This window comes from Furipterus horrens, unplaced genomic scaffold, assembly GCF_987537825.1.
Source record: "Furipterus horrens unplaced genomic scaffold, mFurHor1.1.pri manual_scaffold_6, whole genome shotgun sequence".
In the NCBI taxonomy this organism is placed as follows: Eukaryota; Metazoa; Chordata; class Mammalia; order Chiroptera; family Furipteridae; genus Furipterus; species Furipterus horrens.
The window spans coordinates 83,904,870-84,048,689 of NW_028327176.1; the positions used below are offsets into that span (position 1 = coordinate 83,904,870).

At 47.3% G+C, this 143,820-nt stretch overlaps 2 protein-coding genes and 1 long non-coding RNA gene across 8 annotated transcripts; 1 reads left to right on the forward strand and 2 right to left on the reverse strand.

Annotated features, from left to right (window-relative positions):
- Nucleotides 1-6,814: 6,814 nt before the first annotated feature.
- LOC150006670 (Golgi apparatus membrane protein TVP23 homolog B-like) lies at nt 6,815-26,307 on the reverse strand. 2 transcript variants are annotated; one of them, XM_090281981.1, is made up of 7 exons: nt 26,183-26,307; nt 24,456-24,538; nt 23,138-23,282; nt 16,527-16,616; nt 15,436-15,567; nt 9,722-9,850; nt 6,815-8,372 (listed from the first exon to the last, which is right to left on the reverse strand). In XM_090281981.1, the coding sequence occupies exons 1-7, from the start codon at nt 26,192-26,194 to the stop codon at nt 8,346-8,348; spliced, it is 618 nt and encodes a 205-aa protein (XP_090138107.1). In that variant the 5' UTR covers nt 26,195-26,307; the 3' UTR covers nt 6,815-8,345. The 2 variants fall into 2 exon arrangements, with proteins under 2 accessions (XP_090138107.1, XP_090138106.1); XM_090281980.1 differs by having other exon boundaries at nt 26,128-26,192.
- Nucleotides 26,308-26,353: 46 nt separating this feature from the next.
- On the forward strand, nt 26,354-56,574 carry LOC150006671 (uncharacterized). Of its 2 annotated transcripts, XR_016511969.1 has the most exons (3): nt 26,354-26,474; nt 27,513-27,660; nt 56,446-56,574. It is a non-coding gene; the product is annotated as an uncharacterized LOC150006671 (long non-coding RNA). The 2 variants fall into 2 exon arrangements; XR_016511968.1 differs by lacking the exon at nt 56,446-56,574 and having other exon boundaries at nt 27,513-27,735.
- On the reverse strand, nt 32,285-112,117 carry LOC150006672 (F-box/WD repeat-containing protein 10-like). 4 transcript variants are annotated; one of them, XM_090281985.1, is made up of 16 exons: nt 112,063-112,117; nt 101,891-101,986; nt 89,582-89,689; nt 67,772-67,948; nt 66,456-66,653; nt 66,237-66,364; nt 65,321-65,443; nt 62,413-62,522; nt 57,329-57,529; nt 50,069-50,190; nt 45,891-46,039; nt 44,793-44,935; nt 38,236-38,394; nt 36,338-36,606; nt 35,374-35,508; nt 32,285-33,162 (listed from the first exon to the last, which is right to left on the reverse strand). In XM_090281985.1, exons 3-16 carry the CDS (start codon nt 89,649-89,651, stop codon nt 32,336-32,338), a joined length of 2,811 nt encoding a protein of 936 aa, XP_090138111.1. In that variant the 5' UTR covers nt 89,652-89,689; nt 101,891-101,986; nt 112,063-112,117; the 3' UTR covers nt 32,285-32,335. The 4 variants fall into 4 exon arrangements, with proteins under 4 accessions (XP_090138111.1, XP_090138110.1, XP_090138109.1 ...); XM_090281984.1 differs by lacking the exons at nt 101,891-101,986; nt 112,063-112,117 and adding an exon at nt 69,777-70,015 and having other exon boundaries at nt 89,582-89,644; XM_090281983.1 differs by lacking the exons at nt 89,582-89,689; nt 101,891-101,986; nt 112,063-112,117 and adding an exon at nt 69,777-70,367 and having other exon boundaries at nt 32,285-33,156.
- Nucleotides 112,118-143,820: the final 31,703 nt, after the last annotated feature.

A 143,820-nucleotide genomic window follows, 5' to 3' on the forward strand; every position in this document is an offset into this window, starting at 1 on the left:
TTGATAAATGGTGTCTACAAAAATTGTACAGCAAATATCATGTTTAATGATAAAATATTTAAAGCATTTCCTTTAATATTAAAAGCAAGCAGTGTTACCTGCTATCACCACATCTTTGCAACATTATGCTGGCGTTCCCAGCCAGTGTATTAAAGCATAAAAAATATATAAAAATTGGAAATGAAGAAACAAATTTGTCCTTATTTGCAGTTTATATGATTGTCTCCATAAAAAATCCTACAGTATGTGAACATAAAACAAATATTTAGAAAATTGTAAAAGATAACACTTATGATAGCAACAAAAAATTACCTAAAAGTACCTAGCAATAAAGCTAACAAACTTTTTTATGGAGAAAATGATAAAAACTTTACTGAAATAGAAGATATAAGGAGATACACAATGTTCATGGATCAGAAGACTCAATATTGCAAAGATGAGAATTCTCCCAAGTGATAATGTATCTTCAGTAAAGTTCTAATTAAAATCTCACTAGGGTTCTTGATACTTAATAAATTGACTCTAAAATTTATATAAATGAAGGCAAAAAAAAAACAAAAAACCCACAATATTCCTAAAGACTAAGAACTGCCCTGGCCATGTTGGTTGGTGTGTCTTTCCATGCACTAAAAGGTTGCTGGTCTAATTCCAGGTCAGAGCACATGCCTAGGTTGTGGATTTGATTCTGAGTTGGGGCAGGTGTCAGAGGTAACCAATTGATGTTTCTCTCTCACATCTGTCCCTCTCTGTCTCTTTCTCTGTCTCTCTCTCCCTCCCCTTTCCTCTAAAAATCAATGGAAACATGTCCTCAGGTGAGGATTAAACAAAATAAGAAGAACCAGTTCAGGGGAGTGTTCCTTACAAGATTAGCAATTATTATATATAAATTTGAATTAATTTAATGTTGTATTGGTACAGGAATATTCAAATAAAAAAAAAAGAAACTGAAAAAGCCCCCAAACAGACCTACATACATACAAAAACTTAATTAATGATGTAGTTTGTATTGAAGATCATTGTGGAAAGGATGAATATTTCAGTAGTTGGTTATCCATGCTGAAAATAAAAAGAAATTAAATTGTGTTTAGTCAGCCATGTTGCTGCAATGATGCTGTATAACAAACATCCCCCAAGTCTCACACACGTCTGCAGTCAGCCACGGCATATATCAGTTCAGATTCAGGTCTGCTCCATGTATCTCTCATTCTCTGAACCAGGCTGAAGGAGCAGTGGCCACCTGGGACACACACCTCTCATGTTGCATGTAAGGGTTCCAACAGGGTAAGCTACACAGCAAGGCAGGTTTAAAGTTTCTTGTTGGGTGGGGTATACATTGCCTCTGCCCATATTCCATTCACCAAAGCAAGTCACATGGTTACGTTCAAAGACAGTGGGAAAGTGAGCAATATTCTGCCCACAATAAGCCAAGGCAAGAGCAGGCAGCAAAGGAAGAATTGTGAGCAAATGATAAAATTCACTACAGATCTCTACTTCACACTGTACATAAAAGTTAATCTTAAAGGTTTAAAACATAAATGTAAAAGACAAAGTTATGAAATATTTAGGAGAATATCTTCATAACCTTTGGGTAAGAAGGGGATTCCCAAATATGACACATGAAAACAGAAACTATAAAAAATCGATAATTTCAGCCTTAAAATTTTAGAACTCCTATTCACCAGAATTTTGAACTGAGGCACAACATTTGCAACATATATCAATGGCAAAGGATTAGTATCAGAATACACAAAGCACCCTTCCAACTAAGTAAGAAAACTAGGCCATACATACGGCAACCGTGGTATGTGGCAAAGTGGCATTACAGACCAGTGAGGAAAAGCTGAACCCCTTAGTGCGAGGTGCCGAGACAACTGGCTGCCTCAATGGGAAGAGGTAAAATAAGATTCCCTACTTCACATGATACACCAAAATAAAGGCTGGATTATTTGAAAAGTTAAAGATAAAAAGCCTCATTTTATCATTTTAAAAGAAAATGCAGAGTATCATTATGCACTGTTTAAGGAAAATGTATTTTCAATGAATACTGAAAAGTCAAGTCATAAAAGTAGTAAATCTGACTACATTAAAAAAAAAAAAAGAAACTTGTATACAGTAAGCCCCAAACCAAATCCCTTAAATAAAGTCCAAGTTACAGACGAGAGACACTTTCAGCATGTCACAGATAAAAGATAAATATCCAGGGTATTTAAAAGATGTCTTACGTGCAAGACCAAAAAATGCTAGGGAAGCCAAGCGCACTTGGAGCAGCAGAGGCCTCCTGTGGTTGTACCACACAGTGGGGGGGGGGGGGGGGTGCGCGCGCGTACCTGCACGTTCTCGCCACACCTTTGCATAAGCAATTCCTTTGACTTAGGACGCCCTTTCCCTGTTTTCTTCCTGGACGTGAGAATGACTTCATGAAATTAGTTTTTCCTTCCTTTATGCTTCCCTGTAACATTTTATATCCTCTATTAGACAAACTTTAAAATATTACAATTCTTTATGATTAGTATTGTATTAGCTTGGGCTGCTGTTACCAAATACCCCAGACTGGGTGGCTTATACCACATAAGTTTATTGCTCTCAGTTCTGGAGCCTGAAAGTCCCAGCTCAGAGTGCCAGACAGTTGGGCTCCTGCTGAGAGCTCTCTTCCTGGCTTATAGACAGCCACCTTCTCTGTCTGTCCTCACATGGCTTTGCCTCGGTGTGTGCACTCGGAAAGAGAGATCCCTCTTTCCGTTTTTATGCCACCAATTCTTCAGATTAGGGCCTCACCATATTACTTCATTTAACCATAATTACCTCCTAAAAGCCTCATCTCAAAATACAGGCACATTGGGGGCTTAGGGCCTCAACTTATGAATTGGGGGTTGGGGGAGGATACACAAGTCAGTCCTAGCAAGAATTCTACCACCCCCAGTCCTGTTTTACTAAACAAGTCTTTGAGTTCAGTACAAGTCTTCCTGCATCTCCTGCAAGTCCATCTCTGCCCTCGGTATTAGGGTATTAAGATGAGTGTTTGGTTGTTGCCAGGCTATTTATGTAGATAAATCAAAGGAAAGGGGAGAAAGACAGAATTCTAGGAGGCAGCATGGTGTGATCCTAGAGAAAGGAGAAAGGAAAAAAGATTAAGCAAGCATTCCAAGATGTTTTTAAATTCTCACCAAGTAGGAGGTGACACCATTTTCTTTCAAGTGGAGGGAGGTATAAAATCAGATGCTCAAGAAGGCTCCCAAAGGGAGTGCATTTGTATTGCAGCCTAATTCTCAGCTGGTGCTGTCACCATCTGCGTGGGTCTGCCGTCCAGTCTCTGTCTTTTGTCGGAGGGTTGTTGGGTCTCAGAAGGGTGCTTCCAGGGCTGGTCTTTCAGTGACCACGGGCAATCACAGATCCAACGTCACACACCCTTACCTAGCCCCAGCTTGAGAACCTTCGTGCTTCATCCCGGAGATACAGTTGCAAATAGCCTCAGGAGCTAGAATCAGGCGTCAACAGAAACCTAAAAACAAAGAGAGCATATGCACAATACCGTGTCCTGCAAGGATCGCTCCTCAGCTCTTGGGGGTGGCAGCCCCGCACAGGGCCCCAGCAGGCAGGGACCATTGGTTGGTTAATCTTTATCGCCCGCTGCTCCATGCGGGGCCCAAAAAAGGTAATGAGTGATTTGAGAACAGTCTGCAGCCTGGCCCAGGTCTACCACTGACGACGGGACAAATATGTTCACTCTCTCATGGCTGTGAGAGGTGAGCACACCTCACTGAACGATTACTGAGTGCCACTTGGTGCCCAGCATTGGGCTGGGGAACAGAAAGGCAAACGAGAGCGCTAGGCTCCCCGCTGTCACGGGGCTTGCAGACGGCTGCAGGAGTGTGCCGGTTAGTTTTGTGTTGGCTTGGTAGGGCTACAGCACCCAGCTGTTTGCTCAAACAGTAAACAACTAGATGTCGCTGTGCAGGTACTTGGTGGACATGGTTAACATCTTCCACTGCTGACCTCATTAGAAGTGATTGCCCTGAAGTGGGTGAGTCTAATGTAATTAGTTAAAAGACGTGAAGAGCAAAACTGATTGTCCCTGAGGAAAAAGAAGGGTGACTGGGAGACTGCAACATAAGCTCCAGCCAGGGTCCCAGCCTGCTGCTCCGCCCAACCAAACAGGGCCTGCTGGCTCCCACAATTGTATAGGCCAATTCCTTGAAAAAAATCGTTGCATATGTGTGCGTACATAATAGGTATGCATATACTTATATAACAAGATTTCAAGGAATATATCCTAATGATACATAGCTATAGGTATATAAATATTTCTCTCCTACCGGTTCCCTCAAGAAGTCAGACTGATACAAGGAGACTCACAAACACACAAGGAATCGCTAGGCAGCATGTGGTACTGGGCAGAGTAAGCCCACGTCACAATCTTGGAGCCATCGTGTACTAGATACACCATGACCTTGGCTCAATTCCTACATTCTCGAAGCCTCAGTTTCCCCACCAGTAAATGGAGACAGATGTCCCTCATAGGGTTTTTGCAAGGGGTCAGAGGTTAAGTATCTTGCCCAAGGACACACAGTCATTAAGTATGAAGCCACGACTTACACTTGGGTTTGCCTCCCGCGCACGCACCCTTAATCCTCTACCCGTCCGTCACCTGTCACCTTGCTCCTTGCACATCAACTGTTTCCTCTTGAACACTTTTGCCATACACAAATCTATACATTGTTACAGTTCCGATTCTGCTCTAGAGATGCCTCTCAAATGTATACCTTTGGCCCAATCATCATGGAGAATTCCAGGTTTCCATCACACTCTGATACTTGGCTGTGACTACTGGCTTTAAATCGAACATATCTTAAATTCAGTCATCTTCTTCCCCCACTGTTGATTGACAAGTCCTGGCTTTGCATCGTTCTAGTTGTGTGACCCTGGGAAAGCTACTGTCCTTTAATCCTCAGAGTTCTCATTTGTTCGAAGGGGATGGGTGTGTTTGGTGGCGTGAGGAAGGCAGGCACACATCACAGATAGTTCCTACATCTCTTTGTGTCTGTGGTACCTATCTTGATGTCTGATACACTGTGTGTACGAATTATATTATTGTACTTATTCATTCAGCATCTATTCATTCATCAGCACTGATTTTAATTAACTGCACAACCGGAAACATGGATTTAGTCCTAATGCACTACCTGCAGGCGAATTTTCCAGGAAAACCATCATTTCCCATTAGACCAAGTCAGTAAGGTACAGCAATACAGCTGTTCCATTTATTTTATGCTGCTGTGCTGCCATCTAGTGGACGATGCACAATTTACAAGTATGAAGATTCCATAGTATAACTGAATTATGGCAATCTGAAAAAGTATGACAGGATGTTTCAAATATAAAAGATTATAAATGAACGTTATAGCAAGTTGCCAGTTCATAATGTTATAATCTCTGACTTGTTCTAAGCTAAATAAAAAAGAATCCACATTGTTTCCTGTAACTGACTGCTTTGCTCTCTTTGAATTCTCCATGCCAGACTGGATGTCAATCCAATTTAGAAGTCACTTAACCAGGGGTTAGATTTTCCTGATGACCCTGCCTTTAACTAGCAAGTAATTCTATTTTGCTTTCTGAGTAATTTACCATTATCAATTACTTGCCATGTGCTTGGGACACCGCTGAATATTTCATATGGATTATCTATCTCGTTTAAGCCTTAAGAACCCCATCCCCCACCACCACCACTAAAGGGTAATCTTACTTATGACTCGCATCTTATTGCCTCATCAGTAGAAGTGGGACAAGTGGCTTGTTCAAAGTCAAACCCAGGATGCAGAACTGGATGCGTGACTCGAACACGAGTTCTTCATGATCACATCTTCCTACATACAACACCTCCAGCACTCTAAGAATGCTGTGAGGCTGAAACAAGCCGTATAAAGAACTTTTGGGAGAAAGCACAGTGTCTGAATGTTCATAGAACCATCTTAACACCACAAACAAGGATAAAATGCTTTATATTCTATTGGGACACCATTCACTTTACCAAAGTAGTCAGTCAAGATTGCTTTTTCTCAGTAGCAATGACCCCTCTCATTCCTGATTTTAGTAACTTTAGTCTTCATTTTTTTCCCTAGTCAGTTCCTTCCTTCTCTTCCCTTTGGGTTTACTTTGCTCTTCTTTTTCTACTTTCCTAAGGTGAAAGATCAGACTATTGATCTGAAATCTTTTTATTTATTTTTAAGACTACTTTTTAGAGTAGTTTTAGAACTCACAACACAATTGAGACTACCCATACACTCTCTACACACACAGCCTCCCCTACTAGGAACATCCCCCACATTGGCTGCAATCAATGAACCTGCTTTGACACATCATCGTCACACTAAGTCCACAGCTGACTGTAGAGCTCACTTGGTGCTGCACATTCTCTGGGTTTGGACAAATGTACAATGACATGTATCCACCATTGTAATATCACACAGAATATTTCCACTGCCCTAAAAGTTCTCTATGCTCCATTCTTCTCCCCACCCCAATTCTCAGCAACCAGTGATAGTTTTACTGTCTCCACAATTTTGCCTTTTCCAGAATGTCATCCCCTTGAAATCACACAGTGTGTAGCCTTTCCAGATTGGCTTCTTTCACTTACTAATACACATTTAAGGTTCCTCCATATCTTTTCATGGCTTGAGAGCTCATTTCTTTTTAGTGCTGAATAATACTCCCTTGTCTGGATGGACCACAGTTTATTCATTCACCCACTACAGGACATCTTGTTGCTTCCAATTTGAGGCAATTATGAGGAAAGCTGCTGTAAACATCCATGTGCAGGTTTTTGTGTGGACATGAGTTTTATTTCACTTAAATAAATACCAAGGAGCCCTGATCAGTGTGGCTCAGTGGATTGGGCGTCGTACTGCAAAGTAAAGGGTCGCTGGTCCATTCCCACCCAGGGCACATGCCTGGGTCACGGGCCAGGTTCCTGCTTGGGGATGTGCAAGAGGCGACAGATTGACATTTTTCTCACACATCTTAAGAAAGAATTAAAAGACGTTAGAGACAAATGTTTCCTCTAGAAACAGTAATATACCCTGATGAGTCTTCTTGTAACCTGTGTTTCCTTGGGCGTCACTGAATGACCTGAAGTTCCATTTCATCATCTGTACACAAGCCTCACACAAGTTTGTCATGAGTATCAAATGAGATTACACATGCCAAAATGCTTAGTAAACAGTAGTTTTATACAAATATAAAGTTATGCACCTTCAAAGTTATCACTCCCAATTAAATAAAACAGCTTTATAAATTTTTAACAATGTATAAATAATTGACAAAATAATCTGTTAAGACTCCAACAGTTTTAGAATACCTACAAGAGAATTTACAGATGTCTATAACAGTTTGTAACTGTTACATATATTGCTTTTTAAGAAATATCATTAATACAAATGCATGATTTACAATATCCCCACTATAGCAAGAAAAAAAATAGAGTCATAAAATAAAATATCTTTTAGGCATTTATTATGCCAGGTATTTAAATGATTATTCTTACTATGACATAAGAATAATACTCTTTTCGTGGTAAAAGGAAGATTTCATTAGTCCAACGACCACTGAAGCTCTTCCAGGAATTCCAAGTAAAGTCTGGCTACCCTTTCCAAAAAATAAAGAGAACAGCAGCGATCTCTAGGTATCCCTTACACATAAAGTGTGAAAATTCATTTATACTAATTAGATCTAAATACATGCTTGTTACAAATAAAAATAAATAAAATTTTACAAACTACTTCACGCCACTGACCCAAATTTGGTTTCTATCTGCCATGAATGCCTAAGATAAGAAATTTCACCATGAATATATATTAAGTTGTAAAACTAATAATTATTTCTAACTTATACATAAGTCAAAGTGCTCACTCTTACCATGGAAGCAAAACTTTCTTCTGAAGATAATCTACAGAAATAATATACAAACACATAGTCTTGAAATGAGGTTAAGAACATCCTTCTACGTGCTATGGATCAAAATGCAAAGGTCTTCATTACGTATGTGCATGAACATACACACTTTTATCAAGTGTGATATATGGATATTATGTGACTGTGCACACATATATGTACACCACGAACCAAATTTTGACAATGTTTCGAGCAACATCATGTTTTCAGGTCCCAAATGCTAGAAATAAAAACTAAATATGGAAACCACTTTCCCTTTTTTTTAAAGTAAATTTTAAAATAAGAAAAACAAACCCAACACCCGTCTCTGAAATATATACTGAGTCCTAAAATGTTCAGAGTCGAGAATCTCTTCAGTTGTCCCCAATGTAACAGGGCACATGGGCTTTCTCTTCCTCTCTTCAGGAAGTCTGATCATCTTCAGTATGCTGCAAAAGAGAAAGAACTCCTTAATAAAAAAATAAAATATTTTAAAAAGCTATTTTACTTAATGTACCAGACTTCAAAGCTCTAGGAAAATATTCTATACTTGTAGGCACAACCAGCTACTACATTAACTTACATTCAATGGTCCAATTAGGTTAAAAATTACAAACACGTTGGAGAAGCAAATCCACGGATCCACTCAGACGTCAGCAAGCCAGCCTCACTGTAGCAGAGCATCACTGGGTGCCATTAAGTCCGCTAACCCCACCCATGTCATCTCAGGCTCAGCCTCCACTTTCACCTGCATTCAAAGTCCACCCGACTTCAGAAACACTGGAAATCCCAAGGAAAAGGCCCTCTTAAGCACACACTTGACAATTACCCGAAGGTGAACCACAGCAGAGGTATGCTGGGGCCGTGCCAAAACTCTCTGGAGGAGAATCATGTCCCTACAAGAAAATTCCCCTTCTCTACTTTTTTATACAAGAGAAAATGTATAGAAGAATGAAAAGAACAATGAATCTCAAGAGAGGAGAGCTGGATTCAGCCCTAGCTTTGTACACTTATCAGCTGCATATTCTTGAGTAGGAACTTAATCTCTCAGGTATTTCATTTTCTAAACAGAATCCTTGGACGAGCAGCATCAGCACCTCTGGGGATAAGGAAATTATGAGACCCCCACCTAGATCAACTGAAGGAGGAGGAACCTTGGAGGTGTGCCCCAACAATCCGTTCTAGTCTCTGGGTGACTCTGACACACATTCAGGTGTGAGCGCCGCTGCCCAGCCCAGCGCTACTTGCCTAGCCGACTACAAGATGACCAAGGCCTGCTCACTTTTCTCAAGAGACTGAACATGTACTATTTATCTCACTGGAAACCCTGACTTAAATGGTCATATTGGGGAACTGTAATAAAACCTGTGTGTTCTAAAAAAGAAATCTGAGTGCTTAAAAACAAAGTTTAATTACAGTCTTATTTGTTTCTATTCCTGCTTCCTATAAAATCCCTAAAACCACACAACAGCATTCTTCCAAACTTTTAGAGCCACCAGAATTAATGGAAAGCAACTGAACTTAAGATACTTTAAAAAAAAATAAGTTATTATCAATGACACTTTATCTCTCTGGTTTTAAAATAATTTCAGATCACTGACAATACATTTCTGGAATGTCCTAAAAGCCTCCAAAAAAGCAACTAAAATAACTTTATCATTATCATCTCATACTTAAATAAATATGTGCCTTAAAAAACTTTATGTATTTCATAAAAATTAAACTCTATAAGAGTTAGAAATCACCGCATTAGTCAACAACTACATCAAATTCATCCTCACATCCAGAAAACACTTACTTGTCTTAAAAACTGCTTTCCAAGATAAGATGTAGCCATGCTGGTCAGATTCTTTCTGTTGCCCACTTTGCACCTGATGTAGCCATACAGGTTGGCACCTTGTAGTACCACGCCCATGGTCACCACTGCCTGGGAAAGAGAAAAACGATCAACAATTACTGGCCTAGAATTAACCTTTCTCTATGCCATAAATGAGACCGGGCAGTGTCACGGGAACAAGAAAAGGAAGCTCTACAAAGTGGGGGTTGCTCCAATAAGACCGCTTCACCGGCCAGAACAGGCCCGTCCCACATACACGCTGCACAAGGGGCCACATCGCCTGCCTAGCAGACACTTAGTCAGTACGGATGCTTTATGAGGGCGCCGTGCTAGCCCCTGGGAATGCAGAGGGGCGGGGGGGACTGTTCTCTCTCCATTTTCCATGGGTCTGTGTATAAAGATATAAAAAAAGTAAATGAGACTCAGAAGAGGCTCAACTGTTAATTACTCCTTTAAGAATTAATTATAAAATAATGTCCAAGAAATAGCTCAAGTTAAGTAAACTGAGAGCATACGGAGATGAATCTCTGCTCTCTGCTAACCTGTGTGTCTCAGCTGGCCGCCAGGAGAGCAAGCCTGTGCCTCTGGGCAGCGATGAGCACGTGTGCGGCTGCGAGACAGAGGGGTGGAGGGGGTGCAGCGCCAGGAGGAGCTGCGCCTCGGCGGGGCAGTTTCCTGGTGGCCACATTAGGGGTCCTACAGATGACCCCAGTAAGATCACAAAGGACTGAGAATAAAAACTCAAACCTACTCTTAAATGTTAAAGGAAATGACGTTAATTAGGGCAACCTGAGGGGATCGCACAGTTAAATATTCTAGAATGAGCTGGCAAATTTTCCTGGGAAGGGCCAGACCATAAACGCTCCAGGCTGTGTGGGCCACAGGGTCTCTGCTACAACCACTCAACCCTACCCTTCCAGCTCCGAAGCAGCCACAGACCATGTGTAAACAAGCAGGCAAGGCTGTCCCCATAAAAATGTACAAACACCGGTGTGGCGCTGAATCTGGCCTGCAGGCCGTAGTGTGCCAACACGTTCTTGAAAACACCAAGTCATCAATTTATCTGTTAGTAAAAGGAACACCTGGGAAATGTTTACATCTTTAGAAAGTAAGACACCTAAAGAGAAAGTCCCTTTCCAACCCAGACTTACTCGCCTGGACAAGCTGGACAGGTGATTTTAAGCAAGTGAGAGAACGTAAGTTCTAATGAAGGAATAGGTTCAAAGCTTTAGTAAAGAAAGTATATAGTTATGCTTTCTGTTTTAAATTTATGTTTCACAGAAATAAACATGTTAGAATTATGTAAGGTTGCTAGTCACCTAAATAAACATAAAATTATGTTTTTCTTTAAATAAGTTTCCTTGGACTTCCCATGCTTCTCAAACTGGGACACCCCTGGGTACGTGTGACCCACAGGCCGCAGCTCCTAAGCTCGCAGACGACTGGCTAGAAGTGCTGCCGAGGCATCGGCGCTGTCCAGCGGCAGCCGATTTGAAACTGTATTTAGGAGTTAAAACAAGCAGACTATTTGCTTACAATGGTGTAAACCAGAGAAAGCCAGATATCAAGATCTCCCTCCCGCTAAGATATAAATAGCAAAAGCGCTTTTTAAAGGCAAATAAGCTGGTACCAATAAATACAAAAAGGGCTGGCTGTCAGAGAGAGCCCGCTCGGTGTTGCTCTGTATAGCCCCTAACTGTCCAAGAAGCTCTAAGAAAGAAATTTACTAACCACCACCCCTAACAACTTAGAGGCAAAAGGCCAGAGGATACAGAAAACCCGAAGAAAAAATGCAGAAACAGATGTGAGAGCAGAAGCCCCTTCCAACCAATAAAAACCCAACAGAGGCAGGAAAATGCCAGCAGCTTGACATGTGATGCCCTCCCCCCTCCAGGGAGGGGGAGCAGGGACGGAGGAGGAGAAGCAGCACAGAAGTACTACCAGTCATCAGCCGATGCCCTTCAGAGAGCACAGCAGCAAGAAACTCATGAAGAGCCTGGGTGATGCCATCTCCCGCCCTGTGGCCCTAACGTGAGCACAAACCACTGTCACATGGCCTTTGCCGGCTGTCTTAGGGAAGCGGAGCCACTGCTACAGAAAGACTGGGCTTTTTAGTTTGCGGTAGCCCCACCTGTTTCTCTTTTCTTTATTTCCATCGTTTCAGGAGATGTATCCGCAAAAATAATGCTCTGATGGCTGTCTGAGATTTTACTGTCTGTTTTCTTCTAGGATTTTTATGGTTTCAGGATTTACACTGATGTCTTTTATCTATTTTGAGTTTACTCTTGTTACTGGTGTAGGTGATCTAGTTTCCTTTTTCTGCATGTATTTGTTCCATTTTCCTAAACGTTTATTGAAGAGATACCAATTTGAAAGAATATATACACTATGTTCACAGCAGCATTATTTACAATAACCAAGATCTGGAAACAGCCCAAGTGCCCATCAGGAGATGAGCAGATAAAAAAGTTGTGGTGCATTCACACAATAGAATACTATACAGCCATAAAAAAGGAAAGTTTCCCTTTTACAGTAGCATGGTTGAATCTGGAGATTATTATGCTAAGTAAGCCAGTCAGAGAAGACAAATACAATATGGTCTCACTTATATGTAGAATCTAATGAACAAAATTAACTGACAAAACAGAAACAGAGGCATGGATACATGGAACAGACTGGAGGGGAGGGGAGAGGAGAGAGACTCGATGAATGAAAGTGGTGAAGAGATTAGCCAAAGACACATATACATGCATGACCCATGGACAGAGACAGCAGTGTGGTGATGGACAGAGGGAATGGGGAGCTGGGGCTGGGAGCAAAGGGAGGAAAATGGGGACATCGGCAACCGTGTCAACAATAAAAATAAAGGAGAAAAATAAGAAAGACTGGGCTGACCTTCCCAGATGGACAGTAAAGCTCCAGCCCAAAGGAGCCCGCTATTCTCTCCCTTGCACGCTCCACTCTTACCTTGTATCATTATCTTTCTAGACACCTTGCTCTCTCATTTACTGTGTGCCCACATTATTCTCCACTGAGAACATAAGCTCTATCAGGGCAGTCACCTTATTTATCCAGCCCTTAACAGTATCTCCAGTGCCAAGAACAGGTCTGGCATATAGAAGACTCTTAAAAATATCTGCTGAGTAAATAAACAGAAGAAAACCAAGAGGTCGAAGCAATTAAAGATGGTAGATAAGAACAGATAAAAGTGATCCAACAGAGATAATACCTCAGAATCAGAGAGACCAAAAAATAGAACATAAATTTAAAGACTTGACAGAACACAATTTTCCTGATTCAAAGCAGAACCTGTGCCTGCATATTAGAGGCACACAGCTTCCAGAAAAACCAATATAGAATGACAAACATGAAGACATTTTGGTACAATTTTAAAACCTCAAGAATAATTTAAAAATTATTTGTCTAGGGAAAAAAATGATTCACTCACTTACATGCAGGTTAAGTAAGCCTCAGATTTCTCTGCAAAATTCAATCTAAGAAAATAATGAAGTAATGTCTCCTAAATGACAAGAACCTGTGACCCAAGAATATTCATCTAGCCAAGTTGTCATTCAAGAATAAAATCAATAGACTCATTCTTAAACATGACAGAGCCAAAGGAAAACAACACTTATACATTTTTGGGAAAAAATCACCCAACAATGAAATTTAGCTATCCATACAGGAGGTAAAAGGGAAAGCTGCAATAAAAAGATCGAATCAATGTATTTAAAAATACTGTAGATCAAAGACTGAACAGCCAGTCAGAAATGTCATTCAAAAGGTAATTGTTCCAAACCTTGACAACAAGAATAACACTGGAACAAACAAAACTCAGGCGACAGAAAGGGAGTATTTCATTTCCTTTCTAAATAAAGCCTGTTAAGTAAATAAACAGCTTTAAGTGTACTAGGTTATATAACTAAAATAAGACTATGTAATCAAGATTTTGGAAGTCAAAAGTTATACACAGATTTTCAAATGCATTGGGGGGTCAGCACCCTTAACTCCCATGTTGTTCAAGGGTGAACTGTATAATCAACAAAAATACAGAGGTGGAAGCAGGGAGGAAACGTGCAAGAACCCTTGAGTGTTAACTTGACCATCTCCATACCATAGCAGGAAATCAATGGCTATTAAATACATTTCCTAATTCATGAAAGAAGGTATGATAGAAACATATAATACAGATAAATACTAGAAAAACTAAAAGTAAACAATAAACCTTCCAAACTGCAAAAAAGAAAGTGTTTATGTGTATGTACACACAAAGAAAAAGAGAACCTATATAGCAAAACGGAGACAAGAAAATAAAAAATGGGGGGGAAAAAAAACATAAGTAAAGCCAAAATATATCTGCTATCAATAGTTAAATGAGACAAAGTTAACTATTAAAAGAACAAGACTCACAGTTTGGGGCAAGTAACAGATCACGTTTTTGAAAGATGGTAGCAACAGTATCTCCTGTTTCACATGCTCTTCTGGACCTTCTTTAACCCCTCTCCCCATCAAGGTGGAAAGCCGAATTCCCATTCTCTTGAATATGAATAGGTGGCAAAGTGATGCTGTGACTTCTGAGGCTAGGTGGTTATTATGGGCTGAATCACGTCCCCTAAAAGTGCGTACGTTGAACTCCTTACCCCAGTACCCCCAATGTGATTATATTTACAGATGGGGTCTTTAAAGAGGTAATTAAAATAAGATGAGGTCACCAGTGTGGGCCCTAATCCAATATGACTGATGGCCACATACGCAGAGGAAAAGAGGACACAGACACGTGCAAAGGGAAGACCATGTGAGGACAAAGGGAGAAGATGACCATCTACAAGCCAAGGAAAGAGGCCTCAGAAGAAACTACCCTGCCTACATCTGAAGGCAAATATCACCCAAAGCTCTGGACAGGCTTCCAGGCTCTAGAACTGTAAGGAAATAAGTGTTGTCTAAGCCGCCCAGTCTGCAGTACGTTGTTATGGTAACCCGAGCACACTCATTCAGGTGTAAAGGGTAACTCAGACTGTGAGCTGGAATTCTCTTAATTGGAGCTTGACCCTCCAGTAAGCAGCCTAACTGCCACAGGGCCACCAGGCTATGAGAAAGCCCAGGCCGTATGTCCAGGCCGCACGGGCGGCCACGGGACTCATGCAGAGGAGACACCTTACAGCTCCCAGCCACACCAGCCACAGCTGCTGGCCAAATGCAACTATGAAGGATCCCCAGCCAGAGCTTCCAGACAAGCCCTTTACGATGACTGCTGATGTTTTAGGACACTAAGTTTTGAGATTTACTATATAAGCAATAGATAGCCAGAAAAGGTTAGCAACCAGTATTTTCAAGAAGACTACTCTGTTAGTTACAAATTAAGCTAAACATGCTTGTTTGGAGTTTACTGAACATCCTCATCCAACAGGATAATAATCTGATAAACATGGTCATCTCTATATAAGGGGATTCAATTAAAATTCTGCTAGGCACCTGCAGAATTGGTGAAATGGGATCTTTAACAGGACTCTGCTCACCAATATTTAAAAAGTAGACCTAGTAAATCAATCGTGGGAAATACATGATCAAGCTGCCTATTCCACTTAGGTCCCTAGTGTTAATCTACATGGCTGCTTACTATGATCGTCCCTTAGGCATCTTAATGGATTATTCACTAGTTCTGCCCTGATACTCACCAGCCACTTCACTCTGAAGGAGAAGAGAGCACTGAAGCCAAATATCACCCAAAGCACTGGACAGGCAATAAGTCCTAACCAGAAGATTCTCGATTCAGCCTCTGAAACAGTTTTATTCTCTTGAGAAGATACCTGTAGAAGAACATGAATTTAATAATCAATATTTTGTGATATTCACTAGTAAGAAGTTTAACATTTTTTATGAAAAACATCTTACCCTCAAATTCAAATAAATTAACACAGATAACCCAAGTCCTAAGTCACAAACCCCCACCTCCACCTCCAACACCCCAAAAAACAGTAGATCTACCATTACTGTAATTTTAGGAACTGGTTTTAATATACTTTGTTTTAAATCAAGAATTTTGCAGTTTCAGGGCAGAGCAGACAGTTTAAGGATGGTTTGATAGGCTTCTATTCAATTCTTCTTACATTTATACTGTTTATTCATAGGGAAGGATCAAGGAAATCAAGTCTCTACTCATCCTAAAAGGTCAAGTCAGGGTCCAGTAAAAAAAAAAAAAAAAAAAAAAAATGGAATTAAGGGATTCTGGACAGTGACCACAGTATCTTAGGAATTTAAGGGTAGTAAGTTGTTTATTCAGTAGATTTTATAACACAAAGGAACGCAGGCTCACTGAGCACACTGCTGCTTTCTGAGAAATACCTGTCAAGGCATTCTAAGCAGGTCAGCAATTTCATTGGAACTGTCTCCAAGAATTTTGTCCTCTGCCACCCAAACCGATTGCCACAGGAAAACAATGTTCACCATAGATAAGCAAACCACCAAAACAGACCAGAGCCCCCTAGGGCCCCTGAAGGTCTGACTTCAAGAACAGATTGCTCTGATCAATTCAGACTGCAATCCTTCTATTTCTTTTTCCTGCCTTCTTCCTATACACACATTGTTTCTGGTCTGAACTAGTCAGAAAAATGTAATTAGTTGTAGAAGGCTGTCTGGTTTAGTGTTGGCATGTCAAATGTTTGGGGTAGTACTTTTAATCTTAAATACTTCATCTATAAATATTAAAATGTAATCTATACCTAACTTAATGAATGACACTCAAAATAACAGGGAGGGGGGAGTTTACCTTCCTGGACTCAAACACCCAGTGACTTTTTCCATCTTCGTCAATGTGATTCCACCAACGCAGGCCAACCATTAATCTACCTGTGACATTCTGGTAAAGATTAATACACACACATGAATTTTAAAAACATTATCTAAAGATCTACCATAAGGTCATGTCTTAGTGTAACCTCTCACAAACAAAACAGCATCAGCGTTACCGCCATAACATTCAGTTTTATACTGTGACATACCAGGCCTGGACAAAAGAATAAACAAAATGGCAATGGCAGGGTCAGCAGGGGTGGAGGTGACAGAGCAGGCCTCTCCAGAAACATTACCCGTCCCTTTTCCCTCATGAACTCTTGTCCTTTCTCCGGCTCCCTACCGTGTTCCGAGACCCCTTGCTCTTTAGCTACTCTCACCTATTTTTCCTATATATCCTGACTGGAGCTACATATATTTTACAGCTGAATATCACTAAAAATGGTTGTCACGGACTGAATGTTTATGTGTCCCCAAAATTTATATGTTGAAGCTCTACCCACCACCATGTAATATTAGGATCAGATGAGGTCATAAGAGAGGAGCCCTCCTAAATGGGATTAGCATCCTTGTAAGAATCAAGAGAGAGCTTTCGCCCTCTCTCTGCTCTCCACCAGGTGAGGATACAGCAGAGGCCAGGGTCTCAGGAGGGGGTCCCCACCAGAAGTAACCATGCTGGTACCCTGACCTTAGATTTCCAGCCCACAGAACTTGGGAAATAAAGTCCTGTAGTTTATAAGCCACCAGTCTACTACAGTAGTGTGCTGCATTACTGAACATGCTAAGTACTGTGAGGGGGGAGCGTGGGCCTTAGTAGTCTAACAGGGAAATACGATCTAGTCAGGAATCAGAAAATGTCTCCGAGGAATCGACATTTGGAATGAAATTTAAAGGACAAGTAGGAATCAATAATGCAAGAAATTTTTAATCAGCGGTGTTCACTAATAGATTCAGGGGTTCTGTGAACTTGGATGGGGAAAAGTGTGTCTTCATTTTCACTAACTTCTGGCTAAAATTTAGTTTACCTTTAAATTACGAATGTAGACAGTTAACCACAGCAGAATTAACAGTACCTGTGGTTTTGTCACAATAAAAAACACAGTTTTTCATATTGTACTGGACTTGTTGCAGATATCACAAAATACTGTTTATGCTCATCACTGCTTTCAAAGTCATTACACCCGCTCCTAGATCCCGCTATTGAATGCCTGAATAAAGTACATACTACTAAATTAGAAATTTGCCTTTTTAATGTTTTCATATTTCAATATAACTTAGTGATACTTAATCTTAATGTATTTTATGTATTTAAAAACACTACTGATAGCACAAGAGGAATCCACGGCACAAAAAAGATTAGGAATCCCTGAGTTCAGGCAATGTGTAAATGGAAATATGACAGGTACGTAAGCAGGCACGGAAGCCCTTAGGAAGAAAGTCAAATCTATGGGTTTACGGGACTTGGTGATTACTTGACATGAGGTACAAAGAAAACAATCCATATATTTTTGGTTTTCTCTTGTGAAAAAAACAACTTGATTCAAGGCCCTATGAAAGGGAACGTGGTGGAAGAGCAGCATTTGGGGGGCTGGAAGAGGACAAGGAATATTTCACACATGTTGAATCTGAGGTGCTCTCAGAAAGCCAAGTGAAAACACCAAGAAGACAGACGGACAGGTGTGGAGCAGCAAGGACAACCCTGACCCGGAGATATGGATCTGGGAGTCAGCCTGGCTTCAAGATAAGCAGCTGAACTCAGAAGCGCAGATGACAGTGCTTTGGAAAAGAACAGAGAACAAAAGGAGGAGCCTTCGAGACTGATTAACTTTGTAGAAATGCTAACATTTATGGGCTAAGTAAAAGAGAAGAGCTGGCAAAGAATGAGACCCCCCAGAGGTCTATTTATTGGCATTTTCAAATAACGGCTCTTAAGACTATTTCGTCCTCCATTTTCCCATTTTCCAATTCTTTACTTTCCACTTTTACCAATGTGAGTTTATTTTCCTAATTTCTCTCAAGCTTACTGCTTTTGTTTTAAAGCTTCTGGACCTGCCCTGGCTGCTTGGCTCAGTTGGTTGGAGTATTGTCCCGTACACCAGGTTCCATACCTTGTCAGGGCACATACCTAGGTTGTGGGTTCGATCCCCAGTCCCCAGTAAGGACGTGTACAGGAGGCAACCGATCAATGTCTGTCTCTCTCCCTCCCTCCCTATCTAAAATCAATAAACATATACTCAGCTGAAAATTAAAAACAAAATTTAATTTATAAAAAACTTCTTGACCTCTATTTAATAATAAAAGCCTTTAGTCTATTTTTTTCCCTCTGAATTCAGCTTCAGACACATTCTACATTGCGTGCAGATGATCACTGTCATTACGTATCAATAAGCTATTATTTATAGTTTTTAAATGTCATTTGGTATAATAATCGATATTATCTGTGGTTTTTGTTTCCTTTTTAAGCCAAGATATTTCGCAGGTTGGCTTTTTAAAATTCCAGTATTCACAACCATTTTTAATTAATTTCTAGTTTTGTTGCACTGGGCTAGAAAATGTAGCTACTCTGAGCAATTTATTTTAATTTTCTTTGTAGTGACATCTAATTAATTTTTGCAAATGTTGCACAGAAACTGAACTGTCATTAAATTATCCTTGTACATAAAAAGTTCCAAATACTGCTATTAAATTGACCTTGTTATTTCATTCAGATCCTTTAGACCTTCCTTATTTTTTGTTGCTTCGATCAGAGACAGTGTCTTCTTAGACCTCATCATTGCTTCTAATGTTTCTAAGTTTTTTACTAGACAGTTTGACGTAATGTCATTCTGTGGATAAGCCTCACTGTGATTTATAAAATGACTTTTTTGTTCCAATGAATGCTGTCTTGCTCCCTTTTCTATTTTGTCTAATGATAATATTGTAATGCCAACTTTACTTTTGTTTGAAGTGGTCTGATGTTATCTTTGCCTTTTATACTTTTTCTAATGTCATGATTTTAGTTAGAACTTTTTGGTTGGACTTTTGATTTCTGACCCCATCTTTAATAAGAGAGTTTAATCAAATTACATTTACTATTATAACTAATTTGCTACCACTTCCATCAGTCACCTTGTATTATGCCTTTATAAGCTATGTTTTAGTTGCTCTTACCTTCTCTAATGTCATGGAAGATACACAATTTATTTTAAGTTTTACTAATAGTTACCATTGTATTTTTAAAACTATTATTAAACCTTTTTTACTCTGTCAGAGTAAGGAATAAAACAAAAGCACCATATAGGCTCTAACAGTTCAATTTTTAAAAAGATTTTAATTTTTTCTTTTTAAAACTATTTTACTTTTTAATGATTCTATCTCTTCTTTTGACAATTATATAGAGATTCATAATAATTATGACACAGGTATGTCCTTACTAGGTTTGGAACCCTGCCTACCCCCTTCCTCAAGTTCACTTAACAATTTCCCCATCTTGACTTTTTAATTGCGCTTCACATAGGAATGGTTTGGATAGTTGTCTTTGCCACAGATAAAAGGGTGACATTTTGCTTCTGGCCAAGATGGAGGCTTAGACGGACACGCTAGGTCTCCCTCTACAACTATAGTGGAATACAACTACTTTAAAACAAAGGATAACTAGAAATTCCAGAAAATAAAGCTACACGGAAGCCCAACATATGAAGTTATAAACCAGCGGTGCCATTTGGGCAGGTAAGAGTTAAAGAAGGCAAAGCTGTTTGCGGAGCGGCGGGGCGGGGCGGGGCCGCGAAAAATCCTGGAGGTAATCAAGCCCCTGGCGTGCGCGACTCCAATCAAGCCCCTGGCGTGCCCGACTCCGGCGCTGGGGAGCAGCCGCAGCATCGCCTTGAACAGTGAGGCCCAGGGGGGCGGGAGGACGGATCCCGGTCTCCTAGCTGAATAACTGTGTGAATCCATCTTGGACCCCCGCCCCCACAGAAAGCACCACAGGGCTGCGAAATAGATCGCGGACAAGCAGGCGCCGGTCGCTGATTTGTGACGCGTACGCAGGCACTGCCCCCAACAGCCGGCCCAGGAAAACAAAACGCATCTGTCAAAATGAGGCAGGCAACAATAGAGATCCCGGTAACACAACTCACCAGGCAGCAGATAGAGAACCTGACAGATGAACAGATAAGAAACCTGTCAGAGGCTCAGTTCTGGGCCATTGTTATCAGGTGGCTTACAGAATTCACAAAAGAGCAGGAAAAAGATATGAAAGAAGCGAAAAACTTTCATAACGAAAGGAACAAAACCACATACGAGACAGATGGTGAGGAATCCAGAGTCCATTTCAACAAACTGGAATATGGAGAAGGAACAAGCAGTCAACCAACGCAGAGAGAGGAAATGGGAAGCAACAATGAGAGGATCAGAAACCTCTGGGACAGCTATAAAAGGCCCAACATAAGAATCATTGGTTTGCCAGAGAATGAGGAAGATGAACTAGAACTTGAAAAATTGAGTGAAAATATAATAAAGGAGAACTTCCCAGACTTGGGGAAGGGAATAGACTTGCAGATCCAGGAAGCAAGGAGAGTTCCCAAGAGACTGGACCCAGGGAGAACCACTCCAAGACACATTATAATCAAAATGTCAAAAATTAAAGATAAAGAGAGAATCTTAAAAGCAGCAAGAGAGAAGAAAAGAATTATGTACAAAGGGGTCCCAATTAGACTATCAGCTGACTTCTCAAGGGAGACCCTACAGGCAAGAAGGGACTGGCAAGAAATATTCAAAGTAATGAAAATCCAAAACCTACAACCACGAATACTCTATCCAGCGAAATTGTCATTCAGAATAGAAGGACAGAGAAAGTGTTTCCAGGACAAAATAAAACTGAAAGAGTTCATTAGATCCAAACCACTGTTATATGAGAAGTTAAAGGGACTGGTTTAAAAAACAGAAGCTAGGGAGATGAAACAAAGGCAAACGAAACAGGCAACGAGAATGGAAAAGGAACTGTGGGTAAGGGAAACATAGTGGGGGGAGGCCAACAGGGAGGGGGAGTGGGGAGAGGGAGGGAGATGATATAGGAATTGGGGATCATGGTAGGAGGGAATGGAATAGACGGAGAGAGGTTGGGAGGAACTGTAAGCACAACTAATGGACATAATCTAAAAGGGGGGGACAACTGGAGGGAGGGGGCCACCGGGTGGAGGGGAGCAGAGGGAAGGGAAAGGGGCACAAATGTAATATTTTAATCAATAAAACACATTAAATCTGAAAAAAAAAAAAAAAAAAAAAAAGGGTGACATTTTTAAGCCCTCATTTAAAAAAAAGAAAAAAAAGCACTCGTCAGAAAACATACTTTTTGGCCACATTTAAAAAACCCTAAACCCAGAAGGATTAATTATAAGAATTTGGAAATCACAAAAAAGAACTGAGTGAAGGCCATGTTCTATGTGCTAAACAGAAATTACGCAAAGAAAAAGGAACATTCCTCAAAGACAAAATTGTGACCAGGATACAGTAAACACTTCAGAGCATAAAGCAACAGAAGAAATTCAAACAAAAACAAGCCAAAGAAGAAATGTACAAAGAAAAGCCTAAAGAAAACAGACTTGCGCAATCTTCCTTCTCAGCATCTTGTGGCCTATGGAAACTGGCGACCAGCAGGCCAGTCACCTCTGATACCTGTAAGAATCAAAAGGTCTAAAACGGCTGGGTTGGTGGGTGTGACCAGACTTGTAACATCTTACAGGCCCTTGAATCGATATACATCTCTCTGAAATTACAAAATTAGCTTTTGCTTTTTTTCTCCTTTGATTCTTCCCCTACCATTTTGCTATGAAAATTTCCAAAGACACAGACAAGTCTAGTTTTACAGTGAACACACAGGGTCTTCAGTTAATATTTTAAAAGTTACTATATCACATATCCATCTATCTATGTACTTATCCATCTGTCCATCCCTCTACCATTGCCTCTGAGTTTGAAACCGTTTCTTAATGCTCCTCTCTAGCCTCTACAACAAGATTTCTCAACTTTAGCACTACTGACATTTTGGGCTAGATAATTCTTTGTTGTGGGAACTATCCAATCTGTGCAGCTAAGATGTTCAGAAGCATCTCTGGCCTCTACCCACTAGCTGTTTCAAATAGCACACTTTCCCCACCTCGGTTGTGATAACCAGAAAGTCTTCATACAGTGACATATGTGCCTGGGGCGCAAAACTGGCCCTGGTTGAGAAGTACTGCCCTAGAGCCTTCACAAAGGATGGGTACTCCTAAAGTATTTGTGAACAAACTATCCTGGGGTCTTCCGGGAAATCATACATGGGACAGCTGGAGGTGACCCTGAAGCAAAACTGGTGACCTGGATTAGAAACAGTATGTAGGGTCTGCAGCTTCTAGTCACATTTATTTGTATAATTTTAAAGCTGATGTAGGCTGGCATAAGGCACAGGCAAGTGAGTAGAATAACCTACATGTGATCTGATACACCTGGCCCTTTAACAAAAAGATAGTTTAATGCAAATCCAAATGCTAAGTTTCATTTTCTTTTTTACTGTTCATATACCATTCTATCTCATCATATTAAATGGTTTCAAATAAAAATAATGAAACCTACCTTGACTGCCCAAAAGTCACATGACAACAACAAGATAATCGTCACCATACAGGCAATAAAGCTGCTGCTGAACAATTCACAGAGAAGATAGACTACAATTGCACTGACTCGGAAGAATAAATGAAAAAATGATGCCACTGGATGTCTGAAAACCAAAACATAAAAAAAGAAATGCAATTACATTTCAGACAGGTACTGCGGATATAGATGAAAAATGCTTGAGCCATAGCATAACCACGCAGTTTGGTCAAAATAAAAGAGATGACTTGGAGAAGAAGAAACCACAGACCTCTCCTTTTTTTCCAAAGTCCCATTATTTGACCAAGCCCTGCCGTCACAGCAAATATACTATGTAAACATGACTTTAACACGTCATTGAACATAAACTTTTACAAAATATGTAAGAAGAAACTTTACCAAGCTTGGAGAAATAACAGAAACCATATTCTTAGGATTGTATCCTACTTTCATTATGTCCAAAAATCATGACAAAGGCCCTCAGAAATCACTTCAGGCATGAAGACAAAGTACCCATCAGGAAGAGCTGTTTTGGTTTTGTTTTTTTTTACAGAGATATTGAGATATAAGGCACACGACATTCAATTCACCCACTTCAAGTACATAATCCAATGGTTTCCTGTGTATTCACAGACTGTACAACCATCACCACAATCAACTTTAGAACTGTTTCATTACCCCGAAGGAAAATGTTCCCCATCTACCCCAACACCATCCCTTCTTCAGCCCTGGGCAACCGTTAATGTGCCTTTTGTCTCTATAGATTTGCCTATTCTGGACATTTCACATACATGAACTTGTATAATATGTGATCTTTGGTGACTGGCATCTCTCAGCATAACGTTTTCACGATTTAGGTAGAATTTGATGTCATTAAGTGCATTTCTTTCAGAAAGAACTAAATTTGGAATAAAAATGTTTGCCTTGATATTTTCATGGTAGTTTATACAAAAGATAAAATTTTGAAATTTGCACAATAAATCAAAATGCCATGATGCATCTACAGAAACCATCTAAAGAAATGGTGCATTCTTAGTAAACCAGAGCTAGAATTAACGCACCAGTGTTCACTTAATTGTATTTGCAGATTTGGAAACTCAGTGTTGTATAAAATTCCACATGCCAGTTATTCCCAAAGGAAATACGAAACACCATTTTTGACCAGACTAAAGATCATACCAGTGATGTACAATATCCGCAAGTACATCACAACCACCTGCCTTGAACCCCATCAGCTGCACCAGTCTGCAGACAGAGCAGCTCTGGACAATAACACAACTCTTAAATGTTATCTTCATACCTGATTTTGGATTTTCTGGGCCTATTAGCTGTTTCCTCTTCTGCATCAAAGAGTGCAACATCTTCACTGTCATCGTTACTGTCCTAATAAGAAAATAAAATATCCATGAAGCACAATGGATTCACTATGTGCGTCCCAACTGCATGCAAGACAACATGCACGTCAGGATGGAAGGCAAGACGGAGACCTGGTCTAGCCATCTGCAATTCACAACTAGGAAGAGGGTCTGTGCAGTTCCTTCAGCCCCATCCCAGTCATCTGGCAAAACCCCCACGTGGAGAAGCTTCCAGAAGGAGTTTATCAGCTGGGCCTTGACAGAACAGCAGGCCTCCTGCTCATTGAAGCCCCTCGACAGGGTGCATTTTCAAAGGTACACGAGTGAGAATACACACGCATGTACAGGGAAAGGCCAAGGAACCCACAGAGCAAGTGAAAAGGGGAAGAAGGGAAGTAGGAACTAGAGCTAGAAAGGTAAGATGAATTCAGATCCACGAGACAGTGCTTCTCAACCTTGGCTGCAGGCTGGAATGACGTGGGGTGCTTTAAAAATAAATAAATAAATAAATAAATAAATAACCAGAACAAACCCGACACCTGGGTCCTACCCTGAGGTTCAGGTGTCATTGGTCTGGGCAGTGGTCAAGGCATAAGGATTTTTCAAAGCCCTCCAGATGATGGCGACATACAGCCAAGACTGGTATCTACTGTGTGACACTCCCGATCCAGAGTCCAATCTCCATGAGACCTTTCCACACTCGGTCATATCATCCCCCTATTAAAACCCACAGCGCTTTGGCGGAAAAAACTCTCCTGTCCCAACAGGGCCACTGCCCACCTCTGTGACCTTGCTCCCGCCATCCCCCTGCATCATGCTTCCTCTTCCTCCACCAGAGAAGTCCAAGTTCTAATCCCTGGGCGTTATGAATATGTACATTTTCTTGACAAAACGAATTTTGCAGAAGTGATTCATGATATTGAGATGGGGGCCATCCAGGTGGCCCCAATGACGTAATTACAATGGTCCTCACAAGAGACACGCAGGCGGGTCAGCGCCAGAGGAGGTGACAAGGCGAGGAAAGCAGAGGTCACAGGGTGAAGGCAGAAAGTGGCCGCTGCGTTTCTCCCAGGTCATCGGTGACCTCAGCTACAGCAGCTTCAGTGTGGCCGGGCCTGGAACACTGCCTGGGCCACGAAAATTCCTCCGATGGGGAAAAATCACCTATGATCAAATAAGCGAAAGAGCACTTTATAGTAATCTTTTTGTAATAGGAAGAGATTATCTACTTATTCCTCCTAGTCTCTGGTTGTAAAGCTGTGGACTGGAAACGTGCGGCGCCTCCCGTTACTGCAGGATCGCAGCGCGCACCTACGGGTCAGGCCGCTCCCCAAGGACAGCTGAGAAGACCACCGCCACCTCCCACGACAGCGTCTCAGCAGGCCGGCACCGGGGTGACCCAGCGCTCCGCGCTCGTCCACAATGCACTTTTCCACACCGACGTCTCTGGCCCTTGGGCCCCCTGGGCCACCGTCCACTAGAGGCTCCGGGGCGCCCAGCCGTGTCCCCGGACAAAGGCCCGCGGCCCTCCGCCCACCGCGCTCCTCCCCCCACTCCGGCAGCAAGCCGGGACGCAGACACAACGGCCCGGGGATGACCCGCTGGCGCCCCACCCACCTTCCAGGCCGAGCCCCAGGGACCGCAGCCCTCAGAACGCATCGCCGCAACTCACCTGCGGCAACATCGTGGCCCCGCGCCAGCACCACTTCCAGGAGCCACGTCAGGCCAGGGGGAGCCAAGTACAGGTGCATCCGGTTCCCACTTCCGCTTCTAGGCGCCTCCAGGGAGGAACGTAACGGGGCGGGGCGAGCGTGGGGGCGGGGGCGAGCGTGGGGGCGGGGCGGGGCGCCCGAGAACGAGGGAGAGAGTGAGCGGGGCGACCCAGAGACCGGCTGTCTTGGGGGCCCGCAGTGCGCGTGGGCTGGGCGAAGTGCCGACCGCGGCGGAGGCCACCAGGGATCTGGGTAAGCCGTGCCATCCGAGGCGAGCGCTGATCCAAGCCCGAGCGTAAAACCAGCTAGGAAAGGATCCCTGTCCCGCTGTTGGCTTAAGAGGGAAAGCTTCGTGGTTTGTCGCCTGGAGATGTTGTTGCTCCCTAAGAGCTGCCATTCCCACCAGCATCGATGTCCTGAAGACGGGGTTAAGATGGAGGGCTTTATGATTCCGTAGCTGCGTTCTGTTTGAACGGTTTATGGGATGTATTTTCCTGTACAGTATCATATTTGTATTTTACATTTTAGAAACTGAAAAAATATTAATGTGCTCCTGAGAAGGGGTAAAAAGTTCCTAAGAGGAACAAAGCAGGAGGACTGAGTAAACAATGAAGGGTTTTATTATGGGAGGAAAACAGAAACCAGGGAAAATAAGAAACAGAGTGAGAGCTGAGCGCTGGAGTTTGAGCATCTGGTTTGGAGCCGGCCCCATCACCCCCTCACCTCTCCTCACCCCGCCCCCACCAATTAGCTGACCTCCCATTACACCTTTCCTCAATTGTAAAGTGGGGCTGATAACAGTATCCTACAATGTAAGTACGTAGTAAGTAGAAGATGGTATTCTTACCGTTGTATAAGCTTAGCTGCTGATGGTATGATCTCGTGACAGAACAGTAAGAAGCTAGGAAAATTCCTGGGCAAGTGGAATGGGGAAAGAGATAAGAAAATTAAACAAGGCCAAACAGTACGAGCAACTGACAGCTGTTAAATCACAAGACTTTATCTCCCCTAACCAAGGACACGTGAGAGCAAATGGTTTCTATCTCTTCTCCCTGACCAGAGAATACATAGCTTAGATCACCCTTGTCTGGGAGCTTCCTTTGATACTTCTTGCACTTGCAAGATACCATAGGTGTCCAGAGAAGGGAGGAATGTTGGGCAGGAGAGATAGCAAACCACGTCAGGGATGGGAAGAGAGTTGGGTCTCACCCATTAATTCAGCAGCCCTGTTCCAAAAATCACAAGAGAAACACAGGATAAACAACTAACCTTTATTTAACTTATCCACAGCGCTTAAAGAAAAGGAAAACGAGACCAGGGTGCACATGTGGGGAGATCACATTGGTCAGCACCCCATAGCCATAGAAACTTATGCCAAAATGGAAGAGCCTACTCCCAGCCTCTGACTCCAATAAAAAGCCTGAGCACTCACATGCAGGTATGACTCTGGTTGTGATTCTCAAAGTTTCTGCTCTCTGCAGAGCTGAAATAAATCTTATTTTCATTATCGTTATCCCTGAGTTAAAAATTTTTATTTGGAAAGACAAGAACTCAAAGTGATTCCGGGTTCGGTTCGGTAACAGTTTTGCCCATATGAAGGACCTGAAATTCAGGGACTGTAAGTCATGTATGACACTGACTATAACAACATCCTATTTGTATGGTTTATGGTTCAAACTGCTGTGGAAGGCTCAGGGAATAATATGCACTAGCACATTTCCTTAATTGGGAGGATTCTTTCTATTCATATCACTGTTTTTACATGGCTATTTGCCAATGCTACTTTAAACCTAATAATGAAAAATATATTTTTTCAATTTGGCAAACAGTTATATTCCTGCACTTGACAGTGAAAAGTGGAGGCCTGGAACAGGTTACCTGTACATCTAGAGGCCATGTTTTTGATGGCCCATCCAAAGTGTAGGTTGTAGGGTTTTGTGGGGTTGGGATTTTTGTTGTTTTGTTTTGCATTCTATTTGAATTCATTACCATCTGTATAGGAAAAAAAGACAGTTCTTCCCTACTGTGTTTCTCTTCTGTGGGTCTTTACTAAGTTTAATGAAATTCTGACACTGTATACCTGGAGATAGCATCAGATCACACAGTAACTAAGGGCTCTATCCTACAAGACTCTCTCTCTCTCTCTCTCTCTCTCTCTCTCTCACACACACACACACACACACTATAACACACAACTTCAGATGCCAGTCACAAGCCCAGGTACTTCTAACCAACCAGCTATAGATCAGAGGTTCCAAGGGCCCCCCCTCAGGTTAAATTAACTTGCAAGAGCAGCTCACAGAACTCAGGGACCTACTTACATTCATCAGTTTATTAATAAAGGGTACGATAAAGGACACAGAATAACAGATAGATGAGATACATAGGATGAGGTCTGAAAGGGTCCTGAGCTTAGGCGCTCCTGTGGAGTTGATGTGTGTCTCCCTCCCAGGATGGGGATATATTCACCAACCTGGAAGCTCTCCAAACCCCCTACTATTGGGATTTTATGGAGCTTACACGTGCAGGCATGTTCAATCGTTAAATCCATTTCCAGCCCCTCTTTTCTCTCTAAAGAATGGGAATGTGGGCTGAAAATTCCAAGCTTTGAATCATTGCTTGATCTTCCTGGGGACCAGAGCCCATCCAGGAGCCCACCCAAGTCACCTCATTAAAACAAAAGATACTCCTACTGCTCTTATCACTTAGGAATTTCCAGGGGGTTTGGGAGCTCTGTGCCAGGAACCAGGGGCACAGGCCAATATATATTTTCTATTGTCTCACAGCATCCTGTGGCCATGCTGAGCCACTGAGTAGGAGCTACCCCCTTTGGATGAGACTTGAGCTCCCCATTGGGCCATGCCCTTGTGGCAGGATGCTCTATTCTAAATTACCTGCCTGAACCCAGATACCATCCTCAGAAGGTATAAGTAGAAACCTCAACGCACTTGATATTAGTGACCCCCTTTGTAGAAAAGGTAAATCTGCTTAATTCTTTCAGAAGATAGCCCTAATAAGGAAGAGAACACATAATGTTCTCAACTGCAATAGGTCAACGCCACTGAGGGCTTCTGCTATTAGACTCTTAACTGAACACAGTGAGCTTCATCAGGCTTCCATGCAAAAATACCAAGGAACTCAGTGCATTATTCTGATACAATCTCATCAGTTCATTTCCTATAAAAATGATAGTACTAAATTAATAGTGATGCATGGTATTTAATTTCCAATTATCACTTCCCTATCTCCCATCCATAAAATTGGGCTTCCATAGTCTCAGTGAATGGTTTTCAGTAGGAATACAAATGCTAATCTCTCCCAGCCTCCTTCTGTTTTCTTACTTTGATAATATCAATTCTTTGACTTATGGGAAGATAATTAGGAATCCCCATGTTAATTGCCAGTATAGTGAACAAGCAAGCTGGCAACTCTCAAACCAGTGGGAAATAATTAATAGCTAAGGCCAACTGTGATTGAATCATAAATCAAGGGGTCAGTCTCTGAGTCAACAGTAAAACAAAGAAAGAATATAAGGACTTCTGGCCAAGATGGGGGCCTAGACAGACACGCTGCATCTCCCTCCACAACTAAGAAGGAATACAACTACCTCAAAACTAGAGACAACCAGAAGTTCCAGAAAAGTGAGCTGCATGGAAGTCCAACAAACAAAGATATAAAAGAAGAAATACTCATCCAGACAGGCAGAAGGGGCGGAGCCAGTCAGAGAGGATGCAGTGTGGTGGTGGCAGCAGCAGTGGTAGTGGTGACAGGCCAGCAGAAAGTGCAGTCACATGTTGTTAAAAGTAGGGAGGGACACCAGGGGAGTGCTCCCAGCACCAGACCAGACTGCACAGCTCACAGTTTCAGCACCAGGAAAATAAAGCCTCATTGCTTTTGACTGTGCAAACCAGTGGAGGTTGGGGCAGAGGAAAAAACTGCCAGTATCTCAGGAGAGTCCACTTGTTTAAAGGGCCCCCACGGTCCTAGAACATCCGCAGACCCACCCACTCTGGGAACAACACCCAGGGCAACAGCTAGAGAGGCGCCAGTCCCAAATGGAAGTGGGAGAAGTGCTTGGAAAAGGTGCGAGTGCTGAGCAAGTGACATTGTTCCCACTCAGACCCCTCCCACACGTACAGTGCCACATGGTGAAACAGGTTGCCCTATACTGACAAATACCTAAGGCTCCACCCCTTACAACATAACAGGTGTAACAGCTCTACCTAAGACACAGAGGCAAACAAACACAGGAGCCTGTCAAGATGAGGAGACAGGTATGGCCCAAAAGGGAGAACGGATCAAGGTTCCAGTGGGAGAACTAAGCGATGAGGAGATAGCCAACCTAACAGATGTAGAGTTCAAAACACTGGTGATAAAGATGCTCAGAGGTTTGACAGATATGTTTAAGCATGGCACATGCATAAGGGAAGAAGTGAAGGCTATGCTAAATGAAATGAAGGAAAACCCACACAAAACCAATGATGAAGGGAAGGAAACTGGGGTTCAAATCAATGACTTGGAACATAAGGAATAAAAATACAGTCAACCAATACAGAATGAGGAAACAAGAATTGAAAAAAATGAGGAGAGGCTTAGGAACCTCTGGGAAAACTTTAAACGTCCCAACATCCAAATAATAGGGCTGCCAGAAGGAGAACAGGAAGACCAAGAAATAGAAAGCTAATGTGAAAAAATAATAAAGGAAAACTTTCAAATTTGGTGAAGGAAGTAGACATACAAATCCAGGAAGCACAGAGAGTCCCAAACAAGCTAGACCCAAAAAGGACCACACCAAGACACATCATAATTAAAATACCACAAATTAAAGATAAAAAGAGAATCTTAAAAGCAGCAAGAGAAAAGCAGAGAGTTACCTAAAAAGGGGTGCCTATAAGCTATCAGCTGAATTCTCAAAAGAAACTTTGCAGGCAAGAAGGGACTGGCAAGGAGTATTCAATGTGATGAAAAGCAAGGACTTACAACCAAGATTACTCTATCCAGCAAAGCTATCATTTAGAATAGAAGGGAAGATGAAGTGCTTCCCAGACAAGGTAAAGCTAAAGGAGTGCATCATCCCCAAGCCATTATTATATGAAATGTCAAAGGGACTTACTTAAGAAAAAGAAGATCAAAACTATGAACACTAAAATGACAACAAACTCACAACTATCAACAACTGAATCTAAAAAATAAAAACAAACTCCAACTAAGCAAACCAGGATAGAAACAGAATCATAGGTACAGGGACCACTTGGAGGGTTATCAGCTGGGAGGGGGAAGGGGGAGAAATGGGGAAATGGTGCAGGGACTAAGAAGCATAATTGCTTGGTACAAAATAGACAGGAGGACGTTAAGAATAACATAGGAAAGGGTGAAGCCAAAGAACTTATATGCACAACCCACGGACATGAATTAAGGGGGATGGGATTGCTGGAGAGAAGGCGGGTACTGGGCAGAGGGGAGCAAAGGGGAAAAAGTTGGGACTACTGTAACAACATAAACAATAAAATAATTTTTTTTAAAAAAGAAAGAATATATACAAATTAGGAAATGACATTCCGCAGCTCGTCACAAATATCTCCGAGGTCAAAGGGAGGAAGATATTCATCACAAACACAGGGAAATGGGAAAATGTAGGTAGACAACTCAGCAAACAAGTTAAAGAATCTGTAAGAGAGAGCTAGAGACAGACCTATTACCTGATGACCCTTAGATAATCACGCTAGATTGTAACTCTGGAGTACTCAGTTAATGAAGAGACAGGGGAGGGGACTACTCGCGTTAGGATAAAGCCAGTTTGCTTTTTCCACTTTGTCGTGCCCGCCTCTCTGGCTGCGTGCCCATTAGTGCAGAATCATGAAAAAACACTTCACTTTGCTGCTGAAGTTCTGCGTCCTGATGTTTATTGTGAGCATTTCCCACATCAGAAAACAGAAGAGAGAGAGAGAGGGAAAGAGCGGAGAGAGGGAGAGAGAGAGGGAGAGAGAGAGAGAGAGAGAGAGAGAGAGAGAGAGAGAGAGAGAGAGAGAGAGAGAGAGAGAACAAGAAGCCAAACACCAACATCCAGTTAGCTTCCTTTTTATTGTAAGACAATGTGATTTCCCAAGTGTGATTCAGATAAATACATTTGGACCAAGTTCAGGGGCTGCTGTTTTCCCTTGCTTCATGAAATTATCTATAGGCAGGCCTTTGATCTTCCTGATCCAAGCAGCTTTGCTGGCTTTTTCTGGATTAACTGCTCCAGTGGGTTCTCTGGCCTGATATTCTTTCATCCTGGCTTCCTCGTACTCTTTTTCCTCCCGCACAGTCAACAACATGAATTCCATGTTCATTCTAAAGGGATTGAGGGCCGTGTAGAAGCGAGGCCGTCCGTTCTTGGCAGACTGGGTTGTCGGGCCTACTGGGGGAGCCAGCATGCGGTGTGGCTTCATGACCTGCATGCTGGTTAAGGGGCTGACACTGCGCACTGTCCTGTCAATTGAACTGGTTGCTCGGTCTTCACCCTTTAAGCTGCCAGAGAGCCTGGCGTGTATAATCATGGGCGGGGGTATGCTGGACTGGACTCGGGGACTGTGCAAAGACTTCTTCAAGTTAGGCTGCAGTTTCTGGACTTCAAGGGGAGTACTGGTTTGTTTCATATCTATGGGAGGGTTGCTGGCTCTCAACCTATCAACTGCATGTTGGATTGCTTTTCCTTTGAAACTAAGGACCTTCCTTGGGTGTGAAATTGAAGGTATCCAGGCATCAGTGACTTGGGTCTGGGGCCTATGGGAATAGGCAAACTTCCCTGAATGATGGGCTTGCTGCAGGGAACTAACGGTCAGGAGGAACCGGTCTGGCAACATAGTGATTTGCCGGGACTTTCTCTTTGAGTGACTGGTCAGGTCTCTGGGAGTTTGCAGTTGTTCTTGTTTTGGTACTTTTTCCACATTATCTGGTTCTTCAAAAAATAAGAAAACAAATCAGTGTTCTATCAAAACATTAAGTACTTATGCATGACAATTAAATCAATTCTAACTGCTGTGGCAAACTGAGATCTTTGTTACCTAATGGATATACCATTATGTGGGCAAAATCCTCTATGATACCAGCAATTACAACATATTCAATACAACCAGTCTCTTACAAATACACTAGTGTGCAAGTGTGTATTAACCTCTAGATATGCATATTTTGGAGGGAACATATATGATCCCAATGCTCTACATTTTTGAAACTTCATACCTCTTTTATGATTCACACAAAACAGGCCTTGTAAATGTATAGTAACATACTTCTGTTTTTAAAGAAAAAGTGAATCACAAAATTTGATTTCCATCACATTAATCAAATTTGATTCCAAATGATCTCTGGACATTTTCCAAAATCAAAACTGCCTTAAAAATATGTCATCCGTGGGAAATGTTAAATATCACAGCAGGACCAAAAGGCAGTTCCAGAACAGGAGTTCCCAAAATGTTTGAACAACATCAGCAGGTCCAAAAGCTACTGACAAGGGCCAGGGACTCATTCTTTCACACTACATTATGGTCAGGATCTCCAAGGTGCCTTGAGTTAAAAGGATGTCTTCCCAGGTGAGCAAATCTATTATATCGAATCTATTATACCTCATTTTGTCCTTTCAGTCCCTGCAGTACTTCACGGATACACTGAAAGCATTATTCCCATTTTATAAAGGGAATAACTGAGTCATGAAAAGTAGAAGCCATTTGTCTTGTCAAACCTAGAGAGTGAAAGTCTGTACCCCGAAGTCTACCAATCTATAACTAGCAAATAAGATGCATCTGTGTGTTAAGCATACAATTTTCCTTGACCAAATAGTTTTATCCCAAAATGTTTATGTATGAATGTACTAGGATAGGATAAAAGTTCAAATTTCTCCAAGACTCATACTTTTTGAATTAAGTAATATTTTATTAAGACATATAACACAATAAACTTAAGACATCAAAATCTTCTCCCCCACACCTTTCAATCCCAGAAAAAACCATTCCACACGTGTGTGTACATGTGTGACAAAACACACAGCTCTTTCTCCCTTTATAAAAGGAATTATGATGACCTTGTTCATTAACTTGTCTTTTTTTTTTTTGTATAATATATTGTGGATCTCCTTCCAAGTCAATACATGTAGGTCCTCGTGATAACAATTTTAGCTTTTGTATAATATGGCATAATGTGGATTTTTCATTATTTGCTTAGTCATTGCCCGCTGATGGACATTTAGTTTGGGATCATCCTTAAAGAAATGCAAATACCATTTTTACCTATCATTACAAACAGTACAAAATGATGGCTAATACCCAGTGTTGGCGTGGGTGCTGTGGGAGCTCTCACTCGTCCTTGGTGGGATGGTAAATTCATACATCATTTTTAAAGGACAACCATGGCAGTATCTTTCCAGTTTCTAAATGAAATTATCCTTTGGCTCAGCAGTGCCACCCCCAAGACTTCACACTACAGGAATACCCACACGGGTGCACAAACACAGGGGTATATACAAAGGTACCCACTAAAATGTACTTGTCTTATCCTCACTTTGAAAGTCGTCTCTGTGGGGAGTTTGAGTCAAAGAAAACTACTATATTAACCAAAACTATTTGAAAGGCAGTTTAAATCTTTATCAAAGTTTCTCAGAAACCACACAGGGTGATACTCTTTGTGATGTCCAGTAACTCTTCTTCAAAGCTCCTTCCCCATCTCTCCCCCTGATCTCCGTATCTCACATACATAGCACCCGCCCCCAAATTGATCTCCTTCCTCACGAAATCCCCTAAAACGCCCTCTGAAATCAGCCTCAATTGCCTCTTCTTTCTTCTGTGGCCCATTCACCAGACTGGTGGCACACAGTCCAAGAAGTGTGGAGGCTGCCTGGCAGGGAAGGGAGTCAGGCTGTGAGCCCAGAATTAGAAGCTTTGGCTCTTAGGAAGGTGCTCACTCTGCGGCCTCAACTTAGTAGCGACAATGAAGTAAAACCAATCACTCTTAGGAAAAACTGGACATTTTGTCCATTCATTCAGAATTATCAAAGCCAAGCAAAGTGTCAATGTGCTGAAAAACTAGACTGAGCAAGGTGAGCAATAGAGAAAGGGGGTGGGGGGTGGGGAGAGAGAGGGATGGATCTTGCCACAGATTCAGACTAAAGTATCACCATCCATCTTATCTCCTGCGAGGAACTTGGCTTCCAAACTCTCCTGCCTCCCATCTGAGGCGTTTGCTTCCTTAGAAACAGGACTTGCTCTCTTCCTGCCACCTCTTTGGTGTGATGTTGGCTCCATGGACATTGCTAAATAAAGATTGAGGAGGAAACAATAATAGCTTTACTTAATCCAAGTAGGTGTAAATAGCTGATAATTGGGCTGGTTTTCACCCAAACCAACATCTTATTGCTTGTCATATGAAACTAGTATTAGATCACCTCTTGACTTTCCTCCCACCCACTTTTCCTACTGATTATTAAGCTCTGAGCATTATCTAACTCCCCAAAGTCTCTTCTAGCTGACCATTTGCAGGTAATATGCTGGGAGGCAATCTCTTGATCTCTGGACGCAATTTCACAAGCCAAATACAGGGCAGGTGAGGGAAAGGAATCTCTCCTCCAGCCCCTACGTAATTTATTCTTTGTGTGTCTTATAAATGGCATGAGCCATGCCACTCTGACCCACACCTACACACACACTTGCTATATAACTAATATTTTCCAGATATGCATGTTATCAATCAGGAGTCTAAAGATAACACATTCTGCGTTGATCATTTTTCTGCAGTATAATAATATCTTGTTTGTCCTAAGAAACAATTATGTACTATATGTTTGGCTTGGGGGCATGGGGAGAAGATGTTGGTTGGTTGTTTTTTGTTTTAATGGCAAGTATTAAGAGCTAATGTTAGCTACTGTACAAACATTCTAATAAGCCTGAAAAATTAGGCCTGGAAAATCAGGGGGTTCCCTTGAGCTGGCAAATCAAAGAGAATTGCTCCCCCCTTCCTTGCAGGTAGGGAATTTACCATTAAGAAGCCACTGGCCAAAACATCACACACAGAAACTAGTCCTGGCAGCCTGTCACCTGCTCCACTGGGTACCACGGAGAGGACCCGGGAGTCCGTGTTCTTACCTCTCAGGAACCTGGCTGCCTTCAGCAGAATGCGGTGCCTGTGAGGTTTACTAAACAGGGACTCCTGGGCCACCATCTGTTTGCTTGACGTGGAGCCCCTCAGGCTGTACACCTGAGTGCTAGCCTTGGAGAGGACTTCTGTGAGGCTGCTTTCATCTCTGTCTTCCTCTCTGTCCTTCTTCTTCTGTTTGGCCTGTTCCTGGGAGTACTGCCACTTTATATTCTCAAACTGGAACAGGAGAATATTGCTCTCCGTGTTGATCAGCATCCTGGAACCACAACAAGATGACCCACAAAAGGAGCGTGGAGGCCGCCGCTGCCCGGCCTCCCAATCTGCACACCAGCTCCTGTCCTGTCCAGCCCTCAGACCAAGGGAAGATGCCCCGGGGAGTGACCACACCAATAGGGTGTGTTGAAGGGTCTGGAATGGCGACAGGAAGCAGGCCACACAGCGGAGGTCACGGGCCCTGTGGCTGATTTGTTGTTGCTGTTGTTAAAGGTGAGCAGGGCACATATGTTCTGATTACTTTGCTTTTGCCGTTAAAATACTTTTAAAAGAATTTCTGGTCTTAGAGTGAGTTCCAAGTACCTAGGATGCTCAAGGCAGAGGCTGAGGTACTCTGCACACAGAGGTCTTGAAATTCACTCTTTTCTTAAGCACAGCCCCCAAAGTCATGTTTCTGTTGCTGTGATGGGGACATGGAAAACTCTCTCATGGGGAGGCTTCCCTCCCTCAATGACCCTCCATCCAGCCCACTCTCCTTCACTCCAGCCCTCCCGCAGCTCTGTGCTTGCTCTACGTTTAGATGGAACATTTCTTCTATGTAAAGCAGGATGATTTCTGTCTCCCTAATCCCCACTTCAATGACCTGGTAGAACGGGAGTTCCAAACCTGGCCCCCCAGGAACTGCCTCGCACCTCCACATTGGTTTCTGTGGTTCCCAGGGTTCACTGAGCAAGAAACAGAAACTCTGTGTGCAGGTTCCTCTCAGCTCCAAGAGGCTGCAATTTCAAGACCTTAATTGTCCGTGTTAACTCTCTAAAACAGTGACTTGTTTTGGTGGAAAATACTGGAATAAAATTTGGGGAATCACTCTAATTAGAAATCTCTTTCAGGTTTATTTTAATTCAAGCCAAAAGGAAATAGTCTCTCTTCAGAGGTCATGAATGAGAAAAAGAGGTGATTTTTTTTAACGTTATTACTTCATGACTGAGAAGTGTTTGTTCACTGACACTTATCACCAGCCCTCCCCCTTTAACATGAGAAGGAGTATTAATAAAGTTTCATTAGAGACAAGGCGATACAATTCACGGAGACTAACTGATGTCTCAAGTGAGCCTGTGGTAGAATTTAAAAGTTATTTCTGTTTGGGTATTTTCACATAATATCACCCCAAACGTGACATAATACAAACAGTACTACATACAGTTAGTTTAGTCGTGGTTCTGGTTTCTGTAAACTCATCTGCTCAGCATTGTCCCACTGGACACTGGACCTCCTGCCCCTGCCACCCCCACCACCCCGAGCCTCCTCGTATGGCTCCACATCAGAAGTGAGGTGTCAAAGACAGTCGCAGGGCTCTCTGGCAGCTGAGAGCACGCTCAGCGAGCAGGCAGGGGCTGCAGTTGGCAGACTGTGGTCCCCGCAGCAAAGCCATATTGCACTCCCTGCATGATTTGCCCAGACATCCAGAACAAATTTAGAGGATTTGCTAAGTTTGGTGCAAAGTCCACTTAGTCTCCCTTGAGACTATTACTCTCCTCCAGCCAAAACTGAAGGAGAGCCCAATTTCACCTACGCTCTCCCGCTGCCAGAAAATCCAAGGCTGTGTCCCAGAGGAGAGAAAATCATCCCGACAGAGTTGTTCATGGCTCCAACCTCCACACCTACCACGCACCTGTTGCCCTGAATAAAGAAGGAGAGCACAGGATCACCTCTGCCATTGGCTTTCATCACCTTCAGACAGGTCCCATTCAGGAAATTGTAAATGCGGATCTTGCCATCTGCGCAGGCGCTGATGACCCGGAGGAAGAGAAGGGCGACGTGCAGCACCTCCCTGGGAGGGAACAGAGCGACAGGCAGCAAGCCGCGTAGGCTGTTTGTTTCTGTTTTGTTTTGTTTGTAGTTCAGAGTCTTTTGTGTATGGTTGGGAGGCAGTGGTTTTAATTGTCCCTAAAATGATGTTTGCCATTATCTTATAATTCTGGATGTAAACCAGTAACACTCAAGACTTGGCTGTACTCTCCCCTTCTGGTCTGTAGTTCTTTTTCCTGCCATTTGGTCACAGTGCTGTAGGTGGCCAAGTACACAAAGGCTTATGTCACACATTTTTGTGAGGTCTGTTTTATAGATGATCCTGCCTTTCTCTTACATTTGGTTCTTAGCTGTTGACTTCTACAAAAGTCTGCTGAGAATTATTTAATGTTTTGATTCCTTTTCAAACAGTATTAAAGAAAAATAAACAAGCAAAAATGATCATTTTCATATGAAGCAAAAACCTGGTATTGGAGCAGTTTATTCTGGGCCTTAAATTGGTGGCTTTCATTCTTTCGGTTAAACATCCTGAAGGAAAACTGTACCCAGGCACAAGATGTATGAGTTTCCTTCTCTGATGACCAGCAAGAAAACAGAAAAGAGCAGGAGGAGACTTAGGTGGATGTCTCCAACAAAATCCTGCTACGACAGCTGGGTCCAAGACAGACTCCAGATATATGGAATATTCAATTCTGAGAGGAGTAATTAACCCATTCCTATTGATGATACTGAAAAGTTGAATTTCATGTCACCAATTTGTTCGATTTTTTTTTAAATATCTTATTTATTTATTTTTAGAGAGAAGGAAAGGAAGGGAGGGAGGGAGAGAAACACCAATGTGTGATTGCGTCTTGCGCACCCCCAACTTGCGACCTGGCCTGCAACCCAGACATGTGCCCTGATTGGGAATCGAATCTGCAACCCTTTGGTTCACAAGCTGACACTCAATCCACTGAGCCACACCAGCCAAGGCTTGTTTTATTTTATACTCAAAGCAAGTCCACCCATCCCTGCCATCTCTACTCATCTAAGTCCATAAGACCATCTCTTCTCTCCATCTCCCCTTGCACACATGCACACACACACACACACACAAACTTTAGTTTACTGACAGGTTCTTTAGGGTACAATGTATGTCTCATTCATTTTTGCATGCCCAGCACAGGTCCGAGCCCATAGCAGGCCCTCAATAAATCTTTGTTGGAAAAGTGGGTGTCTGGCTCATGTTTCAGAGTATGACCATTGCCACAATGTGTTGAAAAAATAACATTGACTTCATGCCATTTGGTGGGAGTCTTCATAAGATCCAAGGGCCAGATTAAGACTTTTCAAGGCTCCTACCACCAGCAAAACAGAAATAACAAAGAACTTGAAAGGCAGGAGCATGTTTAGCTTATTCAAAGAACAGCAATGAGGCCAATGCAACTTGAATCCCTCATCATGTGATGATAGATAGACAGATAGATAGGTAGATAGATAAAATTGAATATAAGAAAGTCCAACAAAGTTCTAGTTTTTGCTTTAGATGGAAATACAATTACTTTATTGTACTGGTGCCCTAAGTGCATCTTAGTCCACCTGCAGGGGAAACAGCACGAGGGAAGGTGCCTTGTGGTTGAAGTGCTTGCCTCTTTCTGTATCACTTTTGATCTTGCCGAGCAGGACCTGCACTTCTCATAGGTCCCTGTGACATTAGATAGCTCGGCCTATACCACTGCAGTCTATTGAGGTAAAGCATGGGCTTTGGGATCAGAAAAGCTGGGATCAAGACCTGATTCTACCACTAACTGGCTGTATGACATTGAGAAAGTAATTTAACCTCTTGGTCTTCAGTTTTCTCTTCTATGAAGAGGGGGTAGTGATTTCTGCCTCAGAGAACTGCTGTTGGGATTAAATTAGTGAAAGTATTTCAAAAACAGCTCAGTACCTGACTGAATTGTGAATAGTATTATGATCCTAGCATAGACCAGTCTCCTTTCAGGTTTTATCTCTGTCCTAGAAATAAGGTATTGGTCTCATCCTTTGTTCCTTGTTTATCAAAAGACACTACAAAAAGTGATGTCAATAAAAATGGAGGTAAAAGAACTCCAAAATTTTGCCCTTCCATTAAAGCAATGAAAAATGTGGCCAAAAAAAAAAAAAAAAACCACCAAAAAAAACAACCCTCTGTCCAAATCAACTATTTAGGAACTCTGGAAAATAATCAAAGGCTTACAGGAAGCCAGGGAGCATTTAGACAAGAATAATCACTTAGCCTCAGCATGGACCCTAGTCCCATTTCTAACTCCCCAGTCCAGTGGTAGCCATGAAAATAGCTCACATTCCTGGTATTGGAGGAAACAGAACTGACCTCATACATAATGAATTAAGTGACCTGTCTGATGGTTTCCTGAAAACGGACTCAAAGACTTTAATTTATTTCACCTTGCTAGGAACTCACTCAGTGCTAAAGCTGCTGCCAAGGGGAATTTATTGAAAAAATTTATAGGCTAATGTTTTCATCACTGCTGCCTAAGGCAATACATATCTTTTAGGGTAAACAATTGACTAATCAAAAGCTTTGGAGAAAAATCTGGGGAGTAAAATGTCCATAGGACTTTAAAAAGCTCATACATATTCCTGGGGCTGTGTGCAAACGTGGCAAAGAACTAAATAAAACCCTACACTCTCACTATTGGCTGACCATGATGTTCTACACAAATGGGAAGTAAGAGCTAAGGCAGAGTTTTAGCCTGCTTGGATGAGTGTTCAAGGCTTCCATCAATAGCACAGAGCACCTTGGCAAAGAATTGGAGACATTTTATTTCCAGGTGTTCAAGTAAATCTCCTTCCAATCGCTAGTATACCAAAGTAATGAAATGGAGACTTTAGTGGCCAAACAAGGCAAAGAATACAGATACACTAAACAAACAAATAAAAACTGCAATGAGCTACAACAGTCAACAACAAAAACAAACCCTAGAGATAATAAAGATTTGATTTCCAGAGTTTTCATATTAAAATATTCAAACTGGAAGAAAAGAGAATACTTCCAAATTCATTTTACAAGGCCAGCATTACCCTAATACTAAAAACAGGCGAGGACAACACAGACCAACCTCTCTGATAAACATTAGAAAATAACAATCTAAGACCAAAGAAGGCTATAATAGAAGAATTAAGAAACAAAAATACATAAGACTATAGAAAACAAACATCAAAATGGTAAAAATAAGTTATTTACATTAAATGTACGTGAGTTAAACTCTTCAAAAAAAAAGGCAGAGATGGGAAGAAAAGATTAAAAACAACATAACTCAACTATATGATGTCTACAAGAGATTCACTTTAGAATCAAAAACACAAAAAAAGTTAAAAGTAAAATAATGGAAAAAGATAAGCCATACCAAACAAGAGCTGAGTGGCTATACTAATATCACACAAAATAATCTTGCAGACAAAATTGTTACTAGAGACAAAAAGGGAAATTATATAATGATAAAAGAGTGACTCCATCAAGAAGATACAGCAATTACAAATGCATATTTACTTCAGTACAGTACCCCAAAATACATGAGGCAAAACTCACCTACCTAAAAGGAGAAATGGAAAATTCAACAAACAAATGAAGACTTGAAGACTTCAATACCACACTCTAAATAATGGATAGATCAACTAGACGGAAGGTAAGCGAGGAAACAGAAGACATGAATAACATTAGAAAATAACTAGGCCTAAGAGACATATACAAAACATCCACTAAATACCAGTAGAGTACACATTAATCTCAAAAGCACATGGAACATTCTCTAGGATAGGCCTTATGTTAGGCCACATAACAAGTCTCAATAAAGTTTGGAAGATTAAAATCATATGAAGCTCTCCAACCACAATAAATTAACTTAGAAATGAATAACAGAAGAAAATATGGAATATTTGCTCATAGGGAAATTTATAGCAGTAGATGCCTACATTCTCCAATCAATAACCTAACTTTTCACCTTAAAAAAACTACAAAAAGAAGGTTAAACTAAACTCAAACCAAGGACAAAGAAGGAAAATAAATCTTGGAACAGGAATCAATGAATTTGAGAATTGGGAAGCAAGAAAGCAAAATCAATGTAACCAAAAGTTGGTTCTTTGAAAAGATGAACAAATCTTTAGCTAGATAACTGACAATTATTTACTTAGGCTGACCAAGAAAATAAGAGAGAAAACTGAAATTACTAAAATCGGAAATGAAGCAGAGGACATTACTATTGACTGATGGAAATGTTCTCTAATTAGTATCGATGGTTGTACAATGTTATGAGTATACTAAAAACCATTGGATTGTACAGTATGAAATAGTGACTTTTATGTTATGTAAAGTATATCTTAATTTAAAAGTTGAAAAAAAAGATTATAATACTAGCTGTAGAAAAGATATTAAAGACTAAAGAGTTTTCTTAAAAAGACTCTAGAGTACATAGCTTTTCTGCAGATCATCATTTTTGTCAGCCCTGCTTTGTATTCTCTAATTTTATTTCTCATATCCATTCTCTCCCACACTGTATGCATAATCTTAATTTTGGATAAAAAACTTAGATCAAAAGGACAGACAGCAACTATATCTGTTTTTTCACATATGTTATATTCAAAAGATGGGTATCAGCCCAATCATTATAACTCTCCAGAAAAGCAATCTGTCAAATAAGTCCTCATTACAAATTGAGTGGAAATACTTATTGAGCACTTACATATCTACAGCACTTAAACTGATGAGCAGGAGGAGGGGCCGTATAAACAAGAGCAATGACCAGATGTCTATGGATTTGCTGTAACCGTGCAAGGTATCCAGACCAATGTGAATGGTATGTTGGGACTGTCATTCAATGGGAGTGAGAATGGTTTAAGAAGGTCTTGTAGCTAAAGTGGAGTGGGAGGCTCTTGGTTTGGTGGAATAGTGACCAAATTGCTGGGTTTTCTGGAAACAAATTACTTTCTAATACTTAAACTAAATCCTACTGAATTGAGTTTGGAAGGTTTTAAGAAGTTACAATTTTCAGATGACATAAGATTTGACTCCCTTCTTGGGGTCAAGCTTTGATAATCCATATAACATGCTAAAGGAGTTACTGATAATCACCTAAGGGTTGGAAAAATCCTGAACACAGACCTGTCCCAGCGCCCACCCATCAATAATGCAGCCACACACCACTGACAGAGATATCCAAATCCCCTTCCACCTCCCACAAAGCCGGTGTGCCTGTTCAGGAGGTTCTTTTGAGAGTATTTTACTAAATAACCATCCCCTGATAGATTCCCCTGGAAGCTCATTTACTGTTTTAACCAATTGAGATAGCATTTCATCCCCTAGAAGTGTTTGTATCACACTCAGAGGAAGAAGAATTACTCCTGTGGCTCAGGAGTGGCATAGAGCAGGCTGTAAAACCTACGGCCGTGGCAAAAGTATTAACTGACCACAATACCCTTTCCAAATACATCCAGATGTGACCTCAGCCTACTTCTTCAATGGTTCCAAGCAGCCACCACCACTAAACTGGGATTGGAATTGTGAAATAAAATCCATTTGCTGTCCTGGAATAGAATCCAGCCCACAGGCTTTAAGTAAACTCCTTCTTTAAAACTTCAGGGTTTTTTTTTTTTTTTAATTACAGTTGACATTCAATGTTATTTTATATTAGTTTCAGGTGTACAACATAGTGGTTAGACATCTATATAATTTAAGAAGTGAGCCCCACAGCACGTCTAGTACTCAACTTGCACCATAAATGGTCATTACAGTATTACGGACTGTATTCCTTATGCTGTAGTTTACATCCCGTGGCTGTTCTGTAACCACCAATACGTACTCCTTGCTCCCTTCACCTTTTCACCCTGCCCTCTAACCCCCTCCCATCTGGCAACCATCAACTTGCTCTCTGTATCTATGAGTCTGTTGTTCTGTTTTGTTTGGTTTGTTCATTTACATTGTTCTTTAGCTTCCACATGTAAGTGAAATAAGTGAGACAGAGAAAGCCTTCAGTTATTTTTAAACCTTCGTCCCTTGGATCATTTTAAGCTTTCGTAACACAAGCTTCCTGAGGTAAAGGCCAATTCCAAAAACTTAAATTTACTGGAACTGGCATTATTTGGGACAGTTCTGCCTATACTCATACATTTCATAGGTAACAGATATATCACGTGTGCCGTAAGTATAACATTTCAAACATTTCTCAAAATACACATCTAGTATTGTTATTTCTTAAAGAGAAACAAATGGGGGAGATGGCAAAATGGGGTGGGGGCAGAAATGGGTAACAGGCAAGGGAAGAGGAAGAAGAAATGGGTGAGGAGCAAAGCAGACACAAGGTCAGCAGGCAGCAGAAGGGACTGACCTGGCTGTGGCGGGGAAAGGAGAGCACTACATTGTCCAGACGGGGCTTTGCAGGCACGTACTTGGGATGCTTGTAGGCCATGAGGCATCGCTCATATCTGCCCACCATGCTCCAGGCTATGACCAGGCCGTCGGTACTTCCCGAGAGGAGGTGCCACTCGTCGAAGCATAGACACTTCACGGCTCCCTCATGGCCGCTGAGCGTCTGCAAAGAAAGTTGCATCTGTTTTCAGCCCAGCTTCAACTCTGTGTGTGACTCCTCCAAGGGTCGAAGCTGGAGGCTTCTTTAGATAAATTGCAAAGCCACCCTCCACCTATCCAGGACTCCCACTAACTGGGTATTTAACCAGCCAACTTTACTTTGGCTCTAAGAAGGCCAGTGGGGCCCATGCCTCCCTCTCTCCAGGGCCCTCTCCCAGTGAAGGGAGAATGTGGTCAGGGCAGGACTTGCTCCCGGAGGTCTGTGGCTGGGGCAGGCCCCGTCTTCCTGCAGTACCAGAGAGGGCCAGAATCCACTGTCCTCTGCTGCCAGCAGAGTGCTCCGTCCCAGCTCCTGACCAGGTCCCAGAGGGCACTGAGCATCCTTGTTCCTGCAAATGCTGGTTAGGCCACAGTGACAGCAAGATTGGTGGGAAAAAATCTACCAGCCAGGCCAGCAGCTTCTCACTGAGATCCTGCACTCCTGACGTCAATGAGACCTCACCACCACCCCCTCGGGCCAGGGGGTTTCAAATCCGGCAAGAACATTTTGTGTATGTGAACATTCAATCATTGTCAAGACAGCCAGTGTTCTCATCAGAGGGTAAGGAGAAAAACCATTGTGACTTCGTTCATTCCCTTACCCATGCCAGAACCAGGGCAGAATATTCAGGAAAAAGAAAAGGCACTTTACTGCTGTTAAAATATCCTGAGCCCATATATAATGCCGAGTCGGAGTGCACCCTTCCACTACCACCCCCCTGATCACACGGGCCCTTTCCACCAGCATACAATGGCTCAGGTTTGGAGGGGGCCTCCCCCGCAGCTCTTTAAGACCTCCCTTCTGGTGACCGCAACTCGGCTGCTCTGGGGTGGTCTAGGGAGCTACATGGGGGGAGACCGTCGGTCTCCTCCACCCGTCACTGCAGCACCCCCTTCCCTCCACAGCCCACGGCCCTCACCTTTACCAGCTGACCCATGGCAATGTGCCACACTTTGACTATCCCTCGCTCGCAGCTGCTCACGATGTAGGTGTCATTGATCCTGGTGGCCAAGATGGGGTCTTTGTGTTTAAACGTCGTCAGGCACTTCCCTGTCTCTACATCCCACTCTGAGAAGAAGGAGAGAGAAAGGTGGGGGGTAAGAAGGGGGTGAAGGCAGGTTACAGTGGAGTTCCGCACCCCATCACAGAAGCTAAGACTAGTGGGGCCCATCAAGTCAGACCCCGGGAGGCCTTCATCTGGGCTGCCCCCCCCCCCCCAGGCTCTCCAACAGCTCCGTGTACGTGCCGCTCAGAGCTTCCTGATCACGGGCCCTTGGGAGAGCCAGCCATGCCTAGACCTTGGCTCTAACCCGGGAACTTAGCCTTGGGGTCCAAGTGCTGGACAGCTCATCCCCAATGAGACTTCTTCTCATGCCTGAAAGATGCCGGCTGTGGCCATGTCAGGAAAATGGTGACACGTGTTCTGTGGTGTCAGGAGCATTCTTCCCAAATGCTGTGCTCCTGAGCCACACCTTCTATCCCCCAGAGAAAAGAAAGCTATTTTCATTGACATTTTTAAATATTTCTGACTCTGACTTGGATTTTACTAATGGAGAGATTGTCACAGCTGGGGGCAGGTTTACTGCTGCTTCTACGTAGATGGTGCTAGAGCAGCAGCCTAGGGCAGCGGTCCCCAACCTCTTTGGCACCAGGTATCAGTTTCACGGAAGACAGTTTTTCCAGGGACTGGGGTTGGGGGCCTGTGGCAAGACAGGAGGCGGAGTTCAGGCGGTAATGCAAGCGAAGCTCCGCTCTCTCACTCATCACTCACCGCCGGCTGTGTGGCCTGGTTCCCAACACAGGGCTGGGGACCCCTGGCCTCAGGTGCTGCCAGGAGGGTGAATGTGAGAGCAAATGGGTGGGTGGGAGAATAGAGCTTATGGGCAGAAATTGAAAGTGGGTGCCACGAATTCAGGCATGAGAGCATTAAAGTCGGCTTCATCAGCCCCCAAAGTACCTCCCGCGCAGCAGCACGCACGACCTAAGACAGAATAACCACAGCTGATAGGTGTATAGGCCTAGCCATGCGCCAGGACTCATTCAAAGTGCTAGACGTGTGTTAGGTCATCTTCACAAGACAAGCGCTGTTATTCTTCCCCCTCTACAGATGAGGAAACTGAGGCAGGGAGAGGTTTAGCAACCTGCTCGAGATCACACAGGTGGTTGGCAGATTAAGCTGGGATTTGAGCCCAGGGATCCAGGGGCCATGCACTCATCCATGGACACCAGATTAACTTTAACTACCTGAGTACGTTGGTTTTTTTTTTTTTTTTTTTACATATATATTGCCCTTTTATCAAATTAGAGATGTAAAAGGTGAAAGAGGAATTAAAATATTCATTGGTAAAGTGCCCTGGTTTAAAGAATTTAAAAAGTGGAGAGTTACCCTTCAGATTTCCAATGGTCTCTTTCTCCCTTTATTTTGGTAACCCAGGCAGGTAGGAAGAACCCAGGGGAAGCAGGCAGGCTGCTGGCCAGGGCCAGGGTTAGGGTAAGAGAGAGAGATTTTGATATTTTTCATCACGTGCATTAATTTTGACCTTTCAAATACTGCATTAAAGTATGTATCTTGATTACTGAGGGGTTGGTTTCTTTTTGGTGCCCCCTTAAGTTTTACACCCAAGGTGAGCACCTAACTCCCCGTGTCCTGTTACGGCCCTGCCTGGGGTCCCACAAGGCTCTCCCAAGCTGGAGGCTTTGCTGCCCTTCCACAGTCTGACCCGCACCCTTTCATCCTCTCTGCTTTGCTCCTCAAAGCAGTGATAGCAAGGAGCCTTTCATTCAGGCCGAGGAAGGCAAAAAGGCAGGGAGTATCGCAGGCAGGTGTGAGTGCTTGCAGACGTAACGCCACTGCGTTCTCCCTCGCCCACGTCTTCTGCCTGCATCTACCGCAACATGCTGTGCTTTCCTGGACCCCTTGCTTCTCTTCCCTTCAGTCTTTCCTCCCGACCTGCATGGGAAACCTCAGCCATAACAGGGGCTGCCATCTTTCCTTATAACTGGTAACCACCAAGTCGACGTATCCGGAGCTCTGGACCGGAACAGCCACACGTGCGCCTTCCCACGGCACTTCTCACCTGGGTCGCCTCTGGAATCCCATGCTCCACTTATTAGCTTTCTATTGCTGCTGTAACAAATTCCCATAAGCTTAGATACTGGGAACAACACAAATGTTGTGTTTTACAGAAATCTGGCATGACCACAAAAGGCTAAAATCAAGGTGTCAGCGGGGCTGTGCTCATTTATGGAGACTCTGGGAGAGGGAGCGGTTTCCTTGCCTTCTCCACTTTCTATGGCTCGCCCGCACTTCTTGGCTCATGTCGCCCTCCCTTCATCTCCAGGTCAGCAACGTTGCAGCTCTCTGACCATCCTTCCATAGTCACATCTCCTTTTTTTCAGGTTTTATTTATTTATTTTTAGATAGAGAGGAAGGGAGGGAGAAAGAGGGGGAGAAAAACCTGAATGGGTGAGAGAAACATCGACCGGCTGCCTCTCACATGCCCCCAACTGGGGACCTGGCCTGTAACCCAGGCATGTGCCCTGACTGGGAATCAAACAGGCGACCTTTCAGTTTGCGGGACAACACTCAACCCACTGAGCCACACCAGCCAAGGCAGCCACATCCCCTTTTGGTCACAGACAGGAAAGTTTGTTTTTAAGGATCCATGTAACTAACATGGGTACTCATTGAAAACCCAGAATAATTTCTCCATTTTTAATTCCTTAACTTAATCATGTTTGCAAAGTCCCTCTTGCCATGCAAGGCAGCACAGTCATAGATCCCCGGGGTTATGACGTGCAGGTCTCTGGTTAGCCGTTATTCTGCCTACCGCACTCACCGTGTCCAAAACTGATGCTGTCACCTCTCCCTCCGTCCCTCACCCCACCTCCTAGTCCGCCTTAGTTCCTACTGACATTAAGGGCACTTCCAGATCCCCCATGGCCTGAATTTAAAAGTCTGGCCTCATTTGCCCTTCCATCCTTCTCACTTTTCATATCACATTGGTGGTGAAGTCCTGCCAGCTCTCCCTAGAAATCTCCCTTCAGGGAGCCTATGCCCCCTAATGTAAACTCGCATCGACCTGAGTTTCTTCGCACTCGCCTGGCCCCCAGTGGTGTCAGTATAAAAACACCACAGATCTCTAGGCTGAGTAGTGTCTTAACTTGTCCCCTGTCTCCGAGTCACTGCTCTCCAAATCCTTCTTCCACACTATCGCTACTCTTCTCAAATGCACACTAGATCATGTCAATACTCAGCCTAAAATGCACATAGAGCCTCCCATGTCCTATAGGATAAAGTGCAATTTCCTACCACGATGCAGAAGGCCCTTGATAATCTGGCTGCAAACAAACGTAGCAGCCTTATCTTCAACACCACACTCGCTGTACCAAGCAAGGGGAAACTCCCCGAATGCATAGTTTTCTTCAACCATCTGTGAATTTACTGTGCTGTTCCTCCTGCTTGGAATGTCCTCCACTCTCCCTCCACCTGCAAAACAGCTTATCCTCAAAACCACACTCATATAGTATCCTGTCTGTGGTGCCTTCCCTCTTGCTCTTACTTTGGTGGTCCCTTAGAATTCTGCATGTTGGTTAGAAGCATACGACTTAGAAGCAGACAGCCCTGGGTTCAAATCCCACTCTACCCCTTAGCAGCTTTAATTTAGGGTAAGTTGTTTTTCTCTCTGAGTTCTTGTGACAGGTAAATAAGATAATACATATAAAGCACCTATCCCAGTCACAGAGTTAGTACTCAATAAATGGCAGTTGTTATTATTCACATTTATTATATCCCCCATTATATATCTATATATCTATTTTCATTTAGGAGATTATGAGCCTCTTGAGCAAATAAAAAGCCATATTAAAGAGCCATATTATACTCATTTTTTCCCATAACACCTAGCAACGGTGTCTAGTACACTGTGAGTAGTCAACCAATAGTTGTCAAAGGAACGGATCAATAGATATATGCGTGGGTGGATGGATGAATAGAAGAGTAAATATGACTGCCTATAGAAATGAGCAAAATATGTATTTTGGCAACCCATGGATTTGTGGAAACTTCTCAGAAAGTTTGGGGCACTTCTTTCTCACCTTTCACCTGGCAATCTCTTGCTCCAGATACAAGCCTGTTCTTATATAAATCCATGCAAGTGACTGTCCCCTGGTGGCCACTGAAGATTCGTAGGCAAGCCCCACTTTTGAGATCCCAGTATCTGCAGGAATTAGGCCAAAGAAATGTTTTTGAGATTTTCTGAGGGCCCAAGGGGCCATACCATATAGAGTTCTTGTAAATTAAAAAGCAGTTGGAAGGCAGAAAAGTTACCTGGTTAAGCTAAGAGGCCTGGATTTGAATCTCACTTTTAGTACCTATTAGGTGTAACTTAGGGGAAGTTATTTAATTTCTGTGTAAGCTCCATTTCCTCGTTGATAAAACAGAAGTTACCACATAGGATTTTTGTGAAGAATTAAATACACAAATGCAGTGACTGGCAACCCAGGGTGAGTTCCACCCCCAGGGAACATTTGACACCGTCTGAAGACATTTTTGGTCGTCACAAGCAGTGAGAAAGGTGCTTCTGGTATCTAGTCTGTAGAGTTCAAGGATGCTGTTAAACATTCTACAATGTACAAGGCTGTCTCCAAAGAAAGAATATTCCAGCCCTAAGTGTCAATAGTACTGAAGTTGAGAGACCCTGCATCAAGGCATATAACCTTAGAACAGTGACCAACATATAGAAAATGCTTGATAAATGTTTGTTGGCATTAGGTAGAAGGGTCCCTGGAGTGACCACCAGGCCTAGAATTCATGGCATTGATTCAGTGATAGAGCTGGTCTTCAACCTAGAACAACATAACAATTTACCACAGCCACTTAGATCCAAAATATTTTATGTATATTTCTGAAACATATCTAAGAGGTACAAGGAAACATGTGTAAGTCACACTGTGTGTTTAATAAACAAGCATGCCTGGGGTCTCAGCTATCATTATTACAGATTTCCGCTTCAGCCAGATGCTTCTGTGACAGGGCAAAGTACAAGGTTTAAATAGTGGGCTCTGGAGCCGGGCTGCCCAAGATCCAGTCCCAGGCCCAGCGCTGACTAGTTGTGTGATCTCGGATAAGTTACTGAACCACTCTGTACCACAGTTCTCTCATTTGTAAACTGGCAATAATAATGGTATTTACCTCGTAGACTTATTGGTAGATTTGGCACATAATATATGATTAATAACAATATGTAATAATAATTAATAGTAGTATATTGTTTGAATGTCTTATGTGCTGTGGCCTTCCCAGTGTATTTAACGATGTCTCAGGAGTCTGAAGAAAAGCATGTTTTGAGTTTCTGCTTCTAGCAGCATGATCAACCATGTATCCAGCTTATTTTTCCTAACTTATGCAGGAAATTTGATAAACACTTGAAGAACAATAGGAACAGAAGGAAATTCCTTGATTTAGTAAACTTAGAAACCAATGTCATAACTGAAGCATAGCGCTTAATAGAGACACTGGGTGTGCTCCCTTCAGAAAGGAGGAGACACAGATGGCCACTCCCCCTGCTACTGCTTAACGGGGAAGCCAAGGCAAAGTGAGAATGAGAGAAAAAGGAAAACAGTATAATAATTTTAAAAGATGGTAATATGTTGTCATTATTTCGAGTTGATAAGGTCATCTACACAGACAAACCAAATCAACACACATGCTTTTAGAATTAATAAGGAATGTTAGCAACGTAGCTTACAATGTAATTTACAATGTAGTTTGATTTTGTGTCCAGTACGAAAAATAAAGTTGGTATCATTTCTTCATATGAGCAATAACCAATTTAAAATATAAATAAGATACCATTCACAATAACAATAAAATTATAACGTTTTTAAAAAAAAATTATAACATTTTTAGATATTAAATAAGAATAAAAAAGCCTTTTATTTTAAAAAATTAAAGTTCTAAGAAAGAACAAAGAAATAAATGTGTTGCACAAATCAGTCTATAAATTCAGTGCAACCCCAATCAAATCTAATTGGGTTTTCCTAAGTCAATAAACTTACACTAAAAACTCAAAAAATATATACCATGGCTAAGCTACATCAAAAGAAAAACATAATATGAAAATATTCTCTAAATGCATAACTATAAGCAAATAAAAATTTGAAAAACAGAGTGGACCCAATCAAAATCCCAGCAAGCTATTTTCTGGATATAGACAAACTTATTCTGAGGTTTATATGGAAAGGCATAAGACTCAGGATTGCCAGCACAATACCAAAGGAGGAAACAAGGTTGGAGAACTCACTCTAGCCAACTTAAAGACTTACTAAGACTTCTAGTCAAGATGGCAGAGTCAGTAAATGCAGCACTTGAATCCTCCCACAACCATACCAAAATTACAATTAAAGTACAGAATAATCATCACTCAAAACTGCTTGAAACCAAGCTAAACAGAAGTCTTATAACTGAAGACATAAAGAAAAAGCCATGTCACAATTGGCCACACACCAACGTGTTGCAGTCCCTCCAGAAGGAATGAGGGGTCCCAGGTCCACATGAGGCCCCCAAGCCCAGGGTTTCAGTGACCAAGAGACAGGTCCCCATAACTTCTGGCTGTAAAAGCCAGCAGGGATTATGACTGAGTGAGATAGAGGGTTTCTAGAGTCTCAGATGTTCCTCTTAAAGGGTTTACATATGGACTGCTTGGTCTCATTCACTCCGAGCTTCAGCACTGAGGAAGCAGCTCAAAAGGGGCCAGGGACATACTGAGAGGAAGTGCATTGTCTGCCATTAGGGTGAGGGCTAGAGAGGCAGCTTTCTCCCAGACAGAAGTACTGGCAGAGGCCACTGTTGCCTTGCTGAGCCTTACACACAAAGTTGGCGGGAAGCACCATAACTGAATCTCCATCAACCTGGCAAACACTGCTCACCCCTCCCTGGTTATTCCCTAAAACCCTTCCTCACCTGTCTGGCAGACCCGCCCAAGTCATTTCCAGGGGCTTTGCCATACAAATGGACTGTGTCGGCCAATGCTGTGGACTTTCCTAAAATCTCTCAAAAAAGAAACATCTGAACTCAGGGTGCCCCATATCTCTTGCTAAGTGGCCCCGGGCTGTCACTAACAGCAGGTGACCTTGGTTCAAAGCTTTTCTCCTCCTAAGTATCTAAGCCCAACACAAGTAGCAGCCAAGTGCATATTGCTTTGTAGCTCAGGCAGAGTGGTCCTGGGCATGGCACAACCATTGGCTGGCATTGGCCTGCACCTCCTGAGAGGCTTCAGAGCCAGTGAACCTGGTGGACAGCTCTCTACCATGCCTTAACACCAACCAACAACTTCTACAAGTGACACACTCAAGACACACTCGTGAGTCTTGCTCCAGGGGGTCAGCCTCTGCACAGCAGGTCCTCCACAGTCACAGCCAGTCCACACAGCTGATTGGCCTGAGGTTAATCCCTTCTGTTAACATGCCAGCAGCAATCAAAACTTAACTACAACAGAAGGGTGCACACAGCCTACAGGGAGGGCACAGCTGGAGTACCCAACTCAGGTGACCAAGGGGGCTATGCCATGAGGCCCTACAGAACACCTACTACATTAGGCCACTCTACCAAGACTGGGAGCTGTAGCAGGGCTGCCTAAAACATAGAAATAAACACAGGGAAGTAGCCAAAGTGAGGAGACAAAGAAAAATGGCCCAAATGAAAGAATAGAACAAAACTCGAGAAAAAGAGCTAAACAAAATGGAGATAAGCAATCTACCAGATGCAGAGTTCTAAACACTGGTTATAATAATGCTCAATGAACGTAGGGGAAGAGTAAATGAACTTAGTGAGAATTTTAGGAAGACATAGCAGACCTAAAAGTGGAGATGGAAAGCATGAAAATGAACCACTTAGAAATGAGCACTATAACTGAAATGAAGACTACATCACAGGGAATCGACAGTAGAAGAGATGAAGCATAGAATCAAACCAGTGATTTGGAAGTCAAGGGAGCAGAAAACATTTAATCAGAATAACAAAAAGAAAAAAAAATCCAAAAAAGCGAGGATAGTTTAAGGAGCTCTGAGACAACTTCAAGCACACCAACATTCGCAGCATGGGAGGGCTGGAAGGAGAAGAGAGAGATTAATAAACTGAAAGCCTATTTGAAAAAAAATAATGATGAGAAACATTCAAATCCAAACAAGATGAACCCAAAGAGGCCCACACCAAGACACATCATAATTAAAACACAAAAGGTTAAAGGCAAAGAGAGAATCTTAAAAGCAGTGAGAGAAAAGCACTTAGTTATCTACTGTCATCTGATTTCTCAATAGAAACTTTGCAAGCCAGAAGCAATTGGCACAAAATATTCAAAATGATGAAAAGCAGTGTTATTCATAATTTCCCAAACTCAGAAGCAACCAAGATGTCCTGTAGTAGATGAATAAATAAATAAACTGTGGTACATTCAGACAATGGAATATTATTCAGTGTAGGAAAGAAATTACTTACCAGGCCATGAAAAGAATTAAGGAAACTTAAATGCATATTACTAGATGAAAGAAGCCAATCTGAAAAGGCTACACACTGTAGGATTCCAACTATTGAACAATCTGGAAAAGGCAAGCTATGGAGATTAAAGACATCGGCCATTTCTAGGTGTTGGGAAAAGGAGGAAGGATAAATAGGCAGATAACAAAGGATTTTTAGGGCAGTAAAAATACCCTGTATGACGCTATAAGGATGGATATATGTCACTATATATCCGTTCAGATTCATAGAACGTACACCACCAGCAGTAAACCCTAAGGCAAACTGTGAACTTTGGGTGATTATAACGTGTCAGTGTAGGTCCATCAATTGTAACAAATGTATCGCTCTGCTGAGGGATAGTGATAATGGGGAAGGCTAGTCATGCATGGGGGCAGGGAACATAGAGGAAATCTCAGTGCCTCCCTCTCGAATTTGCTGGGAACCCAAAACTGCTCTATGAACATTGTCTTTAAAATGTTTAAAAAAAAAGTAATTTTGATGAAAAAAAAAAGAGACATTCTCATACAAATTCCCATATACACCATAAATCAATGAGGTAAATTTCAGGTTATTTAGTAGTTTTTGTGGGGAAAACTGCTCAATTTGTTAAAACGTAAATAAATAAAATGGAAAGTCTACCTAATACAACATACAAAGGTCTGACTGCAAATAGAGTGAAGAACTTAACTATAAAGTTAATGGGAGAAATGTTTAAAAATAGCCTCGTCATCTAGATTTGGGAAGAATCACAAACACACAACACACACAAAAAAAAACCTTCATAAACTGATATTTTATTACATCAATATTAAAATTTTTAGGAGATCCAAGATGGTGAAGTAGATGGAAGTTACACTCACCGCCTCCCAGGACCAAATTGAAATTACAACTAACACATAAGGCAATCAACCTGAATAACCAACTGATGACTAAGCAGCATAAGGCCTATAACTAAGGATTTACAGAAGAAGCCACATGGAGACTGGTAGGAAGGGCAGAGATGCAAAAACGGCTGACCCTACACCCACATTTGGCAACTGAGAATCAGAAAGAATATCTCAGCTGCAAAGGTCCCACCTTAGGAACGTGGTGTCTCAAGCCCATGCCAGGCTTTCCAGCCCACAGCACCAGCGCCAGGAAAAAGAGCCCATAGAACACCTGGCTGTGAAAATCAGCAGGGATTCTGTCTCCCAGGGAGAGATGAGAGTCTGCTGAAGACCAAGGCGCCCTCTTAGAGAGCCAACATACAAAATCTTGATCAGAGCCACTAACCCTGGGCTCCAGCAGAGGGGGCATGGCTCAAAGTGAATTAGAGTCCTTCCAAGACGGACTAGGTTGTGTGGCTTTAGGGAGAGAACTGAAAGGGCAGTTGTCAGGGTTCCTCTCCCATATCACCCAATTTTCTGGACTCCATAATCTCATGAGCCAATTCATTGTAATACAGATATATGTTATATGTTATATACTATATATATATATATATATATATATATATATATTACCCTAATACAAATATGAAAAAAGTTCTTTATTAGCAATCAAGAAAGTTAAAATTTAAACTACTATAGGATTTATTTAATATCCATGATATTGGCAAAAATGTCCAACACTGATGATACTATTGATGAGGATTTATAAGAAGGGATCTTCTCATCCCTGCCTATGAAATTCTAAGTAAATACAAGCACTTTGGTAAACAATTTAATACTCCTACCTAGAAATTCCACTACTAAGAACATACCTTAAAAAAAGTCCACGCACTGCAGTTAACAATACCACGTCATATATTTGAAAGTTGCTCATCACACACACACAAAACAAAAACAAAAAATGTGTAACTATGTGTGGTAGGGGATATAACTAAACTTATTGTGGTAATCATTTTGCAATATATACATATGTCAAATCAGTATGTTGTATACCTGAAACTAAAATGTGATATGTGAATTTTTTCTAGGAACTTATATACGCAGACACCCAGAGGCAAGTCCAAGAATATCTATGGCAGCTCTCCTTGAAAGAAAAAAGAAAACTGGAAACAATACAAATATCCATTAATAGAAGAATAAATAAGTGAGATAAGATATATTCATCCAATAGAATACTATATCTCAGTGAAAATAAATTAATGACTGCTACCTACTTCATGGATGAATCTCAATGTCACAGTTCAGTGCAAGAATCAAGTCCAGATGAATATTTAAAACAGTTCCATTTATGTTAAGAAATGGACAGAAATAATAAATACATTTGGAGATATATAAATAGGTAACTATAAAGAATCTTATTATAAAAATACAAGGGAATAATTAGTATAAAATGTAGGATAACATTACCTCTAGTTGGGAGGAAGAAAGAAGAAATAAGGGAAAGGTACATAACGGAATTCGGAGAATGATGTTTTATTTCTTGGCGGGAGTAATGAGTACACGGGTGTGTATTACGTTCTTTAAAGATAAATGTATATGTACATTTCTAACACTATTTTGCTTCTAGATCCTATTTCAAATCTACAAAAAACTACTTTCTGCTGAAGGAATCTGTAAAAATAAATATAAATTATGCCTTCATCTAAGAATGCTAAAAAGATAGCTTCTGATTCACAGTTTGCAACTAGAAAATAGATCTGATAATTGTTATAAATCTATTTCATTCAAAGTTTAAATAATATACAAATTCTTGGTTTTATCTTGCCGAAAAAGAAAAATGTCGTAGAAGTTAGTAACATTTAGGATAGCTTTCCAATAAATAGGAAAAGGAAAAAGTGTGCGTGCTTCCTCCACAAGCTGACTTCTGGCCCTGCGTGGGGTGCGGAACCAGGGCCTCCGCGGACCACTCACCTGATACTCAGGTCATAGCTCCCGCTCAGGAGGAAGTTCTCCTGCTCACACAAGAAGAGGGCACAGACACTGCCAGCGTGGCCTCGGAACTCAACAGGTACGTCCTTTACCCGTAAGATGTCCAGGAGCTGGATCTTCCGGTTGGATGACACAGCTACCAAAGCTCCCCCAGAATAGTGGATGATTCTGCTTCTGTCCCACCTGAGTTGCCGGGGAAAAGGATGATCCATGAAAAAAAGGTAAGTGTCCTGCCTGGAAGTCACTTAGGGTTGTGGCTTCTATTACAGGTACAATGGAAAACGCAACGCCTTCTAACATGGAAACTAGCAGTAGGCAAAGCCTAATATTAACACACCCTGATAGATCCCTACCTATTACCACAACCAAAAATACATTTTGAGTTGATTTAAAATCTAAAGGCAAAAAGCAAACCACCCCCAAAATTCTGCTAATTAATGTATGACAAATCCCCAAGGTAGAGAATAGAATATGCCGCATTTTCTCAAACTTATTTTTTTTTACTTTTTATTTTTTTAGGAAACAGCATGGTTTAGTGCAAAAGATTCTCTGCAGCACTGAGAAGCGGGGTCCCCATGGGTCAGCTGGTCACCTGCCGTCCGTGGACTCGGACTGACAACTCACACCTTCTTCCTTCTTCCAAGGAGCCTTCCCACTGACCTCAGGTTGACAATCGTCCTACAAAGCCAACTACAAACAAACTGAAGGGCATAGTTACAGCCAAGTGGTTTCTGCTTTCTCTACCTGATTTGGGTTTTCTTCCAGTGGCACCTGACAGTCCTGAAAGCCCCCCTGGGCCACTGGCCTGCCTGGGCAGACAGGGTCAACGGGGCTACCGCCCACGCCTAGGGGTGTGGGGTAACTCGGGGTGAAGCCTCATTGGCCCTCTGTCCTGTCCCAGCACAGTTACTGGGAGCGCCCTCTCACTTGCTAAGGAGGCCCGCGGTGCCACTAAACCACATGGCCACCCCGTCCCCCCTGATGCAGAAAGTCAGAGTGAGGGGTCTGGACAAGACGTTGGGCCCCTGCAGTGTGTCCCCTGTGACCCAGAGCAGCCCCTGGGCCACATTCATTTTTGCTTTCCAGGCCAACAGCACAAAGGCGGGGACAAAGGAGCAGCTGAGCCCCTCGAGGAGAGATCCTGCCCTGGGCCGCACCCTCGGCTCTGAGAGGTGCTTTTAAACACAGCGTTGGCCGAAGTTTCGTGGTGTACACTCCAAGCACACCCCGCGACCTCTGACCTCTGCTCCAGACATGCAGGTTGCAACTCTGGGTGTTCCCTCAAAGAAAGAGCAGGGGACTGAGATGCCTCTGCAGAAACCCCCACTCAGACCTGTCCAGGACGACGCCGGACCTGCCCGGGGCCAGACCCCGCTGAGCCTGTGACTCCCCACGGACTGCACCTGCGCAAACCAAGGTGACCCTGGAGACTGGCCTGGGACTCCAGACCCCTGCATGTCTCAGGGTGCCGGGCGGATGAGGGCCTGCGGGCTGTGCCAGGCCCGGGGGCCCAGGGCGGCATGAACAGCTTAGTGGCAGTGTGGTGAGTGGAGGCGGACGCTTCCCTAGGGCAGGGACCGGGGTGCTGGCTCCCGGGCAGCACACGCCGCCAGTGTCCTGGAGAACGGACAGCGACACAGGCTCTCCGAATACAGCCCGGAACCACGGGGACGGCGCCGCGGGGACAGCGCCCCTGAGCGCGTGCAGAGCGGCCAGAGGGGAAAGCCAGTGGGGGGAGGACGCAGCGCCCCCGCCCAGAAGTCCCAGCCGGCCCCTCTCCCGGCCGCACGCGTGTGCGGGGCGCAGCGCACCAGGGCCCCGACCCCCGCCGAGGAGGGCCCGGCCCCGCGCGCGGCGGCGCTCACATGTCCACAAACACCATGAAGCACCAGCCCAGGCCGCCGACCAGCAGCATGGTCACGTGGATGCCGTGGACCAGCAGCTCGTTGAGCAGGCGGAAGTCCACGCGCCGGCGGCCCAGCAGCAGCAGCAGCAGCAGCAGCACGCGCACGCCCACGTACTGCAGGCAGAAGAGCGCGGCCTGCCGCTGAGCCCCGGGGGAGGCGTGGGCCTGTGGGAGAGCGACAAGCAGAGGAGTGAGGTCAGCCCGCGCGAGTGTGAGGGAAGCAGCCCGGGCACGTTCCCGCGCGGGACATGGCAGCCCCAGACGGCAGGGACACCAAGCCTAGGATGCCGGTTCTGCCACGAGCTCCAAAGGGACCCACCATCACGTGGAAACCAAAAGAGCGAATCCACCGGGAAAAAGGGCCAGGATGGCGGTTGGGGGTCCCCCAGTGGCAGTCAATGCTGAAACCACGGAGGGCCACCAGGAGCCCTGGCCAACCTCACCTTCCCACGGGCCTCGCTTTGACCTGGATACCATGCCTGGCCGTTATCCAGGGTGAACAAAAGCCCTCCCGCGGCATCCCACCAGGGGACCAGGGTGGGGGGCTGCCCACAGGGCGCACACAGAGCAGTTCGCTCCAGCAAACGGGCACCCAACTGCTGGCAACTAGACAGCCCTGCAAAACGGGGGTCCCCGCTGCCCTGCTCCCAGGGGTGCGGTGGGAGGCGGGCGCCCCAGACCAAGGAGCCACCGTGCCTGGCAGGCTGGCGCGGCACCGCAGGGCACGGGGCCCATGGGCTGGGCCGCAGGAGAGCTGCACTAGCGGCCCCCGAAGCTTTACCCAGGAACCACCGCTGAGAGCTCGCCACGCCTGGGTGGGGACAGCCGGGGTGGGGACAGGCGGCTGCAAGGGCAGAACTTGTCAGGGCGGAGCAGCGAGGTTGGCTACAGGTCACCGGCAAACGCTGCCAGGCATCTGCCCCGCATCAGAAGGCGGGTTTCTTTCTCCAAGCTCCCTCTCCGGCCGCTGTGAGAGCAAATTGCCTCCCAGAGGCGGGGGCGTGGGAGGCCGAGCGTCCACCCCTCCTCCGCCCCGCAGGCGCAGCCCTTCCCGCAGGGTTTGACCAAGACCTGGCCTAACGGCAGCTGCCCGGACCCGGAGCTGCTCCATCCAGGCTCCACCTCGGTCTCAGCCCGCCACCTCCAGGAACGGCACTCAGGCAGTCGGTGTCCTAGTCTCGAGGGTCACTCGACAGCCGCTCCTCATTCCCTGCACGCTGCGGGGACGCGGCCAACCTCCGATCTCGACTCGGCCCGGAAGCAAGCAGCTCCCGGTGCGAAAGGCATCGGTGCCACGAGCTTGGAGGTCGAGGCAAGTGGACGAGGCCGCGGCGCCGACCCCGGGGCAGCTCCATCCCACCGCCCGGCCCGGGATCCCAGGCTCCTTGTCGCCAGGGTGCTCGGCCGCGCAGGCGGCACCGAGTCCCGGCTCAGCGCGTCGCGGGAACAAGGAGGCTTTCCCCGTTTGCCTCCGGGGAAACTGCCGACCGCGAGGGCGGAGCCGACCCGCCGGAATCCCCGGGAAGCCCCCCGAGCCCCGCCCGTTGCCCTGGAGACGCCCAGGGCGACCCCCCCCCCCCCCGCCTGCCCGCTCGCTCACCCGGTTCCCTCTCCGCGCCGGCGTCCCGGCCTGCGGGCCCCCCCTGTCCCTCGGGGCTCCAGGAGCAGGGCGGCCGCGTGGTGCCGACTGCGCGCTGGCTGCGGGGCCCAGTGCCTCATGCGTCCCCACCTACCCCGAAGGGTAAGGGGCTGCGCCGCCCGGAGGCCGGCGACGTTTGGCCCAGCGTGGCAGCCGTAGCGTCGTCCCTCTGCGGCCACCGTAGGACTTTCCTCACGCCCCTCCGCCCACTCCGACATCGAGAGCACCTCCCTTCCCCCAGTTCGGGGTCGACTCTGAACACCTGGAACTCGACCATCTTCTCAAACTTATTTGACTACAGAGAATTTTTTCATGGAAAACCTCAGAAGAACACAGCTGGGAAGCCCTATACCCCTGCATATTCCACTGTTTCTCTCTTTTTCTTTAACCAGCATCCAGTGAGCATATGTCAGGGTCAAAGTCCTGTGCTAATAGGAACCATGGGAAATACAAAGGTGAGGAGGATATGGACTTTGCCCTCAGTGAGCTCGTAGCCCAATAAAATAGGGTGAGTTGAACTAATGTCCCAGTCATAAGATTATTAGCAAATAGATAACATGTGAACAGGATGACAATTTATTGTTCAAACATTTTGATTGCAAAAGGGGCCACTATTATTAATTACTCCAGGATCACCAAATAAAATGAGAATGTTTCAGTCAAATGGGATGTATGGTCACTCTAAATATGAGGAGTAATTTTGTCCTCATTGCCATCTGTCACATCTTGAGTTCAACCAGTCATCATCTCTTCTAAAGAGTACTTACCACCATACTAGTCGTAAAAACTCAACTTTGCCTTTCCCTTCTCTGCTCTGTCTTCCCCGTAAGAACTGGTCAAGATGCAATTTGTTAATACCATTCAGAGCCAAAAATAAAATAGAGATGCTCTCCACAAACCTTATGAATGAAGAGTGAAGGTCTGGGCCTAAAGTACGGCAGAAAGTTTATTATTAAAGGGTCTTCTTATGACAAATCCAAATGATGTCATGCTATGCAGTTACCATAAATACCATTTTCATATTTAACATGGAAACATACCCAGAGTATTTTGCTGGAGTGGGTTACAGAAATATGTAGAGCGTAACTCCATTTCTATTTAAAAAATATTTTTATGCATGCAAACAATTCTAGAATAGACACCAATATTAATGGTGGTTATCTCTAGATGACAAGATTATAGGTCTTTGTTTTTCTCTATACATTTTCTGGCATTTGGTGGGTTTTTTTCCCCCCACCAACAGTATATTACTTTTAAAATTATGATAAAAATACAGATATTTCAAAAAGAAGGATTTTGTGCACATACATTTTGCATAAGTTTTTTGGTCAGTATACCCAAAAATCATAAGGGGAAGTGTCCTCTACACACTCCTGATAATGCTGCAAAAATCAAGTACCCAGTCTCATGTTAGTTTGGAGCTAGAGCCTTTCCAAGTAAACAAGGGTCATGGGAATCCTAAGATGCCAGAGGGGGTAATTCAGAGTCTCTGAAGACCTGGATTCAGACCTTAGTACCTACATGTCAGAGAGAATACGGATGTTGTAAGTGCCACAGAAGACATTTCTCTCTTCCATCTGGACCGGCTGCATTTCCTGGTTCTGGTATGCGGTCCACAGGTTGTAGTCATTCTAACAAAGGAACACTTAGAGTCAAAGTATGGCAGCCACTTTACCCATGCTTGCCCTAGAGCCTCCCCTGGCGAGGACAAAAGGACTCATAATTCTTTCTCTTCAGGCTGTGGCTGTTCCTACATGGTGATGGAGAGGGGCCAGTGAGCAGGCACTAAACTAATCTGTAAGTTAGAAAATGTTGAGCCCAGAGTCCTAATCCTTCTTCCACCTCTTTGCATTTCCTGTGTGCCCTGATTCCATGAATTTTCAATGTCCCTGATAGCCCAACTTTTCTAAAAACGAATTCACAAAGGGTATGCTCTCAACTGAAGTCACAGGTGTCCTTTAACTGGACCACTACACAGAAGAGGGGGTTTCACATTTACATTACGTACCCTGATGGTACAAAATATATTCACAGGAACTCGAGCCATATGTGAAATTATTGCTGCTACACACTGTATGCATTTGCACTTCAAAGTTTTCATACATCTGCAACCTTAATATCTCCTTACTGCTGCCTCACAAAGTACATCATTTACCCCACAAAGTAATCTCCTCATTTTACAGATGAGCTATCTGAGCCACAGAAAGGAAAAATCAATATGTCAAACCTCAACAGAAGTGCCTGCCTTCCCGTTCCAAGCCTGCTTCTTTCCTTCCTTCTTCCCTTCCTTCCTCCCCTCCTCCTCCCTCCCTTCCCCTGTCCCTCCCTCCCTCCCTTAATCACACACCTCCTGAGCAGCTATGGCATGCCACGCATGCTAAATTCTGCCATATATGACTCAGTTGGACTCTTCACCCTCCAATAGCAGAAAGTACTACTACTACTACCAGGAAAACAAAAAAGAGGGTGAGTGTATGATGGGAGCATCTGGGCGTCCTCCTAGGGATGTCTCTTTCTAAGTCTCCTTCCAAACCTTAGCCATCTCCATGCCTGCGGACCCTTCCTCAGGATGCCGGCTTTCCTCTGCTCACTCTCCATCTTAATCTCTAACCAAGTAGTGATATCCATCTAGAAGTCTCTCCCCTCCAGAGTCTAAGCAGCTCAGATATTCTGCCTTGAATTGAAAGAGGTCTCCCAAGCTTCCCACAGCCCAGACTGAAATTCCTTGGCTCGCACTCATCAATTCAGTTTTGAGAGCCTAGAAGCACCATGGTAGAGTCACTGAGAGGAACAAGACCTGAGTTCAAATTCCAGCTCTGCCATTGACCAGCTACGAGAACTTGGGTAAATTTTCTAACATCATGGCCTTCGTTTCCACACCCATGAACTGGGAGCAATGCTATCTATGGCAAAGATCAAGTGCAGAATGTATACAAGGCCCTTGGTGCCTTGCCTGGCACATTGTTTGAGCTCAGTGCCCATTGCCATGAGCACCACTCAGAAGCACTGACCCCCACCTTTTCCTAGCAGCCCCCTTAACTGCTTAGTCTTGCTCTTTCACATGTTCTCTTCTGGTCTCCATGCTGTGTTACCTGTTCTCTCTCTGTTCTCAAACTATACATTTCTAAAATATTAAACACGGTCTCAGGAGTCCTTTTTTGCTGGGGGATTATAGCTACATCACCTAAGGAAGAACTGTATTAGTTTCACTGTATTTAACAGGGCAACAGGATTGGAAAGAGCAGGTCATCACTGGCTAGGAACCTGAAACTCTCTGTGCCTCAGCTTCTTTATAAAATGAGTGAATGGGCCAACTCAAAGATTAAAAAAAATTCCAGGTTCCATGTGGTAAACAAATGTTTTCTTTTGCCCATGTAATTTTTCTTCTATGTTTTTAATCAGTCGCGTGATGATCCAGATTTCTAACTTGAAAGCTCAGATGGTCTCGGGGGCTGAGCTCCACAATCCCCCATGGCAATAATTAGTGGCAGCTGAGTAGCAACTGGCCCCTTCAGCTGGGAAGTGAACCCTCTAATTCATCGTGGTCCCATCGTCCTTCACTGCTCATACCACCGCCTCCCTCATTCGTGGGACCTGTCTGGCCTCTACAGACAGATGAACTAGATGGTGTCTCTGGATGCTTCTATTTCTCAAATTATAATTTCTACTGCACAGTTTTTTATGGGAAGCTGCAATATGACCACCCTTTATTAAGCATTCTTTTGAGGCCCACTGCATAGTTTCAAAATAAAAGGCCCTTAGGCAAAGCAGAGGGAGCAGAAACCTAATGGTTTTAGGAATGAACCATGACTGGATAGGCAGAACATAGAGTTCAGAGTTTTCCACCTATTCTTCATTATTGCATAAGATTCGGTGGGGAGATCTGCGGTTGAGTAACTCTCCCCTTTCAGCCTAGAGTCAGAACAAATCTGGAAGTGAAAGGTGAGAAAGCTTAATTCACCCTGGGCGCTGGACATTCTGGACCGGCCCTGCCCTCCTCTCCTGGCCTCTGGTCCCAGAGCTGCAGCTCTGGCAGCCTCCAGATGCAGGGAGTGATGGGTGCAGAGGAAAAGCCCAGCTATCGCTCACGTGCTCCTGGCTCTGAGCCCTGCACCAGGTGGCTTGGTGCCATGGACGTAGGACAGGGCCATGGGCTTTGAAGTAAGGACAAACCAAATCAATCCACCCATTCAATGGGTGAGGCATTTAAGACATAATAAAAGAAAGTGACCTAGTTAAGAGCAGATAACCCAGAACTCTGGTCTCCCTTAAGGAACGTCACCTCCCGTATCCTATATTCACACGCTGTGTCCTATATCCTCCCATGTCCTATACCCTTGTGTGGGGACTGAGCCTGGACTCCAGCCTTCAATAGCCAATGAGAGCGTGCCAGTCACAGTGACTTGCCCCCAGTGCCATCACAACCCACCTTTGTTCTCAGTTTCCATTTCTGATTTTTCACACGCATGTGCTTTCCATCGTCTGTCATTTTAGGAACTGGGATAAAAAGCTTGTTGGCGTAATGAGGGTCTATTCCCCTTGTGTAGGACCCCTGAGGGGGAAAACAAAAACAAAAACAGAAAATGGCTGCTCTTGGTTCCTACTCTCCAAGAGGAGGGGAAACTAGTGCTCGGCAAGATCCGAAAGATGGGTGAGCTCTGGCCGAGGAAGGCCTGGGCCTGGCCAGGCAGGCTAGTAGGTGTGTAGACTGGCCTAAGGGGATAACGATGCCAGAAATTGGGAGCGAGACCAGAAAGACATGGCGAGCAATTTCCAGCTTTCCAGAGCGGGACCGGCCTCACAACACTTGCCCCTCCCCCTCTCCTCTCATCTGTCTCTGCTGGGAAAGTCCCAGCTACCAAAAGTCCATAATTTGAGTTAAGCTTCAGATAAGAAACACAAATAAAAATGCCAGAAATGGCTACTACCAGGGAAAATTGCATTTGACCTAAGAACAGACTTTGTGGTCTTACAGACATCCATGTCCTATGTCAGGCTGACCTAAAACATTCTCATGGCGTTCTGATTTCATAAACCACAATGCAGCTCTCAGGGTGGGGGCAGGGGGTGGAGTCCCTGCTTTGTGAGGACTCTCCAGCCTCTGCCTTTCTCTTCCTAAGGCGTTTCCGTACATGTTGTCCCTGCTGGGTGCGCTGACAATGGTATAGTAAATGGTGACTAATGGGAAGTTCACACCAAAAGGAGGTGACTGTTGAAAGCTACAAAGCAACAAACAGGGAGTAGGAGGCCACTAAGGGTCTTCTGAGTGGACTGAACGGCGCACAGCCAGGCCGGCCTCTGTGAGGAAGTGGGGCTCCAGGCTGCCCCTCCCGGGCAGGGAGTACCTGCAGCAAGGCGATCTGGCTCTGAATGAATGAGTGCATCGACAGGTCCATCTTGACTTGCTGTGCCAATGCAGCCCAGTGCTGGCTCACAGAGGCGCATCGGTTCAGGCTGCTTTTATCAAGCATACCTGAAAAAAATATATATAAACATGGGAACCTCCACACTGGGTTGCAATGGTGGGGGGCACTTAAGAAATCCCCCAGTACAACCCAGCATACTCAGAATATACTTGGAGAGGTGGATGGGCAGGTGACGGATGAAGTCCCGGTATTTGCTGACCCCAGACAGGTCTCTGACAGCATCCAGGTCAACCAACAGATTGGAGGGGGTGCACCCTCTCTTGGACACGTCTGCTTTCCCAGAAAACAGCCTATTCAGCTCAGAAATGCACTGGAGCGAACTCTTCCATTGTCTCTCTGAGAATAAAGCCAGAGAAAGGTGCACAGGTGGGTCGTGTCTGCGGTAACTCCAGGCCAGAAGAACTCACAAGGGTCTGCTCTTAGGCTACTGGATTTTGTCATTCTTTTCTGCCAAAATGAAAACAGAAACCCCCTAACCAAACTACAAGTACTTCGCAGCCTTCCCAGCTCAAGGATATGTCTGTAGCCTCAAAGCCTGTCCTGTGCAAGTGAAATGCCAGGGTGTCTGGAATTTCCTTCAGATCACTCCAACAAGAAAGTATCTGAAACAATTTTTAAAAAGAGGAATGTTTGACGTAAGAACAGGGAGGTGGGTGGTGTGAGCAGTACAGGACAGCGGGACCAGTTGCTGCTCAGCGGCAGCTAACCATTGCCGAGGTAGATTGTGGGGCTCAGCCTCCCAGACCATCCAAGCTTTCAAGAGAAATTAGAAATCTGAACTATCACGTGACACTCTTTGCTTTTCTGTTAATTACTGAAGCTAGGTGATAGTTATATGAATGCTTATTATACTGTCCTATCTACTTCTGAAATTTGACATTTCCTGTAGAAAAAATGTTTTTGAACCTATGGGTTGTGTCTCCTGTTGCTGTTTCAAGTACATGTCTTGCTTTGAAAACCAACTTGGGATGGCCTTGAGGTCAGGGTTCAAATTCCCCATTGCTCTTATTTCCTCCTCAAGGAATCCAATGCTGCCAAAGTAACCACGGAGTTTTTCAAAAAGAATCAGTTGAATTCTAGAGGTGCCCACTGCCACAGGTCAGGGGCTAGGAAGGGACTGTGGCCTGGGACAGAGGGAGACGTCCAAGGAAGCCCTTGACCACAGCTTCCTTTCCGATCTCTGTTTTCAGGGGGTCTCTCAGAGGAACCAAGGTGGGGAGGTGAAAACATGGGCTTTTGGGTCATCCTAAGTGATTTTATCCTTGCTTCTTCCCTTTCTGGATGTGTGATTATATGAGGGACCAAATAGCAGCGAGTCCAACACAGGTGAAAAATTAATGTTAATTCTCCGAATCTGTCCTCCCCAGAGCCTCCTCCTGCTCTCTCAGTCCCTCCGGCTCCATCGGGACTTCCAGTCCCATAGCTTCTGGCTTTCCCACTGCAGCCTGACTTACCAGTATGAGCTGCTTCCCCCACAAGCTTTTCAAGCAATCTTTCTCTTCCTGAGTCCCTGGACAAAGGGAAGGATGTGTTCTTGGTTCTGGATGCCCAGTTAACATGTGACGTATCAAACTGGTGGTTGTAGTCTTTTTCAGGGAAGAAGAACACATGATTGGAGTCTTGATCAAGCCCTGAAAAAGCAAAAGGTCAAGACAAGGTTGTTCTTTAAACAGGTGTGTGGAGGAGAATGAACAGAGGTAAATGGTTTCATTTCTACTTGCTTCTTTTAATTCTGCACAAAATGGGCCAGACCAGTTATGTCTATTTTCATTTGGGGCTCCTGAATTTCTATGCAAGAATCACAGAAAGCCCCTAATTAGATTTTACCAGCCCACCTACGACGCAGTTTATTGGCGCTCTACATGCAGGAAAGAGCGTGAGAGCGCTGTGGGCGAGAGCTGGAAGAGGGTCTGCTCCTCTGAAACTCTGGCTTCATTTTCTTCATTGGTGTGCATATCTATCCTTCAGACAAAACAGAAAATTCAGGGTTTTAAGAGAGATGCTTCCCTAGGAAAGGAGAAGGTTGCACAACCTGTAACTGGACTCGACTCTAAAGCAGTAGCTGATTCCTGTGGAGAACGACGAAAGCCTTTGACAGAGACCCACAGAACAACACATGTGCGTGAAAGCCAGGCCTGCTGTGGTCTGTCCCGCATGGGGTGAGGGGCAGCACTGCACTATGGGGGATGCTCAGGAGTTGAGTCCTGGTTTCCAACCCCCTTGCTGAGTGACCTTGTTCAAGTCACTCAGATTCCATGAACTTTGGCTTCCTCATCTACAACATTAAGGAGCTCACCTGATTGACCTCTCATCTATTTGTAGGACTCTCTGATTTTTTTTTTCACCATTTCTTCATTCCAGATTATCTTTCTTTTACTTCCTTAATGCACCAAAGAAGCCAAGTGGCATACATCGGGATCCAATTGCCCTGCAGGTCATCTAGCTTTAAAGTGGTTTGGGATTCCATTAGTCTACAACTACCACTGCAAATCAGGTCTCACAGACATTCAGAATTCTCAGCCTTGGAGACCTCTGACTCTGAAACTCCTCCATCTGACACTCCCTCCCAGCCTTCTCCTGCCCGTCCTCCCAAACCTGTGCCTCCCCACACTGGACCTTCCACTCCCGGGCCCCTGAGGAATCTCCTATCTCTTGCCTCCTTCCTGGTCTTTTTGCGTCCCTGATTGAGCTGGCCAAACATTTCCGAGACCTTCTCACCAACAGCCTAGATCAATGGCTCTCAAAGTGAAGTGCCAACCAGCAACCTCAGCGTCAGCTGGGAACTTGTTAGAGATGCCACTTGTCAGGCCTGCTAAGTCAGGGGGCCCGAGAAAGCCCAGCCACCTGGGATTTCATAGGCCCTCCTGAGGATTTGGAACACGAGCTAAAATTGGAGAGCTAGGGTGTTCGCCTTATTTGGCCCTTTCGCTTTCTCCAGCCTTGGATAAGCTCCACTTCAAGGCTGGATGTTATGTGCAAGCAAGGAATATGGCAGAATGAAGGGGGAAGGGGCAGGGAAGCCCTAAGTTTTGGCCTGTTGGCCTGGTTTCTGCACAGTGCAAGGTGAAGGGCAAGGCAATTCAGTAGCTCTCCCCTTATGTCCCTTCCAAGGCCAGTCCAGTCTCTAGCCCACTGATCATGAACCACACCAGCCTTAAGTAATAGACACAGACCAGCCATTTCCGGGCCAAAAGGATACAAAAATCCATTTTAAATGCTTGACAGTTAAAAGTTCTATACACCCTTCTGCATTTGTCATTTGACAGTTTTCTAGAAGGAAGTCACATTCAGCAATCTGTCCTTCAGTAAACAGAACCGGGTGTCAAGACAAAGAACTCTTTCCTGCCTTCTGGAAAGTCCCCATCTACCTGGTTTGTCCACACCTCTGGGCCCTTTACAGGTCCTGAAGTCTGGCTCCCTGGTCTCGGGTTCCCCTGGCTCCCCCTGCGGCCTGTTCACCTGAAATGTTGTTCTGCTCTCTCTGAAACAGGACTCTGATGACATCAGCGGCCGTGCGCAGTAACGCGGGGTCACACATCTGCAGCAGCAGGAGTGTGTACTTTGCCTTAGTCTGGTGGTTGAGGGTCCCGAACCAGCACGACATCTCCCTCATCGTCTGTTCTACTGTTTTATCCAACATCTGGTTCAAAGAGGACTTCATGGTTTTCCCCTCCTTCTGGCCGAGGTAGATTCGGGACCTGTGATAGATGAAATCCTTCCCCTGTGTGGTCTGAAGGATAGTGTGGAAATAGTGCAACAAATCGACGCTATCTAACTGTTCCAGGATGCTGACTAGAAACCTTCTCCGAGCCGTCTCCCCTATCCTTCGGAACCACTCTTTGGTAAAGAAGATCTTCTGAGCCAAGACGCACGTTTCACACTGCTGGCACACGGGGACAGAATCCTTTCCCTTCTCACAGCGAAAATAGGGGGCATTCCTGAGCCTCGATTCCAGGTTTGCCATGATCCTGAGGTGACCAGCTCATTTCATCCTTGCCTGCGGTCAGCTCCACCCGACGGCAGAGGGACAAGAGAAGCTGATAAATATCCCCAGTGAGCCTTTTCTATTATAAACATCTCCTAGAGAAAAAGTAAACAAACCCCTGCAGTGGATGGAAAACTTCTCTCTCTCAGAAACTGCCCTTAGAAGTCTGGCTTTTGTGCTGACCTCCTAGGAAACATGACTCTACCGTAAATCTCCTAAACCTGGCACTGCTTAGGTGGAGACAGTTGCTGTATATTCTGAAAGAGACGGTCACCTCATTTCTACAACAACAAGAATAACTTAATCAAATTTAAGTAATATATAGACCGCTTTTGAAGGAAAGAAATATTGTGGAGCCTGGTGTTGAGCTTCAGTTGTTGTTATTATTAATGAGTTTTAAATATTTGTGAATATAAAATTAGATGTAACTTCTTACGGTTATAGCTGTTTGGTTATAAGGTGGCTATCCCAATGATCCTGAATATATTTACATTCATTTTCTTAACTCATCATCAAAGTAAAAACACAAATGTTTAATATAAATTTAAGTTATTTAATTGATTCAGAATGCTAACTAGAAACTGCTTTCGGAAAATATTCCTTAGTGGAAGAATTTGCACGGGAACTAAGAGTGTATCGGGGCACTTCCAACTTCAATCACATGCCCACCCATGTGTCTGGGAGGAAGTACAGGTTAGAAGTAAAGACTGTGACGTCTGGGCCAGATTCCTGGGTTTGGACTCCAGCCGACCTGCTTACTATAGGGGCAGCCCTGTGAACACACCTACTTAATCCTCTGCTTCAGTTTTCTCATCTGTGAAGCTGAGACAACAATAGTTCGTACTTCATAAAGTCCTTGTAAGGGTTAGATGAGCCACCACATGCAAAGCCCTTTGAAGATTGCCTAGCACATATTTAGCCCTCAATAAATGCTGTGTTAGAACAAACACTTCAAAAATTTATATGGAACCAAAAAAGACCCTAAATAGCCACAGCAATCTTGAGGAAGAAGACCAAAGTTGGAGGAATCACAATACCTCATACCAAACTATACTACAAGGCTACGGTAATCAAAACAGTCTGGTACTGGCATAAGAACAGACATATAGATCAGTGGAACGAAAGAGAGAGCCCAGAAATAAACCCATGGTCACTATGGTCAACTAATATTTGACAAATGGGGAACGAGCATAAAATGAAGTGAGAAGAGCCTCTTCAACAAATGGTGCTGGGAGAACTGGACAGGGACGTGCAAAAAAAATGAAACTAGACCACCAATTTACACCACACACCAGAATAAATTCAAGATGGATCAAAGACTTAAATGTAAGCCATGACACCATAAAGGTCCTAGAGGAAAACATAGGCAGGAACATTTCAGGTATCTCACATAGCAACATTTTCACTGATATATCTCCTAAAACAAGGGAAATAAAGGAAAGAATAAACAAATGGGACTACATCAAACTAAAGACTTTCTGCTCAGCAAAAGAAAACATCAGTAAGATGAAAAGGGAACCAACCATATGGGAAAACATATTTGCCAATGATACCTCCAAAATATGTAAAGAACTTATATGACTCAACACCAAGAAGACAGACAACCCAATTTAAAAATGGGCAAAAGACTTGAACAAACACTACTCTAAAGAGGACATACAGAGGGCCCATAGGCATATGAAAGAATGCTCAACATCACTAGCCATCAGAAAGTGCAAATAAAAACCACAGTGAGTTACCACCTCACACCTGTCAGATGGCCATCATCAACAAATCAACAAACAACACGTGCTGGCGAGGATGCGGAGAAAAAGGAACCCTAGTGCACTGTTGGTGGGAATGCAGATTGATGCAGCCACTATGGAAAACAGTATGGAATTTCCTCAAAAAACTAAAAATGGAACTCCCTTTTGAACCAGCAATTCCATTGCTAGGATGATACCCAAAGAATCCTGAAACACCAATTCAAAAGAACCTACGCACCCCTATGTTCATAGCAGCACTATTTACAATAGCCAAGTGCCGGAAAGAACCTAAGTGCTTATCTGTAGACAATTAGATCCAAAAACTGTGGTAAAAATAAATAAATACTAACTGTGGTCCTATTGTCATCATCATCATTATTGTCATTGGGATCACTCTTCTGGGCAACCAATCGACATCCACTACATGTTCATATGTGTGTATGTTCATACATTGAGATGCATGTAAAGAAGTAATGAGTGTACGTATATCTGTGTGTGTATGTGTGTGGTTTTTAAAAGAAAAATGACTTACCTATTTCATGAGATCTTTACCTTTTAGCCCTGGTTTATGATCCATTCAGGAGAGACAACTTAGGCCATGAGAGTCAACATAGGGGTGCACATGGCCCCTAGGGGCTCCTCCACAGAAGGCTTCTGATGTCAGTTATGACCCAGAAAGAGACCAAGGAGTCACTGGGCTTTTCAAACATCTTTTAAGAGCAAAATCCTGTTTTCAAATCATATCTTCTGTAAAAGCTCAATATGTAACATAGAAAAACATAATATTCTATTGATACAAAGTTCTGTTATAAATTCAAAAAGTTTACTTGTTAGCAAAGTAATTATTGAGAACAATGGGGCTATTCTGATGAAGACAAAACCTTTAAAGCTGAAGTTAAAGATGACAGATACGGTCATACATCAGCTTCAAAATCCACACAATTTAAATTAGTGATTTTCAAAATGTTTTCTGCGGACTCTAGGTTCCACTTCTAGCAAACCTGAATCAAGGTTCAAGAATGCCCCCTATTTTCATTGTGAGAAGGGAAACGATTCTGTCCCATGTGCCAGAAGTGTGAGCCTAGAGTCCACAGAAAGTAATTTAAAAATCACTATTAAGTGTTGACATATCCAGGATGAGAGTCTGCAAATAGTTCTCAAAAGGTTCTACTAAAAAAAATACATACACACAAACATGTATACTGTGTTTATGTGTGTACATATACACACACTCAGAGAAAGAGCAAATGTAACAATGCTGATAATTGGTGAATATGGGTGAAGAGTATATAAGTTCATTGTTCTATTCTTTCAGGTTTTTGTAAGTTTGAAACTTTTCAAAATAACTACCAAAGATATACTGCTAAGTTGGAAAAAATTACTGATAGACTACTACCTGACGTAGCTACATAGCCTGTCAGTGCAACCAAAATTCCCTTGCAAATATTGGCAGCCCAGAAATGAGATCGAAGGCTCACTGAGACCATTCCACTCCAGACAAGGCTCAAACAAGGTTCAAACACTGATTCTGGTACTTAGGAACTATAGGTCTTGAGCAAGCCACCTGGTCTCTCTAAGCCTCAGTTTCCCCACCCTGCTGATGAAGATGGCAGAGATGAAGGTGGATAATAAAAAGTATAGCTGTCTTCTGGGATTTGATCAAGTGTGTGACCAGTGTCACTGTCATTGCCAGCATTGTTGTTACTATTGTTATTACTCCAGATTAAAGCAAAAGGTTTCCAATGCCGTGAGCATTTCTAGTGCCCACACCTGGAGACCTGGCCCAGGTACAGACAGGCACTGGAAATCACTGCCAGGGCTGGTTCGCAGCAGCAGTCTCATCCAAGAGTCGGGTGGGGGACAAGAACCGGGCTCCGGAGGAGATCAGTTCTCCCAGCTCAACCTTTTCTAACTGCAGAGGTATCTGAAAGGCAAGAGCAGATCAGCATCTAATCCATCAGGAAGGCCAGACAAAGGAGGGTGGCCAGGAGGAGGGAGGCCCAAAGCAGAGGCTTGGGTATATAAGGGGGAGGGGACATGTTGCCCCCAGAAGTGCTACAGACTAAAATTAGCTTGCTTTTAAGGGTCCAAATAAATTAAAATTTTAATCTCTGAGGCTGACATACATCAAGGAAGCAGCTTCCCCAATCCAATTCAGCCTTTATTTCAGCTTAGGGGCCCACTGCGAACTAAGTCCAAGACTTAGGTGGAATCCACTGCTGCTCCGTACCAGCGGTATGGCCTGGAACAAGTTACTCCAGCCTCTCCAAGCCCCCAATTCCTTATCTGTAGATAACACACGATCCTCCCTGCCCTCAGGATGTGGTAATGTGGCATTATAGTAACCAGAGTAGGTGAGCTTGATAGTTACTGCTGCCTCTCCACTCCACTCCCCACCTCCGCACACACACACAGGTACACACGCATGCACACACACACACACACAAATGCACATGCAATTGAAGCCATCTGGGATCTGGCGGTAGAGTTTAGAAAGTGGCCTTGGGGAAGGGCAGCATGAGATGGCCAGATGGAATAATCCAAGCAGAGGAGTGGCATCAATGATGCTCAAAAAGGCAAGCAGGCAAATAGGTCTCAAAAGACAGGAAAACATTTTTCTAAGAGAAAGGCTTTGGGGATGAGAAGTGGGTATTTCTCAAATATCCAGGCTCCCAGCAGCCAGAACACTGGGCCCCTAGCTTTCCTTTCGGCCTTCTGTTATTCCTTGTTCACGATTCTAACTGAATCCTCTTGCCTATGGCCCCAAATCTCCACTTCCTTTTCCCACCCTCCCACATGGTTAGAGAACCTGCAGGTGCGGCTGTTCCTACGCCACCCCCTCACCCCCAGCTGTCCTGCCGAACGCTGCACCTGAGGCGCTTCTGGCACTCACCCAAAGCCACCTGCCCTGGATCAGCCAGTGGGAAGTCAGGAAGGGCTCATGGTAGAGAGTAAATGTGTGTGGAACGAAGCCAGGCTGCACTTAGGAGCAAGACAACTCACTTTCTGTGCTCGGCCTGCTCCCCTTTGGTAACATGAAAATTATAAGTCACCCTAGGTCACAGGCAGGTGTCAGGGATGTATTGGAAAAGGCACTTTATTATGTGTGAAGGGATGTACAAGAAAAGTAGTTCCCCACGCCCTTATCTGTGGGAGGTACAGTTCCAAGACCCCAGGTGGATGTCCAAAATCTTGGGTAGTACTGAACCCTGATATGTATGTATTTTCCTATATATATATACTATGATAAAGTTTAGGGTGAATGCAGCCAGAGGCACAGAGCAGGTGGGAGCCCTGGGGAGGAGGCAGGAGTGGGGTTCAGCAAAGGCCAGTTCCCTTCCCTCTCAAATGCCCTCCTGGAGCCCACCTGACTGGAAACCTCAGAAAGGGACCTAAGCCCGAACCTCCAGGAGCTAGAAAGCTCCTGTGTCCACAGTGAGGCTGGAATCTGAGGAGTGGAGGCCCCAGCCTCCAGCCCCCGCCCACTGGGAGCTCCGCCAGCCAGCAGCTCCGGCAGAGCCACTCGAGGGTCTGCAGCCAGAAGGAGCCCCTTGGCGTCCGGAGTCCTGGCCTTGACTCTATGCACTGTGTGTTTTGGGCCTTGAATGGTCGCATCTGTTGAAGGGCAGGTTGCACTCTGCCACACTGACAGGCCCCCCAGCGCTGCCTTTCCTGCTTCTGAGGGCGAGGTGTCCTGGGCCTGGGGGATGCCACCAAAGCCACCAGACTGGGATCTGGGGCATAGGTAAGCAATGCAGAGGCCATGCCTCCAGCCTAAAAGCCCGCTTTGAGCCCTGACTGGTGAGGCTCAGTGGGTTGGGCATCGTCCTACAAAGCAGAAGGTCACCAGATTACGGGTTTGGTCACCTATCAGGACACGTAAGAGAGGCAACCGATCGATGGTCCTCTCCCTCTCTTTCTCCCTCCCCTCCCCTCTCTCTAAAAATAAATAAAATCATCCTGCCTGATAAGCCCATCTCTTCTGAAGAATCTACAGATACCAGCTCAGGCCTCCCCAGCTTCCTGAGCAATTTTGAGTTTCCCTAAAAAGCGCATACGTATCCGTAGCTTCTCCAAGGATCCCAGTTCCCCGAGGAAGGAGCCGGGAGGGAGTGTCACTGAAAGTCAGTGTGCACGATCCACATGGGTATCCACATGGGTGTTCACATGGACAGAAGGGGGGATGTTAGAAAAGGAGGCCGGAGCGGCCGGGAGCGTGGGCTCCGCTGAGTGAGCAGGCCAGGCAGTCCCTGGGCAGCAGGAGCTCTACCGTGGCCCCTGCTTCCCATGTTAGGCAGTTGTGATTTCACTCCTGTGCAGAAGAGGCCCCCTTCACAGACAAGGAAACAGAGGCTCAGAGGGTAAAGTCACTTACCCAAAGTTTAGATCTAGTCCCTTTGACACCCTAGCTCTGCAGAGGGCTCCTCCAATGAGCTCACCTCTGCCCCTACTTGGTGGGGGGGGTGCAGAGCCTCCTAAGAGCAAGGGCCTCCTGGAATGGCCCAGGCAATGCTTCCTGAACCAGGCAGTCATGGAGGCAGATGAAGGATGACAAAAGTCAGCAGCTGAGGAGTGGGGAGCAGGGGTGTGGGGAAGGGGGTGCTTGCAAGGGGTACCCGCGAGAAGTGCCCTGAGGTTGTGGCTGGCCCGTGCTCCCTCGGGCTCGGCCTCTGCTGCTGTGGTCAGAGCCAGGCATCCAGGTGGCAGGGGGCTGACAAGGCCACCAACTGGGCAGGAAGGAGCTTGCTGGCTGACAAGGTGAGTGTGGAGCCTGCACGGCGGGAAGCTGCCTCCCTGCCCAGCGCTAGCGCCAGCCCCTGCTTCCCTCCAGCAACCAGCCAGTGAGTGAGCCAGTGAGCGGAGGAGTCAGCTACGAGCCTGCTTTCTGATTAGCAGGCTCCCAGGGCGAGGATGATTAACCAAATGTGCAACTGGCTCAGCCACTGCCTAAATGAGACCCCACTTGGCCTGGAACTTTCCAGGGCCCCTGGGCCCCACGGCCTCGTCTCAGCTGGAGCTGTCTTCACATGCAGAAGCTAAGCTGCCCAGGGAGGGCCAGGAACGGGGGCGGGACCCTGGTTGCCCGCCCCAGGCTCAGCCCGCTAACCCTGCCCGTCCCAAACTCCAGCAGCCCTGAGCCTCGGAGCCGCAGCGTCTCCTCTAAGTGGTTTCCTGAGCGGTTTTATGTTTCCTCTTCCCAGTCCCCTGCCAACAAACCAAGCTACCCCAGAGCAAGGGGAGCAAAAGGCATAGCTGAGTTCAGAAGCACTTCCACCAAACACCTGAAGCAGGGGCATCTTCTGGCTTCCAACGGGAGGGCTGGGTGTCTTCTCCAGGAAGAAGAAACTGGGGATCCTCCTGAAACTCCAGGAAGTGCCCGGCAGGATGGAAGTAGTTGAACCCCATGGTTTGCAGGCCTTAGGGGACCCCAACCAGGCTCCGGCCCAGCCTGGTACCTCAGTTCATGGTGTAAGGCTGACAAGGAAAGACCCACACACTCCTCCCTGCTCAGTTTCCCCAAACCCTGAGCCTCTGCTGGGTTGCAGGGTCAAAGTTCACCCTCATTACCCCTCATCCGGCCCATCACAACACCCTCTACACTCATTCCCTGGCCCCTGCTATGATCTACACTGGCTTTCAGAATGATCTTTCTAGAAAATGGCTTGACTCTGACGGCTGTGGCTCAGCGGGATGGGCGTTGTCCCGCAAAATGAAAAGTCACCAGTCCAATTCCCAGCCAGGGCACATGCCTGGGTTGCGGGCCAGGTCCCCGGTTGGAGGCATGCGAGAGACAGCCAATGGATATTTCTCTCTTTCTCCCCACTCCCCTCTCTCTAAAAATAAATCTTATTAAAAATAAAAATAAAAATAAAAAATGGCCTGTCACTACCCTCCTTACACTATTCCGTGGATCCCTAGGGGTGCTCCTGAGGAGAACCCATCTCCTCTGCCTGACTTTCAAGGCCTTCACCTCCAGCGCTCCCACTCTCCCTCTTCTCCCTGACTCCCCACCCCTCTCACCATCCCCCAGCCCAACACCTTCCACCCCAACCTCAGTCAGGACGAACTCTGTGCAGTTTCCCAAACTCCCCTGCCTTCTTGTGTCTCCCTCTCCATCCCTGCACCTGCTGCTCCCTCTGCCTGTTGTACCCTCATGGGAACGTCCGTCCAGAGACCCAAAAGGCCTCTTTAACTCCTCCTGCCTCAGCCCAAGCTCCACGTTCCCTTCGATCCCTCTGTCCTTTGTTTCCACCCTTGTTAGAACAGTTTGCTCACTGGCCTGTATCTGCCCCACCCCTGAGTCTGGGAGTCAGTCAATTCTGAGTGTATTTCTGAGTCATCGATGTGTCCCCAACATCGACTGACACAGAGTAAGTAGCAGTGTGTGCGCACTGAATGCATAAGCGAGGGAGAGAATGCATGGGTGCACCGTGAGCCCTCACACTCCAGGTTCAGCGAGGCGAAGCACATCCCCAGAAAGACAACTGTAAGCAGATGGGTCACCGCTGCGCGGACAGGCCAAGGAAACAGGGCTGGGCATGAAGGAGCTGGTCTGGAGGAGGCTATGGTTATCAGGGAGGATGTGCACAGGATTGCCTGAGCTAGAGATGAAATCAAGAGAAAAGCAGAGGGAAGGCAGGGAACAGAATAGCTCAAGTGGGCCTGAGGGTCAGCAAGCAGCCCCTGGGCATTTGGCTGGAACACAGGGTGAAGGAAGAGGAGGAGAGGAATGGGCCGGAAGTCATGAATACCAGAATCAGAGATAGCCTTGGGACCACCGGATTTAGCAATGATCAGACAGACCCTAGATAGTGTCCCTCATGGTAACCATTCCAGGAGAGTTTGATTCTTGCAGTGATGGTGAACCACTGTCCCCAGGCACTTATGATTATTAGAAGACAGAACCGTTGTGATGGCATTCCATGCCAGGCTGGGGACTGATACTTCATTCTGTGGGCAATCAAGACCTAGTTGCCAGTGCCACAGCAGAACAATATGACTAGATTTATATTCTAGAAGTATTCCAGTAGGATCAGATAAAGATGGTAAACTGGCAACATGATCCAGCCTTTTTCTCCTGCCCCAAATCCCTAGAAAATGGCATTACCTATGTTCCATGAATTAATCTTTAGTAGTATCATAAAATAAAGAGGGATGTCTTTAGCAGACCAGAAATTGTAAGGCATCCCCAAAAGACAGAAGGCAGAGAGATATGACAGAGGGAGTTAGGGCTGGTTACTTAATTTGCAGGGTCCATAAAAAAATGAAAATAAGGAGCCCTTGTTGAAAATTATTATAAACATTTAAGATGGCAGAGCATAAGAACAAGCGCGAGACCCTGCGAAGCACAGAACACTGTGTGAGTGCCAAGGTCAAGTGCCCATAAAGCCAACCCAGGAGAGAGGAAACCATAGATTCAATTCTACAGAGAAACAGCTGTGGCCAAACGAGTGGACAGCTCGGGAGGAAAAGCTGACTCATAGGGGGAAACACAGGAGCAAAGGAAGTTTTTGCAACTGTCTGGGCTTCCACGGTAGAGGAGCCAGGTGGGGTATGGTCCTTCCCCCAACCCTCGCTTGTGCCAGGCAGAGGCATTTGTCCCCAGGAATGAGAAGGGATGTATGTTTGAGGGACAGGACACCCTGGAAGGCTCAAGCTACCCAAGGGGAATAAACCAGAAGCTAATGGCCCAATTCACCCAGAAGCATTTTCTACCCTCCCCGATAATTAGAGGGCAGCAGGTTGCAGTGAACAGGCCTGTCACATCACTCAGAGACAGACTAAGAAGAAACTGCAAATATAAAGTGGAGTACACATCCAAATATTGCTAAATATCAAAGGAAACCAACAATGTGGAAGGAAGATATCAAACTCAACGACTGAAGGGAGTACCAGGACATGGATCTGTGGATTCCCTTAACCAACTTAGTGTCGTAAGAATTAATGACTGTCAAATTTGAGCAAGCACAAGAGTCACCCAGAGGCCTAGGTAAGACACCGATTCAGAGCCTTACTCACAGAGACTCAATTCAGTAAGTCTGTGGTGGGGCTCCAAAATGTACATTTCTGACAAGTTTCTAAGTGATGCGCATGCTATCCATACAGAGACCACTCTTTGAGAACCACGTATCTAGATACAAGGGCATAAACTAGAGTCCGGGGTGAATAGCGGGAAAAATAGCTCTCTGGAAAGCAGAGGTTAGAGGAAATGATCAGGGACGCCGAGGCAGTGACTGCTTCCTTTCTCTCAATGACAATGTGGCCTTGATGACACTGTTTCAAAAACAAGAAGAGCCCTGATTGTAAATAGTCCCGTAACTGACAGCTTAGTCCGTTAGTATAAATCATTCTGGAAGAGATATGTAAACCCTGAGCATAAAAGATTAGTGACATGGCAAAGAGCAGGTGGAATTTATCCCAGGAATGAAAGGTTGTTCAACATATCAAAATCAATCAGTGCAATATGTCATCTTAATAAAACAAAGGGCAAAAACCACATGATCATCTCAACAGCAGCGGAAAAAGCATTTGGCAAAATCCAACACCCTTTCATGATAAAAGCACTCAATAGCCCTGGTCAGATAGCTCAGTTGGTTGGAACATCCTTACGTACACCAAAATGTTACGGGTTTTTTTTGTTTTTTTTTTTCAGATTTAATGTGTTTTATTGATTAAAATATTACATTTGTGCCAATTTCCCTTCCCTCTGCTCCCCTCCACCCGGTGGCCCCCCTCCCTCCAGTTGTTCCCCCCCTTTTAGATTATGTCCATTAGTTGTGCATACAGTTCCTCCCAACCTCTCTCCGTCTATTCCATTCCCTCCTACCTTGATCCCCAATTCCTATATCATCTCCCTCCCTTTCCCCATTCCCCCTCCCTGTTGACCTCCCCCCAATATGCTTCCCGTACCCACAGTTCCTTTTCCACTCTCGTTGCCTATTTAGTTTGCCTTTGTTTCATCTCCCTAGCTTCTGTTTTTTTAAACCAGTCCCTTTAACATCTCATATAACAGTGGTTTGGATCTAATGAACTCTTTCAGTTTTATTTTGTCCTGGAAACACTTTCTCTGTCCTTCTATTCTGAATGACAATTTCGCTGGATAGAGTATTCGTGGTTGTAGGTTTTGGATTTTCATTACTTTGAATATTTCTTGCCAGTCCCTTCTTGCCTGTAGGGTCTCCCTTGAGAAGTCAGCTGATAGTCTAATTGGGACCCCTTTGTACATAATTCTTTTCTTCTCTCTTGCTGCTTTTAAGATTCTCTCTTTATCTTTAATTTTTGACATTTTGATTATAATGTGTCTTGGAGTGGTTCTCCCTGGGTCCAGTCTCTTGGGAACTCTCCTTGCTTCCTGGACCTGCAAGTCTATTCCCTTCCCCAAGTCTGGGAAGTTCTCCTTTATTATATTTTCACTCAATTTTTCAAGTTCTAGTTCATCTTCCTCATTCTCTGGCAAACCAATGATTCTTATGTTGGGCCTTTTATAGCTGTCCCAGAGGTTTCTGATCCTCTCATTGTTGCTTCCCATTTCCTCTCTCTGCATTGGTTGACTGCTTGTTCCTTCTCCATATTCCAGTTTGTTGAAATGAACTCTGGATTTTTTCTCACCTTCTATCTCGTATGCGGTTTTGTTCCTTTCGTTATGAAATTTTTTCGCTTCTTTCTTATCTTTTTCCTGCTCTTTTGTGAATTCTGTAAGCCACCTGATAACAATGGCCCAGAACTGAGCCTCTGACAGGTTTCTTATCTGTTCATCTGTCAGGTTCTCTATCTGCTGTCTGGTGAGTTGTGTTACCGGTATTTCTATAGTTGTCTGCCACATTTTGACAGATGCGTTTTGTTTTCTTGGGCCGGCTGTCGGGGGCAGTGCCTGTGTACTCGTAATGACCCAGCGACCGGCGGACGCCGTTTGGCGTCACAAATCAGCGACCGGCGTCTGCCTGTCCACGACCTATTTCGCAGCCCTGTGGTGCTTTCTTTGGGGGCAGGGGTCCAAGATGGATTCACACAGTTATTCAGCTAGGAGACCGGGATCCATCCTCCCGCCCCCCTGGGCCTCACTGTTCAAGGCGATGCGGCGGCCGCTCTCCCCAGCGCCGGAGTCGCGCACCGCCAGGGGCTTGCGCAGCCGGGACTCCTCGCTGGGGTCGCGCACCGCCAGGGGCTTGACGGATCCGGGATTCCTCACCGCCCCGCCGCTCCAGGTGCGACCGCAAACAGCTTTGCCCTCTTTAACTCTTACCTGCCCAAATGGCACCGCTGGTTTATAACTTCATATGTTGGACTTCCGTGTAGTTTTATTTTCTGGATTTTCTAGTTATCCTTTGTTTTGAAGTAGTTGTATTCCTCTCTAGTTGTAGAGGGAGACCTAGCGTGTCCGTCTAAGCCTCCATCTTGGCCGGAAGTCAAAATGTTACGGGTTTGATCTCCAGTCAGGGCACGTACCTAGGTTTCAGGTTCGATCCCCAATCGGGGCATATACAGGAGGCAGCCAAGCAATGTTTCTCTCTCTCTCTCTGTCTCTCTCTCTCTCTCTAATCAATAAGTATATCCTCAGGTGAGGATTGAAAAAATAAAGCAGTCAACAAACTCATAATAAGGGGTAACTTCCTCAACCACATAGAAGACACCTACAAAAGCCCATAGCTAACAGAGCATTTAACGGTAAAAGATTAAAAACATTTCCCCTAAAGTCAGAAATAAGACAAGATGTTGGTTTTCCCCATTCTACTCAAGATTATACCAAATGATCTAGCCAGGGAAATCAGGTAAGTAAAGAAAATAAAAGGCACCCAGATTGAAAAGGAAGAAGTAAAACTACTTTATTTGGAGATGACAGGATCTTATATATAGGAAATTCTAATGAACCCCTCCAAAGAAATGAATAAGTGAGTTCAGCAAGGTTTCAGGATACAAAATCAATATTAAAAATCATTTGTATTTCTATACTTACAATTAACAATCCAGAAATAAAATTAAGAAAATAATTCAAGTCACAATAGCATCAAGAAGAATAAAATACTTAAGAACAAATCTAACAAAATAAGTAGAAGACTTATACATTGAAAACTTTAAAACACCATTGAAAGAAATTAAAGAAGACCTAAAGAAATGGAAAGACATCCTATGTTCATGGATTGGAAGACTAATATTAGGTTCAGCACAATCCCTATTAAAATCCCTGGTGGCTTTTACGCAGAAGTTGACAAGCTGATTCTAAAATTCATATGGAAATAGAAGGAGTGCAGAATAGCTAAAACAAACTTGCAAAAAAAGAACAAAATTGATGGACTCCCACTTCCTGATTTCAAACTTACTACAAGTGTGGACTAATCAAGACTATGTGTTACTGGCAGAAGGACAGGCATATATATCAGTGGCACAGAACTGAGAGTCCAGATATAAACCCATATGTTTATGATCAACTGATTTTTGATAAGGCTGCCAGGACAATTCAATGGAGGAAAAAACAGTCCTTCAGTAAACGGTGCTAGCACAGCTGGTTACTCACATGCAAAAGATTGTTTCTAAAAAACCAGAAACCCTCCACAGAAGAGCTGACCGGAAGAATGGAAACAGCTGAAGAAGAGAAAATGGATGAACAGTTTGTTAGGTTAGAACAGAGGAATAGCTCCAGAACCCAGCAATGCCCAAGAAATAAGAATAGGTAGAGCAAGTCGAGACATGGTTCCAGCGTCTAACGTAAGTTCTGAAAGGAGAAAACATAAAGAAACACTTGAAGAAATAAAGAGTCCAGCACATACAGGCATGACAAACTACAAAACTGCACCTACAAACATTGTGTGTGACTTCAAAAACAATAACTATTTTAAAACGTAAAGCTTCAAGAAGAGAAAAATATCCGTTTACCCACAAATTTACCTCAGGCTTCTCACCAACAAAAATAAATGCAGGAAGGCCATGAAAAATATCTTATTTTTATTTATTGATTTGCGAGCGAGAGAGGCAGGAAAAAAAGAGAGCGAGAGAGAAAAATCGATTTGTTCCACTTATTTATATATTCATTGATTGATTCTCATATGTGCCCTGACCAGGGCTCAAACCCACAAACTTGCCATGTCGGGATGACACTCTAACCAACTGAGCCACCCAGCCAGGGCCACGAGGAATATTTTTAAAGATAGTTGGGAACATGATTACGAACACAGGCAAATTTGCATTCAAATGAGAAGGCAAAATGTAGACATTCTTAGAAATGCAAGTTTTGTTCAGTTACTATCCCAGTTCCTATCTGAAAGAATACCTGAAAGGAGACAGTCCAGTAAAAAGAGGAAGTAAACCCAAGGGGAGGCTATGAAATACAAGATGCATCCGTGAGAACTACCCACTGAAAACGGTAAGTGGCATGGAATGTAACTCATATACGTCCACATGCTTAACTGAAGAATGAGGAGGAGGAGGAGGAGGAGGAGGAGGTGGTTACAGCATTACAATCAAGATCCAACAAGAAAGCCTGCTGTCATCTTGCTACTCAGCGTCTATCTGGAGAGCCTGTGCAATGCCACTTAATAAGAAAAATAAGCAAGCACTACATTGGCAAGGATATAACCATCAAGATTTGTGAATGATACAACGTTCAGAAAACTCAAGGGAGTCAACTCACAAACTATTAGCCATAGTAAGAAAATTCAGCCAAGTGGCATGATTTAAGTGACAAGTATTTCAAATATATAGCAGACACGTGATTTATATCCACAAGATATGTAAAGAACTCCTAAAAAGAACAATAAGTAAAAGACATAATCCAACAGAAGATGAGCAAAAAAGCATGTTTAAGAAATTCAGAAAAGAGAAAATAGGTTTGCTCAACACATTTATGAAAAGATGATCGATCTCACCAGCAATCAAATAAAGACAAAAAAAAAAAACAAAAACCTTCACCCATCAATCAAATGTTTAAGTTTTATAAGATCGCGTCTGGCGGCACCGTGGAGAGATGGCTGACCTAATCCACTGCTGGTGTGAATATAAATTTGCACAGCCTTGATGCAAAGCTTTTTGGCAGTATCTATTACAACTGTCAATGCTTATACTTTCAACCCACGTAGCTTTTTTTAAATAATGAAAAATCCCAATATCTACCACTACAGAATGGTTAAATAAATTATAGTCCATCTATCGTAGAGGATACTATAGCACAGGTAAACAGAATGAGTTGGATCTATATATATCCATATGAAAAGCTCTCCAATATCTACTATTAAATGAAAAATAAAAGTTATGTGGCAGCAATAACACACAATCTGATTTCTGTCTATAGAAATACCTTCCGCATTGATAAACCTGGCAGTAATGTCTGCAATGGGCAGTAAATAAGGCAGACTTTGTTTGTGTCTTTGTTTGTTTACAATAAGAATTTATCCAAAAATAAGGTGACTATTTGTACAGTAACGTGTACATATATAGCAGCATTATTCACAATAGCCAAAGGTGGAAATATGTCCACCAATGGGTGACGAGATAAACAAATTATGGTAGGTACATACAATGGAATAGTACTCAGCCTTAAAACGGAAAGAAATTCTGACAGCTGCCACAACACAGATGAACTCTGAGGACATTATGCTGATTGAAACAAACCAGACACCAAAGATAAATACTGTACAACTCCACTCATGAGGTTCCTAGGGCAGTGACATTGATAGGGACAGATTGCAGAATGGCAGGAACCGTGAGTGGGGGAGAGTAGGGAAGGGAAAGTTCCTATTTAATGGGCACAGGGTTTCAGTTTGGGATGATGAAAGAGTTCTTGAAATGGATGATTTATAGCTGCACAATGATATGAATGCACTTAATGTTCCTAAACTGTACACTTGAAAATGTTAACATGCAATTGTAAAATAATAATAATATATAAGTTAAGTGAACTGAACTGATGCTGAAGGCTCCCCTTCATTAAACTACATATATACTAGGCAATATGTTACCAAAAAATGTAAATATATAACCAAGCTCAAAATAAAGAATGGATCACACACAAGTGCCAGAAGCAACAAGGGACCTGCCATCCAGAGCCAAAAGCCGGAGCTGGACCTGGAGGAGACCCATGGAGGGTTCCGATGGGTAGAAGCTCCAGGACCAGAAGCTGAAAACCACACTGTTAACGCCACAGACGGGCCTCGGCCTGTGGGAGGTGGTGAGGAGCTAAAGGGCAGCTCCTGGTACCGCAGGAACTGCTGAAGGGCTGCTCCATCCCCAAAGGTACTTCAGGAAAACACCACTCCTTGGGGGAAGCAGCAAAGAAACCGCTCACAGACAGCAAAAAAGAAAAGTTACCCATGAGTAATTAAAACCCTAAGCTTCTGCCACGTATGGGTGTGGGGTCTACGTTTACACCACTCACCTAGAATGGAAGCACTAAACGGTAAACTGAGCACATATCATGTCCGAGATTAGAGAGACACTCAGGCCCAGCAGAAACGTGAGACCGTCTCTCATAAGGACATTTTCGCATCCTAGGACACCCAAGATTCCCGCAAAAAAGGAGTGACCAAGATGAGTTCACAATAAAAAAATGAAACAAAATCCAAGACACACAGCACACACTCACACATGCATACGTACACCAACACCCAGAAGTAGTAACCCTCCAGACCTGGAGAAAACAGAACAATCTGACGGTGCCCAGGTAATACAGCTTCAAACGGCTAAGGAGATAGAGAAGAGGTGGACTAAAACATAATCAAGGTTTAGGAGGAAATTATAAAGCATGAAGAGTCGGGACATCCAGGGAGAGTTAAGTAGGAGGGTCCTGAAAATCTAAGTCTAGGGCCCAGGAGGGCGGTCTTAGCCAGAGACAGGCTTAGAGGTCATCACCAAAGGCAGCTGCCATGCGCCAGAGCATGAGCCATAAAAGAGGGTGGAGCCCCATGTCTCAGGGACAGACACTTGCAGGAGGCAGTAGAGCTCCATCTACACCACCCACTTTGATTTTAGCCTTTCCCACCAAGTGTTTGCAGGCCTCCCTCTCCGCCAAATAGTCCCCTTCCTCAGCCCGTCTGAGAGCATAGTCTTCCTCTCCACTGTGAGCTCCTGAAGGCATACCAACACCAGCCTGCTCCTGTTTACGCTGCCCCCCCCGCCCCCCACTTCCAGCACAGGTCTGAGTCTTTGTCATGACTCCAAAAATGACTGTTAAAGCGAATGAAATTAATGTGTGTGTTCTGTCGTGTTGTGGGAATTCACATTATGACTCCCCTGAGGAATGAGACTCAGAAGAAGATGGAAACACGGCTGCTCCCCTCTTCCTCGCCCCCTCTTCTCTCTCTCCCTCCTGCTTCCCATTCTGTCCTGGGAGGAAACAGCATCAATTCTCGACTCAGGAAAGCACTGCCCCTGACTCAGCCTCTCACGAGTGCTAGGAAGCGTCTGCTGGAATTGTACTTGTGCACCCCCGTCCGCTCTCCTCTCCCTCTTCCAGCATTCTAATGGCCTGCTACTGAATGCACTTTGCAGGTATCAGCTCATTTGATCCTCACAGCTTTTGTATGAGCTCCACTCTGCAGATGAAGAAACTGAGGCTCAGAGAGGCGATGTGACTCTCCCTGGCCTCCAAGCCGCAGACTGGCAGGGCCAGCCTCCAAACCCAGGCCTCTTAGATTCCAAAGTTGCAGTTTTTCAGCCTCTGCCTCCTTCTCCCCTGCTCTCCCAGTCACCACGCCCCTCGGTCACCTACTCCTTAGCTCACAGTGTCTGAGTCACACATTTTTTATTGGCAGACAAGTGAGGGTGGTGGCGGGAAATGGATGACCAGACGGGTGGTGAGTACAAGTCTGGGTTTGTCTTTTCGTGGCTACCAGGCATTGTCCTGGGGAAGCACCTGGAACCCATGACCCCTTCTGGGCCCCCTCCAGGGTTCCTGGGGTGAAGGAAAGAGCAGACAAGGGTCCGCCTGCAAATGTGTGTCTGCGAAGACTGGGCCCTGGTCTCTGGACTGGCCTTGATGACCAGACTCAGAGCCTGCCCTGCCTGTGAATGTGACGGTGGCCTGGGGGTTGCGGAGGGTTTTCTTTAAGACTCTGGGTTTCTCGGATCTGACTTTGCAGGGGCCCAGGACTGTGCCTGGCCTCAGTCCAATTTGGGAGGCGAAGCCCTGGTCTGGGAATCAAGAAGTTAAGAGATCTGAGCATGATGCCACCACAAGCTTGGAGGACACCTGGGCAAGGCAGAGCTTTTCTGAGCCTTGGCTTTTTTCCTCATCTATGAAATGGAACAGTCATCCTGGGCCTGTCCACTTCTCAGGACGGGTACTTCGGCATGGGGAGGGCTCAAAACCAAGGAGGCAGGATCGGGGGTTGTGGTGGGGAGCAAAGGAGCAGAGGCTACAGGCCAGACAGCCAGCACCGAGAGGGACAGCATCAGGATGTGTCTCTCTCTTGAGCTGGGGCAGGACCATCTCACTGAACAGCGCCTGATAGGCCGGCCTTGCCCAGTGCAGCAGCCCTGGCCCAGACCGCGACTGAGGAATCGCAGGGCCGGCAGAGGAAGAAAAGAGGAGACGAGGAAGAAGGGAAACCAGAGGAGTGGTATGCGGGGTGGGCAGGAGGGGCAGGAAAGACTGGCCTCAGGGTAACAGACACAGAGTTGAGCACCCTGCGTCCCGACGGGTTCCAGCCCCAGCTCTGCGCCTCACTCCAGTGGCACCTTAATCACATGCAGCTACTCTCTGAGCCTTGGTCTCCCCACATGTCATCTCAGATTTTATGACTTCCTCAGTTACATCCCCCACTTCCCTTTCAAAGCCTGGCTCCGTTGCTTCATTGTCAGGAGCCCTTCCTTGGGCTCCCCTCTCCCGCCTCCTTCTAAAATTCCTGCCTGTCCCTCTGGGCCCAACAACCCTCAGCTGGGGCCCGACTTCCCTATGTCCTGACTTATACTGTGAGACACATCACGCGTCAGAGGCCTCAACTGAATCACACTGGGCCCCTCCCATGCGCACTTTACACCCAGCAGATGTGTAAAGGACGTTCTGTCAGTGATGCCATGGGGTCAAACGCACAGATGGGGGAAGCCGGAAAGGACACGCCCGCTTTGTCTGCGGATTAAGCTCCTGCTCAAAACTCCTCTCCATAAAAAGCCTCCGGGATTCATTCCCAGACACATACTCCTTCTTCGACAACTCAGCCCTGAAGGTGACAACACCCACTGCTGCCCCCGCCCCTGTCACCCCTCAAAGGTTCCTCCAGGCGCCACCCTACTTTCACAAAGGTCCCGCCACCACCGGCCTGGCTGGAGCTTGGATCCTGCCACCTGTCACATTCCTGGGGACAAAGGACATTCTGTTGAAGTGCCCTGGGACTTTCTGCGCCACAGAAAACCCCACAGAAATCCCCCACGAGGGTTCCTGCAGGTCACAGAATTCAGGGGTCACAGGCTCAGGGAGGGGAGGTGCCCAGACAGACTGATGGCTCTTCATAGAAGACCCAAGTCCTGGCCCCAAATGGCCAGCCCTTCACGCCACCCTGCCACGCACGCGTGCGCACAGCCGGGTCGTGAGAGAAGCAGAATCTCACCTTGGCGTTCCTCCAGTTTGCCCATGGTCTCCATCTGCTCCACCAGGTCATTCGAATTCCACTGGCTCATGCCGATGAGGATGGCATTCTTCCCTTCGGCCACCTCCTCTGGGGGAAGGAGCAGAGATGGGCGTGAGCAGGGAGGGCATCTCTGAGGGAGCACTTATGTCTCCCTTTGAGAAGGAAGTCTGTGGTTAGGACAGGTGTGACACGTCCAGGAATTTTTCACTGCAGTAAAGTCATGCGAGAGGCTAAAACCCACGGAAGGCTCCATTCCTAGCCCTAAGAACAAAATTTCTTGAAGGGAAGTGTGTTTGGGGAAAGGAAAAAACAAAACAAAACACTTTGCCACTGCCAACAGTTTTTCTTTGAGGAAGTTACGTGCCTCTGAGCTTCAGTTTCTCTGTCCATGGAACGGGACTGGAAATGTCTCACTCACAGAGTCGTGAGGATGGAAGGAGGTGATGAGTGTGAAGGCCCCGTGCATAGAGGGTGGTCATAAGTGAGAGAGAGGGTGGCTATTTCTTCCCGTGAGAAGTGAGGCTGCATCAGGATTTGAGTGGATCAGGATTTGAGTGGGCAAGGGCCAGCTCTGGAGAACTGGAAGAGCAGGGGGACTTCTGGTTCTGAGCAAGCTTGGGCTGTGCAGAACCCTTGGCCCACATCGCAATCTTATGAACTTATTAGTGCCTTCATTCCCCAGCCCGAATCCTCCCCTCCACCCTGTCTCTTTCCTTGCTCTTTCCCGTTGGAGCTTAGTGATTACTATGAGAGAAATCGATGGGGCTGCGGTCCTTGTCCACACTGAATACAAGCCCCTGGGTCCCTCACATCTGGTGTCATCCCTCCTCCCGGAAGGGGGCATTTCCTCAAGAATAACCCCTCAGGAATGTGCCCTCCTCTCTCTTTGAAGGGTCTTCCTGGTAAAAAAAAAAAAAAAAAAAACTGTGTGTCCTCCCTCATAGAATAGATAGTAAAGAATGGCAAGGGAAATCTTTAAGCTTATGATAACCAGAAATAAAGGGATGAGACCCACTGCACTGAGAAAGAACTGGTGGAAGCTCGGGAGCTGTCCAGAGTTCTGAACTCCTCTAGAACTGAGCGGTCCAAGGCCCATTTCTGGCTGGGGTCTGGATGATGATGTTGATGATGATGATAATGGTTCCTGCCTTGTTTCATTCATTCACTCATTCATTTAACAGCACATCACATTCTTACCATGCACTGAGATTGTTATAAGAGGGTTAAAAATATTCACTTAATTCTCATAAAATACTAAAAAGCTACTATTATTATCTCCATTTTAGGCATGGAGTAGTTCAGAAATTTGCTCAATGTCAATGTCTAGAGCCAGTATTTAAACTCATATATACTATTTCCATGAGCCCATCTTGTCCTCCTGATGGCCTGCGCCGGGCATCCTGTTTTGGCTCCAGCCAGGCACCACTCACACCCAGGCAATTTACTCGGCATGGTGTGTTCCCCCAGGGCACCATGAGCACCTCTTAGCAGCACTGTGTTCTGGGAAGAGCCCTGACTGGGTTCCAGTCCAGAGTCTGCTACCTGTGAGCATGTGCTCTATAGCTATCCTTCCACTCTCCCTGTTTTCTAATCTCTGCAATAGGAATAACAACTCTGGTTCTACAACTCTTTCTAGCAAGCTGTCATGAGGACAGTGACATGCTACATTTGCAAAAGCTACAGCAGCCAAAGCACTGTGAACAAATGTCAGGTAGGGTTACTCTGGGGGAGGCAGGATGACGAGGGGGGCAAGAGCTCAGTTCTGGTGTTATGTGGACTCTTCAATCCTGCTAGGATTGCTGTGAAGCCATGAAGGCAGAGTGTTTGCAAGTACAGCCAGCACACGCTAAGAGCACAGAGGTGGAAAACAGCACATGAAGGGGATGGCCCGTCATCACTCCACTTATGCTGTGGTCTGCCCCCACGACACTCTGGCCCTGCTCCAGAGCAGGGCAGTCAGGGTCCGCCTGGAGCCCAGTCTGTCTGTGTCTCCTGACTCCATTGCACAGCATTCAATCCCCCACTTGTACATTTAAACATTCACTTGGCAATGAATGGGTTCCTGAGCACTTACTACGTGCATTGTGAGACCCAACTTCTATCCTTCGGGAACAGAGCTTTGTGAAAGAACGCAACAGTAAACAGCTCTGATGCAGGGCATGCTGGGGCTCCTGGTATCGTGCCCGGTATGCAGCAGGTGCTCAACAGGTGCTTAGGCATCGCAGCTCCCTTTTTTTCTACAATGTGTGAACTCTGTCCCTGGTGTGTGTATGGGGGGGGGGGGTGAAGCTATCAGAACCCTGAGGGTCCTGCCCCACTCTGAGGTCTGAGTACGCCTACTTCTGCACCATCCTCGGCCTCTTTCTTCTCTTCCTAGTTGTGTGCATGACCCTGCACTTTCCCTTGTGGTCTTTTGTCTGTCTTTTTAGTAAATGTATTTTCCTCTCTGACTGCTCCGTGTTCCTCTCTGCTTGACATCTGGCCCTGTTCCACTCTGATCTGGTCTTGCCAGATCCCTTTCCATTGGTCTCTGTCCCTCTTGGTCCTTGTATTTCCCTGTGTCTCTCAGGCATTTGGTCAGGTCTGTCCCTCGGTCTGGGTGGGTCTCAGTCCCGTTCCCATACTCTTGCTCTTCCTCTCTCTTCACCCCAGCACCTGTCTCTCTCCTCTCTCTGGGCAGATATGTCTCGATCTCTCTCACTCTCCGGCTTTCTCTTTCTCTGGATCCTGCCCCCTCAAGATCTCTCTAGCCAGGCAGGTCTTTCTTGCTTTTTCTAGGCTTCTTTCTCCTTCTGGCTCATTGTCTCTCTTTCAGCTCTCTCTGGTTGTGTGTGTGTGTGCGTGTGTGTGTGTGTGGCCCTCTCCCCCATCCTTTCTGGGTCTCTCTTGCTCTCTCTCCCTCTGCTTTCTCATCTTCTCCCTTCCTTTCTTGCACTCCCTGCCCCTGTAACAGAGTGCCATCCCCGCATTCCCCACAGCCCCTGGTTTTGGTGATGGGGGAAGGAAATAATACAGCTTTTAAGGTATTTTGCATATCTATGGCAGGCGGGCAGCGAAGGCCTGTAAAAGGGTTGATGATACTGTTTAAGATACTTTGCATATCAATGACAAGGAGATAGCCAAGTCTTTCCAGAAGGAAAAGAGAGCCAGAAGGAAAGGAGCCAGAAGGAAAGGGACCATGCTGTTTGAAAGGAGGAAGAAGGGCCCATGGTGGGCCATGAGGTCTGATGTGAAAGAGGGGCCATGATGTTTGGAAAAATGAAGAGGGGCCCCCGCCTGCCTGAGAAGACGCACAGTGGAAGGCACATGTCAGAGGAGCCCGATGGAGCAGCGGCTGCAGCAGCCCTGTGAGAAGCAGCCGAGCTGCCTGTAGTCAGGATCCGGCCACGTGGCCTGGGCTAGTAAGAAAGCAGGCACGCTGCTGCTTTGATTGTGCCCACTCCAGCTGACTCCAAAGCCACCAAGGACTCTGCCTTGCAGACCTGGACTCGATCTGGACTCTTGGAACTTGGGACATGTGAAGAGGACACCCTTAGGACTCGTGCCTTTCCTGGACTTCACTGTGATCCAGTGTAACATGGCACATGCTTTCCAGGACTGTTATACGGAGGCTGACGACATCGTACCCCAGATCCTAAAGGAGACAGCTGACAGATAGGGGATGGGGAACTATTGGGCTTGGTTTTGGCTTATAGCCTGGGGAGCAAGGGAAGTGCTAGGTCTCCTGGGCAACCAGGGCTCTGAGCTGAAGTGCTCACAGCTCCCCCAAGGCTGGAATATTGTAAATAAAGACGTGTTTTTCCCAACACTAATTGTTGGGTCTTACACCAAGGCACCACATGAACAAGCCCCTCTTTGCTGGGTAACATCCCTTCACCACATCCTTGTCTCTCCAGCTGCCCCCCCCCACCTCCCAGACACACTTTCTGTGGGCCTCTCCTCTGCCCACCAACCCCCCAAAACTCAGCCTTCAGATTCTCACTCTGGCAACACACACACACCCCACGATTGCTCCTTTCTCCTTTCGGAGTCATTCAGGCAAACCAGACTTTAGGTCTCCGCTCAACTTCCCCTCACTGTGGTACGTGCCTCCCATCAGGGCCCACAGAGGCCACAAAGGGCTTCTTTGGATAAATGTCCCGGTTAGTGATTCTGCTCTTCAACGTCTGGCGACTGTTCTCTGAATACTCATCCCCTGAGACCTCTGGTGCGGACACGGTTTTTGCACGTACATCACCCCGACTGAGCCGCAGCCCCTGCCCAGACTAAGTTAGGCTGAATTCCACCCAGAGCACCACAACGCTGGCCTTGACCCCAGACTGACTCCAACCCTGACCAAAGCCTGGATACACCCCTTTAAGCACAGCCACGAGTGCCGTAAGCAGAGCCTCTCTTCCTGCCCCGGGCCTCAGTTCCTGCTGGATCCACGGGACTTCGGAGCAGGGAATCTCCTTGTTCCCTAGTAGGAAGACTTCCCCTCCAGCTCATGGAGCTGAGAGCGTGGCCACCTGCCACCGGCAGGTCCAATGCCATACATCACCCTTTGCATCCAGCCCACGGCACCAGTGTTCCCAAGGACGTGGGTCCACTTTGCTCTGGGGCCTCAGGGAGACAAGAATGCTAAACCTCTCATCCCCACACCCACAGCCACTACCACTCCTCTCTCTTCGTGGCAGGTGAAGGGACCAAAATTCTGCTACCGTGAAGCTGCTGTTTGGAATATTGATTTTAAGTAGTTAAGAAACAAAACTCAGAGAGAACTTCTGAACCACCCACCTTCCTGCCTAAGACATTCAGACAGACAGACCTGCTTCAGGAAGAGTTCAGGATGTGGCCTTAGCCTACCGTGAATTAAGTAGGGTAAACAAGAGGGCTTCAGGCAGGGGGCCTGTTAGCCAGATACCCAGGGTCCCTTTGTTTCTGCCCCCACCCAGCAAGGACTTGACTGTCACCTGTGCTCCACTCTGCCTCAACTACTTGCAAATGGCCCATTCTCACTTCTGAAACCTAATACTTTGTTCTCCCCCCCCCCGCCCCCTTTTCCTTTGTCCAAAATGTCTTCTATAGCCAGTGTTGCCTCACTGTCTTTGGAATTTTCATGGGATGATCATGCCTATGTAAATTATTAAACTTTGATTTTTCTCCTGTTAATTTGATTATTAGTCCAGCCTGGAAGAAGTTAGAAGGTAGGAGGAAATGTATTACTATTCTTTCGCCCCCACACAGTGGAGGGTCCCCGCTCAGCCCACGTCCAGAAACCTCTGGGGCTGATCAATGCCCTTTGCTCCCACTCCCCCGCCCCCAATGGGAGGGGGGCCAGGAGCAGCGTCACACCTGTGGTTTGCTTCTGTGAGGGCTCCTATGCCCAGCTTCCCACAGGGACACCCTCCCACTCTGCACAAGAGAGAAACAACCCTATTCCAGATTTTGTGGGAGGGACCCTGAGACCCAGAGACTCAAGACTTGCCTGAGGACAGCCAGTGACCAGTCAGTGGCCCAACCCTGAGGAAGACCTGGGTCCTCTGAGCCCCGGGGCCCTGCACTGCTTTCCCCGACTCTCCCCCACCTTTGGGGTTCCAGCAGCTGTGTTATCACAGGAAAAGCCCAGACTGGAGGAGAAGAGCTGTGTTGTGCCCTCATTCTCTCTGAGGCCGGCCCCGCCTTAGTGCCTTCGCCTGTAAACTGGGATGCTTTGTCCTGTGCCACCTTCCCCTCCTGGCTGCTGGGGGAAACCAGGGAGTCAGAGCAAGAAGCAGAGTCTGTGCAGGACAGAGACCAGCTCCTGGGCCCCAGCCACCTGCCAGGTGCGGGGAGGGGAGGGTCAGAAGGTGCTGAGCTTGGAGAGAGCACGAGAACAAAGGACAGCCAAAAAGTGCCAGCTTCCCACCCAGCAGGACTCCCCTCCCTCACCAAGGGACGGAGTCCCACGCTTTGCTTCCTGTCAAGCTACCCAGGGCTGGCTGTGTCCTGAAAATACACCCTGGTGCCCCCCACTCCTTCCTCACCCCCAGCCCCGCCAACATTGCCCCCTGCAACGGTCAGGGCCTGGCCTGCTTGTGCATACTCACAGTGTTGAGAAGGGGCTGTTGTTTAGGATGCCGGCAGGGAAAGGCAACAGAAAACAAGTATCTCCCATGAACGTAAGGGACCTGCCCTGGGCACCATTGCCAACAAGGCCTAGGAGCCTCCTGGAATGTTCAGGGCTGATAGGAGCCACCAAGGTGAAGGAAGGGGCACCCGCATTTCACAGCTGGCCCAGGTCACGCAGCGCCTCGGGGGCAGGGCTGGGCCAAGAATTCCGCTGTCCTGCCTGCCAGCTCACGGCATTTCCCACCAACACTGCCTTCCACCAGCTGCGTCCACGGTAAGTCCGAACCTCTGTTTGAACTCATATGCTTGGTGACTTTCAAGATTTCTCTAACTGGACTATTGATTTGCAGCTAAGTAGAAGGTTAAAGTTAAGGGTTCCCCTGATATTTTCTATGTAAGACATACATTTTGCTATAGAAACAGGTCATGAGTGGCTCATGCTTGACCTACCCAACCACAGCCCCAGTAAACTCATCTGATGCCACAGGGGTCATTTTAGCCTCCACCTGCGCCCTTGTTGGGATGGTGGCTCCAAAGGACAGTTTCCTCTGAGAAGGGCAGAGAGTGCAGCTAGAACACGGTAGCTCCACCCCTACCCCTTTCTGCTCTTTTCCCACGATCTAACTAGTCAGTGATACCAGGTTTAAAATAATTCGTAAGTGTTCCGTTTCTACACAACTTTATCATCCACTAAGAAGCGAAAAATCACATTCTCTGTTCAGCTGTTAATGCTGGGATTCATATTTACTTTTATAAGCTTTTCCTTGTTTTTAGTTTTGTTTCGGGTTTTTGGACCATGAATTTTATTTGTTTGTCAATAAAAAAGGTAAGAGTGGAATGCTAATAAATTCCTGTTTAGTTCTGTAATGTCAAGAATTTAAAAATTTAAAAATGGATTGCTTCATATTTGAAAAAGCTTGGAACTACTACCTTAAAAAAGCAGGGGCAGAGCCCTGGCTGGTGTGGCTCAGTGAATTGAGTACTGGCCTGCGAACCAGAGGATCACCACTTCGATTCCTAGTCAGAGCACATGCCTGGGATGCAGACAGGGTCCCCAGCTGGGGGCGTGCGACAGGCAACCACACATTGATGTTTCTCTTCTTCTCTTTCTCCCTCCCTTCTCCTCTCTCGAAAAATAAATAAATAGAATCGTGTTTTGGGGGTTTTTTTTAAAGGAGATTTTCATTTTCTCTCTAGAACTCTGCATTTCATCACCAGGAACCACATGACATCTGGCTGTCCCTCCTTAGTCACTGAACTCTCCTTACCCAGTGTCCGGCCAGTGCACCTGTCACCCAGCCATCTCCCAGTGAGGGTGCAGCTTACGCCAGGCTCAGGCATGCAGGCCCTTCCTGCATCAGCGACCCTGCATTCAGAGTCTCTGGCCTCCTGCAGGGCAGCGGTACCCAGGGCCACCCAGGAGCCTGGGCAGCAAAGCACATCCTGAGGCTAGGGGGTCGGGCTTGCTCTCCCTCCCTCTACTGGGGCAGAGGGCCAATTGCACTAAGCGGGCCCCCCCTGGCTCACTCTTGGCCCCCCTGCCTTCCTGCTCATTCCTCTGGTAAAGGCTTTGCACTGGCTGTCGCCACCATCCAGAACACTGTTCCCCCAGTGCTCACCTGGTTCATTTCACGTTATTCAGCTCGTTGCTCAAGGCCACATCTGGGGGCCTCCTGCGGTCACCCAGCCACTCTATCACATTCCCTTCTGTTATATTGGAGGGAGCTCCTCCATTTGTTCAACAGTATTACTGAGATGTCATTGACATTCAATGAAGTATACATATTTAAAAAGCACAATCTGAGGGAGCCCCTCTCTATTTGCACTAGATGGGATGCTGTCCAATTCATGAATTGTTCAAGAAAGCCCATTAGATCTCTAAATTCTAAAAATAAAATAAAAAATAGAACGTACAATTTGATAAGTTTTGACATATGTATACGCCCATGAAGCCATCACCCCAATCAAGTCAGTGGCTGTGCATTCATGACCCTCAGAAGTTTCCTCCTGTCCTTTCATCCCTCCTTTCTGCCCCCAGGCAGCAATTGGCCTGATCCTGTCACTGTAGATTCGTTTGCATTTTCTAGAGCTCTGTATAAATGGAATCACACAACATGTGCTCCTTCTCCATCTGACTCCTCTTGCCCAGCTCGCTTATTCTGAGATTCATCCACATGGCACCTGCGTCAGCGCTTCATTCCTTGTTATTGCCAAGGAGTATTTGATCGCATGAATGCACAGCACAAGTTATTCATCGATTCACCCTGTGATGTACATTGGAATTCTTTTCAGTTTGGGTCTCTCATGAATAAAGCTGCTGTAAACATTCATGGACACGTCTTAGGTGAACTGAGCCTCTCTTTCCTCTTGGGTAAATTACCTAGGAGTGGACAGGCTGGCTGATGTTTTACTTAACTTCGATTAACTTCTTTTTTGTAAATCCTCACCCGAGGACATGATTGATTGATCTTTTAGAGAAAGAGAGAGACATCGATCAGTGGCCTCCCATATTTACCCTGACCGGGGATTGAAGTCATCACCTTTTGGTGTACGGGACGATGCTCCAAGCAGCTGAGCCGCCCAGCCAGGGCTGCTTTGATTAACTTTTTAAGAAACTACAGTCTACTTTCTAAAATGGTTGTATTGTTGTACATTCCCATCAGCAGAGTCTGAAAGTTCCATTCCTCTATATTCTGATTGCTTTAATTAGCTGTTCTAATAGGTGTGCGGTAGCAGCTCACTGCAGTTTTAATTGCATTTATTTGCTTTTAATGACTAATGATGTTGACCTTATTTTAATTTTTTGTCATTCATATATCTTCTTTGGTGAGATGTCTGTTCCTTTATGTTATTTTATTTATGGTAATTATCAACATAATTCACATGCTTGGATATTGTCTTACCACCCACCATCCATAACACTAAACTGAAGGCTCCATGAGGGCGAGGGCAGGATATGTGTGTGCCCCTGTGCCCCAGCGCCTAGAATACTGCCTGATGCTTGATGGGCAGATACCTAGGAAGCACTTGAAAGAGTGAATGAATGAGTTGGGATTCTAGCCCCTGTTCTCTCTGACTCCATGTAACCCTGAGCAAGTTTCCTGACTCACTGGTCTCAGGTTCCCTGCCTGCAACATGGGATGGGGTATTGAACTAAAAATCCTGAGTCCCCCCCCGCCCCCCCCAGCTCTGACATGATCTGTGTTTGAGGCACATCCCCTCATCCCCCAACCTTGGTAGACCAGGCCATGGCTCTCCAGATGGCCTCACTGTGTTGACAGGAAAGGGAGTGGTACCCCTTCTGGGTCTCGACCCTGGAGCCCACTGCCCACCCTGCAGCATCCAACCAGGGGCATCAGCCACCCCTGAGGCCCAGGCCTGCTGCCTTGGCCAAAGGAGCCAGCATGCTGCCCGGGGATTGTTATAGACCTGGCGGATCCGTACTCCTTTCCTGACTAACCCCAATCCCTCCCATGCCTCACGTATACAACCAGAGCCCCCAGGGCCAAAGAGTCTCCCCTCTGCTGCTAGATCATGAGTCATGGCGGTCTTTCATTTCACCAGGTAACCCCAGTGCGGGGCCAACAGGCTGGAGCTTGAGGAAGACAGGAAGGGAAGAAAGTCTTTATTTCAGTAATAAGTCAAAGAAAAAGGCCTGACCTGGACATTCAACATCTGAGTTCCAGCCTTTCCTTTCCACCCTGATGTGTGATCTTGGGAGGTCCCTTCCATGGCCTGGCCTCAGTTTCCCCATCAGCGCACCGACACCGAGGAGGAGGACATATGTTTCAGGACCTGTTCCGTGCTGACACCTACCAGTGCAGCTCCATCACAGCTGGAGCCAGAATCGCAGAGGCAGCAAGGTGCAGGGCCTTGCTCACGTGGGGACAGGGACCACCCACCATGTCAGGTCAGGGCTCAGCTTGGCTGGAGAAAAGAGGCCAGGGAGGTGGCCCTTCCAAGAATGCCCAGGAAGCTAGCCACCCGTGGCCCAGTCTGGATGCTGAGAGAGGGTGGGGCCTGCTGCAGCTCCTGGGAACGGGGAAGGTGGCTTTTCCACCTCTTACTGCCTTGAGCCAAGGAAACATGCCAAGGCCCTGCCCAGGGAGGCCGCATGGGTCAGACAGGAGGTCTGGAGTTGGCAACTCGGAACTAAAGAGGATTCCAGCAGCCTGGGGAGCAGCTGCCCTGGCTGAGGGCTGCAATGCTCTGGAAGGGGTGAGATGGGAGGAGGGAGCAGAGGCACAAGGCGGGCAGGGAGTGCTGAGGGGTGGGAGACTGAGAAAGAGATGGGCGAGCCTGGCATCTTGGGGCAGTGAAGAGAAGGAAAGCTGGAGGTGGGGCGAGGGTGGGGGAGAGAAGCAAGGGGAAGGAAGAGACAGAGATGGAGGGCCTCCAAGAGGAGAGGCGAGAGGGATGCGGCCAGTTGGGAACTGCAGACGGAGCAGGGAGATGACGGGAGGGGAGGACAGAGAGCCGCGGGGGGCAGTGCTGGGCTGGGAGGAGGGCAGATGCATGTGTCCACCGCAGCTGGCAGGTGAGCAGGGCCTCCCCACCCCGACGCCGCCCCATGGCAGCAGAGCTGACCGGCGCCGCCCACACAGTCCTCCCTCGGGGGCCATCACCGTCCTCTGGGAATGTGCAGCCTTAATGAACTGCACAAATATTTTAAATAAATGTGCTAGAAGCATCAAAATATTGAAGCCACTGTTGTCACACACACTCTGGCTTCGTTGCTATGGAGGAACTCAGCCCTGGCAGCCTCCAATGGGAGACAGGAAATGGGCCCCAAATGGGCTGGTTTAGGAGGGCTCCTGGGCCCAGAGCTGAGAATGAGGGAGGCTGGAGCCAGACAGCATCCCACCCCCCAGCTGTACTTCCCAAAAATCTCCAGAACTGGGTCGTCTCCATTCCTGGAGGCACAGAGCTAAGAGGGAAGCTGAGGTCCAGAGAAGGTAAAAAGACTTGCCCAAGGTCACAAACAAGTCCATGGCGTGGATGAGCCCATGTCCCAGGTGGTTTGCTCTGGGTCCAGATATCTTCCCAGCAGAGTCTTTTTCTCTTTCAAGACCCCATTTTGCCAGGCATTTCAAAGTTGACCCTGTCTCGGGAGGAAGTTAACCCCCAAATAGGGTGACTTCCCAGAGGGGGACCAAGCCACCCAAGTGAGAACTGGGGACCCTCCTGGGACAGAGAGGATGCCCTTGTTCTCCTCACCCACGCCCACGCAGCCCACGGGAGCACAGCTGTGAGGGTCCTCTCTCCTCAATTCCACACAGACCCTGCCTCCCGCGGGTCCCCACACCTGCCCTGCACGGCCTCCCCTCTGAGCCTTTGCCCAGGCTGATGGCTCTGCCTGAAATGCCCACCCGGTCTGCTGCCCTCACATCCAACGTTCACAATGCTGCTTGTTCTCCCGTGGTCGCTTAAAGAGCGCCCCTGGCTGAGTCCTGTGGGCTGGCCAGACTCGGCCCTGGGGTGCAGAGGCGACACCCTGCCCGCCATCATCTCTCATCTGAGCAACCGCCTTTCTAAACTGGTCCCTGCTTTCATCACAGCTCCCCTCCCGTCCATGAGCTAATCTTTTGAGTCACTTACTGGGTCCCAGGCAGCCTCATGTCTCCTCTTCCCTGCCCCCTGGGCCTCCTTGTTCCTGGGTTGCCCCCATATTTCCTGCTTCAGCGCCGTCACACCTGTTTCCTGTCTAGAAGGCTCTTTCTCCCGCTCCTCACCGAGCCAACTCCTTCCCTCTGTTCCACAGAGAGGATGTTCATGACGTCCCCACCCCTCCCAAGTCAGGTGCCCCGGTCTCGCTCGTTCTATGAGCAGCTGGCACTTGCTACGCAGTGACATTGTTCCCCATTTGGGACTGCGTTTCCCTTTGGGTAACTGTCTCACGTGCACCTCTCTCACCAGATGTAAGCTGAGGAGGGCACTGAGCGAGCCCACCCATTTACTGCAGCGGCGTGAGCACCTCGCACAGCTCCTAGAATATACCAGGGACTCAGCAAATACCCCAAAGAGTGCGGGAGTGGGTGAGAGCCCTAGCCCTCGGGGAACCCACGGACTGCTAAGTACAAAGTGTGCAAGGAACTGCAGTGTCTGAGTGGGGAGAGATAATAGCCCCCAGTGGAGATGCTTTCTTGGGGCTTCCAAACAGATCAGCCAGCCAGTGACGGGAAGGTGGGGTTCACTCACCTCTTGCATCAAAGAATTCATCATCCGAGCTCTCCACTGAGTCACTGAGGACATTTTGAAGGTGCCAGGGGGCACCGCCGCCCGGGGTAGGGCCACCTGCCAAAAGGAACACATCTGTTAACCAAGCCTGTGACTGCGTCCTGGCGTGAAGGAGGTAAGCCAAGGCAGCCTCTGGACCAAGGGTCAGTCAGTGCCCTGCACGTCCCTGCCCTCTCCCTCCTGGTGCTCAGTCCCTCAGAGCCCTGCTACAGCTGTGGTTTCTTTTCAGCCGCCACACCTTCCTGAGACAGCTCCTCGGGGCAGCAGAGTTTTCTCCTCTATGGAGCAAGAGTCTGGAGGGAACGGGGTGGGGGGGGGGGGCGTGGGGGGGGGCACCTGGGGCTCAGGAGAATTGTTCCAAGTAACTCAGAACTGTTGGAAGCCAAGTTGGCAGAGCAAATGAAAATACAATAGATAGCCAAAGCTATTAATCACCGATTAGTTCCTAAATCAGGGAATTAATGGGCATTTAAATGACATATTTATGAGATACCAGCAGGTCTTCAAAAAGCACATTTTTTCCCAAAGCAACTGATTTGGCCAGCTGTGTGCTGCTGGGAGCCCAGGATTCTAATCCCACTCCCCTTGCTCCCCTCCTCCTCCCCCAACCCCAAGGAGCCTGACAGTGGGCAGTTCAGCTTCCTCCTGGAGCTTCCCTCTTCTCACCTGCAAACAGGGGTCAGGGCCCTTCCTCACTGACCCCACTGGGCCGTCGTGAAAACACTAAGGAGTGAAGGCCACGCGAATCCCTGGCAGTGGTGGGAAATGCCATACAGATGCCCAAGAGGGTCAGGAAGCCTCCTGAGGGGCAGGGGACCAGGCCAGCTGTACTAAAGGCCGCGCACAGCCTTGAGTGTCAAAAAAAGTTGGCACCATGATCCCAAAATAGCAAGGGAAAGGCCCAGAAGCTCAGTCACCTTGAAGCAGGTCGCCACCCTACACGTCTCTGCATTTTCTTTTCTATTTTTTTATTGTTTTTCTATTACAGTTGCCCCATTTCCCCCACTGTCCCCTGCCCACCCCTCCCGCACTCGATCCCCGCCCTGTTGTCCGTGTCCCTGGGTCCCTCACGCCACTTCCTTCTCTGCATCTGCTGTGTCCGTTGTCCAGGCCCAGGGGGAACAGAGCCAACAAGTGTTTTTGGCAAACAAGCAAATTAATAACAATGATCTGATGAGTAAATACACTCTGCTAGTTGCTTCACAGGTATTAGCCATCCTAACCAAGCCCCACGGAGAGAATGTCATGCATCCCCATCTCACACCCAAGGAAATAAAGCCTCACAGATGGGAAGTCTTCTGCTCAAGGTTGTAAAGCCAGTCCTCACGTGATGGAAGCAGGATCTGAACCCAGATCCTTCTGACTCCAGGGTCTGTGCTCAGGACCACTATGCTGGGTACTCAGCATCACTGTTCAGGGTCCCAGATGTCCTCCTCACTCTTGGCCAAAACAGCCCTCCCACCTGCTGCTGGCCAGCTGGGCAAGGGGCTGGAGGCCTGTCCCTGGCTGTTCTCGGGGAACCCAGCCCCGGGAGCCAGCTGTCCTACTTCTAGAACCATCCAACCACCAGGTCTGCAAATCAGTGTGTGCGTATCCTTGCGACTGTGTGAAAACCTAGAGGTGTGTCCACATTCCCAACTCGCCACATCCCCTTCCAAAGCCCATTCCTGAGACACACGCATGCACACGTTCCCATGTACTCTCTCCCTCATCCCCCTTTTACACACACACACACACACACACACACACACACACACACACACACACACACACACACACACCCCAGATCCTGGCCATGGGTGAAAATTTAGCAGAAAAATGAGAACATGGGCTTTGGAGCAACACAAACCTGGGTTTAATGCTACCACTTACTAGTCTATGACCTGAAGCCAATGAGCCTCTCTGAGCCTTGCTTTTCTCATCTGTAAAGTGGGGGTCATAAGTCTTGACTCACCCTTCGGATATCTAACTAGGATCACCCACCAGAGGGCCCAGCACGCTGAGCACTCGGGAGGCAGCAGCCTCATCAGCTGCAGGGCCGAGGTCTGGGCAGGGCCCTGGCGCCACCCGCACCCAGCAGGCCTTCGAGTAGCCCCCACGGACCCTCCCCAAGGCTGCAGTTCCCTCTGTATCTTCGGAGGCCCCCCTACACCCTCTAGCAGACTGTCCTTCTGTCCTACCTTCACTAGCACACTTTTTTAAAACTCAAAACCAGGATGAGAGAGAAAGAGGACTATCTCAACCGTGCCCAGCAGTCCAGAGAGAAACAAACGATCCTTCCCTGCCCATGGTGCCCCAACCTTCCCTCGGAGCTCCAAGCTGGAGCCAACCCTCCCCCTCCTGGCCCATCAGCACACCACCCGCAGGTCCAGTGTGATCTCCGGGACCTGGTCACAGGCCTGGGTCTCCCCGCAAGCGGGGGCAGCTGGGGGCGGCCGTAGGTCCTGGCTCAGGTCCTCCAGCGCACACGCCTACCTCGCCCATATCAACCCTGGCGCCCAGGCACACAGGAACAGGCAGGTGGAGGGGAACCTGCTGGGCGGTGCGGTGGCACCCTATACCAGGACCCCAGCCTGAGGGCAGAGCCCCACCAGAAGGAAGCTACCAGCTTGCTCTCAGGAACCCGGTCAGAGGGCAATGCCATGTCTCAGCAAGACAGGCCCTGGCACAGCAGAGAAAGGGCTACAGGCATTGGCCGACTTTTCCTGGGCCAGACCTCGGACCAGATGGTGTGAGAGGAAGGAGTTGGGGACAGAGCTGAACTGGATCAGTCCCTGCCCCTGGGGTGCTAGCCTTGGGGCCCTGTCCTGCACCACCCCTGCACAGAGCACAGGCCAGACAAGACATGGCAGCCTGACCCCTAGGCTAAGAGGCACACACACCCTGCACCCCACAGGCGTGGAGAGCACCTCTCTGAGGCAGAGACCCCGCAGGTGGGGTGCGGGGAAGCAGGCCTTCCTGGGGAGGGGTCGAGCCGAGCCTCAAAAGAAGGGTGAGCAGAGTTGGCCAGGCTGGGGCAGGGTGAAAGAAAGGACAGACACAGGTCAGAGCGATCAGGCCACTTCCAGGAGAAGCTGGATCTAGAACTTTCTCCTCCAGGGTAAGAAGTCTGTCTGGCTCATCAGAGCCAGGGAGGGAACATGGGTGTCTGCTATGACAGCCACAGCCCAGAACTACTCAAGTAACACCTGCCAGTTCCCAGGCCTCCAGGGATCCAGGGTGCCTCTGAACGGGCCAGGCCTGGTGTCCCATGCTGGGCCTTCCCCCCATGATGACGGCCACAGCCCTGCCTGAGGCTGACTCTGAAACACTGGCCTAGCAGGCCTGCTGGAGTCCAGCGGTCGGTGCCTCAGAGGCGACAGGGCTGAGGGAGAAGAGCCTGGGCTGCTTGGTGTAGGCTCATCCAGGTGGGCCCACATCTTCCCTGTCGCTGTCGCTGTCACCAGCCTCACACACAGTCTCATACACACACAGCCTCACACTCACATAACCTCACTCATACACAGCCTCACACACAGCCTCACACACACACACGCAGCCTCACACACATACACATACAGCCTCACACACACGCACAGCCTCACACACACACACAGCCACACACACACACACAGCCACACACACAGCCTCACACACACACGCATGCAACCTCACATACACACACAGCCTCATACACACACACAGCCTCACACACACACACACACACACGGCCTTGCATACACACACAGCCTCACACAATACAGCCTCGCATACACACACACAGCCTCACACACACACACACACACGCATGCAACCTCAAATACAGCCTCACACACACACACACACACACACACACACGCGTGCAGCCTCACACACACACAGCCTCACACACACACACGGCCTTGCACACACACACACACACAGCCTCACATACACACAGCCTCACACGCGCACACACACACACACCGCCTCACACACACACACAGCGTCACACGCGCAGACTCACACACAGCCTCACATACACACACAGCCTCACACACACACGCGCAGCCTCACACACACACACACGCGCGTGCAGCCTCACATACAAATACACACAACCTCACACACACACACAGCCACACACACAGCCTCACACACACACATACAGCCTCACACACACACACAGCCTCACAGCACACTCTTAGATCACCCTTCACTGCGTCTCAGGTCTGGCCTGGTGTCCCAGAGGCCCAAGTGCAGGATGCAGCACATGAGATGGTGGCGTCCGTGTGAGGCTCCGCAGGCAGAGGGCCCCTCAGGGCCGTCCTCCTCTCCGCAGCCCCTCCAAGAGCCCGGCCGGCCTCCCCTGTCACGGGAACCACTGTCCCACTCCCACTCCCACTCCAACTTGCGGCTAGCTCACACCCAGCTCTGCCACTTAACAACTGATGATTGTAGTAAATGTCACTCTGCACCATGCTGTGCCTCAGTTCCCCCCTCTGTAAAAGGGGAGTAATGGTCCTTACATAGTCCTTGCATAGGGTTGCTATGAGGATTGAATGAATGAATATTTGAAAAAGGTTTAGCATAATGCCTGGCACTCAGTGCTGTAAGAGGGTCTGTTAAGGAACATAAGTTACCATGATTATCCACAGGCCTTTCTTTACTCCTTTCCTAGGCAGAAGCTCCCCTTTCCTCCTCAGGCCCCTGGAATGGGAGGCCAGAGGGCAAAACTGGAACCGCCTCCTCCCCCTGAGGCTGGGGGTGCCTGTCCCCCAGTGCCCACAGGTTGCTTCCTGCTGCTGGCCAGTCCCTCTCTCCTCTCCCCAGCATAACTTCCTAGGGCTCTGTCCTATGTGCCTGGAGCTACGTCCCAAAACATCCTTTGCCTGTGCCCACTGGGTCCAAGCCTGCCTGCCCCATGGGGCTGCCTGCACCCCCAAGACAGGCAGGGAGCTGGCAGGCATCTTTTCCAGGCTCATAGCCTTAACTGGTCCAGGGATAGGCACAGAGAAGGCTCTTGTTATGCTCAGCATGGCCGAGCGCAGGGTAGATCCAGGAGGGCCCCCTCGAGGAAGTGTCCCATAGAGCAGGTCCTCGGCCTCCTCTCTGGGTCAGGATGAGTGTGGGGACCAGACCGAACCAGGGCCAACCAGCCCATGCTCAGACTTAGAGGGGCTGTGGGGCCCACCCAGGGAGGGAGAAGAGGCCCGGAGAGATGCTGCTTCCAGAAAAAGGCATTACTGAAGGAAACCAGTGCTGGTTGGGGGTTGGTTGCTAGAGAAACACGTCCTAACTATCTCCCAAACTGCTGTATGCGCCACTGATGAGCGTGTTTGCTCAGCTGTTTCAGGGGACATGCCAGGAGTCCGAGAAGGACCTGTCTCCTGGGGTACAGGAGCCCAGATCCTGAAGGACTCAAAAGGAATCCTGCTTCTGCGGCGACCGGGCTGCTCCGTCGGTCCAGGCCTGGTACTCAAGGATTGCGGCTGTGTCCCCAGGCTGCAGGTTATCCTGAGGTTACCCACAGCCCCAACCTGGACTTCAGCCGCAGCCTGAACCTTGAACTCGCCACAGATCAAGTCCCGACCACGATCTGAGAACAAGCTGAGACCCAGCTGCAGACCAGGCTGCGAGCCCAATCTCAAACCGAGCCAGGAAGCCACAAATTGAGCCTTTACTCAGTCACAGCCCCAGCCACACATTCGACAACCACCAAGCAGTGACTGCAGCCGCCAGCTTCATCCTGGCCCCCTTGGCTATGAACAGCACAGGGGGGCCAGATTTCGTAACTCCAAGGATGTTTTCAGGGCTCACACTAAATTCTGTACAGCATTTTCCACCACTGCCAGGGATTCTCATGGCCTTCACTCCTTAATGTCTTCACAAGGGCCTAGTGAGGTCAGTGAGGAAGGGCCTGACTCTGTTTGCAGGTGAGAAGAGGGAAGCTCCAGGAGGAAGCTGACTGGCCCCCTGTCAGGTTCCTTAGGGGAGGGGTGGAGTGGGATTAGAATCCTGGGCTCCCAGCAGCACACAGCTGGCCAAATCAGTTGCTTTGGGAAAAATGTGCTTTTTGGAGACCTGCTGGTATCTCATAAATATGCCATTTAAATGACCATTAATTCCCTGATTTAGGAACTAATTAGTGATTAATAGCTTTGGCTATCATACTTTCATTTGCTCTGCCAACTTGGCTCCTAACAGTTCTGAGTTACTTGGAACAATTCTCCTGAGCCCCAGATGCCACCCCTCTACCCCCCGCCCTCCAGACTCTTGCTCCATAAGGAGGGAACTTTCTCCTCCCTCTAAAGGGAGCTCCCATAGCATCTGCTACTGATGGCTCTGCCACCTGCAGGCTCCTCAGGAGGGCAGCCGGGAGCAGGGGGAGCCCCAAAAGAGGGGACAGAGGGCCCCCTCTGCCTACACAGAAGGGCACCCCCTCCCATCATTCCAGGACCCCTTGTGGGACATGGAGATCAGAGGCTAGGGACCGAGGCACCCAATAGGGAGGCCCAGTTGGGGCCACAGACTCAATGGAGGGTGCTGGGGGCGCTTTCAGAGACCCCCTACCTCAATGACTGGCCAGCTCTCTGGTAAGCAAGCAGCAGGAAAGCAGCCCCTCCCCCAGCGGGGTCTCCGATGACTCCCCTGGGATCGTTCCTACCACCTGCCACTCCAGGCTGCTGCTGTTAAGCAAAGATGGGGCCCAGGTGGCCTCTGTCCCCAGGCTCCCCATTTGGTGCCAAGCCCCAGCACCAAGGATCAGGGCCGGGACCTGCTCTCACGACTGCTTCAGGTCACACTGTGCAACGGAAACAAGCAGGCAGCAAACGGGGTAAACACCACCACCGCCCCCCACACTGGGCAACGATGGGAAAGCTGAAAATAGCTTTTTTTTTTAACCACTAGGGATGATTCCAGGGTTGCTCAGCTGGGACCAGCCCCAAGGGAGGCAGGAGGCGGCAAGTGGGGGTGGGGAAAGGAGAAGGAAGCCACAGGCCAAGGGAGGCCCCAGGGAGTTCTGATCAGGAGGGTAGTGATCGGAACCATTCTGGAGCAGTCCAGAAAAGGTCAGAGGTGGGTGAGTGATGGGCGGCCCCAGATGCCCCACGCCTCGCAAAGGCAGACTAGACTGCCAGAACAGCCCAGCCCCTGAGAGCTCACAGTCCACAGCCGCACACCTAGGTCCCTCCCCAGGAGAGGAGGTCAGGGGCGCAGGGCATGATGCGCTCGGCAAACACTGAGAGCCAAGCAAACATGGTATCAGCAGCAGACGGCTCAGAAGAGGCCTCTCCATCCACCAGAACTCGGCGCCCCTCCCAGACACAGCCCGACGCGTTTCTATTTTTGCTTTCAACCCTTGTTCGCCATCCCCAGCTAACAGTTGGCTACTGCCCCTCCCTCCAGAATAGCAGGTCATCTGGGAAGGAGAAACGCCTCTTCGCTGGCCTCCCCTGCTCCAGGTCTGCACACAAACAGGCTGACCCTCACAGAGGAGAAGCCCTCACACCACCCCCACCGCAGGCACCTTCCGTGGACAGAGCCGCAGCTCTGAGCCCCCCGGCACGCCAGTCCTGGAGAGGAGCCTCACCAGGACGCTTGGAGAGACCAGCTTGACACTCAAGAACTCTGGTTTTCAGGTGCAAAGGCGCCTGCTCCCTGCCAGTCCTGGCCGCACACACTGACCTCACTCCCCAGAGCCACAAAACCTCCCCTCACTGTCCTGAATTCACCCCAAAGACAGGCTACGGCCCAAGCCCCTACATGCCACCCCATCTTGAACCAAGCCCTCTGGGGGCCACATGCCTGGGCCATGGCCCCATCTCCAAGTGAACCTTACAGATGCAGCCCTGGACAGAGCCTGGAGGAAGCAGGGTGGGCCCCTCTGCGAGGACCCAGCTCCCCCACCCCAGAGCCACTGACGGGCAGGAGGCTCCCCCACTCCTCCTCCCTCTTCGCACATGATCTCCACGGGGGCTGGTGGCCACACAGCTGTGCGGGCCTGCGCGGGCAGACGCAGAGCCCTGGAGGTGGCGTTCACCTCCGGAGTGACTCACTAAGGCTCCCATTCCTTTGTGAAAGGGGGTGCAATTTAGCATTTTCTTTCTCCTTAGAAAATAAGAATTTTAAAAGCAAGAGTGTAGAGGGATTCAAGGGGGGGGGGGGAAGCTCAGATCTCATTTGATTTCCAAACTCACTTGTTACGCATTCTCTCCTGCCCCCTCCTTCCCCCAGCCCTTCCCCTGGGGAGCTCTGGTCCCCCTTCCACATGGCTCCTGCTGGAGATCTAGTGATGATCTGGGGCCTGGAACCGCCAGTAGGCCCTCTATGTTCCAATCCTCAGCGTCCCAATTGTTCCCCATCCCTACCACCCTTCTGGGAGGGTCCTTTGGGGTAAGAGATGGGAGGAAGTGGGATCCCTTAAGGCAGAGTAAAGTCAGCAGGGAGAGGAGCCAAAAAAAGAAAGAGCAGTGTTAGAGCTGGAGCTGACGTAAAGCTCATTCTGGCTCCCCACCTCTTCCCCTTCCCTTCCCCTTTTACAGATGAGCAAACCGAGGCCCGGAGGGGCAGTTCAAGGTCAGCCAGTGACAGGGCCAGGCCTCTTCTTTGTTACAGGTGGATCAGGCCGACTTTATTAATTTAGGACCACTAAGCAGAGATTCTGGACTTGACGTTGTAGCTCGAGGGGTTAGAAAGCATTCTCAGTTAGTTTGGCCCGTTGGACCAAAAGGGGATGCACACTAAGTGAAGGTGAAACATCGAGGGAAATTAGCCTGTTAGAGTGGGTTTGTCATGTAGGACCTGCCCACCCCATGCCAGGAGGACCCAAAGGACGCACTTCTCACAACTGGGAAAAATACATGTGTGAGGGGAGCTCCAGGGTCCTTGAATAGCCCTGTGGCTCCTCTTTTCTGCAGTGAGAAGTTACAGTGAAAGCTAGGGCCACTGAACTGGGATCCTTCATCGCAGGAGGGCTAATTGCGTCTTGGAATGGCAGGGGCCAAATAATGGTCCTCACCGGTCAAAGACAGAGGGTGGCGGAGCCAAACACATCACCAGGACAATCTCATTCACAGACGCCTTTGGCTCTGGCTAGTGGATCATGGTGCTCCTGGAAGAGAAGCAGATGAGCTGTCTGTTTGGTTCTTTTGAAGATTTTCATTTATTTGTTTTTAAAGAGTGGAGAAAGGAGGGAGAAAGAGAGGGGACAAAGATGTGAGGGAGATACATCCATCAGTTGTCTCTCACACACACCCCCAGCCAGGGACCTGGCCTGCAACCCAGGCACATGCCCTGACCAGGAACTGAACCAGCAACATTTTGGTTCACAGGATGACACTCAGCCCACTGAACCACACCAGACAGGGCTAACATGGGCAGTCTATTAAACTCCTACTTAATCTATATAAGCAGAAGAGTCCTAGGTCAAGTAAGCAGAAATATCAATTGAATCACCAACACAAAGAGTCATGGCTCCTTAACTGTGTTCCTGACTGAGCCAGTCTGCAGACCCCTTGAGGAAGGACCCCAGTACACTACCCAAACTGTATACTGTTAATTTTTCTCCTGGCTTTCCCCCAAGGCGCCTACAGTCTTTCACCCATGTAACCCTGCCGTGGGGAAAGGAAAATAATCAGACTCGGGAAATTCCTGGCCCCTGCCATTCCAAGACGCAATTGGCCCTCCTGCAATGAAGGATCCCAGTTCGGTGGCCCCAGTTTTCACTGTAACTTCTTACTACAGAAAAGCGGAGCCACAGGGCTATTCAAGGACCCTGGAGCTCCCCTCACACATGTATTTTTCCCACTTGTGACAAGTGTGTGGTCAGCGCGGCTGCGCGGCGAGGCCCGACGGCCCGGTCCGGCGCGCTGCGCGGCGGCCGGCGGCGGCACCATCCACGGCGGGCTCGGGAGACGGAGGCCGGGCTCAGCGCGGGCTCCCCGGCATGCCCCGGCCGGCCGCCGCCTCAGAGCCGGGCCGCGTACGCACGGTGGCTCCGCAAGCGCCGGGATGCGGGCCGGGCCTTCCCTCGCACCACGGTGCGCCGATGCACCGCGCGCCCGGGCACCTCCGCCCCGTGCCCCGCGCCCCGCGCCCCCAACAGAGCGCGCGGTCCCTGCCGCCCGGCCGTCGCGGGCCCATGGACGCGGCCTCCTGGGCCCGCTGCCTACCTGCGCTCGGGCCCGCCTCTCAGGTGCAGGGCCGCTTCGGGTCCCTGCGGTCGGGGCGCCACCAGTGCCCCGGGCGCCCCGCAGCCGCAGCAGGTGCTACTGGAGCCTCTACGCACTCCCGGGGGCGGGGCAGTCTGGTGGGCGGGCGCAGGGGAGGAGGAAGCCAGAGGGGCAGTGATCGGCGGCCCTGTCGGCCAATGGCAGCGCCGATCTTCGCCTACCAAAGGAAGCCCTCGGCCAGTGGCAGCCAGGGGCGGGGACAAAGGGCAGGGCGTAAGGTCACTTGCCTACGGTGGGGCGCGGGGATGGGGCCTTCAGGTTGGGTGGGCTATCCACTATCATACTGTGTGATCTTGGGCAAGTCACTAAGCCTCTCTGAGCTCCACTCAGCAAGTATTTATGAAGCACTTGCTATGTGTCAGTCACTGTGTTAAGTTCCAGGAAGGAAAGGAACTCACATTGTGGTAGTTGAAACAGACATGTAGCAAATATACACGACAGAACATAATACAAGTTGTGATTAGTTCCATTAAAGAAAATAACAAATTATGCAAAAGAACAGCAAGCAAACTGTATTTTTCAAGACAACCAGAGAAAATTAGGTATGGCCTGAGTAAAGACAATGCTAAGGCATCATTGCTGGGGGTGATAAGACATTGAAGGTATACTTTAAAGACCCTATATGTTAGGGATTCATGATTTAGTATTTACAGGTAAGTGACATGAGTTCTTGGATTTGCTTTAAAATACGTAAGCTAAAACAATTGGTTGGGGAATAGAAAGGCATGCTTTTAAAGCTGATCTATTATGTTATCCTCTCTATGTCCAATAATTCTATAATAAAAAGTTTCAAAAGAAAGGGAGAACAGAGCAGGACAGGGAGCCTAATTCCCCCTGGGCAGTCAGAGGAGCCCTCCGACATCTGGGCTGACACTCAGTGTTGGGTAGGAGGAGGCCAGGGAAGAAGATGAGCAAATGCTTTTCATGTGCAAAGCCCCGAGGTGGGAAAGAAGGCAGCATGCGCAAGGAAATGCAGAGAGGCCAGTGTGGCCACAGCAGAAAGATGAGGGTAAAGAGATGCCACACCGTATGTGTCCTTCCACAACCCCTCCTCAGGCACCCAAGAGCAGTGGGGCCGGAGGGGCCGCTGGGAAGCCATCCCCTTGGCTCAGGCCCCAGAACTCACTGCAGAACGCTGTACAGGAGCGTGGAACTGGATGACTGCACATGGACTTGCAGGAGACGCAGATGTTCAGCAGGGTGTCCCAGCATTGTTCTTTGGGGCACAGCTCCATGGTGACCCCCATCAGCAGGCCCTGTGGAGCTGAGAGGCAGCGAGCATGAGGACAGCTGGCACCCCACCGGAGGTGGAAACAGGCAGCCTCTCCCGTTCACGTCCACACTCTCTGTCTCAGTGAGCAAAAGGAGAACTAGATAATACTGGCCTCCACCCACTGCTGCAGTTGCCAGGAGGTCTGGGGCAGCCACCTCAGCTCCCTGAGCCTGCGTCTCCAATCTCCCCTGCATCACCAGTGCCCTGCTTGATGCTGCTCGCTGCCCTCTTGAACGTGGCGTGCCTCTTCCTACCACAGGACCTTGGCACATGCTGTTCCACTTACATAAAATGTCCTCTTCCCCTCCTGGCTGGTTATTTCCTCCTCATCCTTTAGATCTCTGCTTCAACTTCATTTCCTCAGGGGAGCCTCTCTGACTCCCCCACCCAGGCAAGGAGACACCCCTTCTGCATACAGATATGCCCTTTACTTGTCACTTCACTTTTATGAGTGTGATTATTTGATATTAACTGGGAGCATCATGCAGCAGGGGCTCCGTCTAATTTTTTGTTCACTGCTGGGACCTGAGGACCTAGATAGTGCCTAGGACAAGTAGGCGCTCATTAAATGAATAAATGAAAAGAAAAGCAGACCTAGTGTCCAGCATACAGCAAGCACTCAATAATTGACAATGTCCCTCCATTTTTTAACTGGGTATGAAACACACGCAATGTTGTGTGCAACACACAGAAATCTCAAGTGTGCAGCTAGTTAAGTTTTTCTTTATGTATACAGTGGTCCCTCTTTTGCTCTGGGGGATACATTCCAAGACTCCCAGGGGATGCTTGAAACTGCAGAGAGTACCAAATCCTATATATGCTGTTTTTTTCTTACACATACACACCTATGGTATGTGTTTAACTTGTAAATTAGGTACCGTAAGAGATTAACAATAACTAATAATAAAACAGAACAACTATAACAATGTACTGTAATACAAGTTACGTGAATGTGGTCTCTCTCAAAAGGTTTTATTCTACTGTGCTCACCTTTCCACTTCAAGAAACACAGTTACGCGTCTCCTCGCTGTGTCTGCCTGGTGGGCGTCACCGCCTTTGTGCTTTGGGGCCGTTACTAACTAGAACAACGCAGCTGTGCAGCGCCGCCACGGCTGCTCCGCTAATCCGCGTGACCAGTGGGTCAGGAGTGCGCTCTGCGGAGATGCTGGGCGAAGGGCGGTTCGCGTCCCAACAGGACGGAGCTGCGCAGTGTGAGAGAGCATCACGCTACTCAGAACGGTGCACAGTTTGAAACTATAAATGGTTTATTTCTGGAATTTTCCATATAGTATTTTTGGACCATGGCTTACTGAGTGGTGCTGAAAGTGCTAAAAACAAAACCCTGGGTAAGAGGGGCTACCGCACGTCTCTGACGCTACCACTCACATGAAGGCACAGAGCATTTCTTGCACAATAAAGAGTCCCTGGGGCCCTGCTTCCAGAGGTAACTTCTCTTCTGTCTTTTATCACTGTAGGTTGTCCGTTCCTGAACTTCTTGTCTGTTTGCATTGTCCCCACGAGGGATCAGGGACTCCTTCCTGTTGCGGTCGGTCAGCTTCACATCTGTGCTGGCGCTGGTGAACTTCCCCATGGTACGAACGCGTCGCCTCCACCACAGTGTTCTGTCTGATCCCACGACAGTTGCTTCCCCAACAACTTTGCCTTTTAAACATTCTGCAAGGTGCTTGTTTATTTACTTACTTTTTAATGAAAGGAAGCTGAGAAAAGGCCGGTGGCTCCCTGTTTAACATAGCAACTCAAACACACGGGTTTACCTTCCTGCCCTCTTGAAACCCTCCTAAGAGAACAGAAAAAATATTTGTTCTCAAAGGCAATGGAAGAAGTTACTACAGCAGGGGACAGATAGCAGCAGCCTTTTGGAAGCTGGGAGGCAGATGGTGGGGTGAGTGACTTCAGTCTAAGATGTCTCTACTCTGATGTCCTAGAGGGGACGGAACCCTAGGAGCTTTCTTGAACTGAAAGGCGCCAAGTATCTCTGACAGTGGGGAATGGGAGGACAAAGTAATGAAAAAAGTATTGGTTAGATATTTACATAAAGAGGGCTTGCCCTCAGTCAGATTCTCATCTCCTGGCAGGCAATGGCCCTTGTCCCCCAGGCAGAAGATCAGGGGGGTCTCCTCAGACACTCTCTCCCAGCCACTAGGGGACCAAACCCACAACCCAAGCATGGGCCCCAAGTGAGAATCCAACCGGAGACTTTTCTCTTTGCCAGACGACGCCTAACCTACTGAGCCACTTCACACCAGCACAGTGCGGCCAGGTTTTTAAAAATGTCTTCTTTCCTGTCCCACTGTAATGGTGGCAAGGCCCCTCCGCCTGCAAACGGGGAGGGGTGGAGAAGCACTGAAGACTGCGGCGCATGCGTGCGTTGCACCGCCCCAGCAGAACACAAAAAAGGCGTGCTGCAGTGGTACCAAAACCCAGGAAGGTGGTTGGAAGAGAGGGACATACCCTCCTGTCCACTTCCACAGCACAGGGGTTTATGGGGGGGGGGGGTGTCTTTCACATCCTTGGTTCCATTTATTCCTAGGTATTTTGTTCTTTTTGAAGCGATTGTAAATGGGATTGTTATCTTAATTTCCCTCTGATAGTTCATTTTTGGCATATAAAAATGCAACTGATTCTGGATATTAATTTTGTATCCTGCTACTTTATTGAATTCATTTATCAGTGCTAGTAGTTTTTTGGTGGAATCTTTAGGGTTCTCTCTATAAAGTATCATGTCATCTGCAAATAAACATAGTTTCACTTCTTTTCCAATTTGGACGCCTTTTATTCTTCTTGTCTGAGTGCCATAGCTAGGAATTCCAGTGTTATGTTAAATAAGAGAAGTGAAAGTAGAAAGACAACCCACAGACTGGGAGGACATATTCACCAATATATCTGATAAGGGATTAATAGCCAAAATTTATAAAGAACTTGTAAAGCTGACCAAAAAAAAAAAAGCAAACAATCCAATTAAAAAATGGGCAAAGGACCTGAATAGACACTTCTCCAAAGAAGAGATACATGTGGCCAACAGACATATGAAAAGATGTTCACTAATCATCAGGAAAATGCGAATTAAAACCACAATGACGGGACACAACATCCCCCCCCGGGGGTGACACTATGAGACAAAGCCCACCTGGTCACAGAGAAGATGCTCACCTCCCAGGGAATATGGGGCATTTTTCTGCTCCCCTGCTGAGATCTGAGATGCCAGAGCAGTGCAAGAGAAACTTAAAAACTTGCGTTTCTGTGTCACCTACTGGGAAATAACAGAAAGACCTCTTCTAATCAACTTACTAAATACAGAAGTGGCACTCTTACTTTTTTCTTTTTTTTAAAAAGCAGATTTCATTCTTATAAATACCTGTGCAGAGAAAGAATCCATCAAATACCATGGTAACCAAGGTGACAAGGCAGCGCAGAAAACATGAAAACGCTCCAGAAAATAAATTTAAAGATGTGGAAATATGTGATTTTAATGACAGAGAATTCAGGATTACAGTTCTGAAAAAAACTCAACAAGAGGCGAGAAAACACAGATGGGCAGTTTAATGAACACTGAAATAAGATCAAAAAAACAGAAGGAGTGTTTTGCCAAAGAGATCGAAACCTTAAAAAAGAAGCAAATAGAGATTCTGGAGATTAAAAATTCAATAAGAGAGATGAAGAATGAATTAGGAAACTTAGGAAATAGAGCTGACCAAATGGAAGAAATAATTAGTGATATCAAAGATAAAACTCTGGAACTGATGCAGATAGAAGAGAAAGATTTTAGAGTAAAATAAATAAACAAGTAAATAAATAAACGCTATGAGAACTACCTGACTCCCCCAGAAAAAGCAATATAATAGTTATACCAGAAGGGGAAGAGAGGGAGAAGGGAACAGAGAGCCTACTCTAATGAATAATTGATGAGAACTTTTCAAACCTATGAAAAGAGCTAGATCCTCGAATCCAAAAAGCAAGCAAAGTACCTAATTATCCAAATCCTAAAATGCCATCTGTAAGGCACATTATACTGAAACTGTCAAAAGTTAATGGCAAAGAAACAATTCTCAAGTTAGCCAGGGAAAAGAATATAATAACCTATACAAGAAAGCCCATTAGGTTACTATTGAATTTTTAAGCAGAAACCCTACAAGCTAGGAGAGAGTGGAATCAAATATTTAACTGATTGAAAGAGAAATTACCAGCCAAGGATAATATACCCAGCAAAGTTATCCTTTAAATATAAAGGAGGACTAAAGACTTGTCCAAGCATACAGAAACTGAGAAAGTTTACAACCACAAGACCTGCCTTACAGGAAATATCGAAGGGGGTTATTATAACTAAAACAAGCAAAAAAACAAAAGGATACAGAATTATGAGTAAGAAGACTAACAGAAAGAAGCAGGAAATTGCAACCCTGATTCAGAATAGGGTATTATACACTTAAATATAAACATAAAAGGGGGAGGAGGTAAAGGTCTGAAATTGCAAAGGGGAATGGAGATAAGATGCACATAGAAGAAAAGAACTACAGTATATATGAAACCTTCTTTTGCATAAGCCTAAGAGTACCCCCACGCACACACACACACACACAAAAAAAGTTTTTTTTAAAGCAGTACTGAGACACATGACCTAAAAAAGAGAAAACATAGGGGAAAAAAATCATAGGATACCACCCAATTAAAACACACAGAAACACAAGGGAAAAGAAACAACGCAGACACAGAGCTATCAGAAAACAAACGATAAAATGGCTATAGGAAATTCTCATACGTTGAAAATCACCCTAAATGTAAAGGAATTGAACTCTCTGATAAAAAGTCATGGAGTAGCAGACTGGATTAAAAAATAAAATCCAACCATATGCTGCCTAAGAAGACACATCTTAGCTCTAAGGAAAAATATAGATTCAAAGAGAAAGGGTGGAAAATGATTCTCTCAGCAAGTGGCACCCAGAGAAAAGCAGGTATGGCCATACTTATATCTGACAAAAGAGATTTCAAGATAAAAAGGTAACAAGAGACAATGATGGATACTTCATAATGATAAAAGTGACAACAGATCAAGAAGACACAGCAATTATCAAGATATATGCACCCAACTCAATAAAGGCAACCAACCAAATGGGAGAAAATATTTGCAACCACCTTCCATAAAAGGACAATATCCAAAATATATAAATAAATCATACAATTCAACAACAACAGAACAATTTAATGTTTTAAAAATGGGCAGAGAACCTAAACAGACAATTCTCCCAAGAAGGCATACAAAAGGACAACAGATATATGAACACAGCTCAACTTCATTAACTATTAGGGAAATGCAAATCAAAACTAAATGAGATACCAACTCACACTGTTAAAATTGCTGTTACTAGTAAGACAGACGAGTAGTACTAAGTGGTGCAGAGGTAGTGGAGAATAAGGAACCCACATACACTGCTGGTAGAAATGTAAATTGATATAGCCACTATGGAAAACAGTATGGAGGTTTCTCAAAAAAATCGAGTCATTACCATATGAACCAGCAATTTCTCTTCTGGGTCTCCACCCAAAACATGTAAAAACATTTATTCAGAAAGATATATATGTACCCCTATGCTCACTGCAGCATTAGTCACAGTAGCCAAGACATTAAAACAACCTAAGTGTCCTCAGATAGATGACTGGATAAAGAAAACGTGGTACATACATATAATGCAATACTACTCAGCCACAAGAAAAGATGAAATACTGCCACTTGCGACAAATAGATACATCTTGAGAATATCATGCTAAGCAAAATAAGTCAGCTGGAAAAAGTCAAGAACCATATGATTTTATTCATGTGGGATATAAAACTGAAAGCAACAAACAAACAGATTAAAAACTCGTAAGCACAGACAACACTACAGTGGCTGCCAGAAGGACAGGGGCTGGGTGGGTGTGTAGTAAAGGGCAATGGGGTTCAAATACACGGCCACGGGAAGGGGTTTGACGGTGGGTGGCGAACACACATACAATGTACAGGTGCTGTGTTATAGAACTGTACACTTGAAACCTATACAATTTTATTAACCAATGTCACCCCTATAAATTTTTCTTTAAACAGAAGTCTTCGAGAATTAAAAAGAAGAGAGGACGTCTGGCCAAGATGGAGGCATACGTAGATACACCTTGCCGCCTCATACAACCATAAGAAGGATCACAGCTGACCCCAAAACAAAAAACAGAACTGCCAGAAAATTGAACTGTATGAAAGTCCAACAACCAAGGACTTAAGGGAGAAATATTCATCCAGATGGGTAGGACGGGTAGAAACAGGGAGCTGGGGTGGAGAGGAGATGGTGTAGTGGTGGTGGCGAGGCAGCTGCGGCATCTGGCAGAACAGGCGGTCCCACATTCAAGTCTGGTGGATAAAAGCCAGGAGGGACACCTGGGGAGCGATTCCAGACCCAGACGAGACTCTGCAACCCAAAGTTCCAGTGCTGGGGAAAAAAAGCCTCATAGCTTTTGGCTATGAAAACCAGTGGGGCTTGGGGTGGCAGAAGAAACTGCCCATCTCTGTTTAGAGGGCCCCCACAGTCCCAGAATAATTGCAAACGCACCCACTCTGGGAACCACCATGTAGGAAACAGCTAGAGAGGTACCAGGTGCATATGGGAAGTGGGTAAGGTGACTGGAAACAGGCTGAGTGCTGAGCAAGCGACATTGTTCCCTCTCTGACCCCATCTACATACAGTGCCACAAAGCAGTGAAACAGAGGGCCACCCCTTGGCAATACCTAAGGCTCTTCCTCTTACAACATAACAGGTGCGCCAAGACAGGGCGTCAAAGCAGCTCTATCTAATACACAGAAACAAACACAAGGAGGCTGCCAAGTTGAGGAGACAATAAAATATGGCCCAAGTGAAAAAACAGATCCAAACTCCGGAAAAAGAACTAAATAAAATGTAGACAGACAACCTGTCAGACACAGAGTTCAAAACTCTGGTAATAAGGATGCTCAGGGAACTCATTGAGTACAGAAAAGGCATAAGGGGAAAAAAATGAAGGATACACTAAGTGAAATAAATAAAAGTCCACAGGGAACCCCTAGTAAAAGGAAGAAAGCTGGGGTTTAAATCAATGATTTGGACATAGGAAGAAATAAACACTCAACCAGTACAGAATGAAGAAACAAGAATTAAAAACAACAGAGAATAAAAAGTCTCTGGGACATCTCCAAATGTGCCAACATCTGAATCATGGAAATGCCAGAAGGAGAAGAGAAAGTGCAAGAACTTGAAAACTTATCTGAAAAAATGATAGACAGTTTCCCTAATTTGGCAAAGAAAATAGACATACAAGTCCAGGAAGCAAAAAGAATCCCAAACAAGATAGACAAAAAGAGGACCACACCAAGACACATCATAATTAAAAATGTCAAAGGTGAAAGATAAAGAGAGAATCTTAAAAGCAGCACAAGAAAAGCAGAGAGTTACCTACAAAGGAGTTCCCCTAAGACTATCAGCTGGTTTCTCAAAAGGAACTTTGTAGGCAAGAAAGGACTAGTAAGAAGTAACCAAAATGAAAAAAGCAAGGACCTACAACCACGATTACTCTAGCCAGCAAAACTATCATTTAGAATGGAAGGGCAGATAAAGTGCTTCCCAGACAAGGTAAAGCTAAAGGAGTTCATCATCACCAAGCCCCTATTATATGAAACGTTAAAGGCTCTAATTTAAGGAAAAGGAGAAAATCAAAACGATGAACAGTAAAATCACAACAAATTCACAACTATCAATAACTGAATCAAAAAAACAAAGCAAACAACCAGAACAGGAACAGAACCATGGATGTGGAGATCATATGGAGGGTTATAAGCAGAGAGGGGGGAGGGGGAGAACGGAAGAAAAGGTACAGGGATGAAGAAGCATAGTTGGTAGGTACAAAATAGACAGGAGGATATTAAGAATAGTAAAGCAAATGGAGAAGCCAAATAACTTATATGCACAACCCATGGACACGAACTAAGGTGGGGCACCTGTTGGAGGGAAGGGTGGTACCAGGTGAGGGGGGCACTGGGAAGACAGGGGCAAAGGGAAAAAATTGGGACAACTGTAATAGCATAATCAATAAAATATACTTTAAAAAGAATTTTTAAAAGAAAGCTAAACAATAAATGGCAGTAATGGAGGAATTGAGGGACAAAAAAACACATAAAACATACCAAAAACAAATAGGTAAGTGACAAAAGTAAATCTTTTAACAGTAATCATGTTATCGTGAATGAACTAAACTCCCCTATTAAACAGCAGAAACAGGCATATTAAATTTAAAAAGAAAATAGTATTCATCTATGTGCTGCCTGCAAGAGACTTACTTACTTTAGATAAAAGAACACAAATAGATTAAAAATAAAACAATGAACAAATATAGTCCATGGAGGTAATAACCAAAAGAGAGCTAAGGTGGCTATATTTTTGTTCAACAAAATAGACTTTAAAAGAAGTTAAAGGAGACAAAGAAGGACAATATATATTGATAAAAACTTGATACAGCAAGAAGATAAAGCAATTATAAACGCATATGCACATAATAACAGAGCCCCAAAATATATCAAATAAAAATGACAGAATCAAAGGGAGAAATAAATAGTTTTACAATACTATTTGGACACTTCAATATCCCATTTTCAGTAATGGGTAGAAAAAAACAAAAACATCAGTAAGAAAAGAGGGGACTTGAACAAAACTATGAACCAATTACATATAATAACACTATAAACCAATGATATACAACAGACATATACAGGGCACGACAGTCAACATCAGCAGAATACACATTCTCCCCAAGTATACACAAAACAGTCTCCAGGACAGACAATCCATCAGGTCACAATAGAAGTCTTAATAGGATTTAAAAGATTGAAACCACCCAAAGTATTTTTTCTGATCAAAATAGAATGGGACGGAAAATTTGTAACAGAAGGAAAACTGGAAAATTCACAAACATGTGGAAATTAAACAATACACTTCTAAACAAGTCAAAAGGGAAATTAGGAAATATCTTGGGATAAATAACAACAAAAACACAACATACCAAAAGTTATGGGACACCGTGAAAGTAATCCTAAGAGGGACATTTATAGTTGAAAATACATATACTAAAAGAGGAGAAATTCTCAAGCATAACCTAACAGTACACCATGAGGAACTAGAAGAAGAGAGCAAACAAAACCCAAGGCTATCATAAGGAAAAAATAGTACATATTAAGGAAAACTTCCCAATTTGGCAAAGGAAGTAGCCATACAAGTCCAGGAAGCACAGAGAGCCCCAAACAAGCTAGACCCAAAGAGGACCACACCAAGGCACGTCATCATTAAAATGCCAAAGGTGAAAGGTAAAGAGCATTAAAAGCAGCAAGAGAAAAGCAGAGAACTACCTATAAAGGGGTGCCTATAAGACTATTAGCTGATTTCTCAAAAGAAGCTTTGCAGGCAAGAAGGGACTGGCAAGAAGCATTCAGAGTGATGAAAAGCAAGGACCTACAACCACGATTACTCTAGCCAGCAAAGCTACCATTTAGAATGGAAGGGCAGATAAAGTGCTTTCCAGACAAGGTAAAGCTAAAGCAGTTCATCATCACCAAGCCCTTATTACATGAAATGTTAAAGGGACACATTTAATAAAAAGATGATCAAAACTATAAATGGTAAAATGACAACAAACTCATAACTATCAACAAATGAATCTAAAAACAAAAACAAAGCAAACAACTAGGACAGGAACACAACCATAGACATGGAGATCATATGAAGGACTATCAGTGGGAGGGGGGAAAGGGAATCATGGGGGAATAGGTGCAGGTATCGAGAAGCATAACTGGTAGGTACGAAATAAACAGGGGGACGTTAAGAACAGTATAAGAAATGGAGAAGCCAAAGAAATTATATGCACGACCCATGGACATGAACTAAGGGAGGGGGGGAGTTCCTGGACAGTAAGGAGGTACTGAGCAGAGGGGAGCAAAGGGAAAAAATTACGACAACTGTAATATCATAATCAATAAAATAGAAACAAATGTAATGCACTTGATGTCAACCCCGTCTTTTTTTTTTTTTTTAAGTATTTGCCCCCAGAGAAATACTTGCTTTCACGCAGGCACAATGCACCCAGAAGCATTTAGAAAGCTGTTCACTGAAGCATTCACCGTTTATAAACAGCAAAACCGAGAAGTAACCTTGCTGGCCACCAATATAGCAAAACTGTAATACATACCTGGTGGTACACTCTACCAAATGATCCTGGTATATTTGTATTTAATAACATAAAAAGAGAAGTAAGACATGTTGCCATCCAGAAAAAAATAATGTTGCAAATACGTACCAACAGGTTAGGTTAAAAAAAGGTTTTAAGTGTGTATTTAAATCCATATATGTGCAGAGAAATGCACAGGAGACCTGAAGGATAAATGCCACCCTGTGAACAGGGGCTGGGGCTGGAGGATGCCATGACAAGTAATAAAGGACTGTTGCTTATTCCTTATCCTGGATCACTCTGAATTCCAGTGGTGAGGAAAGAATCAGGAACTCCTCTGCTCCAAACCAGTCATCTCAGGGTCCCTGGTGGTGGGATCCCCGAAGCCTGCCCTCCGAGGCACCTTTTGTAACATAATCCTCTTTGACACAACTCTCCTCACCATGTGTTTATGGGGTGGCCACTACAGACCCTTAATATGAGTAGGGGAGAGAACAGTGGCTGAAGAATCCTAACTGTGTCCCTGTACAGGCAAGGGTCTCTCTTCTCTGGGGTTCAGTCTTCTCATGGTTAAAAGTGGTTTAGCTGATCACAAATCTCTTCCAGGTCTGATGCTAGGATGCAGTCCCTGGGAGAGGTTTCTGTAGCACTCTGGGGGAAAAATAAACAAAACCCACAGCTGTGGAAATAAGCTCAGAGCAGAAGGCTCAGAGAAATGTCTGCCCCTGGGACGATGACATCCCAGGGCAAAAGGCCTTCTCACTGCCTCACTGATCTCAGTGCCCTCACCTCTTAGAGAGGGGGTGGCCTCAATTATCACCGCTCTATCTCCCTGGCTTGATGGCCTAAAATAAACTCAGGACCGAGAAGGCAGCAGGAAGCAGGGGCTTGCAGGAGACTGATGAGAACCAATCGGCTGAGCTTTTCTAAAGGATCCACGAGGATGAGAGGAAGAACTAGGGGGAGGGGTGGGAAGGGGAACAGATGCAGAGAGCAGCAAGCAGCGAAGGCTGTTGGCAACATCCCTGAGTCTCCCTCCTCTTTTCAAGAGCAGTTTTTTCCTGAAAGATCCCAGAAGGCAGAGGGCTGACTTAATCGCACCCACCACAAAAAACCCCACTCATTATTTCAGAAACTACCATTGCAGTTGTGCCCTGGAACTCAGGTCTGTTTTAAAACCCACAATTCAACGGTCGATACAGTGAAAGCTAACATACTTTAAATTTGTGACCCCACTCATTTGAATCAAATTAATAATTAACAGACTTTTCAAAAATTTTTAACAGGTTCAACTCAAATATGCAGATTCCATTCTAGTTTATCTAAACTTAAGGATCAAAAAATAAGACCCAATCTACCAATTTTGGTAGTTGCCTGAAATAACCAGGAAACCCTCAGAATAACCCTTGCTGCCCTGGTGGGTAGCTCGGTTGGTTACAGCGTCATCCTGATACACCAAGATGCAGGTTTGATCCATGGTCAGGGCGCATACAGAATCAACCAATGAATGAAATGCATCAATAAGTGGATCAACCCTCCCTCTAAAAATATATATATGAACAATGCTTGCCAAGCTCAGGAATGAATTTCCTAAATCCAAGTTTACTATTCTGTAGGTGATTCTTTTTTTACTGTACAAAAAGTCTGATAAGTTATCAGCCCTTGCTTTTCACAACAGCCTGGTGAGTGACGTAAGTCAGGGATCTCTAGTCCCAATGTACAGAAAAAGAAATGAACAATACAGAGGCAAAGGGACTGTTCAAGGTCACGCAGCTGCGAGTGACAGCCAAGACTAGAAGCAAGGTGTCCTGACTGCAGGCCCAGGACCCTCATCACCACACCACTGCTTCTCAGAAAAAGGCATCCAGCCAAGAAGAGGGAATCTCCCTTGCAAACCCTACCCGCAGCCCCAACACCTAACCAGGAAGCAGCTCGGCCTTCCCGAGAGGACCTGGCCCTTTGGTCCTAACAACCCTGTGACTTTGCAGCGGTCAGTGTCTGGTGACGCAGTTCTGTTTTGGGTTTTTTGGTTTCCAATTTTTTTGGTTTTAGATGAAAGGAGTCTTTTCCTGGCCAGTGGGAACCTGACCTCAGAGGGAGGCACGAAGTCCCAGGCCGTGAGCCCTCCACCCAACCCTCCACTCTCCTCAGCCCCGTGAACGCGCGCGGCCCTGTGGGCACTCAAGGAGCACTCGAGACAGCCAGGCGGGTGCACCTGAAAGCAGCGGCTTCCTTCGAAGGGGTTCTTCTGGAACAGCAGCGGCTAAACCAGCCCCCACACTCCCCGGAACGTGAAAGGAGCTCCCTGGGCTGATTCAGGGGTGTGGCAGAAAAATCTCTGAAGAGGATGCAGGCAGGGCAGAGGGCAAGGACACACCCCACGGGGACACAGACGAGGCTGCATCAGGAAACCCAAGAAATCAGCATGTGCCAAAGCCCTCCCAGGGTCCAGAGACTCCAGGACACTGGCTCCCGAAGGCCAGTGGGGTCGACAGCCCCACTTCTTGGGGAGCTGCCACCAACACAAACGCCCCATGTCCCACGTCGCCCCAGGTGTCGGCCCAGGGCTCTGTATTCCTCAAGGCTGCGACTCTGATGCACGTTTGGGAGCTACTGGCCTCCCCTAAAGCCCTCGCCTGGCGGATAGAACAGGAAGGGAACGACTCTCCCCAGGACCCACAGGCTCCTCAGTCCTCGAAAGTGACTGGAGAGCTGAGCCCCAAGCGCAGAAGAGGAGCCCCAGGTGAAGTTCAAGAGCAAGACCCTCCCCCCAGACCTCAGGACCCCTCAGCTCTGCAATCCCCGACAGGGGCGATGACGCGGAGCAAGGGCAGGCTGGGTCTGACACGAGGGACACCCCGGGCCCGCTGGGGGGCAAGTCTAAGTGCGGCCCTAAGTCAGACTCGGGGGGTGGGGGGGCCGTGAGGCAGCAAGACCTCCTAAAGCGCCTTGTTCCTACTAAGAAAAACCAGGCGTTGCTGAGTCACCCAAGAAGCACGAATCACACGGCAGGGCTACGGGAACGGGAAAGGATGTTATTTCTCGGCACACTCGAGCATGTTCCCTTTGTCCCGAGTCTATCAATACACTTCTCGCCCTCCCCCCGCCCCCTCCCCCAAGGACTCACGCACATTTTTTCTGCTCCTTTTCCATTTCCTTCAGATGCACCCCCACCTCCGCCCGCCTCGGGCACAGGGCAACGTCCGCTCGCTTGTCCACAGCAGGACTATGGTCTCACGGGCATCGGGACCAGGGAGGGGGGGGTCGCCGGCACCCCGGGCGAGGCGCTCTGCCCGCCTCAGCCGGCCCCTCCAGACCCTCAGCGGGGTGGCCCGCGCCCGGGAACTTCCAGCCCGAAGGGGACGCCCGGGACGGCGGCTGCACTGCGCGGGGCCTGGCTCTCCATCTCTGGGGCAGCCCTGGGACCCCCCGCCCGCTCACCTGCGTCAGGTCCTCGTCGTTGAGCAGATGCGACTCGCGCGGCTTGAAGCAGTTCTGGCACTTGCTCTTGTTGAAGATGTTGGCCTGGACTTTCCTGCGCGGGTTCTCCTTGGCCGCCGACAAGGTCGGCGCGGCGGCGAGGCCCGACGGCCCGCGGAGGGAGGGGCAGCGACATCATCCACGGCGGGCTCGGGAGACGGAGGCCGGGCTCAGCGCGGGCTCCCCGGCATGCCCCAGCCGGCCGCCGCCTCAGAGTCGGGCCGCGTACGCAGCATGGCTCCGCAAGCGCCGGGATGCGGGCCGGGCCTTTCCTCGCACCACGGTGCTCCGATGCACCGCGCGCCCGGGCGCCTCGGCCCCGCGCCCCGCGCCCTCACAGAGCGCGCGGTCCCTGCCGCCCGGCCGTCGCGGGCCCATGGACGCGGCCTCCTGGGCCCGCTGCCTACCTGCGCTCGGGCTGTTTAGTTAGGGGTCCGATTGCCCGCCGCCAGAATTACAACTCTGAATACCAGAGTTTGGTGAAAAGGAAAAGAATTGTTTATTTACACAAAGTCCTGCCTCCCCCTCCCAGACTTGGCCAGTCTTACGGAAGTCAGAAACACCGTTTCCCCACTTCCCAGGCACAGTTCAGCTTTACCAGCAGCTGCCAATCACTCAGTTCTGACTGGGGAGGCCCTTTCTGTGCTGTGGTGCCCTCCAGCTCTCAATGCAGGACCGCCTGGATTCTCAGCCTCCTTGGAAACTGCCTTCTTCCTGCAAATCGCACGGATCTCCTCTCCTTCTCAAAGCAGTCTGGCAAGAGCCTCTTCTTAAAGCAGCCTGGAGATCCCTTCTCCAAGCCAGATGGAGGGAGCCCACAAGAGCCAGAGAGTGAGGGCGTGAGGGCCAGAGAGAGCCTTAGAGTGAGCCTCCTAGAGCCAAAGCCAGCCCAAAATATGTCCGCAGCTGCTTCTCTCTTCCTCCCTGCCTCCTCTCTCTCTCCCCGCGTCCTCTCACGGTGGGTGTTGCAAACCGTCCTGACCATTCACAGAACCCTAGTAGGCTCCGTCTGCTTCTTCCATACCAGCCCACAGTCCAAGATCCCTCCCATCTTCCTGAGTCTTGGAAGTAAAGCGGATCTTTGCAACAATGTATCCAGCCACTAGCTCCAGGCATGCAAGGGCATCCTGAAAGCTGCTTCCTGCTCCCTATCTCCCAGCTGCAAACTCTGCGGTTTGTTTTTGGACTCTCCTGTTTCTGTAACAGGAGGGCCTGGGCGGCCGGTGCAGGAGCAGTGGCTGTGTAATTGGCAGAAGCCGTTCGCGTGCGCCTGCCCCTCCCCCAGCCCGAGATGGGGAAGCCCCCAAGCGACCTTGAGAGGCGTCTGGGCGCGCCCTTCCCACAGAATCTGGGCAAGCTGGAGCGCGCGCCTTCCTCCTGCCGGCCCTCCACGTGGCCCCCCTCCCCCGCGCCCCCCCTCCGGGGAGTTCCAAGTGTATCCAGGCAACAGCCCAACGGATACTTCTTGGCGAGCTCTCTCTGGCTGCTGAGGACGGTTTCTGTGCTCCCGGACAGAGCTCCCAGACGCGCCCAATGGGCAACTGCCTGAGTGCACTCAGCCCCCACCCCCCGCCCTGGGGACCAGGGGGCCAGCTCAGAGCTCCCCCAGGTGGCCAGTTTCCCTTGGTCCGCCAGCGGCACCCAGTTGTCCCTGCTCCTCCACCTCCTGCAGGGCCAGCCCGCCAGCACCTGCTCACATGCGGTGTTGCAGCCTTCGTGAGTGTCTGTGTGAGGATCCCCCAGAGCCTGTGGCGTTTGCTCGGGATCCTGAGGTCCCTTTACCAGTGGGCCTGTGGGGGGCACGGGGAGGAGGTAGGTGAGGAGGGGGGGCAGCCCACTGTGCCAGAGAGTGAGGCTGAGGGCTGTGAGGGAGCCCCGCCTACCTGCAGGCTCCCGGGGGCCCAGGGAGGCCTCCGTGCCTCGGTGCTCAGGCCTGGGCCCCTGCAGGGCACCCTCCAGGTGCAGGGCCGGGAAGACGGAAGGCGCGGTAAGGCCCAGGCCTCCGTGAGGGGCTCCCCCTGCCTTTGCAGGAAGAGGAACCCCATCACCAGCTCCTATAGCTCCACCCGAGGCTGCCCTCCGGTGGAGAGGGGGAGGCGTGCCGCCCCTTGCCACGCCGGGCTGCCCCAGAGGGCCGGGAAGACGCTGAGGCAGCAGCGCCCTGGGGCTCCCTCCTCAGCTGCCGCCCTGCCACGGAGGCTGAGCCAGCCTGAGCAGGGCCGGGGTGCCACCAGAGGGGACACAGCACCCTCCAGGCGCCGCAAAAGGAAGGTCTGCCTGCTCCCGCGCAGGCGAGGGCCCCCTCTAAGCCTGCCACCAGGTCCCGACCCCGGGTACAGGGTGACCCCAGAAGATTTGGACAGAGACCGAGAAGCGCGGTGGCGGATCCTCAGGGCTCTGCTTGGTGAGGCGTGGGCCCTCTCGGGCTGCGGGGCTCCAGAGCCTGTGCCTTCCTGCCCGCAGCCTGTGCCTGCCCTCAGTGCCCCTGTGTCCGCCGGTGCTCCAGTCACCTCTGTGCTGAGCGCCAGCCCCTCGGCCTGCACATCTGCAGGCTTGGCTGCCAGGCCAGCCTCTGACAGCGGGGTGATTCCCATGGACACCAGCCCACCTCCCAGGCCAGCCTCTGACAGCGGGGTGATTCCCATGGACACCAGCCCACCTCCCAGGCCAGCCTCTGACAGCGGGGTGACCCCCATGGATACCAGCCCACCTCCCAGGCCAGCCTCTGACAGCGGGGTGACCCCCATGGACACCAGCCCCGCTCCCTATGCACTTCCCTCGGGGGCTCCACCCAGCTCTCGAGGCAGAAAACGGGCAGCCTCAGGCCCAGCCCAGGCCCCAGTCTCCACTGTAGGCCAGCCAGCCCTGGGCAGCATCGCCCGGGCCCCCCCGGGAACGCACGCCGGCCCCAGGCCTGCCTTGGCCGCCTCGTCATCGGCTCCAGGCCCGTCTGGCACGGCCACCCAGCGCCCTGGGGGAAGCTCCGGACAGAACACGCGGAAGCGAACTCGCCAGGGCACCCTGGTCACGACCCCTGGCGCCAGCGCTGCGAAAAAGCCTACGCTCGGAGGCGCTGCTGCGCCCGCCGTCGTGCCCACCCACGGACCTGCACCCAAGCAGAGCTCCCATGCTTCCAGCCAAGGGCTGGGCACCACCACCACCAGCACGGTGGCCTCTACCGTGGTGTCCCTCTCAGCCTCCACCCCCAGGGGCCCTGCCTCTGCTGGGCACACGGCAACAACTCAGAAGACCACCAGCCTACCAATCCCTGGGGCAGTCGGTGCGGGCACATCTGCAGGCTTGGCTGCCAGGCCAGCCTCTGACAGCGGGGTGATCCCCATGGACACCACCCCAGCTCCCTAGCTCTCCTCTCTGGGACCCCTCTCTGGCTCTAGTGGGAAAAGCCTTGCTGTCAGGGCCCCACCATCGCGTTGCCAGAAAACCACGGGGCCGTCAACCCAACTCTGAGCTCCAACGCAGGCTCTTTTGTCTGCGAGCTGTCGCAACAAAGACAACCAGGAAACCCAAGAGAGCGTCACAGCACAGGCTTCGTTCAGTGGCCAGACGATGAAGGAGAGGGAGTTATAATTCTCAGATCTTCGCTGGGGTCAGAGAGGCTGCATAGAGAACAGGAGGTTGGAAATGAAGGCGCGGTGCAGGCTGTTAAGAAGGAGGAATCCTTGTGGGCTTTCTGGGAAAGGAGGAAGCTGGCAGCGGGAGAAACCAAGGAAGAGGAGCACAAATGGTAAGGATCTGCGTCCCCGTGATGGCCGACTTTCTCCTCTTACATTATGTCATGTTGTATGACTTGAAGGGACAAAAAAGTAGAGCACAGTCTCCCAGGTGCTGATGCCAAAGGTGCCCCTTGGGTTTGGCAGCCGGGCCGGGACCCCTGCTCCCCGGAGTGGCCTTCAGCCTGACGGCCTCCTCCCCTCTTCAGCACTGCAGTTCCTGACTTCTGGTCAGAGGCGGATTAAGGCGGGTGGAGGCCCCCGACGGGGAAGTAGATATTGGTTGGGCCCCTTAAAAACAAGGAGAGAGCCAGGGAAAAGAAAAACCCGCATTTCCCATATTTTATGCAGCGTAGTAATGAAAGCAAACTTGGTGTCATTAGAGGAAAGTGTCAAGTTGGGGTTTTGCGGGGCCCTTCAGAAGTCGGGGCCCAGGGTGCGCGCCCGCTGCGCCCACCCTTCAATCCGCCTCTGCTTCTGGTAGGGCTGCAGGGCCCCAATTACTCGTTTAGAATTGATATTTTAGAAGAACTCAGAATGATTCATTTAAGATTCATTCCTGTTTAAATCAGCAGTGTGTTACTTTTTCTTGTTGACCTGTATTTCGTCGCATGGCTGTACCACAGTTTGTTTATTCACGTGCCGTGAAAGGTCTGACAAGTGTCAACATTTGTTTTTTATGCCAACTCTTCTAATAGGTAACCACTGGTATCTCCTTGGGGTATGGACTTGTAGCTTCCTAATGATGAATGAGGATTTTCTTTTCCTATGCTTATTAGCATGCACAGGTTTGCTTTGGGGCAGAATCTTCAGGCGTCTTTCCCACTTAAATGGGCGGTTTTTGTCTTGTTGTTGTTGTTTTAATTGAAAGGTTTTTCACATATTCTGGGCACATATTTATCACAAGTGGGAGCCCTTTAATTTTGTTGTTTTTTGACTTTGCTTTGGCTATTTTGGGCTCCTTGCAATTCCATGTGAATTGGATGACCAGCTTTTCTATTTATGTAAAAAGGGGGATGACATTGTGATTGAAATCGCATCGAATGTGTCCTCATAGTATTGCTATCTCTATCATTTGTCTTCTGACCCATGAACACGGAATACCGTTCTATTTATTTGGACATTTTAAATTGATTTCCTGCACTCTTTATAGTTTTCAATGTACAAGACTTTCATCTCCTTGGTTAAGCTTATTTCCAGTATTTAGTTCTTTGAGATGCCATTGAAATGGAATTGCTCTTTAATTTTCTTCATGGATTGTCACTGCTGGTGTATAGAAACACACAGATTTTTGTATGTTGATCTTATGACCTGCAAATTTGCTCATTTCATTTGCTGTTGCCACAGGTAGATCTGTGGTAGATTCTTTGAAAGATTTTATATATATCGATATATAGATATAGATATATGGAATCATACCATCAGTGATATAATTTTACTTCTTCCTTTCCGATTTGGATGCCTTTTGTTTCTCTTCCCTGTCTACTTGCTCTGGCTAGAAGTTCAGTGTAGTAATGAATAGCAGTGGTGAAAACAGGAACCCTTGTTTTGTTCCTGATCCTGGTGGGAAAGCTTTCAGCCCTTCAATATTGATTTTGTTGTTTTCTGTGGGGTTTTCATAGGTCACCTTTATTATGTTGAGGAAGTTCCTGTCTGTTCATGGTTTTCTCAGTGTTTTGTTTTGTTTGTGTTTTTTAATCTACTTACGGTTTTCTCACTTTTATTTTTTCAATCATGAAAGAGCATTAGATTTTGTTAAATGCCTTTTCTGTGTCTATTGAGGTGGTCAGTAATTAATTTCATTCCATTAGTGTCTATTGTATGGATTGATTTTCTTATACTGACCTTCTTGCATTCCTAGGATAAGTCCTACTTGCTCACGGTATATAAACCTTTGTACATGCTTCAGACTCAGTTTGTTAGTATCTTGTTGAGAAGTTTTTCATCTATGCTCATTAAAATGTATCCTGGCCGTTATAATTTGGGGGGGGGGCATGTCTTTATCTGGCCTTGGTAGGAAAAAGAACTGGTGATCTCATCGAATGAGTTAGGAAGAGTTCCCTTCTTTTCTGTTTTGGAAGAATTTGAAAGATGTCAAGGTTACTTCTTCTTCAGTGTTTAATAGTGTTCTTCAAGTCTTTTATTCTTTCTTTCTGTTTTTTTCTATCCTCCCTTGATGATTGTTTTATTGCTTTTTAGAGAAAGACAGGAAGGGAGAGAGAGGGAGAAGCATCCATTGGTTGACATTTTGTACGTGCATTGACCAAGAAATGGACCCACAACCTAGGTGTGTGCCTTGACCAGGAATCAAACTCATGACCTTTCAGTTATGGGATGATGCTCCAGCCAACTGAGCCACCGCAGCCAGAGTTCAAGTTTTTTTGTTTTGTTTTGTTTTTTTTGTTTCTTAGTGTAGGTGTTTACTGGCGCACATTATTTCTCACAAGTGCTTTTTCTTCATCCCATTAGTTTAGGTATGCTGTGTCTTAATTTTTTGTGGTCTCTAAGCTCTTCCAGTGTATTTCAAAGAGTTGTTTAAAGTCTTTGACTAGTCTGTTTCCTGAACTTTCTCAGGAATTGTTTCAGTCAGTATATTTATTCCTGAATGGGCCATAGTTTTTAAATTTGCTAATGCCTTGTGATTTTCTTCTTGAAAATGGCGTGTCTTATTCTTATGCTGTAACTTTGGAAGTCAGATCTTCCCCTTGTCGAGGGTTTGACTTATTTTTTTGTGATGGTCGAAGGTTATAGTAGTCCATTTTTCAGGGGTTTACTGAACTCTTTTTACAGAGGATGTATTTGTTGCTATGCGTGGTCACTGAAGACTGCTCCTCAGCGTATGTTCGGGTAGTGTTTGGACAGAGATCTCCTTGAATACCAGGGGCCAGAAAATGAGAGAGTAAACTTTTTTTTCAGTCTTTGAAGATTGGCTGTTAGGGCTGTCCCTCAGCACTCAGCTGGGTTTGCACTGAGCCCAGGGACCAGCCCAAAGTGAAAGCTTATTTCTTCAAAGGTAATTTTTGAGCAAGCCTCTTCCCCGACGCATGCATGTGGCTTTCTGAATTCCCCAAATATATGGGTGATTTTGAGTGCTCTAATTTCCCAATAAAAGCTCTCTCCCCAATTTCCACCCATAGGCATTTTGCCACCTGTGGTATTATGCCTCCACCAGGATCTTTTGGTCCCGGCAGCTACGGGTTGTTGGCCAGCTTAATGGCTTCCAGCAATGCCCGTAGCTTTTCCAGCCTTCAGGGAGCTCTCAGACAGCGTTAGAACAGACCTGCCTACACGATCATTAGCAAAGAGGTCTTGCTCTGCTTTCTCCAGACCTAAGGACCAGGGTCCCACCCTGGGAACTGGGGGATGCAGTTTTCATGCCCACAGCCAAGCTGGGCAGGCAGCTTTAGAACAGACCTACACGATCATTAGCAAAGAGGTCTTGCTCTGCTTTCTCCAGACCTAAGGACCAGGATCCCGCCCTGGGAACTGGGGGATGCAGTTTCCATGCCCACAGCCAAGCTGGGGAAGGAGTGGCACCAGGGCAAGGAAAACCGCCACGAAGCTTTCCTACCGTTTTCCAGTAGCCTTTTTAAAAATTCATTGTTTGCTTGATTGCTGTGAACCTTCGACCATTTATAAAGTTCTAACAAAATAGAGTTGTTTAAAAACAATTACTGTTTAGTAGAAATGATTTCCATTTTATACTCTTCTTGGAGATTGTTCCTGACAGGCTGCGGAACTGCTGCGTTCTTTATTAAAAGTCTTTAAAGTTCTTTAAAAGTCTTTTAAAGTATTAAAAGTCCTAAGCTCATTGTAGACTCTATGGGTGTTATCTCTTTGTTGTGTTTTGCTTTTCTGATTTGTTGGTATGGTAGATGAAAAGGGATAGGTGTTGGAATTCAATATGAAAGAGTCATAATTAATATAACTCTGTTAAGCAACATAATTGATAGGATGAAGTCTTTTATTCAGGCCTGCCTTTGGTCTGTTTATTTTAGTGTAAGTAGGGAATAAAGTGAACTAAATGCCTCAGGTAGTCTACTTTGTCTTGGGTTGCCTAGGAAAGCTTTTGAAATGCACAAACTTGGTTTGTAAAGACTTTCATTTATTTTTACAGAGAGACGAAGGGAAGGAGAAAGGGAGAGAAACATCTACCATTGCCTCTGGAATGCAGTCCCCGGGGTTGCGAGCCAGGCCTTTTCTGCCACCACGGTACCCGGATGCACCGCGCGCGCGCCCCCGGGGACCTCCGCCCCGCGCCCCGCGCCCCGCGCCCTCACAGAGCCCGTGGTCCCTGCCGCGGGGCCATCGCGGGCCCATGGACGCGGCCTCCTGGGCCCGCTGCCTCCCTGCACTCGGCCCGCCACCAGTGCCCCCGACGCCGCGCAGCCGCAGCAAATGGTACCGGAGCCTCACGCACTCCCGGGGTGGGCAGCCAGGTGGGCGGGCGCAGGGATGGAGAAAGCCAGCGGGGCAGCGCGGGGCCGGGATGGGCGGCCCTGTCAGCCAATGACAGCCCAGAGCTTCAGGTAGCAAAGCCCTCGGCCAATGGAAGCCAGGGGTGGGGGCAAAGGGCAGGTCACTTGTGTGAGCAAGGAAGGTGGGGTGTGGGGATGGGACCTTCGGGTTGGGTGGGCTGGTGTTGCAGCCAGCAGAGTACTTACAGCTGCGGCGGCGGTGGCGGCGGCGGTGTGTGACAGCGGCCGGAGCGGGAGCGGCGGCGACGGCGGTGGTCCCAGTGGCGGCGGAGGTAGGAGAGGCCGTCGGAGGGTCGGCGGGAGCGGGAGAGGCGGCGGTGGGACCGGGGGCGGCGGTGGGACCCGGCGGGGGCGGCGGTGGGACCCGGTGGGACCCGGCGGCGACGGCGGTGGTCCCAGTGGCGGCGGAGGTAGGAGAGGCCGTCGGAGGGTCGGCGGGAGCGGGGGGTCGGCGGTAGGACCCGGGGCGGCGGCGGTTGGACCCGGCTGCGGCGGCGGTGGGACCCGGGGCGGCGGTGGGACCCGGGAGCGGGGGCGGTCGGCCCCGGGCAGCGGCGGTGGGACCCGGGGGTGGCGCTGGCGGGAGCGGTGGCAGCGGCCGGAGCGGTGGAGGAGGCGGCGGCGGCGGTGGAGGCGGCGGCGGTGGAGGCGGAGGCGGAGGAGACGGACGAGGCGGCGGAGGAGACGGACGAGGCGGCGGCGGCGGCGGTCCCAGTGGCGGCGGAGGTAGGAGAGGCCGTCGGAGGGGCGGCGGTGCGACCGGGGGCGGCGGCGGTGGGACCCGGTGGGCGGCGGTGGACCCGGGGGGCGGCGGTGGGACCCGGGGGCGGTGGTGGCCGGAGCAGTGGCGGCGGCGGAGGTGATATCGGTCGGTGGCAGTGGCTGGAGCGGTGGAGGCGGCGGCGGCGGCGGCGGCGGTCCCAGCGGCGGCTGAGGTAGGAGAGGCCGTCGTAGGGTGGGCGGGGGCAGGGGGTCGGCGGTAGGACCCGGGGCGGCGGCGGTGGGACCCGCGGGGGCGGGGGGAGCGGGAGAGGCGGCGGTGGGACCCGGGGGGCGGCGGTGGACCCGGCGGCGGTGGGACCTGGGGGGCGGCGGTTGGACCCGGGGGGCGGCGGTGGGACCCGGGGGCGGTGGTGGCCGGAGCAGTGGCGGCGGCGGAGGTGATATCGGTCGGTGGCAGTGGCCGGAGCGGTGGAGGCGGAGGCGGCGACGGCGGCGGCGGCGGTCCCAGTGGCGGCTGAGGTAGGAGAGGCCGTCGTAGGGTGGGAGGGTGAGAGGGGTCGGCGGTAGGACCCGGGGCGGCGGCGGTGGGACCCGGGGGGCGGCGGGAGCGGGAGAGGCGGCGGTGGGACCCGGGGGGCGGCGGTGGGACCGGGGGCGGCGGTGGGACCCGGCGGGGGCGGCGGTGGGACCCGGTGGGACCCGGCGGCGACCGCGGTGGTCCCAGTGGCGGCGAAGGTAGGAGAGGCCGTCGGAGGGTCGGCGGGAGCGGGGGGTCGGCGGTAGGACCCGGGGCGGCGGCGGTGGGACCCGGCGGGGGCGGCGTTGGGACCCGGGGCGGCGGTGGGACCCGGGAGCGGGGGCGGTCGGCCCCGGGCAGCGGCGGTGGGACCCGGGGCGGCGGCGGTGGGACCCGGCTGCGGCGGCGGTGGGACCCGGGAGCGGGGGCGATCGGCCCCGGGCAGCGGCGGTGGGACCCGGGGCGGCGGCGGTGGGACCCGGCTGCGGCGGCGGTGGGACCCGGGGCGGCGGTGGGACCCGGGAGCGGGGGCGGTCGGCCCCGGGCAGCGGCGGTGGGACCCGGGGGTGGCGCTGGCGGGAGCGGTGGCAGCGGCCGGAGCGGTGGAGGAGGCGGCGGCGGTGGAGACGGACGAGGCGGCGGCGGTGGAGACGGACGAGGCGGCGGCGGTGGAGACGGACGAGGCGGCGGAGGAGACGGACGAGGCGGCGGCGGCGGCGGTCCCAGTGGCGGCGGAGGTAGGAGAGGCCGTCGGAGGGGCGGCGGTGCGACCGGGGGCGGCGGCGGTGGGACCCGGGGGGCGGCGGTGGACCCGGCGGCGGCGGCGGCGGCGGTGGGACCTGGGGGGCGGCGGTGGACACGGCGGCGGCGGCGGTGTGACCTGGGGGGCGGCGGTTGGACCCGGGGGGCGGCGGTGGACCCGGCGGCGGCGGCGGCGGCGGTGGGCCCTGGGGGGCGGCGGTGGGACCCAGGGGCGGGGGTAGCCGGAGCAGTGGCGGCGGCGGAGGTGATATCGGTCGGTGGCAGTGGCCGGAGCAGTGGCGGCGGCGGCGGCGGTCCCAGTGGCGGCTGAGGTAGGAGAGGCCGTCGTAGGGTGGTAGGGTGAGGGGGGTCGGCGGTGCGACCGGGGGCGGCGGCGGTGGGACCCGGGGGGCGGCGGCGGTGTGACCCGGGGGCGGCGGTAGCCGGAGCAGTGGCGGCGGCGGCGGAGGTCCCAGTGGCGGCTGAGGTAGGAGAGGCCGTCGGAGGGTGGGCGGGAGCGGGGGGGGATTGGGGGGGCGTCGCGGAGTGACGGGGGGGGGGGCGGCGGCGGCAGCGGGGGCGGCGGCGGCGGGAGCTGGGGCGGCGGCGGGACCTGGGGCGTCGGTGGAAGTGCTATCGGCCACCGCCCCTCCCGCCGATAGCACCTCCGCCGCGGTCCCCACTTCTGTCAAAGACTCTGCCGCTGATCCGACAGGCGGGGCCACCGACCCTGCACCGGCCGGCCCCGGCTCTCCGAAGGCCTCTCCTACCTCCTCTGCCACTGGGACCGCCAACACCGCTACCACTCCAGCCGGTGCCACGCACCGCTCCTGCCGCCCCCGCTCCAGCCGCCGCCGGCCCGGTCCCAGTGGCAGCAGAGGTAGGAGAGCCGTCGGAGAGCCATCGGAGAGCCAGCGGTGGCCGGTGTAGGGTCGGTGGCCCCGCCTGTCGGATCAGCGGCAGAGTCTTTGACAGAAGCCACGTTCGCATGCGCCTACCCGTGCCCCAGCCGGAGATGGAGAAGCTGCAAGCAAAGTAATACACACCGACGGGAGCAGAAGACCTCAGCCGGTCAGAAGGATTGAGGTACTTTGTGATGCTTCTATGATCTTAGCAAACTTTTATGCCACCGAGTGAAACCTGCTTCATTGCCCTAGGAGTCCTTTGTATAGTCCCGATAATGAGTGAGACATCCTTTGACCTGAGTGATTAGATGCCTCTAGAATCTGTAAATATGACATAAATGACTGTGTTTTCCCGAAGGCGGTGGCACTGGCTGTAAGTGATGATGGAGAAAGCAGCGATGGGCCCAGTTCATCCCAGGAAATAGTGTGGGGAAGGCCAGGGGAGGGGGAGCGAGGGGTGGGTGCAGGTGGGCCAGGCTGGGGATCATGGGGGACATCTGGAATGCAGCCCGCCTGGGGACTGAACCTGACCGCGAATCCAATGGATGACCTTTCACTTTGCCGGACGATGCCCAGCCGACTCGCGGCACCAGTTCGTCAGGGCTGCGCAAACTCATTTCAAGACAAAAAGTAAAACAATAAACACAACAAATAACATCAAAAAAAGTAAGTTCTCACATATCTCGCAAGTAGCTCCTGCTCTAACCTAGTAGTCAGGATGTCCCCTGCTCCTGCTGTTTCCAGCCGGCGCGGCTCCAGCCCTCATATTCGGCCAGGCAAGACCTTGCAAATACCTGATCCCGGCCAAGCGAGCTGGCCTTCCTTTTGGAACTTCAGCTTTCACCGTGCCCTACAGTCCAGCCCCAAAAGGTGCACAGCGCCGGGACTGAGACACCCTGCTCCAGCTTAATCGGCCTCTCTTCCCGTATTGTCTTCTCTCAGCCACTTCTGTTCTAACAGGTAAGACTGCAGTATGTTTTTTAATTCACTTCCTTCTTGATTTTAGAGTTTGCATATGTGATTCCTAACACACGTCCTTGGGTTGGAAATACTTTGCGTTGTTTCTCTACTCCAACCCAAGAAGACCATAGAATCTCTTTATAATTGAGGCCTTCATTCCTTTTCATTAGTTGATTAGTAAAAGATTCCTTCCTTTGGCGGTGAAACTGGTTTGGATCTCTGAAATCTAAAGCCATGTCACTGCTCAACTTGAAATCACATAGGGGCCCTGAACTTGTGGACAAACCACTTATATTCACAGTCGGTCCCGCCACACTTTTTAATGGGCCTGGAGGACGCTCAGAACCGCATAAACAGACACCAGATTTTGGTACTGCTGATTCAGTACATTAAACATGTAATGCTAAATACATTGTACAGTCTCAGCCCGAAGACCTGCTGGGAAACGCAGTAAAGCCATCAGTAAAAAAAGCGTTCTTAACTTTATAATGCTGGAGTATCCTGCAACGTCCCTCATACCTAGAATTGAGTCTTCAGTTTTTATTAAGACCTGTGTGGTAAGCACTTGCTAAGATACGTTTTAAAAAATGTTGGTGCTTATAAACAGCAGAGGCAGTTAGCTGCTCTGAATTGTCAAGGTCATCAATCCCTCACGACCTCCCTTACTAAAATTTGTGATGTCAAGCCACTTGCTCTGGCCATACCAGTTATTTTGGTATTTAAATGTTTCTCCATGTATAACTTAAGATGCCAACCACAGCACTAGATCTTGTGTTTTGAGGAGCTTTCAATAAGTTAGACCTTTTTCTCTTCACTCAAAGTTGGAACTAATTGAGGGGGAAAAAAAGAGAGGGGAAAAAAAAAAACCCACAGAAGAGCCTTGGGAATGGGAATAGGATAGAGATCAAAATGTCAGGTTGCTACTATTAAAACTCTTGGAGAACAAGACTCAGGAGTGAGGTCAACAGGGTTGCCAGTGCTGTCACACTCATAGCCTAGCCTAGCCTAGCCTAGCGTCGTGCGTGAGAATTGGGCCTGCAATGTAAATGCCCTTACCCAGCACAGGGAGAGAGGAGAAAGAAAGTGACTAGTGCTTATCTCCTTTTAATAGATCAGTTTCACCACATAAGGAAACACGAGTCGAGGGATGTCACTGCCCCGAACAGTGGCCCGGGAATGAATCCATTCAGAATGGGGTAAGAAGCCCAGAGCCTCGTACTACTGTAGGTTCCTCCACAAAGAAACAAGAAGCCTGTGCGTGCAGTGAGTTTGTCCCTCCCCCCAATCAACTACCATATGACTGGCCTCTATTAGTTTTATACTGTTCCTACTGTTACTAAATACGTCATCAAGTTGCATTTTGTTCTTCTAACACGTATGTTCTCCTTTCTAGGTCCTCCCGTATGCTCCTCTGTTTGACTGGACCATGAACCCTTCGAAAGCTTTGTATTCACAGCAGGGGCTGGGGATGAAACTGAGCTCCACTTCACTCTGAATGCGGATGACCAGGAACGCAAACAGTCTCCGGTGAGCAGTATTTTAGGAAGAGCCGTCAATTGTTCAGATTTTCCTATTCCCGAGGCTCTTTGAAATGATCTGCCTCATTAATGCCTTTGTGTTCTTGTCATTAGTGAAATTGGCCAGAGTTTCAACAAAGTTCCTGAGGATCTCTTGATGAGAATACAAGAGAAGCTCAAAGGAGTGGAGGAAGGAGCTGTGCTCAGTGTGGGTGGACGAGCCAATTTACTCCTACAACAGGCCATGGACCCCCCCAAGACCTCCGCCGACCTTTCCCAGGGTGGAAAACTTGCGTGTGATATTCAGCATATGAATCACTCTTGAACTCAAGTTTTGGAAATTATACGCTGGCCTTATCTCGAACCCACGCACATAACGTTGAATATATAGTATTACTCCTTAACTAAGCAAACTAGCTACTGTGTTTTTTTAAAAAAATGTGAACTTCTCACTTGGGTCACTTAGACATGCTTTGAGGGTCTCAAGGAACATCTCTTCTTGCGCCCTTCAGACATAATTGTCATTCATGCTCCGTTTCTTGGCTAAACAGCTATTTGTTTTTCTTCTCAAGTACACGCTGTATCATTTTCAGTAGAATCTCTAACTTGACGCTTCAGCTGAAACAGGCAGCAGGAAAGCAAGAGCGTCACTGGCAGCTTTTCCTCTAGGATGAGTACAACAAATGTCCTGCTGGTTTTGAGGTGGCCTTTCCTTACAACCTGCTTCCCCGATTTTACGTATGAATGAAAGATATTCAATATTCGTATGTAAAAGGAAGAAAGCCCCTTCAAAATAGTAACCATCTCTATATAGCATGGTCAAACTACCTTAAAAATAAGCAATGTTGAAAACAAGTTAGTGTTTAAGAAGTATTTTTGGATTTTCAATAGCAAAATCATGCAAGGTTACTGGATAAAGAGTTGTTATATTGTGGAGAACACATTTCAGAGACACAGATATAGTATGGTTACTAGTTTTAAAAAATGTATCTTGGACCTACTCATTCTTTTCTCTTTATCTTTGAAGCTCTCTGTGTTTCCTATTACTTCTCTTTGGGTGATGCCTTTTTCTCTGTTTTCTAGTCATGAATTAGCTTGTCAGCTGTTCATATAACCTCCTAAAATTATTCATTGGGTTGCTGTTAATTTCTAGCTGCGTATCATTCTTCAGATCTGCCTGTTGTTTCAGGGTGCCTAGTTGTTTTCTTAACTTTTCAGTTCCTTTTACGTCAGTGGTCACTTTATACATGCTCATTTTATAGTGTCTCTAATGGTTCTATTAAAACAATTTCCTGTTGTCTGTATGTGTTGATTCTCATATCTGGTAGACTGTTTACGCAGGTATTTTGTAGTTTTGAAAGAGGAGCTCATTTTCAGCAGGGCTTTCTCTGTACTACTCTTGAGTGACGTGTGAAGAATAGTGCCTTCTGGATAAGTTTCGTGTCTCCTTATGTCCTATTCCCAGGGCTGTTACCGACAAAGGACCGCTATTTTAATTTCTCAGCTTCAGAGTTTCCAGACCTCGAGGAATGTGAAGACCCGCCCCCCCCCCCCCAGGCCAGGACAGACACTTTTCCTCTTCACCTGCCTGTCCTAGTAGCAGAGTGTTCTCTTGACTTCCCTTTCACTGAGGGGTCATCAGCGACTTGCCTCCTGTTTATGGAGGGCTTCGGGGGAGGGGCATTTAATTCCTACCTGCTGCCTTTTGCAAGGCCAAGGTTCCATGAGTTCCCTTATAGCTTGTTCAAGCTGAAAGCCACAGGTTGATGATGAGATGGGCAAATTGTGCCAGGCCAGCTAGGAGAGCTAGAATGTCAGCTCACAGCTTATGTGTCTACTTTTCAGTTTCCTTCCATTTTGGCCCTCAGGATGTCCCCTTACTTTCTTGTAAGTTCTCCTCTTCATGTAATAGATTGTTTCTTACATCTTCTTCAGCATTTCTGTGTTTTGTTGCAGAGGAAGAGTTGAGCTATCAAGTTTGCTCCACAGCTAGAAATGGGACACTTTCCTGTCTCCATACTGTCATCAGATAACAAGTAAAACTACTGACTTACCTATTGGTGAATAGAATTCCTCTTCCACCCTTAGGAAGGTGTTCGTTTCTGCTGCAGAGATTAAGAAACGGGTGGTTGAACTTTCCTCGTATTGTTTAGGTAACCAGTTTATGTAAATAGTTGTTTCTCTTTTGAAGGGTTAGCGTTTCTGTCTCTTGCCAATAGCAAGCACTCACTCAGCTCTTAGCTCCCCATCTTCCTCCCCCTTCTCAAACAATCTCTAGCACTTTGTAGACTATAAATTTCTTGGTTTGGTTTCTGGAGCGCTGTTCTTAATATTATTTTTCCTTTCCACTTGCAAACTCATCTCGGTGTATCTTCTTCTTCTAGGCTGACTTCACTGGTCATAAAACTACCATTATATACCAAAGATTAGTAAATCAAAGGAATGTATGCAATTTCGAATGTCTTTAGTTAAGAAAGCCTTGAAATCTCCATGAATGAATAAAAAGTGATCAGTTAGATGATAGTATAGGTAAATGAATTTGTAACTAATTCTTGCTAATAGATGTATCCAAAGAGCTTTGAATAACATCGTGAACCGACTCTTCAGCCTTTAATAGTGTACCATGAGGCTTCTGTCCCGTTCAAATATTCTTACTAATGGCTTTGAAAAGTTTACCCAATATACAGATAACAGAGGTAGGGGAATTATAGGTAAGGAAATTAGAATTCTAAAAGATTTTGACAAGCTGGAACACTGTCTAGAAATAAATAGCACAGGAATTTACCGAGAACAGATGAGCAGTGCTTAGGTTTATAAAACATTAGTTTCAGAATATCTGTTGTATGCTGAGTACCTAATGTGCGTTATATGCAGCATCTTTTGCAAGATTAGCAGCGTTATTTCAGTTTACACCTGGGGAAAGTAAAACTTGGAAAACTAAAGTAAGGATATTAAGGCCACAATGTAGTAAATCGATCATACAAGTCCATGGAGTATCCCTAACTTGAAAAGCTAAAAATGTAGATATGGGCTAAAGCAAATAATCGCAAAGAGAAAAACCTTTGGACTTGTTAAAGACTTAAGTAAGCTAGGTTTAAAAAATGTAAAACCTGTTATACTGGCTTGAAATAATAGAGATATGTGCC

What these genes read in the sequence shown, in the direction of transcription:
- LOC150006672 (XM_090281982.1), bottom strand. Translation starts at nt 70,281, where the DNA reads ATGGCAAACCTGGAATCGAGGCTCAGGAATGCCCCCTATTTTCGCTGT. An exon ending in AGAGCAGAACAACATTTCAG is followed by an intron (nt 67,949 to 69,776) that starts GTGAACAGGCCG and finishes TTGCTTTTTCAG; the next exon opens with GGCTTGATCAAGACTCCAAT. An exon ending in CCTCTCCAAGTATATTCTGA is followed by an intron (nt 66,365 to 66,455) that starts GTATGCTGGGTT and finishes TATTTTTTTCAG; the next exon opens with GTATGCTTGATAAAAGCAGC.
- LOC150006670 (XM_090281980.1), bottom strand. Translation starts at nt 26,169, where the DNA reads ATGCGTTCTGAGGGCTGCGGTCCCTGGGGCTCGGCCTGGAAG. An exon ending in GTGACTTTTGGGCAGTCAAG is followed by an intron (nt 16,617 to 23,137) that starts GTAGGTTTCATT and finishes AATCTTTACCAG; the next exon opens with AATGTCACAGGTAGATTAAT. An exon ending in GGGTGTTTGAGTCCAGGAAG is followed by an intron (nt 15,568 to 16,526) that starts GTAAACTCCCCC and finishes GTTCTTCTACAG; the next exon opens with GTATCTTCTCAAGAGAATAA.